Source organism: Martes martes (assembly GCF_963455335.1).
Source record: "Martes martes genome assembly, chromosome: 1".
Lineage (NCBI taxonomy): Eukaryota > Metazoa > Chordata > Mammalia > Carnivora > Mustelidae > Martes > Martes martes.
Window position 1 is genome coordinate 186,059,627 of NC_137888.1, and position 118,014 is coordinate 186,177,640.

The 118,014-nt window shown below is 40.3% G+C and overlaps 2 protein-coding genes and 1 pseudogene across 3 annotated transcripts in view; 2 read left to right on the forward strand and 1 right to left on the reverse strand.

The window, feature by feature from the left end:
* Nucleotides 1–13,364, forward strand: part of THOC7 (THO complex subunit 7) — a gene marked incomplete at its 5' end in the record, with an annotated part of 21,650 nt that extends 8,286 nt beyond the window's left edge. The window contains 7 exon segments of the mRNA XM_080801246.1: nt 6,896–7,013; nt 8,265–8,392; nt 8,709–8,795; nt 11,028–11,085; nt 12,259–12,325; nt 12,408–12,477; nt 13,170–13,364. Of these exon segments, the coding sequence (XP_080657372.1) occupies nt 6,896–7,013; nt 8,265–8,392; nt 8,709–8,795; nt 11,028–11,085; nt 12,259–12,325; nt 12,408–12,477; nt 13,170–13,237 (596 nt within the window). The 3' untranslated portion in view covers nt 13,238–13,364.
* Nucleotides 13,365–14,507: 1,143 nt separating this feature from the next.
* LOC308341341 (uncharacterized protein C3orf49) lies at nt 14,508–26,298 on the reverse strand (the record flags this gene model as incomplete). Its single annotated transcript, XM_080801232.1, has 5 exons — nt 14,508–14,705; nt 15,154–15,267; nt 18,575–18,699; nt 21,996–22,318; nt 26,174–26,298. The coding sequence occupies 5 exons, from the start codon at nt 26,296–26,298 to the stop codon at nt 14,508–14,510; spliced, it is 885 nt and encodes a 294-aa protein (XP_080657358.1).
* Nucleotides 26,299–41,365: 15,067 nt separating this feature from the next.
* Nucleotides 41,366–116,930, forward strand: LOC308348716 (cadherin-related family member 3-like; annotated as a pseudogene). Its single transcript has 16 exons — nt 41,366–41,455; nt 76,360–76,558; nt 78,767–78,883; nt 79,845–80,034; nt 82,365–82,538; nt 84,248–84,336; nt 85,079–85,158; nt 87,037–87,069; nt 89,254–89,323; nt 91,597–91,694; nt 98,160–98,385; nt 102,534–102,710; nt 103,955–104,216; nt 105,271–105,470; nt 108,138–108,243; nt 116,697–116,930. The product of its transcript is annotated as a cadherin-related family member 3-like (transcript).
* The last annotated feature ends 1,084 nt before the right edge of the window (nt 116,931–118,014 follow it).

Genomic DNA, 118,014 nt, shown 5'->3' on the forward strand with positions numbered 1-118,014 from the left:
GGGCCACCATTATCTTCCAAATTGTTTTGCTCTTTGAATATTTGCTCCAAGATGTTCTGAAAACTTGTTTTGTAATCAAGGTTTTAAGAGCTACTGTGATGGAATAACAGTGATGGATTTTGAAAGTCTGGGCTTATGAGAGATTGTCCTTTCTGTGATAAAGTGAGAACACAGCTAAAATGGCAGTGTCCTGTGACTCAAGGCTTGGAGAAGGAGAATGGGTCTAGTGACTGTAAAGCAGTCATTTCTTCCTGCCTCTCTGTTTATGGAAAATGAGGTATTAAAAATCTAACCCCTTGGACTTTTTGAGACTTATTTAGTGTCTTAAGCAATTACATGTTTTTTCTAGGTATAGGTCAGCATATAAGACAAAGAGGGGTTGAAAATGACAGGTAAATCTTTGCTTATCAGCATATATGTGTCATAACTGATTTTAAAGTGATTCTGAATGGCAGACATTTTGTGGATATAATTATAGCACAGCATATAACTGAATCCAGTAGGAAATCTTTCTGCAAGCCTACACTCAGGTGGAAAAGTACCAGTCTTGGGGCAGATGTTAGATATTTGGGGTTAAAAGCTTTTCCGGGATGCCTAGGTGGCTCAGTTGGTTAAGTGTCTATCTTCGGCTCAAGTCATGATCCAGCGTTCTGCATCAGGCTCCTTGCTCAGCGGGGAGTCTGCTTCTCCCTCTGCCTGCTGCTCCCCAGGCTTGTACTCTCGTGTGCACTCGCTTGCTCTTTATCTCTCACAAATAAATATATAAAATCTTTAAGAGCTTTTCCAGATGGCATTGATCTTATAGTCAGTAAAGAAAGTAATCGTGACAACTAAGAAATGATATTGATAACATCATTAAAATAGTTTCTAACCCATCTTATAAAGGGTGGGCCAAGATCTGCCAGAGTTAATAATATTAGCATTTAAGTTGCTTATAGAGAGCTTCAGGCATGATGATAATTTATGAAGTTAATGTGTATAGTAAACAAAGGTTTTAGGTGTGTTCAGTCTAACACTAACTGATGAAGTACCATTAAAAATAATAATACTCGTCATTTGTGTTAGGAACCATCAGCAGCCTGCCTGGATTTAGACAGAAGAAGCTATTTTCAAACTGGCCTCTCTGATTGTTGTCTTACTTTGTTGCTGTTGGAGCAGTCCTGTGTATTTTTATTTATGTTACTTTGGGGATTTTTATTCCCAGAGTATTTTCTAGGCAACAGCTGTCTATGCAGTTTAAGCTAGAGATACTGTGACCTTACAATATGAAGCTTAAGAAAAAAGCGAATTTGGGAGAGATCATAACTAGGCAAAACTCTGAATGCATAATATTTACTTACATGGTTATACAGTTGAGTCCATAGATACAGATGTATCTATATATATCTATAAATACACCTTTCATAGTGTTCACTCACTTTTTAAGACTTCTTAGGATGATACAAGTTGTGGATTAAATTAACGTAAAGATACGGGTAACTTTTTTTTTTCGTTCTCACCATGAAAAAGCATTGTGCTCCTTTGCATAATTTCATTTCAGTAAAGTTTCACAGCTTTCCTTCCAAGTGCATATCTTATTCCCATTTCACAAATGAAGTTTTATTCTCATTTTACAGATGAAGTGAAACTTGGTCCCACACACACACACAAAGTAAAGCCTCTGTGAACTAATCAGAATTTTGGCCCCAGTTTTTGACTTTGGCCCAGGGGTTTTGCTATGAAGAAATGCCATTAGAGGGAACTGGGCTGAAGTGGGAGAAGGACCTGGGACAGGGAATCCATGGTGCTACCAGAATTGGACCTGCCACACTCCTACAAGTAGCACCTAGGCTTTGGCTCCTGCCTTTTCCTAGCCAAGTCTCTGTTCAATCCTAAATTGCTCCAGGACCTATAATTCTAATCTCTAATTTTCATGCTGTTTTAGCTCCTACTGCATGTTTTTTGGTAGCCTCCTAATAGCTTCCCTGCCTTTGGGCTTTTCCTAGTTACAGTCCATTATGTACACTGCCCTCAGCTTTATACTCCTAGAAAGTCTTGGTCCTGAACCATTAGCAACTCCCAGTTGCCTACCAACAAAGTCCAAGTCCACTAGTATGGCATTCACTAGTGCAGACTCCCACATTCTGACCTCCATCTTTCTGTCCTGGGGTTCCAGTATTTGTCCAGCCTCCTTAAGGTTCTCATGTCCTCATACATCTTCTAGCCTTTCATTCCCTCCTCTGCTAGAGCTCACAGCTTTCTTCCTGTCTAGAGTGGACAGGGAAGGGACTTTAGCTTGCTTTTTAATTTTTTGCCCTTTTTAATATTTAAAGTTGGTCTTTTTTATTTTTCTTTTTAAGATTTATTTATTTGGCAGAGGGTGGCAAAGGGAGAGAGAGTCTTAAGTAGAGTCCTCAGTATGAGCATAGAGCCCCATGGAGGGCTTAATCTCATGACCCTGAGATCATGACCTGAGCCAAAATCAAGATTCGGATGCTCAACTGACTGTGCCAGCCAGACACCCCAAAGATTTTACTTTTTTAAGTAATCTTTACACTCAACATGGGGCTCTAACTCACAACCCCAGGATCAAGAGTTGCATGCTCTACCAACTGAGCCAGCCAGGCACCCGTCACTTTTTTTATTTTTTAGGTAGCTTTATTGAGGGATAATTTTATGCAAAGAACTGAATATTTAATGTGTACAATTTGATGCATCTGGACATATGCAAACACCTGTGATAATTTCACCATAATCATAGCTTTCTTTTTCAAACCACAACTAACAGATTTTGAGTGCTCATATGGTTCAAAAATCAAATAATGTAAAAAGATATTTCCCCATCTTCTAGCCTGTTCTCTATCCCACTTACATTGCCCCTCTCCCTTGGTAACCCCTTTTAGTTAGTTTCTTGTATATCATTCCAGGGTATTTGTATGAATATAAGCGTATATTCTTGTTTCTCCCCCATTTATGTGTGAAAGGAAACATGCTATACATCAATGTTCCTCACCTTGCTCTTTTGTCAAGTTATCTTTTTTTTTTAAGATTTTGTTTTTTTATTTATTTGACAGACAGAGATCACAAGTAGGCAGAAAGGCAGGCAAAGAGAGAGGGGGAAGCAGGCTCCCCGCTGAGCAGAGAGCCCGATGCAGGGCTCAATCCCAGGACCCTGAGATCATGACCTGAGCCGAAGGCAGAGGCTTTAACCCAGTGAGCCACCCAGGCACCCCTTGTTATCTTAAGTGATCTCTGTATCAGCACATAAACATTTCCTCATTCTTTGGTTGTTGATTTTTTTTTATGGCTTCATAATATTCCATCATATTCTTGTACCAAAATTTATCTACCTCCCTGTCAATGGACATAGTCATATTGCATATGTACGAGTTTATCTAGGATTATTGGGCTGAAGGGTCTATGTTACTTGAAGTTTAGGTAGATATTGTTGAAATACCTTTTAGTTTTCTTGATCTGGTGATTTTTTAAAAGATTTTATTTATTTATTTATTTTTTATTTGAGAGAGAGTGAGCGAGAGAGGAAGAGAGCATAAGCAGGGGGAGAAAGAGAAGCAGACTCCCCACTGAGCAGGGAGCCCGATGCAGGGCTCAATCCCAGGACTCGGGATCATGACCTGAGCCGAAGGCAGATGCTTAATCAACTGCACCGCCCAGGAACCCCCAAAATTTTCTTTATTTGAGAGATAATGAGAGAACGCAGGCAGGGTGGGGAGCAGAGAGAGAGAAGGGCAAGCAGACTCTGCTGAGTGTGGAGCCTGACATGGGGCTTGATCACAGGACCCTGAGATCATGACCTGAGCAGAAAACCAAGAGGTCACTTAACTGACGGAGCCATCCAGGCACCCCACTGACTGATGATTTTTAAGTATGAAAAGAGCAGCCCAAATTCCATTTCCCCTGATTCCCCCAAGCCAAAGGAAGCTGTCCTAATCTCTTCTGGTGCACGTCCATGTCATTCACTTAACAGCCCCCGCCTCTTCTGCATGTGTTCACGTGCACGTTATTTCTCCACCTAGAGTGGAAGAGCTCAGGTCTTCATCTCACATCCTCAGAACTGCTCTGGTACCCTATGGACACATCTGCTCATTGATCAAGTATTCATGTTTTTGTACAAGAAGAGAAATCTCTGCTTCGGACCTGAAAATAAGGTGGTTGCCTGCTGGTCCTTGTTAGTATTTTATTGAGACAAAACTCTTCGGAGGGCAGGTACCACAATCCAGTTTAAAAATATTTATTGCACATCAGAAGTGTAAAGACACGGGGGTGCGTCTTCCTCTCTCTCTCTGCCTGCCTCTCTGCCTACTTGTGATCTCTGTCAAATAAATAAATAAAATTAAAAAAAAAAAATAAAAGAAGTGTAAAGACACAGTGTGAGAGGTTGGGGAGGAAACAAAATGAATGAGACCCAGGACTGGCCCTCATGAACCTTTTCCCAAGTTTATTTGGCCTGTACAGTGTTGTAACATTTTTTCAAAAACTTCTTTAATTGGGGTATTACATATATAAAAGTACACAGATCTTAACTCTACAGCTGGAATGATCACCAAATGTGCTTGAAACATTTTTTTTTTTGTCACCAAACCTTAAAAATCTCTTGAAGAACCAGCTGTGGTAATAGTTTCCCCCTTCGGGTACTCATTTCCCTATTTTCTATTCCCTTACATCCCTGGTCCTCAATAAAGTAAGATGCCCAGGTATTTGGGAGGAAGATGGGGTTTGTTGGGCAGGTTGGGAAAGCAGAGATAAGAAAACAAACTGAACAAAAGAAAGGAATTGAGCAGCCTCAAACATCAGACTGCTCACTGCTGGATGTTTACTTTTAACAAAGTTAAAGCATGTTTATATATAATAAAAAATAAAAATTCAGAACCCAATTCTAAAAATGTTCCTCTAATGTTGTCGCAGAACAGATTTTAAAACTGCAGCCACCTGCCTTCCAAAGTTTATCTGCGCTGCACCTGCGCTCAGAAATACTTCTGCCTACACACAGGAACTCTTATTTAAAGATTTTGCTGTTGTTTCATTGTGCAGCCTCTCCAAGAATTAGCCACACTTAAAGAATTATTTTTTAGGGGTGCCTGGGTGGCTCAGTGGGTTAAAGCCTCTGCCTTCGGCTCCGGTCATGATCCCAGGGTCCTAGGATCAAGCCCCGCATCGGACTCTCTGCTCAGTGGGGAGCCTGCTTCCTCCCCACTCTCTCTGCCTTTAAAAGATTTTTTTTAATCTTTTTAAAAGTTTATTTTTTAAAAAAATAATGCACGCACATGGTGAAAAACAATTCTGTGAAACGACATGGAAAATTCAGTTTTTTCTCATTCCCTCTGTAGTCACTATCAGTGGAAGAATCTACTATAACCAGTTTCTTGTGTTATTTCCAGAAATATTCTCTGAATACGCACATTACGTGTGTGTGCGCGCACAGGCACACACAAACACGCAAAGACTCCCCCCTTTTCTACACAGATGACAGCAAATGGTGCGGTTCTTTGCACCTGTTTTGTTTTCATTTCATTTCCTGGACCAAAGGAGATTTCTTGCCATCAGTATATACAGCCACACTGTTGGCTTCATCATAGTACATTATATGAAGTTTGGATAATCTAACCAGTCTCTTACTGGTACATGCTTAGGTTTGCAACCTTTCTACTACGAACAGCACTAAGAACATCTCTGCATTTATCTTTGTGAGTGGATGCTCATGGTTATCTATGGGATCAGTTCCTAGAATTGGAGTTCTGGAAAGATGATGTGCCGTGGAAATCTTGTTTGTGATAGCCCATTTGCCCCAGAAAGAGCCTACCAGTCTGCATCCCATCAGTGTATGTAAGTGCAGTTTCTCCGTATCCTTGCCAGCACTTTTATCAGGTATTTTGATCTTTGCCAGTCTGATAGATGGAAATTATGTTTGGGGTACCTAGGTGGCTGAGTTGGTTAAGCCTCCAACTCTTGCTTTTAGCTTGGGTCATGATCTAATGGATTGTGGGATCCAGCCCTTGTTCCAGCTCGCTGCTCAGTGGAGAGACTGCTTAGGGATTCTCTCCTTTCCCCCATACATGCGAGCTCTCTCCCTCTCAAATAAATAAACCTTTTTTAAAAAATTATGTTTTATTGGGTTTCAGTCTGCCTTTCTCTTGTCATGATCCAGCATTATTTTGTCCAGCAAGAACACTGCCAGACAGGCCAATTGGAGCCCCACTTACCACTCATCATTATTATCTGCCATGCTCTCTGATTCCATTTTTTTTTCTTTCCCTTGAAGCAAAAGTGAGACAGACTTGTTAAAAAAGAAAAAAAAAAAAAAAGTCTTCATGGGGAAAGAAACATTACAGATGTAATAACTAAATTACACCTTTTTTTTGACAAATCCATTCCCATTTCTCTGACCTCTCTCTCGTTCCCAATCTGCCACTACATCTTTCAAATCTTTTCTTTCTGTGCCTTTCACCACTACCTTACCCCAGTCAGAGACAGGAATACTTCAGCCTGCCTTCTGTGTGAACAGGTTGTTCCAAAACAAAGTTCTCCAAGAACTATGGGCTTATGTCCTTGGTGATAACTAAAAACTATTTCTGTTCAGTACCCCAGCAGTAGAACTCCAGTTCCATGAGCACATTGGTAACCCCAGCCTCTAGTACACTGCTTGCATATAGTAGACACTCAGTAACTGTCTTTGTAGTGACATAAAAATATATACATAAATTATAGTAAAACCTGCATAACGTAAAATTTGCCATCCTAACCATTTTAAGTATAACGTTTAGTGGCTTAAAGTATATTCGCGTCCCAGTGGTTTTCTTTTGGATGAATGAGTAAGTCGTGATATTGGTTATTTGTCCCTGAAAGTCAGCAAGAGCCAGACCATCGTTTTCATTCACGGTGTTGTTCTTCCCTCCAGACGAAGTCATACGGAAACGTCTCCTGATTGATGGAGACGGCGCTGGAGATGACCGGAGAATCAATCTACTGGTGAAAAGTTTCATTAAGTGGTGCAACTCCGGGTCCCAGGAAGAGGGGTATTTCATCTGACTGTCGTTGCTATACCAGTGTCCTAATCAGAGTTTAGACCGTGTATACAGCCCTGTCAGTAGTTCAGCTTTTCACTCTCCTTCAGTTGTCCAGTGGCGGCAATTCTGGGTTAATCCAGTGTAGCTTTTTCTGGCCCTTATTTTTCTTCAGAAGCCTGCTTTGTGTTTATGCAAATGCGCAGAAGGTGTAGTGGTTAAGAAATAAGGATTAAATTCTGGCTCATTCATTTGGTCACTTTCGGCATTTAGTTAGACAAAATATCTAAATGGAATTTTCTCTTTTGCTTTTTTCATTTTTTTTTCCATAAAATATTTGAGTCATTCTTTATAGCACTACTTTTTCTTTTTTAGTTTAAATTCAATTAATTAACATGAGATATATTATTTGCTTCAGGGGTGCAAGTCTGTGATTCATCAATCTTATGTAACACCCAGTTCTCATTACAACGCATACCCTCCCCAGTGTTTATGTTTACCCCAATCCTCCACCCCCCCTCCCCTCCAGCAACCCTTTTTTTCAGTAAGCTCTAGGCCCAGTGGGGCTTGAACTCAGGACCCTGAGATCAGGGGTCACCTGTGCTACCGACTGAGTCAGTCAGCCCGGTGCCCCAGTTTTCTCTTTCTTAAATAAGCTAATAAAAAGTTTTTATATACTGCAGGGTTTTATATATATTTAGTAACTTTTTTGCCTTAGAAAAATTTCCCTCATTTGAATTAGCTTTTCACATAAATCATCGTAAAGAGTGAAAAATTTGTGAAAATAAAATTGTGAGGATAAAAAACCATCTTGATTAAAACATTTTTTTGAAGATCTTACTTATTTGAGAGAGAGGGGGAGGGAGAGCAAACTCCCGACTGAGCAGAGAGCCCCCATGGGGCTGGATCTCAGGGCCCTGAGACCTGAGCCAAAGGCAGATGCTTAACCAACTGAGCCACCCAGGCACCCCTGGATTAAGACATTTTTAAAAAGTATTTTAAACAAAATTCAAACAAGTAGTTGAATTAAGTTTATATTGATAAGAACAGCAGTCCCATCTTTGCATTTGTAACTAAAGCAGTTTATAAATTCAAGTACTCCCATTAAGAAAAATTAAACGTAAGAGAAAGATATTCTAAATTATTTTAAATAAAGCAAATGATTCTCTCAGAACTTGGTAGTTCTGCCTGCACTGTAATATATAATAGTTCAACTTTGGTATTTCACAAAAATCTTTAGTCTGTTTTCCTCTTTTCCACCAGATACAGCCAGTACCAACGTATGCTGAGCACACTGTCCCAATGTGAATTTTCAATGGGCAAAACTTTGCTGGTATATGATATGAATCTCAGAGAAATGGAAAATTATGAAAAGATTTACAAAGAAATAGGTAAACTTAAAAACAATTTATGTTTCTGTGTAAAATTTTAATTTTTATGGTGTAAAGGAAGTAATATCTACTAGCATTTTTCTTTGATTATTGGTAAAAAAAAATAACAATGACAATATTAATAGAAAGAATGTGGTAAATGTTAGCTCCAAAAATGTATTCTGATATGATTACGGTACTTTGGATTGTAGCTGTTTTTTAAACACCAGCATCTATTAGCAATGGAACTTAATTTAAAAACACATTTTAAAATTGAAAATGGATGAAGATGATGCATGTTGCTGCAACTGTCTTTAAAAAATCCCTTTTCACGTAGAATGTAGCATTGCTGGAGCACATGAAAAAATTGCTGAGTGCAAAAAGCAAATTCTTCAAGCAAAGCGAATACGAAAAAATCGCCAAGGTAGGGGTTTTGCGGGATTTAGGGTGCAAATACTTTATTACTGAGTACTATTTTCATACAGTTTTTAATGTTGTGTGGTAAAATCTTCAGCAAGAATCAATCTGAATTTAAAAAGAAGGAGCTAAACTTGATTCTTTAAAACTATATTATTCTTTAAAATAGTGGGGAAGGAAGGCTATGCTGAAAAACATTTTTTTTTTTTTGCTAGATTATATTGATTATCCAAATATTTCTTAAGTATTCATTTTTTCTTACTGTCTTCAGACCCCTTTGCCTAAGTAATGTTATGGTTAATGAGCAAAAACAATTCACACAAGTACACTAGACCTAAGGTTTTGTTTGTTATTTGTTTGTTTCATGGAGTTACTTTCCAGGAAAAAGAAAAGAATTTAAGCACAGTGAGTTTTTAAGTACAAACCAAGCGAACATTTAAAGTTTAGCTTCGTCCTGATCTCTTCTGGTTTTGTTTGTTTGTTTGTTTTTAAGATTTTATTCATTTATTTGACAGAGAGCAAGAGCACAAGCCAGGGGGAGCAGCAGAGGGAGAAGAGGGAGAAGCAGGCTTCCTGCGGATCAGGGAGCCTGATAATGGGGCTCCATCCTTATCTTCAGGGAACTAGAGTCTCTGGGAAAGGAACTAGAGCATCTTTCACATACTGAAGAAAGTGTTGAAGATAAGGTCGGATCATGACCTGAGCTGAAGGCAGGTGCTTAACCGACTGAGCCACCCAGGCACCCCTGTTTTGTTTTTTAATTAGGTTATGTCCTCATTGCAGTCCATAAAAACTATTTCAAAATTGTTTCAATGGCTGGGGCATTGTTCCTCCTATAATGTAAATTGAAAGAAAGGAAGATAAAAAATATAATGCGTAATCACAACTGTGACCTATATACGAGAAACAAGAAGGGGCGCCTGGGTGGCTCAGTGGGTTAAGCCTCTGCCTTCAGCTCAGGTCATGATCTCAGGGTCCTGGAATCCAGTCCCATATCGGGCTCTCTGCTCGGCAGGGAGCCTGCTTCTCTCTCTCTCTCTGCCTGCCTCTCTGCCTACTTGTGATCTCTGTCTGTCAAAAAAATAAAATCTTTAAAAAAAAAGAAAAATGAAAAACAAGAAGGAAATAGAAAATGTTAATGGTTATTTTGGTTCTGTGGATTATTATGGCTTAGGGTCTTTTTTTTCCCTTGCAGTGGATATGTATTATTTTGTAATCAAAAAATTTTTTATTTAAAGTCAGACTTTTATTGAATCAAAATGCTGATTTTCAAAACAATGAACTTTACTTTTTAATGAGCCAATTAAGATGTTCAGTTCCTTATTTTGAAAAATTGGTTTTGAACTTGTTCAAAAATACATGTGGTCAAGTTCAGTGGCCACTTTGCAGAAGGATATACCAACTTATTTAATAATTATTATCGACTCTAAAATCATTTTAAGACAAACCATAAAAGACTCAATCTCAAAAAACAGACTGAGGGTTGCCGGGGGGAGGGGGGACAGGAGAGTGTGGTGGGGATATGGACATTGGGGAGGGTGTGTGCTATGATTAGTGCTGTGAAATGTGTAAACCTGGCGATTCACAGACCTGTACCCCTGGGGATAAAAATACATTATATGTTTATTAAAATTAAAAAAAAATCATCTTAAAAGGTTTCATAGTGTTTTTCTCTTAGTTGAGGCTTTTAAATGAATGCTGCCATTCATCAGTTCAAGGTTAATGGGAAATAACAGGGAAATTCGGAGACCTCAGTGGAAGAAAAAAAAGAAAGTTTATCATTTCTGAATTTTAAATTGTTTTTAAATTTCTGAAATCTTTACCTTTAGAATGAGAATGAGAAGTGTAATTTGCCATTGTTAAGATCTGCAGTGAATGGTAGGATATATTGACCTCGCTGATCTTCTCTTTGCTGGGCAAATAGTGAATAAGATCCTTTTCATAATCAGTCCACTTAATGATCAATAAATGGCTTCAGTTCACTTTGCTATGCTAGCCTCTTATATCCTGCCCAGGGATAGGTAAATAGAAAAACAGAGTGGGAGCAAAAGGCCTTATTTGGAACAGTTTTGAAATCATGTTGTACCAAGTGGCATTGGCAGTACTCTTTCCATCCTTCAGTGTTTTCATCTTTATGCACTGAGAAAGTGATTAGGAGAGACCTGTGATATTACACCTTTTTCTTCATGTCCATGTTCAAAAGAAAACCTTAATTTGGTAAATATTTTTTATCTTTCAGAATATGATGCTTTGGCTAAAGTGATCCAGCACCATCCAGACCGGCATGAGACATTAAAGTAAGTTTAGAGTTTACTTTGAAAGAAACTAATCTTTATAAATTTATAATGTTTACATACTAGCCTATGCAATTCCATTTTTATAGGAGTACATAATATGTTTCAGAAGGAGGGGTCAGATCTTCCAAATTACATATTCTACTCCCAGTTGATTGAGTTTTTCCTTCCTCTGATCTTACTGTCTGTAGTTCTAAAATAAATGATATATATATCACAAATGAAAATAGATAAAATATGGTAGACTGTATATATAATACAATACTAAATGAGCAATTTAAAAGAACAAACTAGATATACACTTTTTTATTTTTAGATATATGCTTGTTAAACTCAGATCTCAGGGGCACCTGGGTAGCTCAGTCTGTTAAGCGTCTGCCTTTGGCTCAGGTCATGATCCCAGGGTCCTAGGATCGAATACCGCATCAGGCTCCCTGCTCAATGGAGAGTCTGCTTCTGTGTCTGCCTCCCCCAGCTTGTGCTAGTACTCTCTCTCTCTCTGTCTCTTAAATAAATTAATGAAAATCGTTAGAAAAAACCTTAGATCTTAAAAATATAATCAGTGAAAAGAAGAATAGAAGACATAATGAATTTTAAGTTATTCCTAAGTTTCTGTAACACATACAGAATAATAACGATTTATAAAAGTTAACCCCCCCATTACATACTAGTACTGTATATTATTTAGAGAGACAAATATGTGAATGAAAAAGGATTGGAGTGGTGAAGTGATTGCCTGAGTAAGGAATAAAGGAAGAAAAATGGTCTGGGATAGAGGATAGCCAATAAGGTTCTAAGAGGATTTCAAGTTAATCTGAAATGTTTCATTTCTTTTACAAAGGGGAAAAAAAAAGAGGAAAGACCTTTTTTTTGGTCAAATAAGTATGATAAAATGTTAAAAGTTATCAGTTCTTTTGGTGTGATGTTCTATTATGTGTGTTTTCTTAGGTTTTAAAACCTTTCTAGAAATTTGATTTTAATAAAGAAAAGTATATACTTAGAATTTAAAAAGACATCATCCCTAGCTTCAAAGTTTCATCATAATGGAGTGTAATCATTTCTTATCCTTTTTTTTTTTAATTTTTAAAACCCTATTTAGTAATTAAAAAGTTAGGTATTAATTGTGACTTCTGTTCCCCCAGTTAGCAAACTGTAACACTGTTTTATTGTTTTCAGGGAACTAGAGTCTCTGGGAAAGGAACTAGAGCATCTTTCACATATTAAAGAAAGTGTTGAAGATAAGGTATCTGTACACATACATTGGTCTCTATGATTTGTATATGTGTATAGATCAATGTGTATTAATTTTTTTCTTGTTAACACAGCTGGAATTGAGGCGGAAACAGTTTCACGTTCTACTTAGTACCATCCACGAACTTCAGCAAACGCTAGAAAGTAAGTAGAAGTAATCACAGAATGAATGTTTATAAAGACTTTTAAGTGATCCAGGGGCATGCCTTCTAAAACACACATCTTGTTGAGAGAGTAGACCTTCAGTTTCAGAACAGGAGTATAGTTGGATGATGTTAGAAGTACTCAAGCTATTCAAGTTTCTGCATATATGATTTAAAATACATGTCCTGTGGTTCACATTAAGAGAAATTTAAGGATGACAGATTTGGAATTCTTCTTGGTTTACTACAGTTTATTGCTATAAAGTAACTATGCAGGATCCAGGCAGGCAGTGGTCAGTGAGTGGAGTAATAGTGCATAAGCACGTTTGCATAGTCGGTAAATGCAAAGTGCTTTGGGAAACTGGAGACGCTCTTTGTATTGACTGTTGCCAATTGGAAATGTCTATGTTATCTGACCTCCTTATTGTTTTTATGAAAAACCTAAAACCTAGATTTTTTTAATGTGTTCTATCACATAAATTTTACATTTTGACTTAACTAATAAACACCAACAACCAAAACAGCGCTTTTAAAACCAAACACTGTGTTGGCCGATGACAGTCATAGGCTGCCATTTTGCCATCTTTGTTTTAGACATATTGGCTCATAAAGGATAAAAATGTTGTCATGTATTCATTAAACATATAATTTAAACAAATTAGACTGAAGTTTTACGGTTCTTCTCAATTGCAGATGATGAAAAGCTCTCAGAGGTAGAAGAAGCTCAAGAAAGCACCATGGAAACAGATCCTAAGCCATAGACAGGCTAATGGTTCACCCTTCCCAAGAATGCAGAAGTAACGACATGTTCCTAGTGCATTCAGAATTTGTTGTGCTCTTCAGATATTTAAAGTTTTGGCAGTAAACTACTTTGCTTTTAAATATTAATGCACAGTTCATTCCTATTTCTTTACACAAAGGGAAAAAACTTCACTATAGATTTGTTTGTATTGAAATGTGTTTTTTATTCTTAAAAGGTAGGAAGCAATATCCAAAAATGTTTAATAAAATGTTTTCAAGGCAGATATGTTTGTTCTCATTAGTTTTCTAAGTAGTTTTTATAAAATAAATTGAGGATTGTGAGAAAGTGGCATTTCTAGGATGTATGTGAAAAAACGAGTCAGTCTGAAAATCGTTACCATCTTTGAAAATGGAATTCGTAAATAGGCTTCATGAGGGCTTTGAACTTGTGAAATTGTGTACGAAGTGTCTGTGGTGTGTCCTCGTTTGGCAAGAGGTTGCCTGATCTAACAGTCAGTGGTATAAGAAGTAATTACAAGATGCAAAGTAAATCAATCATGCATTGCCTTCTAGATCTCTCAATGTAATGCTTAAGCAATGTGGTTGTTAAACATTTTGTTGATATGTTTTCTTCTACTGTTTCATTTTTTAGGAGTCATTTTCAGTAGAAAAAACATATTGACAAAGAAAAAATTGTCTCAGAAAAATAGTCTATTAAGATGGTCAGTCTTGCATAAACGATTTCATGATCTTAAAAATTAAGCTAAGGCTGAATCAGTTGTAATTTTCTTAAGTAGTGAATTTAATGTTCTGTACTTATTAGCTTCTATCCATATCCATTTCTTTTAGTTTGGAAACATGACACTTCGCATGAATCATACCTTAAATGTTACATTTTTGTAATTTTAGTAAGAATTCTTATCTTTAAGTATGAAAGTTTAAATTTAACTCAGTAGTAGTCATATTACAAGTGTCATAATACCGTTAAATGCTTCCTCTAATTTCATCTGGCAAATCCTGGAGGAAATTTCTTTGCAGAATTGCTATGCCCTGGTAAATGTTTCTGTTTTCCAATATTAATAAGAATTATGAAGCAAAAATTTGCTAACATGGACTCAAAATTAAAAATCAGTTCAAAAAAGGATTTTTTTTTTTAAGGACTGTTGGGCAGAATATTCTAAGAAATTTCCATCTCCCCAACTGATAATTCACTAGAGAGATTAATTCAGGATTATGTACCAAAAGATAAGAATTCCTATAGAGATAACTCTTACGCAGTCAGGAACAGAATCAGAAGCAGCAGCAAGTACATGGGAAACATACATTTTTCAACTTATACTTCCTCATGGTTCTCTTGGACATCCTCTGAAACTGCTTCGAAGACTGAAGAATTTCATCCCCTAGAAATTCACACTGTTGAAGCTCAGCATGTCTTTGGGCCAATAACTTCATGGATTTATCTGTCACTGTCTCTATGAGGTCATCCACCTATGACAGATGCAAAGAAATGTAGCTGTATGTGGGAAAGCCTTGTCAAAACCAACGGGACGGTTTTCCCTGAGAGACAACTTCAGGAACCAGTGGACGTTTTGCAAATCCCAAAGTATTATTCTAATTCAAGTCCTAGCAAACAGAGCTTGAAAAGATGCATTTACCACCCAGTGGTAAAGACGATCTCAGTTCTTCTCAAAAGAAGCCTTTGTGCATGCCTTCATTTTAATTGAATTCACTTAATATTTATTAGGCACACAGCATCATCCTAGGTGCCCCTAGCAATCCTTTAGCCACTCTCAGGATGCCCCCTACTAACATTACTTCTTCGTGCTAATCATTAATTTCATCCCACAGCCCTGCCATCTAGCAGGGCTGTGTATTCAGTTAAATTCGGCCCTCTGTGATGCTTCTGAAACACAAAGTAAAAGCCTTTGTCCACTACCTGCATCTGAAGTTTTCCTACTGTCAAATCTGATTTTCGAAGGATGTTTTCCATGCTATGTTTCTTTTTTTTAAGTGCTGGAAAGTGCGATCTCTTTTTTGGTGAATACGGAACCTATCATAAGAATGCAAAAACACATCAGATTAAGGTGTACCGACGTTATTTCTGTGACAGTGCTTAAATAAGAATTCTCACCCTTCTCACATTCTCGTATAAACTGAACATTTGCCACATAACAACGTTGGGTTGGAGAGCATATTCATATTATTCTCCACGCCCCATGTATCTCCTTTGTGCCCAGAGCTCTCTTTGAAGAGATCTATAGGGTGCAGAGAAATGAGATTGTCTGGTTTTGAAAGAATATATAGTGCCAGGAAAAAAGCAGGTCACTCACAAGGGGAAAAAGAAGAAATTGCCTCTGCAGCCACTGAGCACAGTGAGAGTGCGGGGCTGCTGAGGACCAGTGTCCCAGAAAGCTCATTATCACTGGATCTAGTTGTTAATTTGGTCTCTTTTCTGCAGGTTTCCTTATTTTCACGGCAGACATGTCTCCAAACATAAAAAGAAGGCTCTGGGTTCTTTTCGCCCCATGCCTGATACTTCTCTTGTCGTCCCTGGCTTGCTGCTTCTAAGTACCTGTCTTAATAATGTTGCTATTGGAAATCATTCCTAGGTCACGGCTCCCGGCTAATAGGCCCCTTTTAGTCTTACTGGGTTCACTCTTCCTTCCCCTTGTGCTTAGTGACTTGCATTGAGACTGTTGTGAAACTGACACAAAGTGGGATGTGGGACCACATCTGGGACTTAACCCCGTGTCTGAGTTTACAAATGAGTCTGCTGAACCACCACTCTGCCCTGCCAGCTTGCCCAGGCTCACATGTCACTTGCAGGACCCTCCCCAATCCATCTATATATATATAGTTGGACTCCTCTTTTTTCCTCGCCCATAAAACCCAGTACTTTTTCCTACTCAGCACTTACCACATGGGGTAATTCCTAAGTTATTTCTGTGTTTGTTGAATACCACTGTTCTAGAGTCAAACACCTAGATGGTGCGGGAAGGTTGTATAAAACAGCACCAGTTGTGGCTGGTGTTATACTGGAGACAATGTGCCTCTTGCCAAGGGGGCCAGCCTCTGCATGTCTCCTGCTCTTATGAGGAATTGTGGGCCTAGTGTTTCTAAATCCTACTTTTCAAATAGGCTATTTCAAATACACTATTTTCAAAAGAAGGCTTAAAGTCCAGATTTTTAAAAAATAGTCTCATTTTTAAATGTGACCTATTAATGCAAACATGTTGTTGAGATCACTCTGAGAGCTAAATAAAACCCTTTGCAACCTTTTAAGTCTTTTGCTGAACAGCAATCCCACTGTAACCAGATGTATCCTTTTTTTTTTTTTTTTTGGTCAGTGATATTTGTATCCTAAGAATTACTTCTCTACACTGAAGTCATTTCTATCATCCTCCACAAGTTTTCAGGTTTTACCTTTTTCACATAGATCTATATATAACCCAATAGGAATTAACTTTTATATATGGTGTGAGATGGGGATCAAATTTCTTTTTTCCCATATGAACACCTACTTGTCCCAGTGCCATTTATTCAAAAGGTTATCCTTACCTCAATGCCCTGCAGAGCTGTGGTTTGATATCTATCCCCCTTACTAGATCATAAATTTCACAGGCTGGGAATATGTCCATTGGATCACCTTTAGAGTTCCCAAATCTAGAAATTGCCCAGTACATAATAGGAATACAGTAAATGTGAACCTGTCACACAAAAGGCAAGATTCAGAACTAATATTGGTGCCTTCTGACAATGATACTCTACTCTGGAGCAGCTCTTTTCAATAGGACTTTCTGCAAAAACAGAAATTTTCCTTATTGGTTAATACAACAACCACAAGCCACATGTTATTATTGAGCAACTTGAAATGTAGTTAGTGCAACTGAGGAAGTGAACTTTAATTTTAATTAAATAGTCACATATGCTTAGTGGCTACCATTTTGGATAGTACGATTAGTATTTAGCATAGAAATTAAGAGTAAGGACTCTAGAGCCAGATCTGCCTGGATTTGAAACCTGTCTCTGCCACTTATTTAAGCAAATTATTGAACCTCTCAGTACCATCCCTAAAATAAGGATAATATTGCTACCAACCTTTTTCTTTTCTTCTTTTTTTTTAATTTTTTAAAAAAGATTTAATTTAATTTATTTGACAGAGATCACAGTAGGCAGAGAGGCAGGCAGAGAGAGAGAGAGAGAGAGAGAGAGAGAAGCAGGCTCCCCACTGAGCAGAGAGCTGGATGCGGGGCTCGATCCAATGACCCTGGGATCATGACCTGAGCCGAAGGCAGAGGCTTAACCCACTGAGCCACGCAGGTGCCCCTCTTTTCTTTTTTTAAAAAAGATTTTATTTTTAAATAATCTCTACCCGCAACATGGGGCTCAAATTCATAAATCTGAGATCAAGAGTCCCAGACTCTTCCGACTGAGTCAGCCAGGCACCCTTATTGCTACCTACCTTATAGGACTGTTGTTATTATTATCTGAGTTGATATTTCCAAAGTACTTAAAATTGGAACAAAGTCAGCTCTAAGTAAATGTTTGTCATATTCAAAAAATAATAATTCAGGCGATTAAAAAAAATGGGCAATTTAGGCTGAAGTTTACATTTGCACAAATAAGGACACTCTTGGTTTGGACGCTCTTGGATTTTCTACTGTCACACAGTCTGTACACGTAACTATCTTTTCATTTCAATTACAATGAAATAAAATTAAAAATTCAACTTTTTAATTGCACTGGCCACATTTCAGGTTCAAAAGTTACATTTAGGGTGCCCGGGTGCCACAGTCAGTTAAGCATCTGACTCAGGGTTTCAGCTCAGGTCCTGATCTCAGGGTCATGAGGTCAAGCCCTGCATGGGGCCTTGTGCATAGCACAGAGTCTGCTTGAGATTTTTCTCTCCCTCTCCCACTGTGCCTCCCACTTGTGCTCTCTCTCCCAAACAAATAAAGCTATTAAAAAAAAAAAAAGTCACATGTGGTTAATGAATATTGGATAGCATATACTTCACAAGGTTCTGCTGAGGAGTGCTGGTCTAGTGAACTTTTCTCCATGCAGTGTTGGTCATTGACCTGATGCTGATGTACTGACATGTTACCTGTATAGCTGAGAAGTCAGTATAAAGCTCAGAACTCCACTGTTGCCCCAATGATAGTAGAAGCTGAACCATTTGAGCTCAGAAGTAGAGGAATCAGACCTGGAAACCTTGCTTGCTGTGTCCTCAGGTCTTGGATAGGAGGATACAAGCAGCAGCAGGTATGAAGGCTTTTACCTTCAGGAACTTGGCCTTACCATACCCCTAAACATCAAACATGCAAGCCTTTAGAAGTCAGTTTGTTTTAGCACTGTACCTTTTGCAGTCCTGAAGGAAGGGACGTCACCGATAACCGCTTGGTGGTCCTCCTGGCCCGGAGCAGTGTATTTCCTCGGGTTATCTCCTCTGTCTCTGCTTCTACAACATCAAGTTGTATAGTCGCTTAGAGAGAAGGGAGGGGGGGAAAGAACCTGTAAGGATCTCAGAGATAAACTTTTTCTTTTTTTTTTTTTTTAAAGATTTTATTTATTTGAGGGAGATCAAGAGAGAGTGGGGTGGGGTGGGGTGGGGTTGTGCAGGGCAAAGGGAGAGAGAGAAGGAGGGAGCCAAAGGCAGACACTTAACAGACTGAGCCACCCAGGCGCCCCACAACGATAAACTTTCTTACTAGACAGTATTCTGAAAAGACTGCATGCCATGCTGCCTCAGTGGCTTTTTCCCTTTGGGTTAAAGACAAAAAATGACTTTGCTTTTTCTAATCTTATACTTTTTCCTATAAACACTTGCCTTTTCTTGTGGTCACGACCTCCGTGGACCCCAACCCGTTCTGGCAAGGTGGTTATGTCTCTTTGAGACTTCAGTTTTGCCCTTTGTTACTTTTTCCTTTAACTATTGTGGAATTAGAAAAAGTAACCCTCTCTTGTGTAAGATGATCCCTTGAGTACTTGTTACTGATTGAAGGAGTGTTTAAAGTGACTCATTCTCTAGTGACGTGGCTCAAGGCTCTGTCATCACATTACCACATTCATTGTTTTTCTCATTTTCCAGGAGCTGTGTGAACTGTGGCCTCCTAAATATTTTTCTTTATATCAGTTCAGTTCTTAACACAATAAATGCTTTTATGAAGGTAACTTTAAGACACCAGCACAAATCAAAAACTGGTGTCATAAATAGGCATTAAAATTAATATGGTAACAACAAAATGTCATTGCCTGTGGATGGCACTAAATTTGAGATTATTCGCCTTTTCATTAAAAAAGAGGGCAGTAAATGAGGCTTTTATTTCCTGTTGTCAAAAAGACTGACAGGAACATTGGGGAAGAGGGTTCGCTATTCACTCTGTGTTTCAGGCCTTCCTGCTGTGCTCATACCTCCAGCCACCTTGTCTTGCTTGGGGTCCATTGCTAAGGACTTCACTAGAAGTGCTGGCTCCTAATCAGTGGATGGGGGTCTGCCCTCAGAGCAGGTGAACACCCCAGGGACTCTTCCCTCCCCCTGCCCTCTGCTATCCAGCTCTTCCCCAGATCTTACAGCTTCTACCTGTGAATGCTTCTCCCTTTCCTCCCACCCCCACTGCCGCAACTAACTAAGCTACTATCCTTCCTTGCCTGAATCAATGTGGGAGGCTTTCTGCTGTTCTTCCTGCCTCAGCTATGGCCCTCCTCCCATCCAGTCTCCGCGCTGCAGCCTGAGCTATCTTTCAAAGATGCAAATCAGGTTATATAAATCCCCAGCTTGAAAGTATTTGATGCTTTCTTAGCAAAAAGTTAAAAATTCTTAGGAGAAAGTTAAAAATTGTTAATGTGACTTACAACACCCTGACCACCTTATTCCCCAGCCTTTCCCTGGCTGAATTACTTTCCTTTCCTTATTATACCCTGTGTTCTCTTAACACTGGGATGTGAATATGCTTTCCCTTCCTCCTGGAAAACTCTTCCCACATCTGACTCTAGTTGTCCTTCAAATCTCAACTGAGTTGTCCCTTTTTTGGGCAGGCCTCTCAGGGGTAATTATCTGCCTAATGTTGGAACGTCCCTCCATAAGGGCAGGGACCATGTCTGTTCTATCTGCTACTCTATGCCTAATTGTGTGGCAAACACATAATAAGTATTCGGCAAATATTTGGCAAAAATGTTGCAAGGGTCTATGGGGAAGAGCCACTATCTTTGGGCTATAGGTGAGAGTGTCGTAATGTTAGAACTGTGTCCTGAAAGACAGGTTTCCTGAAGAAATCTTGGTGTAGAGATTGGTTAGTCCAACGAAGAGGAGAAAATAAGCCAACGCACACAGAAGAGGAGGAGGAACTGATCCTGTTTCCTGCTAGGCTCTTCAACTCTACAGCCATCAGTATAGAAACACGCCATTGTTGTTATTGTCAATGAAAATAGACAGGTGAATCTATACCAGGTAAATGCTTGATGCTTGGATGCTAGCATTAGTGACTTCTTTTTCCAGAAGGGGGGGCGGGGCAGTTGAAAGGGTCATCAGCCAGCTGGGAGTCATCAGTTTTGGGGGGACTTGTTTTCTGGAAAAAATACTCACGAGGTATGCAGCCTCATCATTGTATGAAATGTGGGATCACGTGTGGATTCCCTACAGGTACTAGAAGGGCCATATTGGTTTCCTGATGCTGTCCTATAAAGGACATTAAGAAGCTGCACAGGATATTTAGGGCAGTGAATTTGTCCTGTACGACACTGTAATGGTGGGTACAGGACATAACATGATGGATTTGCCATATTAGGGCAAGATGTTAATAATGGATGTGGGTGGGGTAAGGAGAGAGGGTATCTGGGAAGTTAATCTCTGTATCTTGTGTTCAATTTTTCTAGTAAACCTGAAACTGCTCTAAAAAAAAAAAAAAATCAAGTCTATTAACTTAGAAAAGCTACAGGGAAGAATGTGAATTTTAGTGGTATTGTTAGTCATAACTCAGAGGACACCCCCCCCCCCAACAGCATTACTACCTTGCAAAAAAGACTTCAAGTTAACAGTTCAAATGCTGATTCTTCCACAAGGTACATAGGAAGTAGATACAATAAAAGCAAATGTCTGGGGTGCCTGGGTGTCTCAGCAGGTTAAGCCTCTGCCTTCGGCTCAGGTCATGATCCCAGGGTCCTGGGACTGAGCCCTGCATTGGCCTCTCTGCTCAGCAGGGAGTGTGCTTCCCTGTCTCTGCCTGCCTCTCTGCCTACTTGAGATCTCTGTCAAATAATAAATAAAATCTTTAAAAAAAATAAAAAAATAAAAGCAAATGTCTGTTACGACTTACCCATCATAAATTCATAGAATTCATAGAATTCTTCCCACACCCTCCACTGTTGGAAAGTAGCTATTTGAAAGGCTGTATTACGATTTTTCCAGAAATAAAACAAAAGAAAAATCCCACTTTAGTTTAATTTTTTAATGTATATGCATATAGACATAAATATGTATATATGCCTGTATATATGCATGTTTAAATAAAAAGTGGCTTTAGAACAGTTAGACCATGAATTGGACTGGGACGGACTCGAAGACAATGTAATTCAGAACTTTTAAAAATGTCTGTACAGCCAAGTCACCTGGGGCTCTTTCTACAATGCAGATTCTGACTCAGTAGACCCAGGGGGGGCCTGAGATTCTGAATTTCAGACAAGCTCCCCGGAGAAGCCATACTTTGGGGTAGCAAGGAAAGTAGTCCTAACTTCACTATTCCTCTTGGCCTTGACACGTGAGGGTACGTGGCCTTTGATTACCATTCTGCGACAGCTTTCTCGTTCTTGGTTTGGCAAATAACCTGGGGGCTGGAAGCTCCTTGACAATTCTTGGAAGAAGGCTCTGTGTGTTGGAAAGAAAGGATTCCTTTTGGTTAGCGGAGGCCCCTCTGCCAACCCTTGCCCACTTGCTTCTCCATTTGTAGGACAGCACCCTTCCCAAAACCGTCTTCACTTTTCTCATCACATTTTTTCTTTGGTTTTGCTGGCTTTCATGAAATTCCATGTCACTATCAGCAGATGATTCTTCTTTGGGGACCAATACATTTTGTTTTACTAAGTTGGTGGACACGGCTCGATGCCACCTGAACAAAATAAAAAAGAATCCGTGTTAAGGAAATTGAAAGGTCAAAAACAAACAATTGAAATCATCAAAACCCAAACTTGAATTGCGAACAAATGATCCAATTCCAAACAATAAAACTGAACACCCAGAACCAAATCACGGACAAATAAAGCCAAAGCAACTCCTCTGTGTTTTGTGATCCAACTGTGGTTACGTGCACTCTGGCCACTACCTCATTCTATCCTCATAGCTCCGTAAGAGGTAGGCTATACTCTCATCTTCATGGCACTAATGAGTTAACTGAAACGTAGAGAGGTTAATTGACCAAGCATAGAAGGCAGATCTTAATCCAGGTCCCTGACTGTTAGAACCCATATTGGCAAATTGGTAACCTCCTTTCAATGATGGCTAGATGTCGTTTTTGCTGGATTTGGTGGCTTTCAGTCCACAGTGATGAAAGATGAGCGATGGCTAGGGTAGTGAATAAGGTCTGTAATCTCCAAGACCCTGTAAGTGATGCATGTATATAAAACACTCATATAGGTAGAATAACTCTAAACTCTTGTTTCTAAGATTCCAAAGAGTCATACACCATCTTCATCATGCCGGCTATTTTAGTAATATAAACAAGTAATGGGGGCATCTGGATAGCTCAGTCGGTTGAGCGTCCCACTCTTGATTTTTGTCTCAGGTCATGATCTCAGGGTCTTGGGATCAAGCCCCGTGACAGGCTCTGCACTCAGCAGGGAATTTGCTTGAGATTCTCTCTCTCCCCCTCCTTTGGCCCTTCCCCCCCTTTCACACTCTCTAAACAAACAAATAAACAATCTAAAATAAAATACAAACATGTTTCTTAATAATGTTCTATGCACTAAGCACTATTCTAAGTCTTTCCTGTGTTTTATGTAGTTTACCCTGTATCCTGTTATCTCTGTTTTACAAATGAAGAGATTAAAGCTTTTGAAAGAGGAGTGCCTGGGTGGCTTAGTCATTCCTTAAGCATCTGCCTTCAGCTCAGGTCATGATGCCAGGGGTCCTGGGATGGAGCCTACATCAGGCTCCCTGCTCAGCAGGAAGCCTGCTTCTCCCTCTCCCACTCCCCCTGCTTGTGTTCCCTCTCTCACTGTATCTCTCTCTGTCAAATAAATAAATAAAATCTAAAAAAAATAAAGTTTTGAAAGATTAAATAACTTAGTGCAGGTGATCTGATCCCAATGTCTGTGTTACTCACTGTTCTAAAATAAACATACAGCATCACACCATTATTTAGCTAATATTCTTCCTCAATGAGCTTTTATTTTTAGTGTTATCCAAAGCAATAATATAAAAAAAAATCCCAGGGATTTAAAAAAATTAAACTTTTTATTTTGAGGTAATTGTAGTTTCACAGATAGTTGTAAGAAATAATACAGGGAGATTTGCCCAGTTTCCTCCAATGGTAAACTCTTGCAAAAGTGTAATTATCACAGTATTGATACTTTTAAGATACAGAACATTTCCATCACCACCAGGCTCTTCATGTGTTATGGCTGCACCCACTCACCCCCCCCCCCACCTCTTAAGCTGGCCCTCATTTGTATAATTTTGTCCTTTCAAAATTTTATCTAAATGGAATCATACGGTATATAACTTTTTGGGATTTACTTTTTTTTCATGCAGCATGAATCTCTGGAAATTATTCCAGACTGTTGTATCAATTTTTCCTTTTTGTTGTTGAGTAATATTCCACGATATGGATTACCACATTGTCTAATCATTCACTCATTGAAATTGAAAGACATTTGGATTGTTTCTAGTTTGGATCTAATAGGAACACACCCATAAACATTTGTGTACAGGTTTTTGTAGGAAGATGCATCTTCATTTCTCTGGATGAAATCCCAGATTTTATATTATGTTATGTTTTGTTATGTTTGCAGTAAATGTAACATATTTCTAATATGTATTAAAATAAACTCATAACTATTAAAAAATGTTCTTCATATGCTACCTAAAATAGCATCCTCCAAGAAAATACTGTCCTAAACTAGAGCTAAGTCCTTCAACTTCTCTGTAATTACACATGGGAGGTAATTCAGAAGACCTCAGTCACTGGAGTTAAATGGTCTTGTTCAACCCAGCACCAGACTTCCTAGCTGTGTCATCCTGGGCATGTTATTCAATCTCTTGTAAGCTTAGGTTTTCTCATTTGAAAATGGGTATACTGTTTTTAGAAATGTGAGCATAGGAAGAAATAATTCATGGGCTTGGAACCTAAAAAATAATAGCTTTTATTAATATGTGGATCAGAGGAGTGAAGGAAAAAAGTAAAAGGCAAGAAGGGAGTTCAAATAGGAGGTCGAAAGAAAGGGGAGAGCCTGTTGGCTAGCCAGCCCTCCCTTTTGGGACTGAACCTAGACCGTCTGCCAGTTACACACACACACACACACACACACTAGGGGTGCTATTCATTTAGTCATCATAGTGTCTAAGTTAACTATAAGTTTCTAGATGATGGCAGTAAAGAGTCTTGAGGATGGAGTGCCATTTTCTAATTTGCCCAAAGACCATTTATAGTCTAGGATTAATCTTCCCTAGAGCCCTGTGAGAATCATTTAATAAAACCATCCATTTCTACTACCATAAATACACACACACACACACATCCCCGAAACAATGAAAATACAACTTCAGGAGGCTCAAGAACCCCAAAGGCCATCCACTTACTCCCCCAGGTTAAAAGTTCAACTCTAAGTAGTCTGAATCTTTAGAATGTATCTCCTACTTCATCCCCTCCACCCTCATTCCCGATCTATTTATGACATAACTAACGAAGGTGATTTTGCTCCAGGGCCTTGGAATAGAACTGTAGCAATTTCTGTTTTGAAAAGAACCCTTCCCTTCTTAAGTTTTCAAGTATCTTGATTGGTAATGAATGTAATTTGACTATTGCTTCCCCCTTTAAACTCTTTTTCTTGTTGAAAGTGGAACTCTCAGCAATATTTCATTTTGTCTGTGGAAGTTCAGAAGTTTGATGTTGGAGGATTCAGGCCTCAACAAAACACCTCATTTCCACATGTCTGGTAAGAAAGAAACCAAAGGAAATTGGAAAATAAATCATCTCATTGATTTTCCAAATTAAAATATATAATGTTGGGGCGCCTGGGTGGCTCAGTGGGTTAAAGCCTCTGCCTTCGGCTCAGGTCATGATCCCAGGGTCCTGGGATGGAGCCCCACATCCAGCTCTCTGCCTGGTGGGGGACCTGCTTCCTCTCTCTCTGCCTGCCTCTTTGCCTACTTGTGATCTCTGTCTGTCAAATAAATAAAAAAATCTTTAAAAAATAAAATAAAATATATAATGTTTGGAGTATTTCATTGCCTGTCTTTCCAGTTTTTCCATTGACAGGAAATACCAAGTTTCAGACAGTTTTAACATCACATTAAAGAGTGCACACAGCGTGACCTACAGTTAGTAGATATTACAGTGCATATTGCTGGGCAAGAGAACAGAAAGCATTGATCATGGACTCATCTCAAGGGATACACTATGGAATTTTTGCAATCATAGCACTTGCACGGGACACGTGATGTCTAAAATTCTGAGGCTGCGCTTATTTTCGCATCGTATGCCACATTAAAACGCAAACTCAGGTGGAAAGGAAAGCTTTTTCCCCATTACGATTACACTCATAAAATGAGGCTTCCATTGTGTCACTAGGTTTCCAGACCAACCTAGAGATGCGGTGCCTCCCCCACCGCCAATCCGTTCAGAGCATCTCTAAAGGCAATGCTGAAAAACAGATGCTACCTTTTCTAATCATCACAATGACTATCGTTAATGCAAAATCCCAAGACTCTCGCTCAACAGAAAAGAAAACGAACCCCATTGTCCTACCTTTCAATTCCCCTCCTTTTGAACGGGCCGTTTTTCTTCCTGGGTTGCTGGAGTCTTCGGTACTGGCCGACTCTTCCACAGGCACCCTTAAAAGACTCAGGAAGATACTGCTGAGGGTGGTCCATTGCTGTGAAGTCCACCTAGAGCAGCTGTTTGGGATTTCTCCAGGTCTGGAGCTCCCAAAGGACAAAACAAAATCATCAGGTACCAGAGGCCCTTTTAACCGCTGGGCTGTTTTGGGGAAAGTATGTAGGACATTTTTGGAATCGCTTTCTTATTCCCTTCTAGGTGTGAGAGACATCATTTGTGGGACTGGCCCTGTTTACCAACCTCACAGAGGTTGGGGATGATGCATTTGACAGAGTGGTGGGAAATTCTAGTTCGCTTTGTGGAACACGTGCTCTAGATTCCTGGGCAAGGCAAATGCAGAAAAGGTGACCTGATTTTCTAACCACTATCACTTGGGTTGGTAATAAAATAATCACACACCAACTGATTATGACATTCGGATGTGCGTGTTTGAATCCCAAAGAGGAAAGGCTTGGTAGGAATCCCAGTGATCTCAGCTTCTGTTAGATCTCTCAGCTAGAACTGATGAATACTCTCTCGGCCTGGGGTGGGGACACACATTAAAAAAGCCAGTTGTTCTTTGGGTATCTCATAGTACACCCCAAGGCTATTTTATTATATCACAGAATTTTGTACTGGTCTCTCAAGGCTGAAAAAGTTGAGTGCCTGGTCCATCCTTCTAACTTACCCCATTTCCCAAAGAGCAAATTCTGCCTGCAAATTCTTCTCACCGCAAGGTGGCAGCAGACACTAGGATTTAGTCCCATCATGCTCAATGGCGTTTTTGAGTTTTTTAGCCGGAAGGAACTGGATACTGAGAAAGAAAATTCTAGAAAAGTGTGGGAGAGAGATGCAAGGATTACCCCGCTTTTTGGGTGTGTCCTCATCAGTAATCTGAAGGATACTTCTCAAACCTTCATGTGCACACGAACTACCTGAGGGTTTTATTAAAATACTGATTTTAATATAGGAAATCTGGCGTGGGATCCAAGAATTTGCATTTCTAATAAATTCCCAGATGATGCTGATGAAGTTGGTCCACAGACCACACCTGGAATAGTGTAAGAAAGAGCTTAAAATGGTCAAGAATGAAGTGTATTACTTGGAGGGATTAAGACAGTTCTTGTTCTAGCCCCACTGTCAATTCGCTTACCCTATCTGTACTTGTTTTCGCATCTGTGAACTTGGGTTATACTAATACCCAAGTCATTGAAGAGTAGGTGCAGGTGGTCTTTCGAGAAGCAATAAAACGCAGCATACCTGATGTGTGCTAGCCAAAAGGGCTTGTGGTTCTATCTGGTCTGTTTTTTCTCAGCTGTTGACATTCCCAGAGGGCAATAAATAACAGGTGCTTGAAAGAACAAATGAATGAGCATTTTCTTTAACCATGAGCCACTTATTTTCACTGGAATAGTTGTCTTAATTCTGTTGTGTTTTGTCAAATATCTGGATGAATGCAGTTAATTCCATATTAGGAAAAGAGAGTGGATTTTTTGTTTGTTTGTTTGTTTAAGAACTTATTTATTTATTTGACAGACAGAGATCACAAGTAGGCAGAGAGGCAGGCACAGAGAGAGAATGGAGGAAGCAGGCTCCCTGCAGAGCAGAGAGTCTGATGCGGGGCTCGATCCCAAGACCCTGGGGTCATGACCTGAGCCGAAGGCAGAGGCTTTAACCCACTGAGCCACCCAGGCGCCCCGAGAGTGGATTTTTATTTGTGTCCATATGTCTGGTGTGTGTACATGTCCATGAGGGTGCAGGTGTGTGCGTGTGTGTAACAGGCAGAACCATTTACTGGTTTGGCTTCTGTCACAAATGGCAGAGTTTCTCCAAGGCATCCTGGAGCAGCTGACGGAGCTAGTGAGTAGAAAAGAGAAGAAAAGCTAGGACACAGACAGAGAAGCAATTTGATCCAAATCTGTTTTTAAATTCTAGCTCTGCCCCTTATAGGATGTAGGTCCTTGGGCAGGTGACAAAACCTCCCTGGACCTCCATTTTCTCATCTGTAAAACGGGGAGAGTCACCACTGCCTCCCAAGAATGCTTTATTCATTCTCTGACAATTCCTTGAATGCCTACGGGTGCCGGCGCTATTCTAGATGCCTGGGATGCTGGGAAACAACACACCCAGAGTCTCTGAACTGATACAATTTACAAGGCCGTGGGTGAGGGTAGCAACAGGTAAGAAACCAAATCAACTAACTTCAGCTAGTGGTAAGGGCTATGAGGACGACAGAAAAGGATGTAGGTGTGTGAGTTTTCACATCAGAAGAGGAGTCGGGGAAGGCGGGCCTGCTGACGAGTCACTGAGCCTTAGAACTGAACCAGGAAACAGTCGTGTGAAGATCTGACTGTCCCAGGTAGATGAATCAGCAGACACCAAAGGCCTGAGGAGGAGGAAGTCTGGTGTCTTTGAAAATACCTAAGGTATAGTGGTTGCAGCAAAGCTAGGCAGGGCCAAACCTGCTGGATTCTACAGAACAAAGTAAAAATTTTGGTCTTGATCTGTAGAGTAATGGAGAGGTGTTAAGGGTTTTTAAAAAAGCATTTGAACATGATTGAGTTCGTGGGAAAATATACATAATAAAAAATTCACTGTCTTAACCGGTTTTAGGGGGACAGCTCAGTGGTGTTATGTATAGTCACATTGCTGTGCAAAATTGCTACTGAACTTTTTCATCTTGCAACACAGAAACTCTGAACCCATTCAACAGTAACTCCCTATTCCTGCCTTCCCGCCTTTCCTTGCCCTGCCTCCAGCCTCAGGAAACCACCATTCTGCCTTTATGTCTCTATGACTTTCATAAGGGCTTTTAAGCAGCCAGTCATTACATAGGTATTCTGTGCAAAGGGTATTCGGCCTTGAACGAAACAACTAGGATCTCTGCCCAGGAATGACATCCCGGTAGAGGAGAGAGACACCAAACCTGTCAACAAACAGATAAAGTGCTGCCAGCACTGAAAAAGAATGCTGTGAAAAATCTAGGAAAAGACGACAGAAAGCGAGAGCGTAAGTGGGAGTTTCTGCCACAGCGATCAAGAAGGTGTCTCAAAGAGGTGACATTGAGGTGAGACATTTCACGTTGAGAAGGAGGCAAACTAGGGTAAATTCTGGGAGGAAAAGTAGTCCAAAGGTGGAAAACTCCCAGGCAGTTTTCTCAGATGGGTGGGAAACGGGACCTGTTTGAGGCCAGAAAGGAGACCAATGTGGTGGGAGCACAGGTGACAAGGGAAGGCAACATTAGGTTTGTGTTTTATTTATTTATTTATTTTTAAGATCTTATTTATTCATCTGAGAGAAAGAGACAGACAGCATAAGAAGGAGGAGTGGCAGAGGGAGGGGAGAAGCAGGCTCCCCACTGAGCTGGAAGCCTGAATACCTGGGATAGATCCAGGGATCTTGGGATCATGACCTGAGCGGAAGGAAGATGCTTAACCATCTGAGCCACCCAGGCATCCCTATGCTTGTGTTTTAAAGAGAGTGTTCTGTTGGCTTGGGAAATGCATACTTGGGAAAAGTATGGTTGTCAAGAAGCCACTGGGCAGGCAAGTGGTCCAGGCTGGAGATGGTGGCGCATAGGAGCCAACTGAGATAGAACGGTATAGATTCTCAGAAAAGAGCTGGGAGATACAATGCTGAAATGAGTGGAGTCTGGGGATGGGTGAGGAGCGAGCAGGACATAGAGCCTGGGCAGTCAGGCGGTGGCAATGGTTCAAGTGTGAGACTGTGGTGGTTTAATGGCGTAAGGGTTACTGGAAGCTAGAGAGAAAGGCACCAATGCAAGAGTCCCTGATACACCTTCTTTTCAACTGTCCTGCCTGGGGTATGGCTTGGAATCATATCCATATGGTCATTCCCTGGACATTTGTAAATGATCCTCTGAAAAGCCGAAAAGACGGAGCAGGACAAAATCTAGTCGAAACACCGTCTTTATTGTTCCCAACATTATCTTTCTATTGAACGTGTCTGAGATTGCATAATCTTATTTAGAGAACCATAACAACAGTCCACTCCTCTTGAGGTAGCAATGGACTGAAACCACTAAGTCCGAGACTGCCAACATGAATGCCTGCAAGCACCAGGCAGGTGAATGTGAGATGCCGGGAGATACAGCAGGAAGGGGTGGGAGCTGTGGCAACCCGTAGGGTGCTGGGCCATTCAAATGCTCCTAAACTTCAAATTTCTAAGAGACCTCGTGCATTTAGTAATGTGATCTGCAGGTCTAATTGAGCCTGTGGGTCACCTATTTGCTGTCCCCGGAGATTTTTTTTTTTTTTTTTTTTTAAATTTGGTTCTCTTTATACTCTCCTCACCCTTTTTTTTTTTTTTTTAAAGATTTTATTTATTCATTTGACAGAGAGAGAGATCACAAGTAGGCAGAGAAGCAGGCAGAGAGAGAGGAGGAAGCAGGCTCCCTGCTGAGCAAGGAGCCCGATGTGGGACTCATCCCAGGATGCTGGGATCATGACCTGAGCCAAAGGCAGCCGCCCAACCAACTGAGCCACCCAGGCGTCCCTTTTTTTTTTTTTTTTTTTTTAAGATTCCCCCCAGAGATTTTTTAATGTCAACTCTCCATTCAGTCAGCCAGGTCCTTCCCATCAGTGGCCCTAAAGATGATTTACACCCCCAATTGTAATTTAAATGTATTGACTTTTATCCATTTCGAGTTTATCTTTGTGTGTGGTGTAAGAGAATGGTCAACTTTCATTCTTCTACACATAGCTGTCCAATTTTCCCAGCACCATTTATTGAAGAGACTGTCTTTTTTCCAATGTATATTTTTTCCTGCTTTGTTGAAGATTATTTGACCACAGAGTTGAGGGTCCATATCTGGGTTCTACTCTGTTCCACTGGTCTATGTGTCTGTTTTTGTGCCAGTACCATGCTGTCTTGGTGATCACAGCTTTGTAGTAAAGCTTGAAATCAGGCAATGTGATGCCCCCAGTTTTGTTTTTCTTTTTCAACGTTTCCTTAGCAATTTGGGGTCTCTTCTGGTTCCATACAAATTTTAGGATTGTTTGTTCCAGCTCTTTGAAAGATGCTGGTGGAATTTTGATCAGGATGGCACTGAAAGTATAGATTGCTCTAGGCAGTATAGATGGATAAAAGACCTCAACCTGAGGCAGGAATCTATCAAAATCCTAGAGGAGAACATAGGCAGTAACCTCTTCAACATCAGCCACAGCAACTTTTTCAAAATATGTCTCCAAAGGCAAAGCAAACAAAAGCAAAAATGAACTTTTGGGTCTTCAATCAAGATCAAAAGCTTCTGCACAGCAAGGAAACAGTCAACAAAACAAAGAGACAACCCACAAAATGGGAAAAGATATTCGCAAATGACAGTACAGACAAAGGGCTGATATCCAAGATCTATAAAGAACTCCTCAAACTCAACACACACAAAACAGATAATCACGTCAAAAAATGGGCAGAAGACATGAACAGACACTTCTCTAAAGAAGACATACAAATGACTAACAGGCACAGGAAAAAAGGTTCATCATCATTAGCCATCAGGGAGATTCAAATCAAAACCACACTGAGATGTCACCTTACACCAGTTAGAATGGCCAAAATTAACAAGACAGTAAACAACATGTGTTGGAGAGGATGTGGAGAAAGGGGAACCCTCTTACACTGTTGGTGGGAATGCAAATTGGTGCAGCCACTTTGGAAAACAGTGTGGAGATTCCTTAAGAAATTAAAAATAGAGCTACCCTCTGACCCTGCAATTGCACTACTGGGTATTTACCCCAAAGATACAGATGTAGTGAAAAGAGGGACCACCTGTATACCCCAATGTTCATAGCAGCCATGGCCACAGTTGCCAAACTGTGGAAAGAACAAGATGCCCTTCAATGGATGAATGAATAAAGAAGATATGGTCCATATATACAATGGAGTATTATGCCTCCATCAGAAAGGATGAATACTCAACTTTTGTATCAACATAGATAGGACTGGAGGAGATTATGCTGAGTGAAACAAGTCAAGCAGAGAGAGTCAAGTATCATATGGTTTCACTTACTTGTGGAGCATAAAGAATAACACAGAGGACATTGGGAGATGGAGAGGAGAAGTGAGTTGGGGGAAAGCAGAGGGGGAGACAAACCATGAGAGACTGTGGACTCTGAGAAACAAACTGAGAGTTTTGGAGGGGACGGGGGTGGAGGGATGGGTGAGCCTGGTGGTGGGTATTATGGAGGGCACATATTGCATGGAGCCCTGGGTGTGGTGCATAAACAATGAATTCTGGAACACTGAAAAGAAATTTAAAAAATAAATGTATTGACTTGCATTCTGTTGGCTTTTGGCCAATTATTAGTGTTTTTGAATTTGTCAGCAACTTGTAAGCCCTCTGCAAACTTGGTAAGCAGAGATTCTGGGTCTTATTCCAAGTATTTGAGGATAAACACATAGAACAGGGCAAGACAATATACCTTGGTGACCCGAGGTCATTTTTAAACTGAATCTTTTAAAAAATGAATGAGTGTAGCAAGCTGACCATTTTTTGATGAGTTTCCACGAATTCTGGCCGCCCCAGATTTACCAGGTTTTGAGAGGCCCTTGCATGGAAGGGAAGATGAAATGGGGACATTTCGTCCTTGTTCGAGCAAATCTCCTTATTGGAGATTCTGTCTTTTTGAAAGAAGGTGTCACTTTCCTGATGGGCTAGCAAGAATTATGTCATGAGGAAGTGTACACAGGGTGCCTAGAGACAGAGTGTTTCCACAGAGAAGACTGCTTATCCAGACTGTTCCGCTCCCTAGAAGTCAGAGAAAACAGAGGCTGGAACAAAGTGTCTCTGAAGAGGCAACTCAAGTATATGGTCCCCTTTTTTCATTTGCTTTTTGTGTTGGTCTCTGCCCCAGAGAATCTCTTATCATATAACTTTGAAATAATCATTTGGTTTGCTTTCACTCTCCTTCGTAACTTCTCAGGATGGGTCTTAGAAGCTGCCAAGTGCTCTGGGCTGTGCCACATTGGAAAGACTACATTTTAATTAAAATGTCTTCTCATATGCAGTTAATATGAGTATAAATCAGTGCAAGGTCTCTGGAGGGTGATTTGGCAATATTCACCAGCATTTGAAATTGCCATGTCAGAACCAGCAGTCTACCTCTGGGAACCTACTTTATTGAAATACCCACACAATAATGTAGGTTTATTTGTAGTAGCAAAAACTAGTGGCAACCTGCATGTTCATCAGTAGAATATTGATGGGCCTCATACAGACATTGAAGCCATTAAGGAAGAAGGGCAGATCTATGTGTTCTGATGTGTAGGTAAAAATGTCATCTAGGGTAGCTGTGGAGTGGATACAGGACGTCCTAAAACTGTGAACTCGAACCAGTCCTTAAAAAACTTTCTCCATATTCACATGCAAACAGGTATAGAAGGTTCTAGAAGAATATGTACCAAAGATTTAACAGTGGTTATTTTTGGAGATTGAGAGAGGACGTGGTGGTAGAGTAGCAGAGATAGGAATGAGGAGATTAAAAATTTGTTACTTTATTTATTTTATATTGTCTGATTTTCAGAAAATAGTGAGTATGGCTTACATTTATAATTTAAAAATCAAACCCCAAAATTTAAAAATCAGTTACCCAAATATTGAATGTGTAATACTAAGACATTAAGTGATTTTTTTTTTGATTATTGCATGGATCGATTTAATAAAATAACTCAACTGATGAACTTAACCATTTGTTTTAGAATCAGTCACTTTGAGCACTGAGTAAAAGCTAAACTGTCATTATTGTCCAAAAAAAGTCATGTAAATATGCTTAATATTCTGAGAATAAATGATGGGTATCTTGAAACTGAAAAAAACTCTCTGAGATAATCTTTAATTTCTTAGGAATCATTCAATTTGATATTTTCAATAAAAATAAATAATAATATTTTCAAAAACAATAACACATTTCTATAGCTACACTGTCCAACATGGCAACCACCAACCACTTATGGATATTACCCACTTGAATATGGCTAGTCTGAATTGAGATATGTCATAAGTGTAAAACACTAGATTTTGAAGATTTCATAGATACAATATAAAATATCTTATTAACATTTAAAAATGTTGATTACATGTTAAAATGATAATACTTTGAATGCATTGAGTTAAATAAGACATAATATTAAAATTAATTTTAACTTCTTTTAAAAAATCTTTTAACAATGTTGTTACTAGAGGGGCACCTGGTTGGGTCAGTTGGTAAAGCATGCAACTCTTGATCTTGGGGTTGTAAGTTTGAGCCTCATGTTGGATGTAGAGATTACCTTAAAAAAATGTCTAAGAAAGATTTTTTTTTTCAGTTTAATTTGTTCTATTTTGATTTGATTTGATTTGATTTGATTTTTGTCTTTGGGGGAAGATTTTGGTCTTAAACCTAGGATCATGAACTAGAGACTCTCAATTGCACTTGACTTACAAATCAGATTTTACACAAAAATATTCATTTTAGGATACTCACAAAAAACAAGAACATCTGACAACTCAGTTCACATCCCATATGGGCTGAGTGGTGGCTTCCTCCATTTAGGTAGAACAAATTTCATTTTCACCAGAGTCCCCACCACTCCCAGATATCTTCCACCCTGCACTTGACCTTTATTTTACACTCCCATTAAAAAACTTCGACCAGTTTTTTTCAAATATCTTGTTGTCCTTGAGTAAAAAGATGTAGCCTCCCAATTTCCATCATTTGATGAAGTCATATGCCAGCATTTTAACATAGTTTGAAGTATTTTTTCACAATTACTCCCTATGACCCAGCATAGGACGACCATCAATTTAATCCTTTCTATTTTGATTTATTGATTTAATTGCAGAAAGTGGAGAGTTTATTACGGAACTATTCTGATTGGAAATGCATAATAAAATGCCAACTCTACTCGTTTAAATAACAGCTTGGTGGATGGGTTGATTTATGTTCTGAAAATTATTCTCTTCTAGAGATTATTCTAAGTTCGAGGTATTGATCTGTGTTTCAGAAAATACTGTTAGTGAAAAGCTTAGTATTCCTAAGTTTCTCAGCATACATTATGCATTAAAGAAAGTTTAGAATCAATTCATTCTTTAATGTGATGATAGTGAGGCATCATCAAATGCAGGAGCCATTGGTGACCCAGCTCAAACTGTAGAACTGAATAGAAAATCTGAACTAATGAAATGACATCTATTTAGTAGCAAGTTTTCAAATGCATACAGTGTCACAAAATAATAGAGTCCTGATGAATAGGTCAGTAGGACCTAACCAATCTCCTTCAATTAGCAATAAAAGAATCATCTTATTCACTCATTTATTCACTTATTCATTCCACAAATATTTATCACATGCCCACTGTCATCAGACACTGTTCTTATTACTGGGGATACAGCAGGGAACAAACTGATGAAAGTCCCCAATTTCATGAGGCTTGTTTTTGGGGTAGGAGGGAGGAGGCAGAAAATAAATAAATAATATATGACATTTCCTGAGCTTGGAAGTGCACGCAGCAGTGGCAGACTTGCTATTTTTGTGTAAGGGTGTCCTGGGAAGACCTCTCTCCTACAGAGACATTGTATCAGAGTCCTGAGAAAGTGAGCAAATGGAACATGCAGATATCGAGGGAAAGTGCAGTTTGGACAGAGTATAGTAAGGGCAAAGGCCCTGAGGCAGGACCTGCTTGCTCTGTTTAAGGAACATAAAGGCTCGTATGGCTGGAGCAGAGGGAGTTAGCACAAGAGTTGTAGAATACGAACCAGGTAGATACCAGGGGACTTACATGTCATGTGGGGTCTGAAGGCCGGCCTATGAACGTGGCTTTCACTTGGTGTGAGATGAAAAACTGTTAGAAGACTTTGAGACCTGTACCCCTGAAACAAATAATGCATTATGTTAACAAAAGGAAAGAAAAGAAAAGAAATAAAAAAAAAAAAAAGACCTTGAGAAAAACAGTGATGCCACTTGATTTCAGTTTTAGCACATCGTCACCCCAAGTAGCTCAATCGTGTCAAATATGCTAATTAATATTTTCTTCCATAATTACCTGTAACAAATTACCACAAACTTGGTAGTGCCTTAAGACAGCAGAAATCGTTCTTACAGTTCTGCAGTTAGGAGTCTGACATGTCTCACTGGGCTAAAATCAAAGCATTGGCATGGCTGCCTTTTCTTCTGAGTCTATAGGGTAAATCCATTTCTTTGTCTTTTCCAGCCTCTAGAGGCCACACACATTCCTTGGCTCATGATTCCCTTCTTCCATCTAAAAAGCCAGCACGTCTCTTCTGATTCTCTTCTTCTACCTCCTTCTTCCATGTTTAAGGACCATTGTGATTACCATGGGCTCAACCAGATAACCAAAGATAATCTCCCATCTCAAGACTCCTAATCACATTTGCAAAGAAAGTCCTCGTACCATGTAAGGTAACATATTCAGACTCTCTGGAGAATAGGAAGTGGACATCCTTGGGGTGGGGCTGTTATTCTATCTAGTGTCATACTTTGCTAAATAACCTTAACTCCCCACCCCAATGCACATACCTAAAGCCTAACAGGATGCAAATTTCAACCATGGAGAACAAATTCGGAATAAGACTTTGAAATGCTATTCCAGAGGGAAATTGACAAGCAGAAATTTATGAATTTCATGGTTCAGAAATTATCAGATCACTTTTTTTTTTTTTAAGATTTTGAGATTTTAAGAGAATGTATGTCTGTGAGTAGGGGGAGGGGCAGAGGAGAAGCAGACTTGGTTCTGAGCAGGTAGTCTGACATAGGACTCCACACCGGGCTCAGTCCCACCACCCTGAGATCACAACCTGAGCCAAAATCAAGAGTGGGATGCTTAGCCAACTGAGCCACCCAGGCACCCATCAGATCACTTCTTACATCGAAGAACTCCCTGGTGACCTAAAGCACACATTTGAAGCAAAAGGGACTTTGTTGGCACAGGACAGAGGATGGTGAAAATATCTATGGCCAGAAAGAGGCTTGCAACCATCTTTAGAGACATATTCATGAAGTAACGGAGGGTCACAAAGAAGCAGCAGCAGTCAGAGCATCATTAATTATCCAGCATTTCAGCCCAACAGGCAAAAAAGTGCAGATGCCGGCAGATGGAAGCTGAGCCTATGTACACAGAACGGTAAGAGCTGGAGGGATATGGCAGGGCGTGGATTGCTTTGTTGCTCTTCCTGGATACATCACACCTCCTGTGAGATGGGGAGCGCCTGGGCTGTGGGAGAAGAAGGAAACATGGGTCGTAGTTCATCACTGTGTCAGAGCTTACATACCTTCTCTTACTGTGAATGGCCATTGCCATATTTGCTATGTTTTTGTCGTATGTTGCAAGAAATGATTACCTAACAATATCTGGCCTACCTCATGAGCACTCAATATTTGCTTGACCAAGTAAATCAGAACGGAGTTTTAGTTGGGGAATGGAGAAGCAACAGGACCTGAATTCAGGGCACTATCTTAATCTCTGATTTTCCAAAGAGGTTTTGGGACTCTAACCTTACTCTGCCTTCCCTAACCCATCACTTTTGCCATCAGGGAAAGGTCCGGCTGAAATTGAGGGGCAGGGGAAAACAAATACAAAAGAGGGGAATCTAGAAAAAGGGAGTCAAAGTCGGCCAGCTCAGTGGGACACATAATGACTTTTGCCTCAGAAGGTGTTGTGACTTGAGCATTGAGTCATTTCCTGGCACTGCAGAGTTAGACACACATGTATAGAACACTATCATCTAGAGAGCCATTTTTTACCCCGAATTTTAGGCATTGGGTCTAGTTAAACTGATAATGGCTTCATGTGAAAAGAAATCTTACATTTCTTATGAGAGTGAATGACAAAGCTTTATTAAAATCATGGTCCATAATCCAGATCACTTATCTCTTAAATACAGTGATCTGCTCCCCCACTGCTTGCCCCAGAGGGGCTTCCTATCAAGCCACAGTTGATGTCTAGCTTCCGAAAAGATGAGTTGCTTGCCCAAGTGGTCATGTGGTCAGTCAGATGTAGAACTGGTATCTAAGTCAAAGTAGGCTTGATTCAAAAGTTCATTCCTGATGTGTCCCTCTCATTTCTTTCCAGAGCTATTGTTATAGCTTTGGTGAGGGCTTTCTCAAAATTTAAAATTCTGAGGCTTTTTCCAGTTTTTACCCCAAAGAACTCTACTCTGAATCATGAGCTTAACTTCATCCTTTAAAAACATCTAGCAAGTGTGGGGTTCAAATCCTGCTGCCATTTATTAGGGGTATAATTTCAGGCCATTTGGGCTTTCCTTCTGTGTCTTAGTTTGGTTTTGTGCATCATTCAGATGATAATAGTAGTATCCCGACCCTAAAGCTTAAGGATTAAACAGAAAAATTCATGGGAGGGATGCCTGGCTGGCTCAGTTGGAAGAGCACGCAACTGTTTATCTCGGGGTCATGAGTTCCAGCCCCATGTTGGGTGTAGATATTACTTAAATAAATATATATATTTTAAAATTTCACATGAAATAATAGTTTGTAGTTATTAATATTACTTATTTTTCATTCAACAAATATGTATTAGGTGGTTTTTTTAGGGTTCAGAATAAACACATTTCTTGGAGTTGGAGTTTATGGTTCCCGGGGCAGTCATACAAGAGAAAGAAAGTCACACGATGTGTCACATGTCATGAGAGGGTGGCATGCAAATATTGAGAAGGAGTGTCTAATCCAACATGGGCAGGGCAGGGCAGGCTTTTGAAGGGAGTGATGTTTTATTTTATTTTATAAATAAATTTTAAAGATTCTATTAATTTATTTATTTATTTAGACAAGTGGGGGAAGGTCAAAGGGAAAGGGAGAATGAGAGAGAGAGAGAGAGAAGCAGACTCCCTGCTGAGCACAGAGCCTAATGCGTGGCTCAATGTCATGACCCTGAGATCATGATCTAAGCAGAAACCAAGAGTCAGACACCCAACTGACTGAGTCACCCAGGTGCCCCTAAGATTTTATTTTTAGGTAATCTCTACACCCGGGCGCCTGGGTGGCTCAGTGGGTTAAAGCCTCTGCCTTCAGCTCAGGTCATGATCCCAGGGTCCTGGGATCGAGTCCCACATCAGGCTCTCTGCTCAGGAGGGAGCCTGCTTCTCCGTCTCTCTCTTTCTGCCTGCCTCTCTGCCTACTTGTGATCTCTGTCTGTCAAATAAATAAATAAAAATCTTAAAAAAAAAAAAAGTAATCTCTACACCTAACATGGGGCTTGAACCCACAACCCTGAGGTCAAGAATTGCATGCCCTACTGACTGAACCAGCCAGGTGCCCCCGAAGCGAGTGATATTTTAAAGACAACTGAAGTTTGGACAGAATTTTGGAAAGCAAAACAAATTTTAGAAACAGTATATAAAACTATCTAGAGGTGGCATAGAGAAGTTGAAAGGAGGTCAAGATAATTGGAACAGAGAGTACAAAGAGGGGAAAGGGGAGAAAGATGAAGCCAAGAAATGAGCAAGGATCCAAGGCCAACCAGAAGACCTTTCCAAAGTTCAGTGTGAACCAAAGATGGATGCCTGATTTCCCTGATGCTTTTCTCTTACCGTGAGTGGCCACTGAAATATTCTTTATGTTTTGTTGTACCTTGCAAAAAACCCAAAATGATTCTATCATGTCATCTTAGTTTGGATTCTCCTGGAACCAGAACCCAAAGAGAAGTGTTCAAGCACAAGTCACTTGTTTGGGATGGTTATCTTGGGAAACACCAGGAGGAGGTTGAGGAAGTGAGAGGGGTAGAAGGCAGATGGTAAAAAGTGTGTTACCAAGCTTGTTAGCACCTAGGGTACTTGGAGCTCAGTCCTGCTGGGGAACACAAGGATCCCAGGTAGAAGCACCTCTTCAGTTCCTGAGTTACCAACAGTGAAATAGAGGAAGTCTATCTGTTTAACCACCAGGTAGGTCCCTGCTGGTCATTGGTTGAGGGATGCCTCCAGGGGCATGAACTCTCTAGCACTCTGGCTTGGCCCGTGTGCAGGTCAAGGCTTAGCTGTAAATGCTCTCAGTAGCCTTCCACACGTAGTTGAGGTGAGTATGGATGGAAAGAGGGCAGAATACTGAGCGTCTGCTATTTTTTTTTAAGATTTTATTTATTTTATTTATTTAAGAGAGAGAGAATGAGAGAAAACAACAGGGGGGAAGGGAGGGTGGGGGGAGAAGTAGACTCTCTGCTGAGCAGGGAGCCTGGTGTGGGACTCTGTCCCAGGACCCTGGGATCATAACCTGAGCTGAAGGCAGACGCTTAACCAACTGAGCCACCCACCCAGGTGTCCCCCTGCTACACATTTTTCTTTTCTTTTTAAGATTTATTTATTTATTTATTTGACAGAGATCACAAGTAGGCAGAGAGGTAGGCAGAGGTGGGTGGGTGGGGAAGCAGGCTCCCCGCTGAGCAGAGAGCCCGATGCAGGACTTGATCCCAAGAACTTGAGATCATGAACTTAGCTGAAGGCAGAGGCTTAACCCACTGAACCACCCAGGCACCCCCTGTTACACATTTCTAAACATGTTGAAAAGAAAAGTAAGGATACCATTCTTGTAACCTCATTTAACCTTAATTGCCTCCTAAAGATCCCATTTCCAGATATTGTCACCTTGGAGGTTTATTTCAACATATGAAATTGGGCGAATGCAATTCAGTCCATAGCATTCTGTCTTAATTCAAGGGCCCTAATTTAAATGTTAATCTTTTTCAGGCACACTCTCACAGGCACATCCAGAATAATGTCTGGGCAAATGTCTGGGACCCAGTCCTGGACACATAAAATTAATCACCACGGTCTCTGACCCAGCAGCCTTGTGTCCCTGCCAGCATCAACGAAACTCTTGCTGGTTAACCTGTTAACTTGTAGGTAGAGTAAGTTGTCAGGTCCTTCACAGTTCTTGATGATCTTACCAAGTGAACTCAACTGATTTTAAGACTTTTAATAAAAAAAGGAGCCAGAAGCATTCTGTGTGCTTTTACTTTGTGCTTGTCAAATACATTGCAGAAATCCTTATACAAAGTAAAATTTTGTGTTTCCTCTAAGATGTTTTAGCCTTCCCAAATTCTGCCGTTGAAAATGCCAGCCCTCTTTTGGAAAATGCCTCTGAACATACATGGGTTACCATAATGCTCGCTTCATGCTTCTCTGTTCTCATTAATGCAAATCCTGTAATCCATCCATTTGTGCTGTCTTATAGATTCCCACATCAGTGGGAAGTATGTAGACAACCAGTATAATTACTTGGTACCACAACGGTTTTAAGATGAAACTATCATCCTCTCCCTTCTTATCTTCCACCATATGTAATTTTTAGAAAAAAATTATTTATTTGAAAGAGAGAGAGAGTGGGTACAAGCAGGGGGAGGGGCAGAGGGAGAAGCTGACTCCCCGTTGGGCAGGGAGCCCAATGCAGGGCTCCATCCCAGGACCCTGAGATTGTGACCTGAGCTGAAAGCAGATACTTAACTGACAGAGCCACCCAGATGCCCCTCACCATATGTCATTAATTTAGCACCCTCTCATTGGGATATTATATGCCAAACACTCTAAAAATCTGGGGACATCAGGATCCATTTATTTTATAGATATATCTTGGGGTACAGGGCAAGACACTGGGACTCTTGTGGTGGAACATGGTCCTTGCCCTCATGGTGTTTACTAGTTCATAGGTAGTTATATTATATCTAGTGAAAACACACAAATATAAAATTGTAAATGGAGTAAATGCCATGAAAGAAAGGTCCATGGGTGTATGGAACACCTAAACAAGACATTTGACTTAGTAAGTCTTTCCCTGAGGCAAAGCTACATGAGAAGCAACCTTCAAAATTAATAAAAATTAAACAATGAAGGGAAAGAGAGAACTCCAGGTATAGGGAACAACATGTGCAACAGTGGCAAGAAAGAGTATGGTGAGGACAAGGGGGAACTGAGTGAAAGCCAAAGTGACAGAAACTGAAGGGGAAGTGTAGTGAGAGATTTGACTGTAACAGAGGTGAGGGACAGAGCCTGTAAGACCTATGAGACATATTAGGAAGTTTTATTTAGAACCTTGTAAAATAAAGCTTTTGTCTCTCTCTGGGGCAGTGTTCAGGTAGACTAACTGCTCATTTTAGAAGATTTGGTCTTCCTAATATCAGGGTTTCTTAAATACGATGTAAACCCTCTACATGCATAGCATTTGTCTGGGCCCCTCTGCATGACCATTATTGGACTTGAGAGCCAGGGGAACCAATGTGAACATGAAGCTCACACTGCTTGCTGTGTTGAGTAATGAAGTCCTTAAGAGCAATATGTGATTCCCACCGGAGGGTCTTATGTAGGTGAACCTGAATTGGCTCCCAGCTTTAAGAGATTCCAAAACTGATAGGAAGAACAGATAGCTCAGTAAGGAGTCGTGGTGAATCATAACAGGCAGTATGAAATCATGATTAAGAGTGTAAACTCTGGAACCAAACCACCTGGGTTCAGATCCTGGTTTTGTATGTATTATTTTCAGGAGATGACTTAACCTCTCGGTTCTAATTTTTGTCATCTGTAAAATGGGATAGGCAGTATTAAGTAGGTAAAGTGCTTGAAAGAGTCCCTGGTAGGCAGTCAGTACTAAACCAGTGTTAGTTATGTTAGTATCATGGTGATCTGGACTAGACAGAGGTTTTTGGCCCAAAGGGGTAGTTGTAAGCCAGAGGAGGAGTCAAACTCAGATGGCTTACGAGAGGCTCTGCCAATGAGCTAACATTCTTTCAAGAGGACTCAAGGACAAAGACAGTATGTCAAAACAAACACATTCAGCAAAAACCTGGAAGTTTGAAAATTAGCATGTCATAAAAACCAAGTACCAGTATGCCTGGGAGAGTGTGTGGCAAGAAGCAGCCAGAGGGGAGCAGAGGAAAGAGGTCCATGCATCTCAAACTCTACCTTCCAGAGAGCAGTTTCCCTGATACACTGTCTCCTTGGCTTGAATTGTCTGGTCTTCTTTGCCTCCCATAATTTAGATTCAGTTAAGTGTTTGCACCAATTGGTATGCGGAGATATAGTGCATCCCCTCCTTAATTGTTTAAACCTATCAATTAGAATGGAGTTGTTTACATACTTTAAAAATAGCCTACTAGGAAAATAGATAAAACATTATCGATAAACTTTATAGATAAAACTTGCAGATGAGCCTACAGCAAATATCATTTTCAATGGGGAAAAACTGAGAGCTTCTCCACTAAGGTCAGGAGCACGGCAGGGCTGTCCACTATCACCACTGCTGTTCAACATAGTACTAGAAGTCCTAGCCTCAGCAATCAGACAACAAAAAGAAATAAAAGCCATCTGAATTGGCAAAGAAGTCAAACTCTCACTCTTTGCAGATAATATGATATTTTATGTGGAAACCCCAAAAGACTCCACTCCAAAACTGCTAGAACTTATACAGGAATTCAGTAAAGTGTCATGATATAAAATCAATGCACAAAATCAGTTGCATTTCTATACACCAACAGCAAGACAGAAGAAAGAGAAATTAAGGAGTCGACCCCATTTATAATTGCACCCAAAGCCATAAGATACCTAGGAATAAATCTAACCAAAGAGGCACAGAATCTGTATTCAGAAAACTGTAATATACTCATGAAGAAATTGAGGAAGATACAAAGAAATGGAAAAAGCTTCCATGCTCATGGATTGGAAGAAATATTGTAAAAATGTCTATGGTACCTAGAGCAATCAACACATTTAATGCAATCCTTATCAAAATGCCATCAACTTTTTTTTACAGAAATGGAACAAATAATCCTAAAATTTGTATGGAACTAGATAAGACCCCAAACAGCTAAGGGAATGTTGAAAAAAGAAAACCAAAGCTGGTGGCATCAAAATTCTGGACTTCAAGCTCTATTACAAAGCTGTAACCATCAAGACAGTATGGTAGTGGCACAAAAACAGACACATAGACCAACGGAACAGAATAGAGAACTCAGAAATGGACTCTCAACTCTATGGTCAACTGATATTCAACAAAGCAGGAAAGAATATCCAATGGAAAAAAGACAGTCTCTTCAACAAACGGTGTTGGGAAAATTGGATAGCCACATGCAGAAGAATGAAACTGGACCATTTCCTTACATCACACACAAAAATAGACTTAAAATGGATGAAAGACCTGAATGTGAGGCAGGAATCCATCAAAATCCTTGGGGAGAACACAGGCAGCAAACTCTTCGACCTCTGCCACAGCAACTTCTTCGTAGACACATCACCAAAGACAAGGGAAATAAGGGCAAAAATGAACAATTGGGACTTCATCAAGACAAAAACCTTTTGCACAGCAAAGGAAACACTCCACAAAATCAAAAGACAACTGACAGAATGGGAGAAGATGTTTGCAAATGACATATCAAATAAAGGGCTAGTACCCAAAGTCTATAAAGAACTTATCAAGCTCAACACCCAAGGAACAAATAATCCAATCAAGAAAAGGGCAGAAGACATGAACAGATATTTCTGCAGAGAAGACATCCAGATGGCCAACAGACACATGAAAAAGTGCTCCATATCCCTTGGCATCAGGGAAATACAAATCAAAACCACAGTGAGATACCACCTCACACCAGTCAGAATGGCTAAAATTAACAAGTCAGGAAACAACAGATGTTGGCAAGGATACGTAGAAAGGGGAACCCTCCTACACTGTTTGTGGGAATGCAAGCTCTTGCAGCCACTCTGGAAAACAGTAGGAGGTTCCCCAAAAAGTTGAAAATAGAGCTACCCTATGACCCAGCAATTGTACTACTGTGTATTTACCACAAAGATACAAATGTAGTAATCTGAAGGGGCACGTGTACCCGAATGTTTATAGCAGCAATGTCCACAATAGCCAAACTATGGAAAGAGCCTTGATGTTCATCAATAGATGAATGGATATGGGGCACCTGGGTGGGTCAGTGGGTTAAGCCTCTGCCTTCAGCTCAGGTCATGATCTCAGGGTCCTGGGATCAAGTCCCACATCAGGCTCTCTGCTCAGCAGGGAGCCTGCTTCCCCTCTCTCTCTGCCTGTCTCTTGGCCTACTTGTGATCTCTCTCTCTCTGTGTCAAATAAATAGATAAAATCTTTAAAAAATTTTTTTAAAAATTAAAAAATAGATGAATGGATAAAGGAGATGTGATATATATACACATATATATGTATATATAGAAATATTATGCAGGGGCACCTGGGTGGCTCAGTGGGTTAAAGTCTCTACCTTCAGCTCAGGTCATGGTCTCAGGGTCCTGGGATCGAGCCCCACATCAGGCTCTCTGCTCAGCGGGGAGCCTGCTTCCCCTTCTCTCTCTGTCTGCCTCTCTGCCTACTTGTAATATCTCTCTCTCAAAATAAATAAATTAAAAAAAAAAAAGAAATATTATGCAGCCATCAAAAAAAGAAATCTTGCCATTTGTTAATGAAGTGGATGGTACTAGAGGGTATTATGCTAAGTGAAATAAGTCAATCAGAGAAAGATAATTATCATATGATCTCGCTGATCTGTGGAATTTGAGAAACAAGGCAGAGGATCATAGGGGAAGAGAGGGAAAAATGAAACAAGAAGAAATCATAGAGGGAGGCAAACCATAAGAGACTTATAATCTCAGAAAACAAACTGAGGGTTGCTGGAGTGGAGATGGGTGGGAGGGATGGGATGGCTGAGTGATGGACACTGGGGAGGGTATGTGTTGTGGTGAGCTCTGTGTATTGTGTAAGACTGATGAATCACAGACCTGTACCCTTGAAAAAAATAATACATTAAATGTTAAGAACTAAAAAAAAAAAAAAAAAAAAAAAACCAAAAAAAACCACCCCAGAATATCCAGGAATAAATTTCATCAAGGGATGAAAGATCTACCTGTACAGTACACTAAGAACTATAAGATACTCATGAAAGAAATTGAAAAAGATGCAAGATAAATGGAAAGATGTTTTATACACATGGATTGGCAGAAATAATATTGTTAAAATGTCCATATTATTCAAAGCAATCTACAGATTCAAAGTGAACTCTATCAAAATTCCACTGGCATTTTTTTCACAAAAACAGGAAAAAAAACCAGTACTTTGTATGGAACCACAGAAGACTCCAAAGGCCAAAGCACTCTTGAAAAACAAAAACAAAGCTGTGGATATCATACTTACCGACTTCAAACTATATTGCAAACCTATAGTAGACAAAACAGTATGGCACTGGTATAAAAACAGACACACAGATCAACAGAAGAGAACAGAGAGCCCAGAAATAAACCCACACGTATATCACCAATTAATTTATGACAAAAGAGCCAAGGATATACAGTGGGGAGAGGATAATCTCTTTAATAAATAGTAAAGAGAAAGTTGGACAGTCACATGCAAATGAATGAAATTGAATCACTGTCTTATATCATTAAAAAAAGAACCTCAAGATGGATTAAAGACTTCAACATAAAGCTTGAAATTAAATCTTAAGTGAAAACACAGGGAATAAGCTCCTTCACACTGGTCTTGATAATGCCAGAAGCAAAGGCAACAAAAGCAAAAATAAATAAATGGGACTATATCAAAATAAAAAGCTTCTTCATAGAAATCCATCAAAAAATTATAGACAACCTATGGAATGGGAGAAAATATTTACAAATACTATATCCAATAAGGGGTTAATACTCAAAATATATAAAGAACTCCTACAACTTAACACCAAAATAACAAGCTGATTTAAAAATGGGCTGAGGAACTAAGTAGACTTTTTTTTTCAAACAAGACATCCAAATGGCCTTTAGGTACATGAAAAGGTGGTCAACATTACTAACCATCAGGGAAATGCAAATCAAAAGCATAATGAGATATTTCACACCCGTTACAATACCTAACATCAAAAAGACAATGGATAGCAAATGGGCTAGGATGGGGAGAAAATGGAAACCTTGTGGACCGCTGGTGGGAATGTAAATTGGTTAAGCCAGTTTAAAAACAGTACAGAGAGTCCTCAAAAAAGTTAAACATAGAACTACCATATGATTGAACAGTTCTACTTCTGGGTATTTATCTGAAGAAAATGAAATCACTATCTCAAAAAGATATCTGCACTCCACGTTCACTGCAGTATTATTTATAATAGCCAAAACATGCAAACAACCTGAGTGTTCATCAGTGGATGAATGGATAAAGAAACACACACACACACACACACACACAGACACACACACACACACAGGGGACTATTATTCAGCCACAAAAAAAGGAGAAAATCCTGCCATTTGTGACAACATAGGCAAACCTCAAGGGCAAGTGAAATAAGACAGAAGAGAGAGAAAAATACTGTATGATGTCACTTAAATGTGGAATCTACAAAATCTTAACTCATAGATACAGAGAACAGATCGGTCATTGCTAGAGGTGAGGATGGGGGCGGTGAAGGAAATGTGTGAAGGTGCTTTCCAGTTATAAGATAAGTAAGCCCTGGAAGGTAGTGTACAGCATGGTGACAGTTAACAATAATGCATTGTAGACTTGAAAGTTGCTAAAGGAGAAGATCTTTAACATTCTTATTAGAAGAAAAAAATGTGTAACTATGTGAGGTGACTGATGTTAAATGAACTTATTGTGGTATGTATATCTACCACATCTTATCTTGTGCTAATACCTTGGAACTAATGTCATATCATATACCAATTATATCTCAGTAAAACTGGAAAAAGAAAAGTAAAAAAAGGGCACCTGCGTGGCTCAGTCATTAGGCATCTGCCTTCGGCTCGGGTCATGATCTCAGGGTCCTGGGATTGAGCCCCATGTCGGGCTCCCTGCTTAGTGGGAGGCCTGCTTCTCTCTTTCCCACTCTCCCTGTTTGTATTCCTTTTCTCGCTGTCTCTGTCAAATAAATAAATAAAATCTTTAAAAAAAAGGTAAAGAAAAAAGAAGAAACCTTACAGATGAAACTCACTGAATAGATGATAAAAATTGAGAACAGACAGGGGTTAAGTCATTTGCCCAAAGAAAAACATACATGAACAGGAGTTTTAGCAAGATTAGTGAACAGATGGCTGGCCCCAATGCTGTCACTAAATAGTTGTAGCTCCTTTTGCAAGGTTTGCATCCGTAGGGTTTATATCTGCAAAATGGGATCATAATTTCCTATTCTCTAAGAATCTCACCCAGTTATTACGGGTATCAAATGATATCAAATACATTGTAAAGCACATTAAGATGCTTTGGAAAAACAGCAAGAGGTTTCTGTGGCTGAGAGGAGTGAGCAAGAAGGAATGGCAAGGGAAGTGGTCCTAGAGGGAGGCTTTATAAAGCCTAAGGGGAAATAGCTAGAATTTTAGATGTATTCTGAAGAAGGTAAGGCATTCTTTATCATTAGCTGCAACAGTGCTGTATAACAAACCATCTCAAAACTCAGAAGCATTTTTTTCTTGCTCACGTATCTGTGGGTTGGCTGGTGATTAGCTGACCTAGCCTGGTTTGGCTCCTGGCTTTGGGTGGGGTTCCAGTCTGTTTGTCCTACCTTTCATCCTCCTTTAACAATGAGGACATGCACAACTCCACAGGCACACTTCAAGATATCTGCTCACATCTCATTGCTAAAAGCAAGTCCCATGTCCTTGTTACAGGATGGAGACATTGACACTGCTTTTAATGCAACCAACCGCAAACCCACACTGCAAAGGGTATGAATAAAGGGAAGAGTAAGGAATTGGGGACATTAAATCTACCTCTCATATCTAAGAAATTATTGGGGGTTTTGTGGAAGAGGGATATGATTTACTTACATTTTAAAAGAACTGCTCTAAGTTCTCTGGGGAGAACAGATTCTAGGGGGACAAAGGCTATCTGTTAGGAGGCTATTGTTAAACCTTGCTTTTGTCAGATTTTAAATTTGTTTTCAGCCTCAGTTAGGTACAAAATGCTCTCGTGCTCATTCTTAATTTGAATTTTGTTTTAAGCCTAAACAGCCAAAGGCAGCAAACATCGTTCAAGTTATGCTTATTGGTTTTTGTTGTTGTGTTTGCTTTGGTTTTGGTAAGGTAGTGAATCAGAGGTGTTCTAAGCACAGGTTCTGAGGTCTGACACACCTAGGCTGTGAACCACAGCTCTCCCAGTTAGTGGCAGCGTGACCATGGGTAAATTACTTGACTTTTGTGTGCTTTGGTTTTCTTTACTGCACAAAGAGATTAATAATAATAATAACTCCTCACTCAGGGTTTGGTAAGAAGATCCAATGGGATAATGTGTGCAAAGTACCAACTTAGTGCTTGGCCCATAAAAAGCAATTAACACACAGTAGTTGTTACTATAATGAATATATTTATACTTCAATATTCACATTATTTTAGTCAAATTACAGACAATAAAAAACTATAGGAAAGATGGTCATATTATCATAAGTGTATCACAGACCAGTTCTAGATAGCTTCAGAATCAGTTCAATTATGAAATCTTTTCAGAGCATAAATAAATCTGTAAATAAAGATAAAACTAAGTGAGTTAATATCTGTCTCTACAACATTATAGTATAAAAGAGAATATATCTTTCCACTTGAGGTTGAGACTATCATTATCCTTTGTTGAAGCTTCTTCCTTGCAAGATATATGCTTGTTTGGTTTGCAAAAGAATGAGCTTTAGAGGGGTGACTGGGCAGGTGTCAAGCTGGGAAAAAAAAAAAAAAGGAAAGAAAGGAAGGAAGGAAGGGAGGGAGGAAGGAAGAAGGAAGAAAGGAAGAAAAAAGGAAAGACAGAAAGATCCAGCCAAAACCAAACTAGTTTCCTGGAGAAATAATATCAAAGTTTGAAGTGATCTGATTATACAGATAAATCAATGGAAATGAGACAAGGTATACTCCGGTTATGTAATCTTCAAATTGCTACCTGTCATTGAGCAATATAAGTGGGGTTGCACAGGCAGAACGGGAAAAGGAATTCAAGTTAACCATTGTGTGTGCACTTTCTGTTCCCTGGATGGGAATTATCAGCCAAAGGGGGATTTCAACCATCTTCCTGTCTTCTTCCATTGTAAAGTGTAAAGAATAAGTATATGATTTTTTTAAAAAGATTTACCCATTTATTTTAGAGACAGAGAGAGCAAGAACAAGTAGGAGAAGGGGCAGAGGGGGAAAGAGACTCTCAAGCAGACTCCCCACTGAGCAGGGAGTCCAACATGAGGCTCAGTCCAGGACCCTGAGATCATGACCTGAGCTGAAGGCAGACACTCAACTGACTGAGCCACCCAGGGATGCCAAGCATTTGCATTTTTAAAAGTTCAATAAATATTTGTTGAAAAGTCTGATACTGTGTGAGGTGCTAGGGAGCAAGGACAAGATTACTGCCCTCGTGGGGTTCCCAGGATAGAGGGAACCACAAACAGGAAGGTGCGTCTGAGTCCAAGGCTGTGCTTTTTGGGTAGGGGAGTCCATGAGAACACTTTGCCTAATCATAGCTTGAAAATCCCATATATCTTCAAATCAGTTTATAGTATTAAATTAACTTACCAGGAAGCTTCAGGGTGTGATGAAAGGAAAACAGGTTTTAGAATCAGGAAGATTCGGCTTTAAAGCTCTTCTGTCACTTGCTAGCTGTGTTTCTTGGGCATCTAACTTCTGAGCCTCTGTTTCCTCATTGCAAGCATGAGGACAGTAACAGCATTTGCTCTATTGGATAATTACGAGAAACAAAGAGATAAGGTATCCAGACTACGGGAAGTATTCAGGAGAGGAGAGCTGTCAAATATGAATGCATTACTGACTTAGGGTAGTGGAGAACACTAGGTATTACTGTCAGCCAGTGTTGGTCAGTGCAATATTAATATGTTAGCTGCATGACCTTGAGTCAGTTACTTAATCTTTCTTTTTTTAAAAAAAGATTTATTCATTTATTTGATAATACATATTCTCCTGAAGTTGTTTCAAAAATAAAAACAGAAGGAAAACTTCCAAAGTCATTCTATGAGGCCAGCATTATCTTGATCCCTAAATGAGGCAAAGACCCCATCAAAAAAGGATTAAAGACCAATATCCCTGAAGAACATGGATGCCAAAATTCTCAGCAAGATCCTAGCTAATAGTAACCAACAGTACATTGTAAGGATTATCCATCATGACCAGGTGGGATTTATCCCTGGGATGCAAGGGTGGTTCAACATTCGTAAATCAATCGACATGATGGAACACATAAATAAGAGAAGAGACAAGAACCACATGGTCCTCTCAATTGATGCAGAAAAAGCATTTGATAAAATACAGCATCCTTTCCTGATTAAAGCTCTTCAGAGTGTAGGGATAGAGGGAACATTCCTCAGTTTCATAAAAACCGTCTATGAAAAGCTCACAGCGAATATCATTCTCAATGGGGAAAAGATGAGAGCCTTTCCTTTAAGATCAGGACCATGACAAGGATGCCCACTCTCGCCACTATTATTCAATATAGTACTGGAAGTCCTAGCAACAGCAATCAGACAACAAAAAGAAATAAAATGTATTCAAACTGGCAAAGAGGAAGTTAAACTCTCTCTCTTCACAGATGACATGCTACCTCATGTGGAAAACCCAAAAGACTAGACCTCCAAATTTCTAGGACTCATACAGCAATTCAGTAATGTGGCAGGAGACAAAAATCATGCACAAAAATCAGTTACTTTCCTATACACTAACAATCTAACAGTAGAAAGAGAAATTAGGGAATTGATTCCATTTACAATAGCACCAAAATCCTTAAGATACCTTAGAAAAAAACCTAACCAAAGAGGTAAAGTATCTGTACTCTAGAAACTAGACAACCCTTACGAAGGAAATTTAAGGAGACACGAAATGATGGAAAAACATTCCATGCTCATGGATTGGAAGAATAAACACTGGTAAAACATCTATCCTGCCCAGAGCAATCTATACTTTCAATGCCATCCCAATTAAAATACCAATAGCATTTTTCAAAGTGCTGGAACAAACAATCCTAAAATTTGTATGGAACCAGAAAAGACCCTAAATTGCCAAGGAAAGTTGAAAAAGAAAAACAAAGCTGGGAGCATCATGTTCCCTGATTTCAAGCTGTGTTACAAAGCTGTAATCACCAAGACAGCATGGTACTGGCACAAAAACAGACACATAGATCAATGAAACAGAATAGAGAGCCCAAATGGACCCTCAACTCTATGGTCAAATAATCTTTGACAAAGCAGGAAAAAATATCCAATGGGAGAAAGACAGTCTCTTCAACATTTGGTGTTGGGAAAATTGGACAACTATATACAGAAGAATGAAACTTGACCATTCTCTTACACCATACACAAAGATAAACTCTAAATGGATGAAAGACCTCAACACGAGACAGGAATCCATCAAAATCCTAAAGGACAACATAGGCAGTAACATTTTCAACATTGGTCACAGCAAATTCTTTCAAGACATGTCTCTAAAGACAAGGGAAACAAGAGCAAAAATGAACTTTTTGGACTTCATCAAGATAAAAACTTCTGCACAGCAAAGGAAACAGTCAACAAAACAAAGAAGCAACCCATGGAATGGGACCACAGATAAAAGGCTGATATCCAAGATCTACAACAAACTTCTCAAACTCAACACCCAAAAAACAAATAATCAAGTCAAAAAATGTGCAGAAGACACGAATAGACACATCTCCAAAGAAGACACACAAATGGCTAACAGACACATGAAAAAATGTTCAACATCATCAGCCATCAGGGAAACTAAAATCAAAACTGCAGTAAGATACCACCTTATACCAGTTAGAATGGCAAAAATTGACAAGACAAAACAGCAAATGTTGGAGAAGTTGTAGAGAAACTGTTGGTGGCAATGCAAGTTGGTGCAGCCACTTTGGAAAACAGTGGGAGGTTCCTGAAAAAGTTAAAAATAGAGCTACTCTATGACCCAGCAATTGCTTTACTGGGTATTTACCCCAAAGATACAGATGTAGTGAAAAGAAGGGCCATATGCACCCTAAATTCCTAGAAACAATGTAAATAGCCAAACTGTGGAAGAGGCGAGATGCTAAATGGATAAAGAAGATGTGGTCTATATATACAATGGAATATTACTTAGCCATCAGAAAGGATGAATACCCAACATTTGCAACAACGTGAATGGAACTGGAGGAGATTACGCCAAGTGAAATAAGTCAAACAGAGAAAGACAATTATCATATGGTTTCACGTATTTGTAGAACATAAGGAATAGCATGGAAGATACTAAGAGAAAGAAGGGAAAAATGAGGAGGGGAATCAAAGAGAGAGATGAACCACGAGAGACTACAGACTCTGGGAAACAAACTGAGGGTTTTAGAAGGGAGAGGGTTTGGGGATGGGTTGGCCCAGTGATGGGTATTAAGGAGGGCACGGATTGCATGGAGCACTGGGTGTTATGTGCAAACAATGAATCATGGAACTTTACATTAAAAACTAATGATGTACTGTATGGTGACTAACATAACATGATAAAAAAATTATAAAGAAAAGGTTTATTTATTTGAGAAAGAGAGAGAACGTGTGTTTGGGAGCATGTACATGAGCAGGGGGAGGGGCAGGGGGAGCAGGAGAGAAAGAATCTCAAACACACACCCTGGGCATTGCAGAGCCCCATGTGGGGCTCCAGCTCAAGACCCTGAGATTACCACCTGAGCTGAAACCGGATGACTGAGCCCCCCAGACGCCCCAGCTACTTAATCTTTCTAAACCTTAGTAAAATGGAAATAATAATAAAATCACCAATGATAGTAAGTGCCTAGTAATTAATAAGCCCTCAGAAAATGTTCAATGTTGTTATTGTTTAAATTATCGAAACTATTTGCTTTATACCTGACACATGATAGACCCTTGATGAATGGTGTCTATGTAATGATTATTATGATTATTATGATTAATGGAAATCACCCTATAAGAACACCTGTGCTAAGGAAGCACCGTGCCTGAAGTTTTATCTCAAATCCTGGGTTGGAGGAAAGCTTTTGGGCTTGTCATGGTGACACTCATTCAAGCATATCTATTATACATTTTCTGGCAGTTACTGAGATTTATGTTCTACCCCGGGGACGGTCATTTATAGAGCAGAGGCCAAGGATCTGAAGGATGCTGTTTTGGAGGTAATTTATGGATTGGAGCCGAGGGTATCAGTACCTGGTGGTTTTATGTGTAACTGCATTCACATATAAAGCCATAGGGATAATCAGGTCAATTACACCCACAATCCAAGTGCCAAACATATCTTTTGCTTCAATTATCAGGATATTTCAGATGAAAATGATTGAGGCCCACATTGTCTGGGTAATTGCTTCTCTTCTAATGCCTTCCACTCTGTGAAGACAGGCCCAGGCTAAACCTTAGGTAACTTTTGACAAAAGATGCTAAACTGTTTCCTTTCATTCTTGGGGTCTTGGCTACACACATTGTCAAGAAATAGTACAGCTTTTCTCCCATCATTAATTTGTAATTCAAAACTCTGGGTCTCATCCTTAGCCTTTAAAATACTCCAGGAAAGCACTTGTTTTCAGGACAGGTGTCTTCCTGTTATAGATACCATGGGGGTGGGCAGGTAGGAAACTATGGACTTGGTTTCAGGGGATTTCAGTCCTAACTTTATGGCTGCAAATCATTTAACATTTCTGCTTTTCTATTTTAACTGTAAAATTGGGAAAAAAGTATCTGCTTTGTCTTCTCTCATCATGAATGTGAAAGAAGCTTTTAAACTAAAATATCTTGTAAATGACAGGATTTATATTAATGCCTTTATTTTTGATGCCTTATGGAATGGTTGTGGCATTGTCGGGCCATCACGTTTTTAGCTAATGGATTTACAGACAAGAATATTACATCTTTAATTTTTAATATTATATTACTTCCCCCAAATTGGCTAAAAATTAGGTAACTATACATGTTGATGCTATACTTTCAACATTTGCAGTTTACTGGTATTGCTACTAAAACCTTGTTGAAGGCAACTTGACTTCGATGAATGCTCTTTAAACAATGGATGGCCACTGATATTTGAGGCATTGTCCACAGGGTTTCTAAAAGCATTGAATGCACGCAAGTAATTACACAAGGAGACACTGCAGTTGTCAAGCTCCCACACACACATTTGTCTCATCCTCCTCCCAAAAGCACAATACCACATCCAGGATGGGACTGGAAAGGTCACAGCTTCCTTTACAATATGCAATTAAGCCACCTAATCATGCATATTGCTCCAAATCAACATGTTCAAGATTATAGTATTGAACCCAGCACTGAGCAACTCCAGCCATATGGGAATCAGATATCATATTGCAATTGTTTCCTTGGCATGCTCCATGGCAGCTCACCCACCATGTTGACATTTTAGGATGGAAAACACGTCACAGTCCAATAGGATTTAGCTGTGACTCTAACATGCAATCACGATGACTTACTAGCCAATTAACACAAGTAGTTCATTTCAAATGACGGACTCCCAAATGCTTGCTCTTACAGATTAAATGCTTCTGGCCCCGGCCCTATACTTTTCGTGGAAGGGAACTGGTTCCCGGGCCATATTTGGAAGGCTCATGAAATGTTCTTTGTGAATTTTACCAAACATGGAATGACATTTCAGTGTTGACATAGGCAGTGGAAACTTACATTTAGATACACTCCCACACACATCCTTCTGACACAGTAGATCAGACCAGATGTGTTATTCAAGTACTCATGACTGGGCAACAACTTTCATTTGTTTCAGCCTTCCTATTGATTCTTCCTGTTTTTTAGAGAAAAACTGGTTCTCTCCTGGGGAAGAGTGCACTACTCTCTTAGAGCCTGCAGTTAGAGGATAATAACAATGACATTAATGACTGTTAAGTGTTTATCGTGTGACATGCACATAATTTATGTCATTGAATTCCCATGTTAATCCCTGAGCTGGATGCTACTGTCTTCTGTTATATCAACTCATGGATCAACAAGCTAGATTATTATGTCTTTAATTCATAGCGGAGGAACAGTAGACTAATAGGATTAATGACATCTCTGGGGTTATTATAATAAGGAAAATGAAATTTCAGGTGACGATCTGGCTCATAGTAATCAATGTGACAAGAGTGGATTTACTTTATCTCTAGAGTCACATAAGTTCCAGAACTGAGAATTTCCAAGCCTCACCACCATTGCACCAATTTACCTAAAGGATAGGTCATGGAATTGAGGTTCAAATCCATGACCATTTTACTCTAAAACCTGTGTGTTTCCTATCATACCACCAAAGCAATATCAAAGCACATCCCACAAAATACAAGTTCCACCAGAGACTCCATGAGGAAAACAAGAGTCTGCGATCAAATGATTTTGGGGAATGATATCTACCTGTCTCCTCTGAATTCACAATAAACAGCATATTCAATGCCCTGAAGAGTTCTCTAATAGAGAGATGTTTGTTTAATCAGATTTGTTGTAACTATTTGTCCATAACACTTTTTAAATAAAATGTGATGCTTGTTAACATTTCATGTAATGCCTAATTTGCATTGCACAGAGTAGAAAGATTATACTAGATCCCACTGTAAGACTGACATCCAATGTGGCATATCTAGGGTCATTGTAATGAGGAAAATGAAATTTCAGGTGAGGATCTGGCTCATAGTAATCAATGTGACAAGAGTGGATTTACTTTATCTTTACAGTCATCTAAGTTCCAGGACTGAGAATTTTCAAACCTCACCACCATTGCTCCTGTATATGTTTAAAGACACCTGATGCTCTGGTTCAGGGGATATTCCAACATGGAGAAAAAGTGGGACCTCTCATCCTGAACAAACTGAAAATCAATGACTTGATTTTCAATCACTCCATAATCTAGAGGGACAGGTGAATCCAGAAAAATCACAGTCAAGTTCTGCTTACTTGGAGCAGAAGTTGATAGAACCATAATTGGTGTAAAGATAGAGTAATTGGGGTGAATTGCTCGAGGCTGAGTGTGGAGTAGCAAGAGAGTGAGTCACCTCTGGGTGCCACAGTATTGTGGGGGCACATGGTCATGGGCTTCACTTGCAGGAACTGCATTAGGTTCTCACAGCGCAGATCCAAAAAAGATCACCTTGTATCTCTGGGATAGAAAGGATGAGAGAATCATGAAATAAACCCAAAGCCTTTTCTGCAACAATGGCTTACTCTCCAGAGGAAAAGACTTTTCTGGAGCCTTATATCATCTGGGATCTCTCTCTCTCTATATATATATATCTACATACAGCCATAGGAAGATCATACTAAAGTTTCAAAAACCAGAGACAAAGAGACACCCCCTTTTTTAAAATTTTTAAATTTTTAAAATTAACATATAATGTATTATTAGCCCCAGGGGTACAGGTCTGTGAATCGCCAGGTTTACACACTTCACAGCACTCACCATAGCACATACCCTCCCCAATGTCCATAACCCCACCACCCTCTCCTACCTCCCTCCCCTTGGCAACCTTCAGGTTTTTTTTTTGTGAGATTAAGAGTCTTTTATGGTTTGTCTCCCTCCCAATCCCATCTTGTTTAATTTATTCTTTTCCTACCCCCCAAACCCCCAACGTTGCATCTCCACTTCCAAAGAGATACTCTTAAGAAGAGCCACAGTTGGTGGGGGGGAGCCCCACCTTACCTATAGAGTAAAAAGGATAAGAAATATGACATACTTCTTGTTAGAAACCCTGCAAGTCAAAAGGGAGTGGAATAAAATGTTTAAATGTTTCAGGGGGAAAAATCAGCTAAGAAGTCCATAACCAGGAAAATTATCTCTCAATAGCAAAGGAGAGATTAAGACTTTCTCAGACAAACAAAATCTGAGGAGATTAATTTCTAGCCTATCTGACCTACAAGGAATATTAAAAGAAGTTCATCAGCAAGAAGGAAAATAATATAGGTCAGAAAGAAGAATCTACATGAAGAAAGGAAGAGAATGAAAGAAGAAATAAATGAAGGTAAAAATACTTTTTCTATTTTTGATTGATCTAAGAGATAATTTTAATAGCAACAATGTATTAGAAGATTACAGTATGTTGATGAGTGAAATGAATGACAGCAATATCATAAGTGACAGGAGGGGAAAAATTGGGAATACTCTGTTATAAGATACCTATACTATCTACACAGTGATATAAGTGTTATTTGAAGCTATACTTAGATGAGCTAAGGAGCCATATTGGAAACCCTGTGACAGTAACTAAAGCAAAATTTAAAAAAATTCATATGCTAGGAGATAAAAGGAATCATATATTAATGTTCAATTAAACAAACAAGAGGGAAAAACAAGGACAAATACAATGAATAGAAGAGTTATAAACATGGTAGATATTAATATAAATGACACAAATGCACCAATTCAATAACAGAAATTGTCAGAGTGGATAAAAAGCAAACAAACAAGGCCCAAATATATGTTGTCTGTAAGAAATGTGTTTTAAATATAAAAACTCAAATAGGTAGGAGGAGGAGCAAGATGGTGAGGGAGTAGGAAACGTAAATTTTGTGGGTCCCAGGAGTTCAGCTAGATAGTTATCAAACCATTCTGAACACCTACAAACTCAACAGGAGATAGAAGAGAAGTAGAGCAGCTATTCTGTGAACAGAAAATTGACCACTTTCTGAAAGGTAGGATGTGCGGAAAAATGAATCTGAGGTGATATACAGGAAGAGAGACTGCGGGGGGAGGGGCCAAGCGGTAGAGCAGCAGAGCACAGAACCCGAACTTTCAGAAGTCTGCTCCACTGAGGGACATTGCTCCAGAGGCTCAGTGGGGATGTGGAGCCCTTGCAGGGGCAGTGTGGTCTCAGGTCCCATGGGGTCACAGAAAGACCAGGGGTGCCTGAGTGTGGCAGAGCTCCCAGATATCAAAGCAGGGAAGCCGGCTGCAGAGATGGAGCCAAGGAGGAGGCTCTCAGCTCAGGGTTACCTTAAACTGTGATCCCAGGCACAGTTGGGCCACTGCTCTTCCAGCAGGGACCCCACAAGTGGTAGATCAAGGGAGACTCACCTTCCTCCCCAGGAGGAGCAGCATGGGAGCATGTGGCAGGAATCTGCTGGGGTTGGAGATTCCAAATGGGGTTGTGCGTCAGAGATAGAAACACTCGGTCACAGGCTGGGTGACCACAGAGCGTGGCTGGAGACCAGGGAGATGGGAGGGATTGACTGCTTTTCTCTGAGGGCACACTGAGGAGTGGGGCCTTGAGCTCTCGACTCCTACATGGAGGGAGATTGGGAGACCGCCATCTTCATTCTCCACCTCCAAAGCTGTACGGAAAGCGTTCAGGGAACAAAAGGTACAAGAGCGAAGAGGAGCAGGTTACTTAGCCCCGTCCCTGGCAAGGGCAGCACAATTCCGCCTTGGGCAAAGACATTTGAGAATCACTGCCACAGGCCCCTCCCCCAGAACATCAGCAAGAACATCCAGCCAAGACCAAGTTTATTGATCAATGAGAACTGCAAAACTTCAAAGCAAGGGGAATACAGCACATAGAATTCATGGCTTTTTCCCCCATGATTCTTTAGTCTTTCAAAATTACCTTTTTGAATTTTATATTTTTCTTATTCTATTTAAAAATTTTTTTTCCTCTTTCCTATTTTAATCTTTTTAAACTATTTTATCTTATCAAAGCTTTTTAAAAATTCCTTTTTAATTTTCATTGTTATAGTCATATTCTATCCCCTCATTGTATTTAACTTTATTTGTTGTATACATATAAGTTTTTTTTTCTTTAAAATTTTGGGATACAGTTTCTTCTAACAGATCAAAATATATCCTAAATCTAGCATATGGCTTTGTTCTAGTTTCTAGCCTGATCACATCCTCTCCTCTTTTTTTCCTTTTTTCAACCAACTTCTTATCTTATCAATTCCTTTTTTAAAATCTTTAAAAATTTTCATCTTACTGTCATATTCCATCCCTTCATTGTGTTTACCCTTATTTTTGTATATATATAAGTTTTTATTTCTTTAAAATTTTAGGAGGCATTTCTTCTAACAGACCGAAATACACCCAGAATCAAGTGTGTGGCTCTGTTCTATTCGCCAGTCTAATCATATATATATATATATATTTTTTTTTTTTCTTTTTTTCCCTTTCTTCTCCCCCTGGTATCAGGTCTCTTCTGATTTGGTTAGTGTAGATTTTTCTGGGTTGTTAATACCCTTTTAGTATTTTTTTTTCTCTAATTCATCTATTCTTCTCTGGATAAAATGACAAGGTGGAAAAACTCACCTCAAAAAAAAGAAAGAGGCAGCTAGGGACCTAATTGATATGGACATTAGTAAGATGTCAGAACTAGAGTTCAGAATGATGATTATAAAGATGCTAGCTGGGCTTGAAAAAAACCATAGAAGATACTAGAGAATCCTTTTCTGGAGAAATAAAAGAACTAAAATGTAACCAAGTTGAACTAAAAAAAGCTATTAATGAGGTGTAATTAAAAATGGAGTCTCTTACTGCCTAGATAAATGAGACAGAAGAGACAATTAGTGATATAAAAGACCAAATGATGGAGAATAAAGAAGCTGAGAAAAAGAGAGATAAACAACTACTGGACCACGAGGGGAGAATTCAAGAGATAAGTGATACCATAAAATGAAACAATATTAGAATAATTGGGATCCCAGAAGAAGAGGAAAGAGAGAGGGGGGCAAAAGGTATATTGGAGCAATTTATACTGGAGAACTTCCCTAATTTGGGGAAGGAAACAGGCACTGAAATCCAGGAGACCCAGAGAACCCCCCTCAAAAATCAATAAAAATAGGTCCACACCCCGTCATCTAATAGTAAAACTTACAAGTCTCACTGACTAAGAGAAAACCCTGAATGCAGCTTGGGACAAGAGGTCTATAATATACAATGGTAGAAATATTAGATTGGCCACAGACCTATCCACAGAGATCTGGCAGGCCAGAAAGGACTGGCATGATATATTCAGAGCACTAAACTAGAAAAATATGCAGCCAAGAATACTATATACAGCTAGGCTGTCATTGAAAATAGAAGGAGAGATAAAAAGCTTCCAGGACAAAAAAAATTGAACAGAATTTGCAAACACCAAGCCAGCCCTACAGGAAATACTGAAAGGGGGGTTCTAAGCAAAGAGAGAGCCTAAAAGTAACAGACCAGAAAGGAACAGAGACAATATACAGTAACATTCACCTTACAGGCAATACAATGGCACTAAATTCATATCTTTTAATAGTTACCCTGAATGTAAATGGGGTAATGCCCCAATCAAAAGAGACAGGGTATCAGAATGGATCAAAAAACAGGTTAACCTAAAAAATAGGTTAAAAGTAAAGGGCTGGAGAAAAATATCCCCTGTTAACCCTGATCTAAGGAAACCTAGGGGAGCTATATTAATTTTAATCAGAGTAGAGAGTGGGCAGCGAGGAAATGTCCAGAAAGGGCAAGTCAGCAATGGCAGAGGTTCATCCTGGGATGATTACAAACTGGCTGCAGAAAGAAAATCCAATTCCTTTCCCACACTGCAGTAATGTGATCCCCGTGACTTGAGGCTGACCCAACTCCTCCCCATGGAGGTCTTCCAGATGCTTCTGTGGGTTTCAGCTTTACCCCACATCTCCACATCACAACCCATTCACATGACAAACATTGTCCACTGCCATCCATGTAACCTTTGTAACCATGTAACCTTTCCTTGGTTAGTGGTGATGGGAGTGGTGGTGGGGAGGAGGTAACATATAGCTCTCTCTATTATTTATTACCTTGAAAGTCGGGTTTGGATCTAAGTGCTTCTAAATGAATGTCTCAATTCAAGTCTGCTTTAAAAATCCTACTTCCTGAGGCAATACAGATGCCTTTGACAGTCAGGAACAGGAAGTAGGAGGGGCAAGAATTTTCTTGCTCCACAGGTATTCTGTCTTTTCCTTTCTTAATGGTAAAATAAACTTATTCCCTAAAAGTTATCTGTGATAGAAGTGTGTTGTGCCCTATTCTGTCTGCGGAAATAGTTAATTAGCACCTTGTGAAAATAAGCCCAGGCTTTGAGGACAAGCAGCATGGTGGGACACTGGATGGGGGGCGGGAGTCGTGTGGAAAGTAGGAAAGGTGGGATTAGGAGAGGATTGGGCTAGTTTCATGAAAAAGGGTTTAATATATCCATTTTAAGGTATAATATGCCTTTCAAGTTACCCTCAAATGAAAGACAAATCTCAGAATAGAGATCTTAGTTATATATTGTCATTCCATTAGTAAAATTTTTAAAATCTTTTTTTAAAAGATTTTTAAAAATTTATTTGTCAGAAAGAAAGAGAGAGAACAAGCAGGGGAAGGAGACAAAGGGAGAAGCAGGCCCCTCCATTGTGTCCATTGTAGGACTTGATCCTTGCAGGGTGTCCACTGTAGGACTTGATCCCAGGACCCTGGGATCAGGACCTGAGCTAAAGGCAGACACTTAACTGCCTGAGCCATCCAGGCACTTCCATTAGCAAACTCCTTTTTTATATTGGGAATTAGGAAGTTTAGGAAATTTTTAACAGGCTAAGGAAGTGATCAGGTAAATCAACATTTTATTTTTTACCTATTTAAAAAATATCTTATTTATTTATTTGAGAGAGAGAGAGAGAGAGAACACAGAAGGAGAGGGAGAATGAGACTCCCTGCTGAGCTGGGAGCCCAGTATGGGGCTCGATCCCAGGACCCTGAGATCGTAACCTGAGCCAAAGACAGATGCTTAACCAACTGAGTCACCCAGGTACCCCTAAATCAACATTTTAATAACTTGTTGGAAAGATTTTTTAAAAATTCCAATAAAAGATAGTTTCTAAAATTTTCATACTAGCCCTTGGCGGTGCGGGGCGGGGGTGCGACAGAAGACATACCATTTTAATGACAAATCAGAATCTACTTCTATGCTTTATTATTTTCCTCTCTTTGATTAAAATAAGTACAATGAATCAATGTAGGCCACAGATTATAAATGGAAATAAACGATATATTCCAGTCGGTCAAGTATATTGACTGAAGACTGACAATGATCAGATTTTTATGGTGAAGTGGTATTTGGAAATCCTAAAAGGCACAGTTAGTGATGGAATCATCAGAAGACTCAACAATTATACTGCAGTAGAGCTTATAATTATGGATCTGAGATTTTAATTATACACTCCTATTTTTTAACTCAGCTGTAAAACAAACATTAAAGGGAAGAAAAAGATGAGTCTATTGAGTTAGAAACCAGAATATGTAAATCTTGCTTTATAATTTGAGGTGGCAATTCTGGTATTAATGGATTGTTTTTAAGTATAATCACTTTCAGGAAAGCGCCTGTGTTTGCCTTTTGAATGGCAACTACATTTTCAGTTTTTTTTAAGTTTCATGTGTGGCGAGAAAACGCATCAAATAGGTAAAATGTATTCAACTGTTGAAAGTATCGGGTTTTTCATTTCTGTATCTATTTGGCGGACAGAATTAATAAGTAGGAGCCCATTTCTTCCTTTTGTGAGCCTTCCTCACTCAGAAACTATATTAAGATTCTTGTGGTTGGAGTTAGGAGAAATATGGACCTTAATGAGATTTATGGCTACAATAATCCAGAACCTTCAGTCTTTTCTGCCTTCCATAGGGTAACAAGGTCATGGTAGGAATTCGAGTCCCTACAAGCTAATAGTTTTGGACACATCTGAAACCAGACTACCATCCAAAGCCAAATGCTCACTATAGTGAGACCATTTGTATCGAATCAGCCTATCAAAACTTCCAAATCTTCCTTACCTTGACTCTGTTCTCTACAGAGCCTATTTATAATTGGAAAATATCAAAATCCTTTCTCATTTTGTCCATTTGGTCAATATTAACACTGTCCCTAGTCTCCTGAAAGTATTTATAGAAATAGAAATGGTTCAAAATAATTAGCTTTTAGTGTGGGTTATCATTTGGTAAAGACATTATTTTTTTCTTGTCTTTTTATAACAGTGATCACACTTAGTCATTTAAAAAGTGCCTCTCGTTGAACTGTGCATTCCATTAAGGCAGGGATTGGGTTTCCCTTGTTCACAGCAGTAATCCAATGTCTGTGAAGTGTTTCATAAATTTAATTTCAAATCAATGAGAAAGGTCCTAAAATGAAATATTTTCCAGGAAAATAGCTTAAAATATTTTGTACTAAATCGAACTTCCAAGCATTGTGAAAACCTATTTACTGTAAAGCAGTTAGAACAGTTTTGAAAACTCTAGGTATCCCTTGTATGAGTAGTTCCTGAGTGCCTATTCTGGGTCTACGGTTCTAGGTGTTGAGAATCCAATATTAAATAAATATTGAATGAGGCATGTTTACTTATGACGTTTACAGTCTAATGAGGAAAACTGACAACAACCCAAAGTATAAATAAATAAAATAATGTCAAATAGTAAGGGGCGTGGGGAAAAAAATAAAGTCGGGCAAAGGTGAAGAGAATGGTGTGGAGGAGGGATGATGGTGTGCATTATTTTGTATAGGGTGGTTAGGTAAGCTCTCTTTGAGCAGAGGATGTTTGCCCAGAGACCTGAATGAAGTAAGGGAGGGAACCATGTATATATCTTGAGGTAGGATATTTCAGACCAAGGCAACAGCAAGAGCAAAGGCTCTGAGGCAGAAATAGGCTTAGCATATTTAAGGAACTACAAAATCCCAATTTGACTGAAAAGCAGAGTAAGGACAGTTACAAAGTTGATGTTGGAATGTAGTCAGTGACCAGACTGCATAGGTCCTTTTAAACTTGGTAAGGTCTGAAGATCTTATGTGGATCAATGTAGAATTTCCTTGGAAGTTTTGGGGTGAGGGAATATATGTTATTTAGATTTAAGAGATTGTGCTGGATTTCGTGTGAAATAATGACTATAAAGAGGCAAGAGTGGAAGCAAGGAGCCCATTTAGAGATGGTGACAGAAGTCCAGGTGAGAGATGAGAGTGGCTTGGTCTAGAATGCAGGTAGTGAGAAATTGGATTTTATAGGCTTTTTCTCTCTGACATTTTATTATGAAAAATTTCAAACATATAGGAGGGTTGAAAAGTTGGAAAATGAAGGAGTAAACTGTCATATATCCATCACTAGTTTCTATCATTAATATCTTAGCCTATATGCAGTGTCATACAGCTATCCATCCTTGTATTTATCTATCGATCAACCCTCTTTTCTTTACCATTTCAAAGTAAGTTACAGACAATTACACCCTTTACTCCTAAACACTCTGACAGTTTGCATATATTTTATTTTACTTATTTTCTTAAAAGATTTATTTATATATTTTAGAGAGCATGAGAGAGAGAGCAGGGGGAGGGGCAGAGGGAGAATGGGAGAAAATCTCAAGCAGACTCCATTCCTAACGCAGGGTTCAATCTCACAATCCTGAGATCATGACCTGAGCTGAAACCAAGAGTCAAATGTTCAACTGACTGCAATACCCAGGCACCCCTACATATATTTTTAAAGTGACCTGTAGACCAGTTGGATGTAGGGTGTAAAGGAAAAACAGGAATCTAGATGGTTTCTAGGTTTGTTTGTTTTTTTTTTAAATATTTTATTTATTTGACAGAGAGAAATCACAACGAGGCAGAGAGGCAGGCAGAGAGGGAGGAGGAACCAGGCTCCCTACGGAGCAGAGAGCCCGATATGGGGCTCAATCCCAGGACCCTAGGATCATGACCTGAGCCAAAGGCAGAGGCTTTAACCCACTGAGCCACCCAGGCACCCCGGTTTCTAGGTTTTTAACTGGAACAAAACCCCATTGAGGAGGAATGGGGTTGAGGAGGAAAACTAAGTGCTTTGTTGCACACCTGTTGAGATTGAGAAGTCAAATAGACATCCAGGAAGAGTAGGCAGCTAGATTAAAATATTTGACATTGGCTCTAGTGAATCAGTTTGGAATCACTAGCTTGACTAACACTGGCACTGACCTCTGCAGAGTCAAAATTCCAAGTATATTTTTGACTCCCCCAAAACTTAACTACTAATAGCTTACTATTGGCCAGAAGACTTACTGATAACATACATAGTTGATTAACATATTTTTTTGTGTTCTATGTATTATACACTGTATTCTTCCAATAAAGTAAGCTAGAGAAAGTCATAAGGAAGAGGAAATACATTCACAGTCCTGTGCCATATTTATTGAAAAAAAAATCTACGTGTAAATGGACCCATGCAGTTCAAGCTCATGTTGTTCAAGGGTCAACTATGTTCACAGCTTGGGACTCCGTGAAATCACCTAGGGAGCAAGTGTGGATAGATGAGAGAAGAGAAAAAAACTCAAGGTCTGAGCCTGGGGGTGCCCCAACGTTTGGAAGGTAGAAAGAGGAAGTGGATTGAGAAAAAGAGACTGAGCAAGAGCAGGAAGGTAAAGGGAAAATCAGGAGAGTGGAGGGCTTTCAGGAGCACGAGAAGGTGTATTTCAAGGAGGGATTGAGGCAGTACGGCCAAGCTATTGAGGTCATGATGACTGATTACTGATCACAGAAGCTGGCACCATGTCATTCGTGAGAACTCAGATGGCTAAGTGCCTGGCACACAGCAGGTGTTCGATGAGGGAAGGCATGGAGATTTTTGGTGATCTTGATAAGTGCAGTAGTTCAGTGCAGTAATGGAAATGAAAGTCTGATTGGAGGCCCTTCAAGAGATTCAGAGGTGAGGAAAGTCAGTACAGTGAGCAAAGACAATATTCAAAGAGTTTTCCTAAGAAGCAGAGCAGAGAACCTGGACAGTATTGGGAGGAGGTTGTAAAATCCAGATAAATTTTCTTTTTTAATAATAAAAAATATTATAGCATATTTTATGCTGCTGTTAATAATCCAGTAGAGAGAGGAGAAAAATCAAGAGTGCAGGAGGTAGTAGCAAAAATTGCAGAGTGATGTCCTGTGCAAGCAGTGGGTGAAGAGCTTGATGTTAGAAGCACAGTTTGGGGGGTGCCTGGGGTGGCTCAGTTGGTTGAGCATCTGCCTTCAGCTCAGGCGTCCTGGGATCAAGCCCCATGTCAGGCTTCCTGCTCAGCAGGGAGTCTGTTTCTCTCTTCCCTTGCCCCTCCCTCCCACTTGTGCTCTCTCTCTCACTCAGTCTCTCTCAAATACAATCTTAAAAAACAAAACCAAACAAAACCCCCCAAAACAGTAGCACAGTTTGGGGGCACCTAGGTGGCTCAGTTGGTTAAATGTCTGACAGTTGATCTCGGCTCAGGTCTTGATCAGGAGTTCAAGCCCGGCTTTGGGCACGGATTGTTCTACAGAAACAGGGAGGAATACAGAGTATCAGGGGACATATGCAAATAGGTTAATGGAAATAGTGGTTGCTTGTTCCTTCTCTTGCCCATCCAACAATGATTTAATGAGCATTTACTTGTGCCAAGCAGTATTTTAGGAAGTGGGACGTCAGCAATGAAGACACAGACAAAAGCCTCTGCCTTCATAGGGCTTAAATTCGAATGGGAGGAAGATAAACTATGAAGTTGAGAACATCAGATGCTGCCAAGGTTATGGAGCAAAATAAAGCAGTGAAGGGAATAAGGAATTCTATAAGAAAGTCATTTGTAATTCAAAAATGATAATCAATGATTTTAAATAGACTGGCCAGTGGATATTTTCTTTTGATTGCTTCTACTTTTCTCAGTGAACTAGAAAATGAAGCAAGCAGCAGAGACTGGGGACAGGGAAGAGGCCATCAGGAGTGCTGGAAATTGGAGGAAAGAGAAGCTGTGTACAATGAAAAATGTGGAAGTTGAAGGGAACTTTCAGAAAAGGGGTGGAGGTTAGAAAGGAGTTTCTTGATGACAGACTGAATTCTCGAGAGTACACTGGGAGGTTTTGGGGTATTGGGTGGAATGAGCCATTGTCCCAATGATAAAGACTGAATTCTCAGGGTGACTAGGGTATGTGAGCTGTGATGGGAGGTGTCCTGAGGCTCTCCTAAAGGAGGCAGGATGTGCATAATGGGCACTGATCATAACGACTACCTGAGGTTGGTCTCTGCAGCAGTTTCCATCATTGGCGCAGTCACTGTCACTGAGGGGACTGTAGGGGTGGGCATCCCACTGGGAGCAGCAAGAGTTCTTTGTGGTTCTCTTAAAACTTGCTATGATCAGTGTCACAGGGTTGGAGGGAGGGCAAACCTCCCAGGAACTACTACATAGGAATCCATTAATTTAAATCTATTTACAGAAGCAAAATGAATAATTATCCTGTTCAAAGTCAATAGTTACATCGAAAGGGTAACATAACAAAACAAAACACAAACAAAAATTTTCTGCTATTCACATTTGAAAAGTTAATCGGAAATTAACATCACTGGGTGCCTGGTTGGCACACCTGATGGAGCCTGCAACTCTTGATCCCAGGGTCGTGAGTTCAAGTCCCATGCTGGGCATAGAGATTACTTAAAGAAATGGGTTGGTGGGGGGTGAGGACTTGAACATTTCTCCAAAGAAGACATACAAAGGGCCAAAAGGTATGTGAAAAAATGTTCTATGCCACTAATTATCAGGGAAATGCAAATCAAAACCACAACAGGTATCAAGTCATACTTGTCAGGATCATTACTATCTAAAATACCTAAAGGGGCACCTGTGTGGCTCAGTGGGTTAAGAGTTTGCCTTTGGCTCAAGTCATGATTCTAGGGTCCTGGGATCAAGCCCTGCATCAGGCTCCCTACTCAATGGGGAGTCTGCTTCTCCTTCTGTTCCTTTCTCCCAATTTGTGTTCTCTCTGTCTCTCTCAAATAAATAAATAAAATCTTAAAAAAAAAATCTTAACCCCCCCACCCCCCGCAAAAGACAGCAAGTGCTAAAAGGATGTAGAGAAATCAGAAATCTTTTGCACTGTTAATGGAAATACACAATGGTGCAGTCACTGTGGAAAACAGTTTGGAGTTTCCTCAAAAAGTTAAAAATAGCACTACCGTATGACTCAGCAGTCCCGCTTCTGGGTATAGCTGAAAGATTCACTTTTGAGTTGCCCCCAGTGACCTGGTCTTCTGCCCTAACCTTGCCTTAAAATCTCATCTCTTTGTATTGCCAGAAGAAAGGGAGGAGAGGTTTGAATCATTCAATACGACATTCTTAGAATATTCTAATGTGTGATGAAATATTTAGTGTAGGCTTCTGCTGGCCAAATGAATACGAGAATTGAGGCAATTATCTGGGTTATTCAAACTAAAGAACAATTTTGCTTCAAATAGTGTATAACTGGGGAAACGTGATTTTAAGAAAAGCTTTAATTACCTAGAAAAAAATCTTAAACTCTTCACATGAAAAAAATCTTAAACTCTTTCACATGGAGAAAACCACGGGGGTATTTGTAATACATATTTCGGGGGAGTATTTACTTCTTAACTGTACAACTTGCACCATCCTCCACAAGATGGCATGCAAGTTTCTAACATACTTCAGCGAGTAGTCCTGCTTTTGACTACATCATCTTGCAACAAGCAGCAACACTGAATGATTACACAATAAATGATTTCTCTGGCCTTACAAATCGCAAAGGTATACATTCTAACAATGCTTTTGTAGGTAAATGCAAAGATATGCATATTCACGTGTACTTATTTGAAGTCTGTGCTCATGGAAATCAATAACTGAAACCTATTTACACGAGGCAAATTTGACAATGACCAGCCTGTTCCAAGTCCACACTGTACCGAAGATGTGACAAGACCAGACCAAACAAACAAAAATGTTCTGCTGTTCATGCTGAAAAGACACTTTTAGGAGACTAAGACAGGAGTCAGAAAGAAAATATTTGTTTTTTGGGGGGGGGGATTTATTTCATTATGTTAAAGTATTCCTGAAAACATTTCCTGGGACAACTAGGAACTAGCATGGCAATTCATCTCGAATATGACTGTGGTACCTTAACTTGGCTGTGATAATAGAATCACCTGGTTTGTTTTTCACAAAGCACAGCTGCCAGGGGCCCTCCTCAGATTAATTAAGTCAGAATTCCTGGAGGTGCAATCCAGGCATCAGTATTTTAAAAAAACTCCGCAGACATTCTAATGGCTCCTTAGGCATAGACATTCTCTGACAGCACTGGGATTGCTTTCTCACTAGCTAGTGGCAGGTGTCACTAAGAGAATGTGGCCCTTTGCCCACCTGGGCTCACAGTCCTTCTCAATGTAATGCTCCCAGTAGCTTTACCAATCAATTGAGAGTTGAAATGAAGCTTATTTGCTCTTGGAATTACCAAAGAATTTGGGACAGAATTAAATGCTGCTCACACATAAGGTAGCTGGTTTCTTAATGTGCTAGCTAACACTGCTTTCTGGCATGATCAGGCCAATCTACTGGTTCAGCTGTTACAATGAAGGGAGTTGTAGAGGCTGGAGTGAATAATATCCTTGCTTTTCCTGGATACCTGGATACCATTTCTGCGTGTGGCTCCCCACTCCTGTGTGGTGTCCCCCACTTCCTTGTGCTTTGGGTTCCTTCAGCAAGAGGGGGAGGACTGTCCTCTGACTTTTCTTTCACTTCAGAGAGCAGGAAGTACCTAGAAATTTATGTCCCTAGGGTACCCTTAAACGTTGACTGAGGGGTGAGGAGTAGGGAAGCCCCGCCTCCTTTTCCTTGGGTGGGGACTACTCGGTGTAAGGGCCAGAGCTCCCTTGTGGAGTCAGGCTGAAACTCTTCTGAGGAATTCAGATGTTACACTTTTGCCTGCCTTCCTCTCCTGTTCTGTCCTGATTCCCCCCCTTCTACCCTCGTTTTCTTGGAGCATTTAATTAATAAGTCACTTGCCCACAGATTTTCATCTCAGGATTTGTTTCTAGGGACCCCTAAGACAGATGCCAAAACCCAAGGCCAGTGGGCTCCAGGAACATCCATATAGACTGGGCTTAAAATTATGTAGTTAGCCCTTCTGGAGAGAACCTGTGAGAGAATGAACAGCTCTGGTCTGCTCCCCTCCAGGAAAAATGTGGGACCTAAATAGACTATGGGATTCATGTGTCAGAAAGGATAGGATGTGCTGTATCAGTAGACCTCAGACTTGATGACACTGTGAAATTATCCAGAGAGTTTTAAGAGATACAGATGCCCAGGTTAAACCCCCAAGGAGTCTGATTTCATAAATCTGGGTTGTGATCTGGACTTTGGAACATTTAAACTCTCCATGTGAATCTATTATACAGTCAAGGTGGGGAACCACTTTAAAAGAACCAACTTTTGAGCACATAAAAATCTCTCTGGCTAGTGTGTTAAAAATTCATATTCCCAGGCCTCTGGGCCTGACATATTCTGAATCGAGTTGGTCTGCATATCAAATAAATATTTTTGGGGCACCTGGGTAGCTCAGTGGGTTAAAGCCTCTGCCTTTGGCTCGGGTCATGATCCCAGGACCCTGGGATCGAGCCCCCCATCAGGCTCTCTGCTCAGCGGGGAGGCTGCTTCCTCCTCTCTCTCTCTCTGCCTGCCTCTCCGCCTACTTGTGATCTCTATCTGTCAAGTAAATAAATAAAATCTTAAAAAATATATTTTTGGAAATTGTCCTATCTATATAAAAGTAGAGAGAGCAGTATAATGAATTCTCAGCTTTAACAACTCATAGGTGAAGGTTTTTAATATGTATTTGGTCCATGAGCCACATGCTGAAAAGCATTGCAAAATGGTTTGTAAAGCTGGGTTTTCAGATGCTGTAACGGCTAGCAGGTGAACCTTAAACACCTGGGTAAATCTAACATCTGGCTTGGTTCAGAATGGCAAATCAGTTTCAACCTGCATATCATCTGTGATTGGAGGATAGATGCTCTAAGGAGTGCTGAGAAGGATTCTGAGGCTGAGTCTAGGTTCAGCTAGCAAAGACGCTATAGTAGGTACTTGCATAGAGGTCCCTAACTTCTGCTAGCTATTGGGACAATGGACTGCATGTGGTTAAGACTTTGTTCTAGGAAGAATGACTTTTAATAGTCCAGTGTAAGTGTATAGGTAGCAAGCTATTTCTATTGCATTTAAACTGAATGTAGGAGAGAGCTCTAATACTCTGGAGGCAAGTAAAAGTGATCTCGTGTGAAACTCCAAGGCTTTCAAGGGCAAATATCAATCCCATGATGCTTTGGCTGAAGACAATGCTCACAGTGAGGTGTTATTAGTTTCTGCATCGTTCTAGGATGAAAATGCAAGGTTACACTAACATAATTAACAATTAGCCTAGAAGCACATCTGTGCTTATAGTTTAAAAATATTTTCTTGAAAATCTCTCTCTTCTATAAAAGGTTTTATAGTTGATCACCAATTAGCTGTTGGTTGTGCTTTTAAAAAACCCAGAATATCTTGTTGTATAGAAAAAAATGAGCCTGGATCATATTTCTATACTAATTTCCTTCAAGGAAACATTGCCTTGGTTCAAAGTATGAAAGTAGACACAGTGTATCAGCATGAGAGATCAGATTCTTGTGTTAAGAAGTCTAGGTTAAAGTATTTAGGCTTATCAGATAAATTCAAATCAAAACCACATTGAGATACCACCTTACACCAGTTAGAATGGCAAAGATTAACAAGACAGGAAACAATAAACGTTGGAGAGGATGTGGAGAAAGGGGAGCCCTCTTACACTGTTGGTGGGAATGCAAGTTGGTGCAGCCACTGGAAAACAGTACGGAGATTCCTCAAAAAATTAAAAATAGAGCTACCCTATGACCCTGCAATTGCACTACTGGGTATTTACCCCAAAGATACAGATGTAGTGAAAAGAGGGACCACCTGTATACCTCAATGTTCATAGCAGCCATGGCCACAGTTGCCAAACTGTGGAAAGAACAAGATGCCCTTCAACGGATGAGTGGATAAGGAAGATATGGTCCATATATACAATGGAGTATTACGCCTCCATCGGAAAGGATGAATACCCAACTTGTGTACCAAATGGACGGGACTGGAGGAGATTATGCTCAGTGAATATGTCAAGTAGAGAAAGTCAATTATCATATGGTTTTACTTGTGGAGCATAGGGAATAACATGGAGGACATTAGGAAAAGGAAAGGAAAAGTGAGTTGGGGGAAATCGGAGGGGTAGATGAAGCATGAGAGACTGTGGACTCTGAGAAACAGACTGAGGGTTTTGGAAGGGGGGGTGGGGGGTTGGGTGAGCCTGGTGGTGGGTATTAAGGGGGGCACGGATTGCATGGAGCACTGGGTGTGGTGCATGAGCAATGTATCTTGGAATACTGAAAAAATACAATTAAATAAAAAAAAAATAAAGTATTTAGACTTTCCCACTTTCTGGCTTTGTGACCTCGGGCAGCCTTAACCTCTCAGTACCTCAGTATCTTTGTCTGTAATGGATTTACATTTACCCCATTTACCCCAAGGCTAATGTGAAGTTTAAATGAGGTAATACATTGAAGGGCCTGGCAGGTAGGACTTAATAAATATTAGATCAGCTCATTAGTATTATTCTGTGATCACAAACTCTATTATTCCACCCCCCCCCCCCCACCTTCCTGACTACTCTTTCTTATTTTCTTTTCTGGTTCATCCTCCTCTGTTGGACCTTCAACTGTTGGAAACTTCTCAAGCCTCCATCTTTCCTTCCGCTATTCCTCTGTCCTCTGTTTTCCTTTCTTCCCTCCTTCCCTTCCGTTCCTGTCTTTCCTTCCCTCCCCTTCTCTCTCCTTCCCTCCCCTCCCTTCTTTTTCTCTGCAAACTACTTGTTCTGTCACTATGTCCTCACCCTCCAAGATTCTTTAACCCTCTACCCAGAACACTTAAAAACAAGTTTAAGTCTGATGTGTTAAAAATAGAAATCTATACTGCCTTTCTCCCAGGAAGACGGTCCCCATGCGACAGGCAGGATAGCATAATGTCTCCAGAGTCAGAAACACCTGGTTTGAGTGTCAGCTTAACGCACTCACTATTCCGAGACCATTTCCTTAACATCTGTAACCCGCGGCCTACCCCACTGAAAGATGGGGCTCAGGAGAGGACACACCTCATAGCATCATTTTAAGGGTTAAATGAGAGAATTCATGAAAAACGCCGAGCAGAAAATCTGGGTTATCACAGTCATTATTTTATTAGCACCGATGCTCACAAGACAGAAGAATCTAGCCGGGCTTCCTGTGTAGCAGTCTCGAGGCAGTGAGACCCTAATTCTCCTCATTGGGTTTGGCCTGCAATTCGGGCTCTGACATTTCCAATTCCCTGGCTTCTCCAAGAACAAATAGTCATGAACAAGCCTTTCAGAGAAGGGAATAAAATGGATTTTGAAGTCCATCCAGAAGGGCAGAAGTCTCCCCTGCTCTCCACTCTCCCCTGTAAGCTTTCATCACGTCTCCGAGCCTGGGAGTGGGGCCACCATTGTTATTCGTATGGCTGAGGTATTTCTTTACTAGTCAATGGCATTATTGCAGATAAAACAGGGGAAGAAAACCTAAGTTGCCTGGCCCCACAGAGAGTTAATTTCTCATCCCTTGGACCGCCTTCCTGTTCAGGGGATCGTTCATTTGGGTGGCTTTCCCGGGGATGGCCCTGGCTGCCTAGCAACCACCAGCTCCCACCTTCCCCAAACAACAGCAGTTGTTCATATCAGCGCCATCGTGGTTTTTTTTTTTTTTTTAAAGACTATCATTTTATGAAAAATTAAGCCTCATAAAAATACAGCTTCTCAATATATGCTGATACCAAACAGTTGTTGACAACGGCGTGATACTGAAATTGAATTGGGAACTGCAAATTCTTGAGTGGCTACAAACAGAAATGTGGGTGTCTTTTAAAAAGATCATATGTATTTGTACCTAACCAGACCAGTAGCTTGCAAGCCCTCTCAGGGAGTGTGACCACTAACCATCCTCTGACCTCCCGCATGGAAAGACCATCATTATTCCTGGGTTTTCCTTGAAAGTAAAGATGTGATGGATTTTTCTATAGTTCTGTGCTAATATTTTACAACACCGTTGAACAGAAAAAGCAGAAATCAATTCCATCTTAGTTATATGTGTAGAAATTGATGGTATGAATCTAAATTAATCAGAACACGATGATTCATCAGAAAATTGATAGATTAAAAGGTCACTAATTTTTCCAAATGATTTTTAGGCTGTTTTGCAATCCTTCTGGGTTTAATCTTCTCGATTAAATTATCTCTGGGTCTACACAATTATTAAGTCAATAGGCTCAGTATAATTAACTTCTGATATTAATCCCCTCATGGATTTTTGCCCCAGCTTTTTCTAATCATCTGTTTCTCACCTAGTCTAGAAACCTTGACCTCACCTGCCTTCATTGGGAAAAAAAAAATTGTCTTAGGCAGTGCAGAGAGGCATTATGTTAAGCTCAGCTCTCAGACCAGGAGCGAGTCACCTGAACATTGTAAGCCTCAGTATTCCTATCTGTGAAATGGGGATGATATCAAGACCTATGACAGAGTTATGAGAATTAAAGAACAATGTATTTGAGGCATATAACAGAGTAACTGGGAGGTAGTATGACTCAAAGTCAATAAGATGCTAAGAAAAACACATTTTTAAAAAATGATTTTGTAATTTATTTGAAAAGGAAACAGAGAGTGTGAGCTGGAGAAAGAGAGAGAGAATCTGAAGCTGACTCTGCACTGAGTGCAGAGCCCAATGCGGGACTGGGTCCCATGATGACAGGGTCATGACCTGAGCTAAAACCAAGAGTCTGCTGCTCGACTGAGCCATCCAGACACCCCGCTAAGAGAAACATCTTGACGAAGTTATTGCACATATGCATGCACATAAAATAAGATGAACAGATGCTCCGGTATTTCGGGTTTTGTCTTCTACAGGTTTGCCCCCCACCAATCCCCAAAACAAGCATGACTTCAGCACCACCAAACAAACAACCGAACAAACAAAATAACGTCTAAGTTCTCAGGAAACAGCACGTTTCTCTCCACGTAATTCCTTTTTATTTAATTGTAGCTTTGGCTGAAGTAAGAGGGAAATGTTCAGGTAACAAACCAAATGTAAGAAAATCTATTTTTCCTATTTAAGGGCAGATTGTTTGTCTGAAGTCATGTGGATGGAGTATCATTGCATCGCCATCGCTATTAGAAAACCTTTAATGAGCACTTACCACATGAGGGAAGAGAAGGGTGTGGGTGGCCCAGAGCATGAAGAGATTTCAGGCCGGCTTCCTGGGGGCGTGAATCATCTCTCTAGGAAACTAGTCAGTGTCTCTGCAGTATTTTATTTCTTCTTTCCCATCTAATCAACAGTACTTCCTTTCTCTGGAGGGCTCCGGCCTCCCAGCCAACAGGATTGCAACAATTTCTACAGCAGCAGTGAACACTGCTACTGGCTTTTCATTCATGCAAAACACCTTCCTTTGGTTCTTGTTTGCCTCCTGGAGAATATTCCCCCCCCCCACCCCGCTGGCCTTCATGTGCAATGAAGATGCTTTTGGCATTGCCTCTGGTAGGAAATCATTACCTAAACTATGGTTGCCCATCGCTTGTTTGGGTACGAGCTGTGGCTAGTTGGGCCCCTCTCTGCATCGCCCCCTTCCTCCTGAGCCAAGCACCGAAATGATCTCAGTGGTGGTGTGGAAGTGGGCGGGGACTCTCACCTGAATAGCTGGGACGCAGAATTCATCCAGAGTGTAATCCGGCAACTTTGAAAAGTTAACCGATTGACATTTTCTCTTATTGCCTCCACATCTGCCAAATGCATAGCCGTTGGGCTCATAATGATCATTCCTATTTTTATAATGGTTTTAATAACCATTAATAACTTTTCAGTCACCTGGTCTGCATCAAAGCACTTCCTAGGAAGAGGAAATTTCCCCAGTGTTAACTTTTCAATAAAACAGATTCAGGGGGTGGCTCAGTGGGTTAAAGCCTCTGCCTTCAGCTCAGCTCATGGTCTCAGGGTCCTGGGATCGAGCCCTGCATTGGGCTCTCTGCTCAGCAGGGAGCCTGCTTCCTCCTCTCCCTGCCTGCCTCTCTGACTACTTGTAATCTCTGTCTATCAAATAAATAAATAAAATCTTAAAAAACCCCCCAAAAAACAGATTCAGGATTCAAAATGGAACATACTTTCCCTGTCCACATCATAAAGTTAGCAGGAGACGAGCACTCCTAAATTTGTATTACCTTTGTGTATTTTAGGGTAGAAAAACTGAAAAGTCTTCATCCATTTTCCTTTACTCCCAAATCCCTCTGCCCCATGTTTATCTGATCTCACCAATATCGCTGGGGATAATAGACCGTGCCCATCACAGTTTCCTTTGATTTTGGCCTGGTATACCTCCTGGGAAAATGATTAGGCACGTTCTAAGCTATTTATCAATCTTAGGAATTGCTAACAAATAGGAGTAAAGGTTATTAATGGAGTTTGAGAAATTAACATTTTCCCTAGTAAGTGAAAACTAAAGCTTTTCCTTTTTTCTTATGTTTGGAATGAGAGCAGCTGATGTTGAACGGAAGCTCTGTTTGCAGAACTAGAATAAATAATTATTTGGCTGAAGTTTTGCCTGGATTCTCACTGAAGTTCTATGAAGAGCTCACCATTCCTTAATTTTCTTCTTAACGTCAAAATTTCTAGGGTCACTAGTGAGAATAAAAGAAATTTTGGAATGCCTCACTGATTTTTATCAATTCCTCCTCTTTAAAAGAGGTACCGGGGCTGTGGAAATGCTTGTCCAAATCTTGATGGAAGAGTTTTCAGAAAGGCTCATTTCTTCTTTACCTTCCTCAACCAACTCTCCAGCACTCGGCTAGACCAAATGTAATTTGAAGTCTTTCTGGCTTCTTGTCAGAAAAAAGGATCTTGCTCGCACCATATTCCTTCCATTCTCTTGTACTTGAGTCTTTCCAGGATTATTAAAGAAACACCTTTATTCTCGAAAGTTGACTGGCTTTTTGATTTCTGTCAAAGGCTAGCTCATAAATAAAGGAAAAGTTAGGAAATAAGAGGAAATTGAAAACTGGTTCAATTTTTAGGGTAAATAGAATAGTAATTTTAATCTCAATGATCAGTATATTTCAAGTTAAAATAGAGTGTTTTTTCCTGAAAGTGTCACCAATCATCTCAGTTTGCCTGGGACTAGGAAATTTCCAGGGATGTGTATGGGACTTTTGGTGCTAAACCGGACAGTCCCGGCAGTCTGGGACCATTGGTGCCTCCAGGTCACAGTCTATGGACATGAGTCATCTTCCCATTCGAGTGCATTTGCTTCCCCCATTTCAAGCACTATCCTTTCTCAAACTCACAAGTATTTCTGCTAAAGCAAAACCCTTCTAATCATCTAACCATCCTAACATTTCCATGTAGCCATTAAGTTGTTTTGAAGTGTTCTTACACCTCTTCCTTGCCATTTGTTAATCAGTTTTTAATACTGAAGAGTAGATGCTTGAATGTAGGAACCCATAGCCATTGCTTTGTTTGCTCTCCCAGGCTAAGCATATCCCTTCACTTTTTCTATTATTAATGGGGATTAACAGATTTTTCTGAGTTCCTTTCAACTGATTTGACTAATTTGGTTCCAAACAAAGTATCAGTTATTTCCTCCTGTTAAAATAACTGGTTTGACTGACAGTTTAACTAAATGAATCGATTGTTTGTAGCTGGTTGAGCCCCAAAGAGCGCTTCTGTGAGTGTGAGGTCCTAGCTGTCTTTCTGCAGCCCTTCCCAGCTTCTCCTTGGTCATTCAAGTGGTTGATCTTGGAGGACTGTTTACGCTGGGAATCTAAAGATTTTTCTCATCAATGTCCACAATAAGGACCCTGTTCACAGTCGCAGGTAAAGAAACAGAACAAATTCCCTTTAACTTGACCTTAAACATGGAATATGAAAATGTAGCCTCTGACCCTTGTTAGTGACATTTCCACTAGAATGAAATGGTTTTCTCTTCTTTCCTTTTCTTTTTTGCTGAAAAGGAAAATAAACAAGTAAGGTATAAGCAATCAAGATATAAGATTCCAAAGAAAAGACTTTCTTACAAATGGAAAGGAAACTCATTTTTAATAGTTTCGATAAAATGTAGCAAGATGTTATTAGTGCAAAATGTTCTTAGCCTCAGATGTGGCTGGATTAACTCTCATTACCCATAAGGAAAATTCTAGTTAAAATGATCACTACGTAGTTTATAAAGTCATACTAGGGGTTGGCAATTTTAAGTTGGTTCTTAAAATAGGGGGATAAGAGCACAGTGCTTAAGCGTACAGGCCCCAGAGCTAGATAAGCTTGGGGTCAAATCCTCTCAGCCAGCTTGATACTGACTTCTGAAGGTTACTTTCTTAAAAATCTCAGTACCAGCATCTGGATATTGGGGACAAAAGTGGTCCCTACTTCTAGGGACTGCTATGAAGAATAAATGAGAAAACACACGAGAAGTGCTTAGCATTGCGTCTAAACTCTAAGCAAGTTCTCCATAAATGGGCTGGCTATTAACATCATTATCCTAGTTTACCTTGTCATGTTACTACTTCTAGCCCTTACCCTCTATGACCATGAGAGGTAGAAAAAAAAAATACACACCAAGCAAATGGTACTTTAATAGTCTTTTCTTTTAAGACAAGTTTATTCGTAAGGTGCCTGAGTGGCTCTGTCGGTTAAGTGACTGCCTTCGGCTCAGGTCATGATCCGCAGAGCAGGGCTCCTACTCTGTGGGGAGTCCACTTCTCCCTCTCCCACTGCCCCCCAACTCATGTTCGCTCTCTCTTTCTTAAATACATAAATAAAATCTTTAAAAAAAAACAAGTTTATTCAGTATTGAAAATACTGTCTTGAGTCAACTCTGCACAATAGAGCTGACATCACACTAGAGGAAGAAATTCCAATTGGGAAAACCATTAGAGCATGCCAGGCAACAGACGAGGGTCACTCGGGAGATTTAACTTTTGAATCAGATCCGTGGAATGTTTACTTTCAGTTGACAAAGGTGGAGAATTGTTCTCTGCAAATTTTATCTCCTACACTATGCTATTCTTATCATCTACTAATATTGTCTTCTCTGCAAGACTGAGTTTCTCCAGGGCAGATAGCAGATTGTCTTCATTTTTAGAACCTCTCCCAGAAGCACACAGTAGCTTGATAACCATCTGTTGCCTAGCTCTTTGCAAGACCAACATTGTTCACTTGCGGCTGCTACAGAATGACCCCTTTAGCTCTGTCGATGCAGAACGAACAGACAGTGTAGAATAGAGTTTTGTTCAAGTGCAAGTTAGGACGGCTGCCCCGGGAAAACTTGCTCCTCACAGGGAAGAAAGAGTTCCAGGAAATGAACAGTTTTCACAGGGTTATGTACTTTGTTGCATGTAGTGAAAGTTCAGAAAATAACAGATTTGTATGGAGGCAGGAATCACGAGTTTTAATGTTAAGGCATGCAGGCTGTAGGATCAGTGATCCGTTATGTTAAGGATAAGATGGTTTTCATTCCGGCTACTCAGGTACAAAGCAGGTGCACAATGGATGTTTGGTGGGCCATAAATCAGGCTTTTGGTTTAAACAAAGTTTAGGTACAGTCATGCTGACTTAGGAAGAAGTCTAAAGCGGCTTCTCGTGTATCCCAGGGCCTTCAAGTTTTTTCTTTCCTTGGCTCTCCATGTTGCATGACTTTCTAGCTCATCTTCTCAGATCTAAAGCCCTCTTCTTTCTGCTCCAGGTCCGTATTTTTGTGAGAGAGAATCTGATTGGGCTTTCTGGGGTCAGTCCTTCACTTCCTGTCCAATCAGCTGTGTCTGAGGCTTGGGTTGGCTCAGAATATGTAGTGTGTGAGGCTTCGTGGGTGGTCATCTTCAGCGCATCTGCAGACTTAAGCCATTATGATTGAGGCTGTCAATGTCCCACCCCTACGTCCTCTGGTCTTAAGACTTCAGTGGCCTGATTTACAACTGCTAGTATCTGCATTTCTTGGCTTGAGAAATTATCTGGGGTCTGACACCTGCCTCGCACCACCCCCCTTCCCAGCGTTGGAAGTGTTGGAAAAATACTGCCCTTCCCGACGAGCTCCCAACCAGTGATTGAAGAGAATTGGTGTATGATTACTCCAGCTGCTTATCCTACTGGGGGAAAATTTTGAGTGCACATTATGTCCTGGTTTCTGGAGTTCTCTAGTGATACTAAGCTCTAGTTACCCCCAGTGGTAACTAACTTGATAAGCACTTTTTACCAGCAGCAATCTCTCCCTTCCCTGTGTCCCTTCCCCCATGCCGCATTGCTCTGAATTACGCCCCAATTAACCACTTGCACTCAAATTCTCATCTTGGCTTCTGCTTCTGGGGGAAACCCAGTCAAGACAGCCACCATCCTCTCATAGGTGAATTACTGCCCAGACCTCTTAACTGGACTTGCTTTCACTCTTACTCCTCCAATAGTCAGCAGAGCAGTTAGAATGAATTAAAAAAAAAAAAAAAAGTCAAATTGGGTCATATTCCTTCCCCAGGTAACATTCTCCTCTGATTTTTCCTTTGCATTTGGAATGCAATCCAGACTTCTCACCTCACCCCCAAGACCCTCTTTTCTGTGGCTCTTTTCTCTTTCTCTCTCCAATCTCTCATTCCTTAGCCCCAATTGTCTATGACGCTACAGCTGAACGACTAAGCTGCCTGCCTTAGGACTTCTGTCCTTGCCTGTTTCAGGACCTGACCATTAGACATTATTTTTATCATATCAGTTTTCATTTCCTTAATAATATGTCTATTTTAATTTTTTTTTCTTTTCCACTTGTTTGGTGTTTGTGTCCCAGCTCTGATGGTAAATTCCATTAAGGCGGGACTTCACTGTGGATTTACAGTACCCAGCACAGTTCCTGGCATGTAGTTGGTGCTCAATAAATGTTTGTTGAATGAAAGGATTGGTGCTCAATAAATGTTTGTTGAATGAAAGGAGGGGTGGATTACTCAAAAGGAAGAACAGTGACTCATGACCTCATTACAGTGTTTTTATTTATGGTTTTCTCCCCGTTGAGGCTGATCGCCCACTCCCCATTTTCTTTCCTACGTATCCGTGGGGGCCCAAAATGAAGACTCCTCTTCTAGAAAATTTTCCCTGTTCCCCTAAGCCAGAAAGTTTTGTTTCTGCTACCAGCTAACATAATATGATTAATGAAGGTATTTTGGTGATAAACAATTATACACAGTGCCTACATTTTGAGTCAGTTTCTTAATTCTAATGCATGGGTCATAATTCACCCTTTATCTTTTTCATCCCTATGTAATAAAGTAATTTTGAAAATGACAGCATGAGCCAGTTTGCAAGGAAATGTGCTGTTTTGTTACAGAGCACGGGACCGGGGTTCTTGCTGCCGCTGTGCGAAGACAGCTGGGTTCGCACGTGTTCAGTCCTTCTCGGTGAAGCCCTGTGACCGTGACCAGCAGCGTGCAGCAATTCCAGTGACTGCCTGTATCCGTGGCATTCATGACAACTCACCTTTCTGTAATCAGCATCTGATTAGGTGGGCTACAATGGGATGGGGCGGAATTCAAGAATTGAAGTGAGTAGAGAGCAGAGGTATTGCTGTATTTACTGGCTCATTTGGGGTGGGCATGTGGCTGATCATCACCCTGACACTTGTTCAGTCTCATATTCTGGTCCTCAGAAATGATCTATCGAAAGCGGGGTTTCCCAGATCTGACAGTGAGTTTTTAAGAGTCTGTGCTTTAGAGGGACACCTGGATGGCTGAGTTGGTTAAACGCGTGACTCTTGATCTCAGCTCAGGTCTTGATCTCAGGATCATGAGTTCAAGCCCCAAGTTGGGCTCCACACTGGGCATGGAGCCTACTTGTAAAAAAAAAAAAAAAAAAAAAAAGGCTGTGCTTGGGAGTCCCAGACCTGGTTTAGAATCCCAGTTTTATCCCTTATGAACTGTGTGATCTAGGGTAATTTACTTAAGCCCCTCAATCTTCAGTTTCTTTCTTTATAAAATGGGATGACAATAGTCCTTAGGGTAGTTGTGAAGAATAAATGGGATAATTTCTGTAACATTCTCAGCACAGTGCTAAACATTTGGTGTGAATTTCATAAATACTATTGATCACAGTATTATAATCCCTTAGCTGAAATCCTTCGTACTGGATATGCTGCAGGATAAAGGTGTTTTTTTTTTTTTTAATTTTAGAAAGGTAAGAATGTGTGATATATATACCATTTACTACACACATATCTCAAATTCAATCCCTGCGTATCTCTGCAGTGAAACATGAATACTCGCATCAAATGGGATGAAGAAAGATCTGACCCTTCACGTAATGTTCAGACATCAAAAATTTAAGGTCGGATCAGGTTTTGGTGCCAAATATGTTACAAGGAAATTCTGAGTTTCAGAGATTTTGGATTTTGGAATTTTTTTTTTAAAGATTTTATTTATTTATTTGACAGAGATCACAAGCAGGCAGAGAGGCAGGCAGAGAGAGAGGGGCAAGCAGGCTCCCCGCTCAGCAGAGAGCCCAATGCGGGGCTCGATCCCAGGACCCTGAGATCATGACCTGAGCTGAAGGCAGAGGCTTAACCCACTGAGCCACCCAGGCACCCCTGGATTTTGGAATTTGAATAACGGGTTATGGGACTGTGTTTCTGTCAATATATATATATATATATATATATATAAAGATTTATTTATGCAATTTAAAGAGAGATAGTGAGCCTGAGTGAGTGGGGCAGAGGGAGAGAGAGAGAGAACCCAAAGTAGACTCCATGCTGAGGGCAGTGCCTGACGTGGGGCTCCATCCTACAACCCTGGGACCACAACCTGAGCTGGAACCTGAGCCCCAACCACCCAGGCACCCCCAGTATGGCTATTTTTATTATTTGAAGCTCCGTCTCCCAACCTACATCTCTGCCACTCTTCTGTCTCCCCTCCCTCTCCCATCTCTCAGCTACACAAAGGACAGCGGCCCACCCCCTCCATGTTTCCTAAGCTTTATTCTTTTTTTACTTCCTGAAAAATAAGACCTAGCCTCTGCTAATTACTACCCATGTGGTCTTGTTTGGAGCCCAATTACTCTACCTTTCCCATGGAGATGACAATGGAACCTACCTCGTGACACTGTTAAAAGGATCAAATACAACAACACAGGCAATGTCCTTTGTATGGAGGTTGACATACGCTCAGTAAATGTGATCCTTTCTTCTTCTCCTGCTCTCTTTCCTTTTTCTTCTCTCAGGAGGGTCCCAGTTAATGAACCAAACACCTACCACGTGTTCCATCCCATTCTGCAGCCGGTGGCAGGAGTGTTGGTTATGCCCATTTGCTGTAAGGAGGTTGTATATTGTCAGGGTGATAAGACAAGTACATATAAAACAACAGCAAAAGATACAAGATAATTACAAATTAAGTAATATAGGTGTGCTTTAGTTGTTAAGAGGAAAAATGTGTGGGATTGAAGTATTCAGGGGGCTTCCTGAAGGAGTTTTCTCAATACTGGTCTTTGAAGAATGAGTAGGACTTAAAGGTTGAAGAATTATAAGTGAGCATTTGGGGCAGAGAGACTCTCATGAAGAAATGCGTGACTATGCAGAGTAAGCCCACTGTGACTATAGAATGGTAAGGATTGTCCCTCTTGACCACACCAGAGATTGGGCCACCCCATGCTTTACATTGGAACAATTTCCAGGAATTATCTGACTCCCACTCAGTATTTCTTCACTGAGGTAATGTATTTGGTAGACTTCCCGGTAAGTACCCAGCTAGGTACAAAAAAGAAGTATTTCCAGACAATGAGGAAATAGCAAATTCATAGCAACTTCGGGGAGATGGCTTCCCAGATGGTATTCCAAAGCTAGGCTCTCTGCCCCAGGATAGAGCAGTCACACATGCATTATCCAAACTACTGGATTTTTATGGGGAAAGCATTACATTTTGAAGGACTATTCACCTAAAGTGCTTTTCTTTTTAAAAGATAAAACAGGTATATAATAGGCATAGAGATGATTGCAAAAGATACAGAAGTTACAAACTTTTGGGCCGTGATCTTGATGAGCCCCCTGACAATCAGTCCACTGTGTTTTGAGCTCCGAGCTAATCGGTTCTGGACAACTCTTTGAGCAAGTGCCAAATGTTGAAAATTTCCCGCAGGTGAGCACCAGTTGCTGTATCTCCAAGGAGTTTTGCCACCAAGATGGGCTCATCACAGTGGAACAGTGTTGATACATTCAGCAAGAGGAACTCTGACACAGCAGACCGGAGTCTGGCCTTCTCTGCTGTCTTGCTGGAAGGCATTTGGGCAAGTCCTTCATTATCTTGCTGCCAGCTGTCATTTTTCTCCTTCTTGTAATGAGCACAAAATAACTTACTTCCTATTTAGCCGGAAAAATGAATCAGAGGCTAAAAATCATGCTGATTTCTTCAGAGATAAGTCTGCACGACTACGTGTATGACGATGGCTCATTCTCGGCATTGGGGGTGGGAGATCAGCCTCTGTCTGTGTCCTGGGATTGTAAACTTTCCATTGGCTGAAGATGGAAAGAGTATGCTTTTTTTTTTTTTTTCTTTTTTCCCCTTCCCAAGATGGGATTCTGCCTTGGGAGAAATGCCTCCCCTAACTCCTAATTTCCGTAAGTCTTTATTTCAAGGTACTATTCCCTGTTAGTTTGGCATCACTGTTTCTTAACCCAAACACCAAACACCCCCCCTTAGCCAGAAGGTATGGCAGAGAAAGCCATTGATGACCTCTCTTTCTTTGACTCCAACCCTACATTTTCTCAATAAAATCTATAAGCCATAGGCTGAGTTTTTGCATATGTTATGAGTTTTGGAAAGTTAGGCACTGAGCCAACAGGTTCCCTGGGCTGACATTAATTTTAAATGCTATGCCAAACTGCCATTTTAAAAAATAGAGTTTGGATAGAGATGGAAGTTTTGTAAACATGATACTAAGTAACATTTGGGCTGCCACATATGCGAGTTCTATTTCTGAATAAATCCTTTCACCCATCACCCTCACCTCTAATAAATGTCTACATTTTCATAATTATCCTTTAGGTCTTAAATGTCACTTATTCCTGGATTTCTTTTACAACCTGCCATAACTGGCCGAGTTCTCCCTGCTACAAGTTCACATTATAAATTCTACTTCCCCTATCAAAATGTTTACTACATTCTGTTACAACTGCCTATTTAATTGTTGGTCTTTTCTCATTAGACTATAGCTTTACATATATTTTTGAGTAGTCCATTTTTGTGTACCAACACCTATAGTGCTCAGAGCATAGTGGGTACTCAATATACTTTAGTGAATAAATGAAGTGAATGACTGAGATATTAAATTTAAGAAAACAGAGTTGTTCCCAAACACCTGGGTACTTGGTACCGTATCAAACCATTCCAATTAATGCCAACTGAGATTCTTGCCAATACGATTCTATTAAGATTGTCTTTGATTCCTTCCGTGGGATCATATATTTACATTGTTATATCCCTCATGCCTACAACAGTATCTGCACTTGATCTTAGTCAAAAGGCTGAGAAGCAATTAGTATAACTGTATCTGGTGCTTAACTGGTACTCAATAAATATTTTTAGAAGGGCAGGTGACTTACCATAATCAGAATCACTGCATTTATTATGGTGCCTTGGTGCCTTATCACTTACAAAATCCTTTCAAAGTATTTCCTCTTTTTAAATATTTTGCCTAAGGTCATACCCTTAGGGTGCAACGAAGACAAGATATGACCCGTGCTGTTCTCCCATTAGGCCAGGATGCTGTGTCCAAGAAAAAGCTGCTCTGGAAGAAGATCCAATTGTCCCTTTGGTGCACCGCATTGCTTACTTCTCTGTGTCAGTCTTTCACCAGTCTCAGATATATTCGATGCCACCTTTTTAAAAAGAAAATGGGCACACACTTGCCCTTTTTAGAATAATTACTTAAACAATGCACATTTTCTTAAAAAGTCGGTCCCTTTAAAAAAAAAAAAAAATATATATATATATATATATATACTCTTGTTCTATGGGGTTGCCAAAGAATTGGATTATGAAAACCCAGAGGTGGTTGCAGTTCTGTGAAATGACAGTTTCAGTATGTGATGACCTATATCTTGACGATACAGGTAGGCTTGATAAACTTTCATAGGAGCAGTAAGTGCTTTTTCCTTAGACTCTTCTCTTCCGATTTTAAAATGTAAAGATTCATTATAATTGGGACAGTTTGGTTAAGTTAGGCAAAGGAGGAAGGGAGGAACTAGATAGATTTATGTTGGAAGCTGTCATTTGATCTGGGAAGTCTTTTTCACCTTAAACAATACACAGTTCTTTTTTTTTTCCTTATTTTTAAAAAAGATTTTACTTATTTACATATTTTAGAGAGAGAGAAAGAACATGAGGGTGAGAGGAAGAGGGAGAGGGAGAGAGAGAATCTCCAGCATATTCCACACTGAGCATGGAGCCTGACACAGGGCTCAATCCTATGACCTGAAATCATGACCTGAGCTTCAACCAAGAGTCAGATGCTTAACCAACTGTATCACCTAGGCACCCCAGCAATACACAATTCTTTATTATATTTTATTTGGCAGAGAGAGAGAGCACAAGTAGGGTGAGCTGCAGAGAGAGAGGGAGAAGTAGTCTTCCCGCTGAGCTGGGAGCCCAACATGGGGCTTGATCCCAGGACCCTGAGATCATGACCTGAGCCGAAGGCAGATGCTTAACTGACTGAGGCACCCAGACACCCCAACAATACACAATTCTTAAACACAGCTTTGCCTAGAGCTCCTTGGAGCTCGGAGTGGCAGGGACATGTAGAGCCCAGGCTTATATACTTGATGCCTAAATGACTTTATGTCTAGTGTCTGAGTCCATTTGGGCTGCTATAATAAAATAGACTGGCTGGCTTCTAAACAGAAGAAATTTCCTTCTCATCGTTTTGGAGGATGGAAAGTCCAGGATCAAGGCACTGGCAGATTTGGTTTCTGTTGAGGGCCTGTTTCGTGGTCCTTAGACGTTTATCTTCTTACTATAACCTCACATGACAGAAGGAGCAAGGGGTGATCTGTGGTCTCTTTTATAAGGACTCTAAACCCATTCATGAGGGTTTCACTCTCATGACCTAATTACCTTCCAAAGGCCCTCACCTCCTGATACCATCACATTGGGGAATATGTTTCAACATATACATTTTGGAAGGACACAAATATTTAGTCATTGTATTTAGTAATGCCAAACATCTCTTATCTGGAAGGAGTCAGATTTTGGGTAACATATAGTTCAAATGTACAGGTCATTGGATGCTTTTTATTATTATTTTATTTGAATTATTTCACATGGTCTAGGGAGATCCATTATTAAGGTAAACTACAGGACACTTGCCAAATTCCACAGCTTATTCTCTTTATGAAAGTTCAAAGAGTAATCACCCCCTCTGCCTTTGGCTTTCTCATGATTACCCCACCATTTTGGGTCAGCTTGTGCTGGAATGGGTACATTTGGTATCCTGAGGTTAAGTCCCCCAGACTGCATGGTCATAAGTCCTTTGGCGTTTGTGGACTTAACAGTCATGATTTTCCTAATTGCAAAACACTCTAAGGCACAGATTTGGATTGTGTGCTGCGGAGCCAGAGCAGGGTGCCTAACCAGTGAGTGAGCTTAACCAACCACCCAACAGTGGCTCTTGTTTTACAAAGGAGAATACACAGGAAGTACCCCAAAGGGTCATTTCCATGTTTGATTGCATGTTACCACATTTTAGGAATGAATTTGTTGCTGTAGAGGTATTTGTGAAAATAAAGATTCACAACCTCTTCTAGACACAGCTATTATTAGTGCCAAATGTCTATCGTATCTGGAAAGTATGAAAATAAGTGATCTAGCAGGTGGTCCACATCAAAGATGTCCAAGAAGATGTGGGTGTTTGGGCTAAGAAGTAGAATATCAATGCTTGGTGAGGGAGAGCCTAGAATAGGGGCGGCATTTGAGTTTTAACCCTTATGCTAGCTCTAATTCATTGGTAGTGGTTGCCTAATTATGGAGTTGAGAAGGATTCTGAGGTTACATCTGGAAGCAGTGGGTAACTTTGTCATAGATATAAGAGGATGGAATGATGATATGCATCCTTACATTTTCATTTAAAGGGAACTTAATGCTAAACTTTAAGCAACAGATCTAGAGCTCATGAAGTCCCTCTTAACTCCCTGATATGAATTTTGATGGGACTGAGTTTCCAAATGTGATTTGTAGACTTCAGTGATCCAACCAGCTGAAGAAGTGATGGGTGAAGGACATGTATGCCTTGACATGGTGCATGACAGTATGCCCAGAAATGTTCTTGTGTTTTCTCTGTTCTTTACTGGTAGAGTTTCATTGTTTCATGTAAAAGCCCATCACATAGCCTAAGTGACATTTTAGGAAGAGTGTTTGGCTTGCAGCTTCTCATCCTGATGGCCTAATCAAATGAAATCTACTTCTCTCATTAGACTTGAGACTTTCTCCAATATGGAGGGAAAAAAAAAATCTCTCACAGTAATAAATCCACATCCTTTCTGGTCCTCACACTCCAACATATTTGCAGCAACTGCTCATAAAGGATGTTTGTAACACTCACACGTGATTTGGTCTATTTTTATAAGCCAGCTAATTAGCACAATTTTGAATCTTTATGGATGCAATAAAAATCATAGTATGGCAAAGCTATAAATGGAAACTGCCCTTGTAGCACATAAATAGAATTTATTAAAGGAAATATAGAGGCTTTCACATAAATCACCTGTCTCCATGGAACAGTGCTTCTTAACCTTTTTTGAGGTTGTCAAATACCTTTGAGATGCTGATGAAAGCTAGAGACCCTATTCCTAGAAAAATACACAAAATAACATATAGCAGAATATAAAAATGTCACAGATTCTCTAAAGTAAAGTTTCTATGGTTCTTAGATTAAATTTTCTTGTTTGACAAATGTGGCATAGATTTACAGGACAGACAATCAACAAGCATTCAGAACATGATTTTGGCAAGATAATCCATGAAAAAAGAATTCCATGCTCAAATAACTTTGAAGAGCAATGCATAGCTGGGCATTAAAAATAGGTAATGACATATCAGAAACCCTAAGAAGCCTTGCCTTAAAGAACCCTTGTTACCTTTGTTTAACTTAGCGTTTTGCATTTGACATATTAGCATCTCAGAGGAGACATTTTGGGAGATGTTGGCAGGCACACATGGTCCAATACCCACTCAGTGATTTACTAGCTTGTGGCAGAAAACTTACCTCTGTGAACCTCAGTTTTCTCATCTCTAAAATGGGGACAGTAATACTAATGCTGAATCAATACCTTGCACAGGGAAGTTGATTATTATTTTATTTTTATTATGAAAATTTCCCTATTTGCAATTTGCTTGCTTTTATGTTTAATCATCAAATTCCTTCTTTCTGTCAACTTTCTGATATGCTAGCTTGGGCTTGTTGGTCTGAAGTACCGAATTTCTTTTCTTCAATGCACAATATACAAGCATCTGTCCGAAATGAATAAAAAGTAATAACTGTGTTTTACTTAACATTTTATAGTATGAAAAAAACCTTCTTGGGCATGATCCATCTTGTCCTCATATACACAGTGTGAAGTAGGAGTTGAAACTGATGCTGTTCCTTTCTTATTCCTGAAGAAACTGGGTCTCTGAGAAGTTAAGCTAGTTCAAGGCCATAGAGCATATATCAAAGTCAATTCTTGAACACAGGTTTTCTGAGTTTCTTTCCATTCTCTATCCAAGGACGGATATATATATATATATATATATATATATATATAATCTGTGTGTGTGTGTATTTAAAGACTTACTTATTCTAGAAAGAAAGGGGGAGAGAGCATATATGAGTGGGGGGAGGGTGAGAGGGAGAAGGAGAGAGAGAAACCCAGGCAGACTCCCTGCTGAGCAGAGTGCTGAGACCAGTGATGATGTGGGGATCCATCCCAGGACCCTAAGATTATGACTTGAGCTGAAATCAGGTCAAACACTTACCCAACTGAATTGCCCAGGTGCTCCTCTTCTAAGATATGTATTTAATTTAAATTCCATTAGCTAACATAGCTCAATAATTCATCAGCTGCATATAACACCCAGTGCCCATCACATTACATGTCTCTTTAATTCCCAACACCCAGTTACCCCAACTCCCCATCCACCTCCCCTAGGATATATATATAAAGCAGAATGTAGAATATAATATGCTGAGTCGAGAGTAACACCCAACAATTTCTCTAAGGGAAGAGCTTGAACTCACAAGGAATACAATAAAGTCTTTTGTGTAAAATATATAATTATACATTTATATACATTTATATGTGTATCATTCGTGCAAGATAAAATCTGGCATGTAGTACATTGTATACCTTTGACTAATTGCATGGGTTAGCACCAGAATTCATTTATGTTCCTTGAGAATGCAGAGTCTGGGAACAGGGACCATTTGGGAGCAGAGAGAATCTCACCATAGTTTCAAAATCAGCCATGAAGCCTGTTCTTAGCTCCATCGTAGAATAAAACCACTACCACAACAAGGTCTTTATTCACTCTTCTATTTTATAGGAACTGTGACCATTATTGTAGAGATTGCTCCCCTCATTATTTCAGCCCTGTATTTAAAGATATACACTGTTCATTCCCTGTTCTGGAGGCTTCAGGGGGTAAGAGATCCCTCGCTTCTCTGGTGTTAAAACACGTACAAGGAAACTCCTACCAGATCTCAAATGAGTAACCAATGGAAAAGAGCATGTAAATTTACAGTACATAACAGGTGAGGGGGGAAAGTGGGGCTCCAGACCTTCAGAGAAGTTCATTTTCCTTAGTGCATCATCGTGATGGTTTCTCAAAGGCTGTCTTGAAATTTTATGTCAGACCTAGGATTTTTGTAATGTCAAAAACATAAAATAATTTTATTTCCTCTCTCTCCCCTTTTGCCTCTGAATTAGGTCCCAATGTAAAGAAAGTAAGGATAATGTGAGCGCTATCCATACAATTTAGGTCCTGGGAACATCTGAGGTTTGACTTCAGGTCTGTAGTCAAAATCTTGGTCAAGGTCCTATCTCAGGTGTGAATTAGGATTGAATCAGGACATATTTGCTAGTATAAACCAAGGAACATTAGATTTGGGAGGAACAGCAGAGGTAATACTTGTAATTTCTATCATCCAGGAGAGGGACATTTTCCTTCTACAGCACCTTTGGAAAGTGGGTCTTCCAGGTTTGGCTTGAATACTTTAAGGGATGGCTGGAACCAGTTGTGTGCTAGAGTTAAATCATACTGGTATATAAGAGCCAATTATTAAATTTCCATAGATTTTATGATCTGATTATTAATAATTGTCATTAAAATAAAATTATATGTTTAGTTACATAAACGTAATACATTAAAAAGAAATTAGTAAAAACTCAAAACTCAGCATTTCTTACTTATGTTACCACATTTTACTATTACTTATACCCTTAAGGTTATTTCTGTTTAAAGGGTCTACATGGTCAAGTTCTGTGTATGGAATGGGTGTGCTATAGCACCTCGTCTCCCACTTAGTGTCATTACATTGATAGCTTAAAATTGGCAATGATGGGAGTATTTACACCATGGAAATAGGCAAATACTGCATATCAGGGCTTGATTTATTATTTTTTTTATCATCCAGAGTTAGGAAAGTGATAGAATAGAGAAAATGTTAATAATGCAGATTAAGCTTAAAAGTCTATTGTGTCTGAAGCTATAATTGTATCACCAACATTCTGGAAATATTTTTCTAGCCATCAAAAACTACAATCCAAGTCAGCAAAGAAATCATTCCCATCATTGATGAACTAGTGAAGGTCTGAGATTGGTTCACTTTCGCCTTACTTTTTAACATAAAGAAAAACATCAACTACCATTCATTTGTCAATTTAGTCATAGTTTGGCTGTGGGTAGAGAATTGGGGAAAAATCAAGGAAAGCCCTTCTCAAGAATCAACGTCTACATGGAAATTCACAACAGAGTATTTTATATTTTATTATTATTTGTAAATTTTATGCTACACATCTTTGTATTAGTAGATTTTATAATAAACCTAAGTATTTATGTAGCTATATATTCGTATGCTGACTCTCTCTCTCTCTCTCTCTCTTTCTCCTTTTTTTCAGAGAGCTGGTTGTTAAACATTTGCCAGCATGTCGCTTGGTGGAATCTGTACCACTTCAACCAGGCTTATTCCCTTATTAGGCAACTATATGCATTAGACAGTTGTTGTGAGGACAGACTAGGAAATAAAAAAAATCTACTATTTATTTATTTTTAGAGAGTTATTTATTTGTTTATTTATTTGAGAGAGAGAGAGAGAGGAGAGTGTAGAAAGAGAGTGAGAGGGAGAAGAGACTTCCTGCTAAGCAGAGACCTGATGTGGGCCTCAATCCCAGAACCCTGAGATCATGACCTGAGCTGAAGGCAAATGCTTAACCAACTGAGCCACCCAGGCACACCAAAAATCCATGTACTTAGATTTCAGTGCTTTGTTTGCCTCACCATGCAGTTTTAGACAAGTTCTGAAGCTCTCTGTAAATTTCATGCATGCCTATTTATGTCTTAGTTCTGGAACATCATCGTCGGATCTTATGATATGTGACCAGACAACTACAGAAAAATTGAATGTAAGTTATTATAAATTATTATAAACAGGATCCTAGTTTCTTTCCCCCTATGGACCTTTGTTATCATTTCAGAAGTACTCAGTATTGATTTCTGCATCATCTTTTGTTGATGGAACCTCCTTACCATAAATTCTTACCTCCCTTTGCATTCTCTTAATTCTTTGGTGGTCTTCTAGCTCTAGGGAATTCTAGAGTTAAAGGTGCATTATGAGGCTTTATGCATAAGTTAAATAGTTCACAATTTTCTAATTATTTCTTTGCTTATAAATTGTAGATCTGGAGCAGAGGATCTGATCATCAGCTTTGAGGATCCCTGAAGGAAAAGACCGAGAGCCTCTGTCCCTTTATCAAAAGGATCCATGACCTTCCAAGGCTAACAACAACAAGCCTAGATTTTAAAATAGAGATGCATTTTTAAAAAATAGACTATTTTTTAGAGCAGTTTTAGGTTGATAACAAATTGAGCAGAAGATACAGAGATTGCCCATGTACCTTCTACCCCCACACATGCATACCCTCCTCCATTGTGGGCATCTCCCACCTGAGTGATACATTTATTGCAATCAGTAATACACTGATATATTGAACCTACACTGATACATTATTGTTACCTGAAGTCCAGAGTTTGCAATACGGCTCGCTCTTGCTGCTGTACAGTCTGTGGATTTGGATAAATAAATAATGTCATGTATCCCTCATTATAGTATCACACAGAGCAGTTTCACTGTCCTAAACATCTTTCATGCTCTGTCTATTCATCCTTGGCTTGCCCCTAACTCTCGGAAACCCCTGATCTTTTCACTTTTGACTTTAGAGAGTGTCATTTTAAAAAAAACTTAAATTCAATTAACCGATGTATGGTACATCATTAGTTTTTGATATAATGTTCAGCGATACATTAGTTGTGTATAATACCTAGCGCTCATCAACCACGTGCCCTCCTTAAATGCTCACCACCCAGTTACCCGCTCTCCCCACACCCCTCCCTTCTGCAACCCTCAGTTTGTTTCCCAGAGTCACAAGTCTCTCACGGTTTGTCTCCCTGTCTGATGTCTTCCCATTCAGTTTTTCCTCCCTTCCCCTAGTGTCCTATTGCACTATTCCTTATATTCTGCATATGAGCGAAACCATATGATAATGATTTCATATGATAATTATCTTTCTCTGACTGACTCATTTCACTTAGCATAATACCCTCCAGTTCCATCTATGTTGATGCAAATGCTAAGTATACATCCTTTCTGAAGAGCGACACTTTTTAGTGCTCTATGGGAATCAAATATTTTATGTCAGTTTCTTTTCCATCTATCCAAATTTATCCTGAAATATAATTTCATGTTTTGAAGGTAAAACTCTCAAATGTACTGAAGATGTCTATGTTTTCTTAAGTATAATTTAGTACTTTCTTGATGGCTGAAGAGAAGGATTTTTAATTACAGTGCTGTTGATTTGGAGGGACTGGAAAAATTCAACCTTTTTATTTACTATAAGAAAGTTGGGGCTGGTGAGAGAGATGAACCACACACCTAATGAGTGGCAGAGACGGTACTGAATGCAGACTTCCAAACTCCTGGCCCAATTCTCTGTTAAGTAGTCCAGGTCGTTTTCCTTGAGTGGATTTTGATGACTCAGGTCACCAGAACTCTGAAAACAACTTCTGAGAATGCAAAGAGATAAGTGGGTCATCCCTACGTGTACTATTCTCCAAATAGCTGGCTGCTGACCTTCTGTCCCAGAGAGAAGACTTCTAGGTCTTCATAAGGGAGCGACATGATATAGCAAAGAACGCATGAGTGTTGGACTCAACTGGAAGTGGGTTCAAATTCTGTCTTTACCATTGTTAGTCAAATGATCTCAGGCAGGTCACATAACCTCCACCTGAGTTCAAGTTCTCATTTATAGAATGGAGATTACAATGACTATGTCACCGAGTTGAGATGAAGTTTAACTGATAGTTGTATGTATGGAAACTGCATAATATAAACCAGTATTAGCCATGGCAGCATTGCCAGTAGTAGTAGTAATCATAATAACTAATAATAATTGCTAATGTTTATTGAATACCTACAATGTGCCAGAATTTACCCTTGTTTTTCTTTTCTTTTCTTTCTTAGCCATTTCTGATCTTCTTACCCAAGTACATAAACTGGATGAAATTAGAGAAGGGTTAGTGTTTTGAGGTTATACCCATTAGAAGGGACAAAATCTTCACAACTCAGTGGCAATTTGCTTTAAAAGAGGAAACTGGAAAATAAAAACTACTCTGAAAGCAAACACTCCTCAGAATTTCAAATATTTAGCCTGCAGACCTTGAGGACATTAAAAAAAAATCCATTATTGTGGAAATCTTTTCTCATGCTGTGTTGGTTAGCACAGAGGATTTGAGTGTGCCTTGAGGACTACATGAGGTGTTTTATCTTAACAAAATTATGGGAATATGTAATCTTTAAAGTAAAATAAATTTTTTCTGATGGTATGTGATGAATAACTCGATTGCTCGTTGACAAAAGGCTTCTGGGGGGAGGTAGGCATAGGGAAAAACAACAACAAAAAAGCCCCTAAAAAATCTTTATTGGAAATGATATAGAAGAAAACACAAGAAAATTAAATCACACAGGGTTGCCAGTCACAAGAGGAAACATATTTCATTTCCAATAGATTTTGATGAGGAAGTTTGGCAGAGTTGCAGCATTTCATAATTACTCTATTTTAAACTTAGCTAAAGATGTTCCATATAGCTTTTCGTTCTATTAAAAGGTTGATTTTACACCTACAGAAGAAGAGCTTCCCATTAGATTTCACCTAGGTTTTCAATGTGAAAATGACACCATCTTTGCCCAGATATATGTGACAGAGATGGTTAGCTTACCCTTAATCTCTTTTGTGTGGCCCTGTATCAGCTGTGACAACTTTCACTTCATCATGATGCTTTTCTAAAAGCAAGAGTTTGGATTTTTTTGTATTCCTGATTTGCCGTAATGAAATAGCAAGTTCTTCTCACAAATGGGTCTTCTCTGTTCTTGGTGTTATAAGTTGTGTTCAACTCATCATCAGAGATTGGTAAAGGGGGATGCAAGCAGAGAAAGAAATCGTGTGAAGTTGAGGTGGGAACAGTCTGTGAAATGGTTTCTTCATCACAATTTCTCATTCCTGATTATCAGCAACCAAAAAGTCCTATACATGTGTTGGTGAGCCTAGTCACTGTGGTGGTATTTATCTCACTAAATGGAGGAGGACAACTATCTGCCTACAGTTTATAATTGAGGCAGAAGAGGAGGAGTAAACCTGTCGTTTCATGGATCTATCACTATACATATGTTGTGTAATGAAACGCTCAAAAATGAGAGTAATACAACAACAAGCACTTATTTAGCCAACGCGTTTGAGAGTTGGCTGGTCTTGCTCAAAATTATGCTCACTTTTTGCTGGTCTAGCCTGGCTTCGGTTGGGGTGACAATGATTTGGCTCCCTCCAACAGGTTAGTCTAAGCCTGTTCTCAGGGCAGGTGGTGGATGCAGGAGGAAGGCAAGGGTGATCTCACAAATGCTTTTCAGGCCTCTTTGTGGCAGGTTTGCCAATATCCTATTGGACAAAGCAAGTCATATGGGAAGACGTTAAGGTTCAGGGTAAAGAACATGGAAGGGTATGGAATTTGGGTTTAATAATGCAATCAATCTATCATGCCTCTATTTCTAAAAGATTATTGGGGAGGATGACACATTGAAATTATAGCAAAGTCATTAAAAATATATAGGCTGTAGATTCACCAGACACAGATTTGAATCCTGACTCCACCATTACCAGCTCTGTGACCTTGGGCATGTTGCCTAACCCTACTGGACTATAGATTCCTTAGCTGTGAAATGAGGACAGTAGTAGTATATATAAGGCTCCTGGGAAGATTCAGTGAAATAATGTGTATAAATAATAGCTAATTCTTATACAACATTTACTGTGTATTGGGCACGATTCTATGTGCTTTACATTTTAACTCATTTAATCCTCATTAGTCTATATGGTAGATATGCTATTATTCCTAGTTTGTAGATAAAGAATATGAGGCCCATGGAGGTTATAGAATTTTCCATTGAGTTACAGCTAATGAGTGGCAGAGCTGAGAAGTGGAACCTAGGTAGTTTGGTTTCAGAGCCCATGCTGTGAACCATTATCTGATGCTAATCTTAGCATAATGTCTGTAGAAAATAAGCATGTAATAAAACATGTGAGCCAGTTATTATTATTATAAGGTTATTGTTAATGCATATCATTTGACTCATGCTATGTCATTTAAAGGGAAGACAACTGTCTGTAAATCTGCCTTCCATCATGTAAAGTTGGGCTTTTCAAATGCATTTCGTTATCCAAATGGATTCAGAGGATCCCTTCAAGAAACTACAATACTATTTGGAAGGCAAAGCCATAGTAAGCCTATTCAAGTAGTGTATCTGCATGACAAGAATGAACCTTCATGCACGTTATGGGCAGTTTTCTACAAAGTTGGACTGCCATTGATGAAAACTACCCACCAAACTGTGTGACATGCAAAATAACCAGTGGAGACCTCCAGTTTATACAAATGTTCCTGATTCACCCTCTCTCTGGAATGACTGACCTCACCATACAGCCAGACTATGAGACCCTGACGCAATATAACCTTGCCGTGGAAGGTGTGGACTGTGACAGATTTCATCCTCACTTGGCAATGACCATGGAGAGCCCTGGGTTTTGATATATTACAGATGATTTATTAAGTTCTAATTTATCACAATTGAAATGGTCAAATAATGATGATGTGAAATGGTCATAAAATAACAATAATTCTCATGAGATAAAAATATATTTTATGTATATATATATGTGTGTATATATATATATAAAATAACAAATATGCCTCTACCACTTACTGTGTTCCTGTTTTAGGTACATTTTATATATTGATGTAGTTCATCTTCACCTTAAATCTTCAAGGTATGCAATATTATTATCATTTCCATTAGACACATGATGAAACCGAGGCACAGAGTTTAGAGATTGTAGAACCAGACTCAAACCCAGGCTACCTCTCCCTGGGAGGTAATATTTCCAATGAAGGTGATATTAACCAAGGTAGACCTTTTTGGCATCTTAATGGGGAAAAGTGTGGTCCTATAAATAATTTTAACAATATCGAAGGACTCTTGAAAGACATCAGAGTGACCAGTGCTGTAATGATGTGGTATGTGTTATTCACAACGATAAGGTTTTTCATCAGTGTAGAGGCAGAAGTAGGATTGAAGAACTGTAAGATCCCCAACCAGTCTGATGACTCACAGTCCATTTCCTGTTACTGTACAGAGCCCCTGGCTTGCTGCTTATGCAGAGTTTAGGTTTCCTGAGTGTGTCATTGTGAGGCAAACGTCAGACCTCTTAGCATTACCAGAATGACTTTCATGGGGACTGAACTACAGTCCTGTGGACGGGATTATGTGGCTTTGTTGTCTCAGGAAGATACCTCTGAGAGTGTGCTTTATACCTACGTATCTGTGGCAGTTTTTCTTGTAGACATGAACGCCCCAAATTGTATAGAATGACACCACTTGCAATGATCATTCACTTATTACAAATAAGAGGGGAAAGCAGGTAATAAAAAAACAACTTCAAGTGACTCTGCTCTTATGAAAAGAATTTGTGATTCATCTAAAGATAAAGCAGGAGCTTGCTCATTCCCTCTTCTTTTTTTAAATGAAGATTTTATTTATTTGTTTATTTGAGAGAGAGAGAGAAACAGAGAGAGCCCACATGAGTACACAAGACAGGGGAGGGGCAGAAAGAGAGAGAGAGACAGAGAATCTCGAGCAGACTCTGCACTGGGTATGGAGCCTGGCAAGGGGCTGGAACTCAAAACCCATGAGATCATGACCTGTGCTGAAATCAAGAGTCTGAGGCTTAACCGACTGGGCCAGGAGCCTCTCCCCTCTTCCTTTTAATAAATATTTACTAGGTGTTACATCTTGGCTTACAAAGAAGTGTAAGACAGCATATATGCCTTCAGGGAGCTTAAATTTTTTAACATGTGAAAAGTTAAACAGCCATATAGCAAGTAAATTGATGATCTAGATATGTGTGACTTTCAAGTTCAGAAAAAGAGGATGGCTCTTTAGACCCCAACGTTGGGGAATCCACCATCATTGTCCTCACCAACATCATTATCACCCACCCTCTGAGAACCTCATAAGGGCCAAGTGCTGTGATGACTCATTTAATCTTCAAGGCCATCCCATGAGGTAGTTACTGATACTCCCTTCTAGAGGTAGAAGAATTTCGTTTCCAAGGCTTAGAAGCTAAGTGACATATTAGAGTTGACAGCTAGAACAGATGGAAGGATTAACTCCGGACACTTAATCACTATCATGTACCCTAAATTATGTCACTAACCCATCAGCAAACCCTGTTGACTCTACTTTCAAAATATATCTGGGGCGCCTGGGTGGCTCAGTCGGTGAAGCTCCTGCCTTTGGCTCAGGTCATGACCTCACCATGCTGGGATCAAGCCCCATGTTGGGCTCTCTGTTCAGCAAGTCTCTTTCTCTCTCTTACTCTCTCAAATAAATAAATAAAAAATCTTTAAAAAAATGTATTTCCTAAATGCTTTCACTCTTCACCCGCCCACAATGAACACATTGGTTGTGCTTCCATCGTCCCATCACAAAGGTCTCACCTGGTCTAGCGCCGCTGCCTCCTAACTAGAATCTCCTCTTGCCCTTGTGCCCTTTACAGTCTACTCTCCACATAGTGGCCAGAGCGATCCTCTCAAAGAGACAAGTCAGCCTCTTCCTCAAAGCTCTCCACTGGCCTCCCATCCCACTTAGCACACGCTCCAGTGTCACGGTGAAGGTCTGCGGTGCCCTGTGTGATCCGCACCCCGGCTCCCTCTGCTCGTCGTGTTCCTAGTTCTCTCTCTTACTTCAATGCAGCCGCATGGACGTCCTGCTGTTTCTTCCACATACCAATGCATGTTTACCCCCCAGAACCTCTGCCCAAGGCTGTAACGCTTGTCTTCCAGAGAGCCACGTGACTCACAGTCTCCCTTTCATTCATATTTCCAACTCCAGGAAACCCCCAAAACCCAAAACCCCCAAAACCCAACTGTTGTACGTGATGGTGAAATTTGGAAGCAAACACCTGTTTGTCCTCAAGAGAGTAAGTAAAATACGGTAGAAGCATACGACGCAATACTGAGGATCAAGAAGAAATGGAAAACTAGTTCTGCACACAGCAACACGGAAAAAGCGAGAACATAGGGTGCTGCGTGAGAAAAGTAGCAAAGGGGAACCCCTGAGAGCATGATATCAGTTGTGCAAATCAAAACCCTATGACCAAAGACCACATATTCTGTGAAGATACTTACTATAAGGACATGGTCCAGTATGGGGAAGAAGGAAGGAGATGGAAGGGAGTGAAAGAAGAAAGCCCTTCTCTGAACACTCCGTTACAACAGCTCCATCAGCTGCTCTCGTCTGCCCAGCCCACAGAGCGCCACTTTCCATACGACATTGCATAACGTATGTATTTGTTGATTTATTTATTGCTTTGCCTCCTCCTTTGGAAAATAAATTGCAATAGTGCAGGGACTCTGGTTTACTACTGTATCTTCTGTGTCCAGATCAGTGTTTAGCACAGAGCAAGTGTCACATAAATATTCAATAGGAAAGGGGCGCCTGGGTGGCTCAGTCAGTTATGCGTCTGCCTTCGGCTCAGGTCATGACCCCAGGGTCCTGGGATGGAGCCCCACGTTGGGTTCCCTGCTTCTCCCTCTCCCTCTGCAGCTCCCCCTGCTCTCTCACTCTGTCTCTCTGTCAAATAAATAAATATAACTAAAAAAAAAAATTCACTGGGATGACTATATCCTCCTAACAATCTCAGGAAAGGAAAGATTGAGATCTCCTTTCTACAGACGAGGAAAACTAGGTTAAATCATTCGTATCCAACAGAGGATCTTGCAAGTGGAAGACCCAAGGTTTTAATAAAGACTTCGCAGGATTCTAAGTCCTATGCTGTTTGCATTATACCGCACGTTCCCTAAAATCACATGAGAACCCTTCACGTAATAAATAGAACACATAGCGATAGTCCCTCTCTGGAAGTAGCTTTAGAGAATGAATCATTCCCCAAGAATTTAGCTGTGTTGTTAAAACATTACAGAAAACATTTTAAAAAACTAATACCTGCAAATATGAGCACTGCAGGGATTCTTCTATGAATGTGTTTGAGGAAGCTGTTACTCATCGAAGAGGTGGGCAGATAACCTTTCTGGGCTGACGGGCATTCCATCACTGACATTCTGAAATCCTTGATATTTTGACCTTTTCCCATGTAGATCACAGTTTCCCGGTTTATCGTATTTTAATTAAGAAAAGGGTGATAGCAGCCCCTAATTAAGGTCAGAACATACTCTGAAGTAATCATATTGGGGGCCCCTAAGTTACAAAAGAGGAAGCAACTCAGGGTCTGGTCGCCATTAAGCACAGATTTTTCAAGGGCTCGAGGGATTATGATTTTTAGAGGCATCATTTTTTCCACTTTGCTTTTCCTATCATTTATGTAGTTTGTGAGTTTTCTGCTGTTCTTCTAATGAACCCGAAGTCCTCCCTAATGGCCACACCGAAGGTCACGGCTGACCCAGGAATAATAAGCCGACTAACTCATTGATTGACAGTCAGAACACAGATCTGCGGGAACACTGCTTCAAACTCAAAATTCCAGACTTTTCATTTAAAAATTCTAAATGATCTGTCTCTACCCAGATGCTTATTTCTGATTTCGTGTATAAATAGTCACATGACGTGGATGCGATGTTTCTTCCTCCCTCGTTGCTGACAGGTCACTGTTGACACGGGAGACAGGAATGATGAAGCACCTGTCTGTGCACCCTCTCTGTATAAGGCAGTCATTTTTGACAACGCTGTTGCTGACATAAACGTCAGTGGCTTCAAACTAAACTGCCACGACAGACATTCACAGGATTTTGAAATGCACTTTGAGATGGTTTCTGGAGGATAATTTTATTATTTCTTTTAATCATGAGCTTGTATAAAACTGACATTAGTTATCCCCTCTTCAACATGCTATAATCTTAGAAATAACTACGTTTGTAAAGATTAAGCTATTTCCGTATCTACGGCATTAGGGATCCTCAAGGAGCTCTTTCCACTTCCACATGTCCAATCTCATTCCTCCGACGGTGGAGCTATCAGCGATTTCCATGGTGCTGGACAATGAAGCGTCTTTGGGCCCCACGGGAAACACTGAAGGTTAAGTTATGGGAATGAAATCTGCCGACCACGGCACTGGCTGGAAACTGCAGCCACCATTCCACGTGATGCTAATACAGATTCACTAAGATAGATGCTTTTGACTGTATTATTTTTGGATTGACATACATCCATATCAACTTCAGTCATCATCTGGTGACATAAGGAAGAAATTTATTGGAGACTGAATCTGTGCCAGGACATGAGTATGTGGTAGCGCACAAGTCAGATCTGGATCTTATATTCGTGGAACTTGTTCACTATGCTAGTAGCATGGTAAACAATTATAAAATTATTGCATATGACAAGTTCTATAATGGAAAACTCGGTGGAATCATAAGAGTATAACAAGAAATATCTAGAGCGTGGAGATCAGGGCTGCTGTCATGTGTCTGAAAGAATGGGAGCGTGATCAGTAGACACAGTGCCAGTTAATTACAAAGACTAGTTCAATGTCTGCTTCTCTTGCTAGATGGTAAGTTTCATGAGGGTGGGAGCTATGTGTATCTTGTTTACAGTAGTGTCTCTTAGGACCATTGACTCTTGACTTGAAACTTAGTAGAGGCTTAGTAGATATTTGTGGTCTGACTAGCCCATTTGATACTGGTCCACACGAAGCCAGAGGTGGGGATAAAACTGCTCTAAGTGGAAGATAGAGGAAAGAAACCCAATTACGTAGAGTAGTTTAGTTATAGTATGAAGTTTGCTGAACATGTTTGGGGATCAAACTCATGATCTTAACCTTTAAAACAATGTTTTTCCTAACCAACTGAACTTATTGCTTGTAATATATAATTTAGTAAATTTATTATGCTGCATTTATTGATTTTAATGTTATTATAAGCCTTGTATAGATATAGAAATTCAGAGAACAATATAAATCTTATTTATTTACACATACTGTGTTTCCAAAGCAATGTACGATAGCTTAAAAAAACTTTCTAATGTATCTCAAAATACAGTTTTTGAATTATCCCTTTGGAAGGAAAGGAGAACCATCATTGTGGATTTGACCCAACTAGAAGTTCAAATGCTCCAAAATTAATCGTGAAATTAAGTTTAAAAATTAAATTAAATTATAATTGTGAAGAATCCTTTTAAAATTTGAATCTGGAGCTGACATGCAGTGGCAGTACCATCTCGTGGCACACGTAACAGATAATAAGCCAACAAGCCCAGGACGGGCACTGCTATTATGGATATTTACGTGAAGAGGACCGACAGGTCACCTTCTCCAACCACCAGTTCTGAAGTAAAGTTATAGAATTTAATTTGAGTTTGGGTGTGGGTGTGGAGAATATTCTACTATAAATTCAAGTCTCATCCAGCAAGGCTGAACGGCTACTCAGGGCAACAAGTTCAACCATATGCCTTCCCACTTGGGCGCTACCCCATCCAGCCACCAGGCCACATTTTGGAGGCTGCATCTGTGAGCGTGAAGTGTGTGGGTGAGAGAGAATTTGTGATCATTGCAGGTGGAGCGTAGAGGACCCCCGCTGATTAAAGTTCCATCCACCAGAAAGACCCAGTAGTCAGTGAAGTGTATCAGTTAAAGATCTTCACAAATGGGCACTTTCAACATTATTCTCTCATGTCTCTGTTACGCACAGTAACAGGGACCCACCATATGCTGGACACTGTACTATGTGGCTTATATTTGTCATCTCATCTAATCTTTGATCTAATCCTTTGAAGTTTAACAGACTCTTTGGTATTTTGTTATTTCAAAAGTAGATATGCAAAACCTCTGAGGAACTCTAGAATGGCTTCTATGTCATCCAAGGATAAAGTCTGATCTGTACCCTTTATAGTTAGCCTAGCCTATTATCTTCTATCCTTTGAAATCGAGGCTTTTTTTTTTTTTTTACAACATAGATGATAAACCTTTCCACCAGAATATTTGATTTTCAAGAACACACTCTTCTCTCAAGCTGCACAAAAGGGTTTATCCTGCGTAGAGCAGATAATAGAGGCATACAAGCCTAAAAGAACCTCGGGTGCCACCTATTTCAACCTCTTGATTTTATAGATGACAAAGAGGAGGTCAAAGCAGAGAAATGGTTTTGTTCAAGTTCACAGAACGGCCATTGCATACAATTCAAGTCTTCAGATCCTTAAATTGATGCTTTTTCTAGGCTCAGGTGTTCCTCAGAATCACCTGTGGTGTTAAAAAATCTGTACATCGTGAGTCCATACTCCGCTGTCTGTCTAGGACCACGGCTCTATGCTGACGTTACTATGTATAAACAGATGCTCCCTGAAAACATAAAATAATGCTCTGCTTGCTTTGAAATAACATTTCCCAGCCAGGAGAAGCTCTGACCATTTGGTACACAGCTATCAACGCATACCAATCTAGTGACTGGGATGTCCTTTTCATCTTCGCTCTGCTGACTATTTTCTTTGCTGGCTTGGTTTCTTGGGTATGTTGTCTGCTCTGGAGATACAGGAACACTACAGAAGGCTGTCATGAAGAGGCCAAGGAAGGCCCGAAGCCCAAATCCAAGTATGTGACTTTCTTTCCAAGCCCCTGATATAGAGAACTGTAATCAGTTGGGTTTGGTGATCCTACCCTGAGAGCTCTGTCTCACTTTGCTTTTGAGGGACACAGGGAAGTGACTTGGCATTTGAAACTCAATGGTCCCTTTTACCACCGCTTCAAACCTACTCTATCTCGGAAACAGCTGGAGAGTTTTCTTTAAAAAACAGCAACAGCGTATTCCTGGGTTCTACCTTTGAACATCTGAAACAGATTTTCTGTACTTTTTTTTTTTAAGATTTTTTTTTTTTTAATCTATTTGACAGACAGAGATCACAAGCAGGCAGAGAGGCAGGCAGAGAGACAGAGAGAGGAAGCAGGCTCCCTGCCGAGCAGAGAGCCCGATGGGGGGCTCGATCCCAGGACCCTGAGACCATGACCTGAGCCGAAGGCAGAAGCTTTAAACCACTGAGCCAGCCACCTAGTTGCCCCACATACGGTTATATTTTAAACTAGTCAGTTTGTGAGTGGAGAAGTCCCATATTATCTTGAGTCCAGCAGTTCATGGGCAGGTGTTGGACAACCACGGGGAACCAGCCTGGAGATGGGTGATAAATCCGGGTGCCCTTTCCATATTTGTTTTGAATCATGTGAGCTCAAAGAAACAAATAGGAAAATACAGCTTCTCTCATCACTGTCCAAAAACAATTCTTCAGGGTGCAGAATACCATGGGTTCAAAAATAGAGTTGGATATGAATTTGGATTAATGAAGTAGAGATAATTTATGATTTAGTGAGGAGGGTGGTCATGGTTAATGAGACCCGTTTATTACTCTCCATAAAGCATTTTTAAAAAATCAGGAGTGGGAGAGGTGTGATAATTGTCATGTGCTCCAAAAAATTGACATTCTCTTTTGCCATGTGTTAGCATAATGAAGCCGATATTTCATCAAATTTTCTTTTGATGCAGAGGAAGAAAGCATATTCCAAGTAAGATCCAGATTATTCATTGTCACATGATCATTAAGAATTGTGTGGTTTTATAAAGCCACTCATCAGATACCTGCTTTTATTTTATTTTATTTTTTTAACAGGTAATAGTAATCAAAAGGAAAAGGTTATTACTGGAAAAAGAAATAAAAACTGGAGGTAGTAACAGTAAGTATAATTTTGGGATCTTAGAAAAAAAGAGGACTACATTTCCTCCGTAATTATTGCTCAATGGAAAGTCCTTTCATATAAATATAGAGTAAATCTGTTCGAGTATTATAAAAAGGAAATAAAGTCATTTCACCTTACCTACTTATGTTGAATTCCTGTGTATTACAGCACTTGGACTTCGGATCCAGTCTTAGAATTTGGCTTAGGTAAAAATTTGCCTCCACTAGTATATGTATGTTCAGCAAAAACAACTCTAGGCAAATGGAAATCCAGCATATCTACCTTTACTTAACAGTAAGTATTGAAAATAGATTTTATATGCGCTAGAGCTAAGCTCTTGAACCCTGGAGTTTCCTAGCAGATGGTAAAACCTACACTCCGGAGTATATAATCCGTCTTGAAATTGGCTGAGGCTTACTCATTAAACCATCCGCATAAACAACTATAAAGGGGTGAGGTTGGTTCCAGGAAGGATAAATGTGGAGTGAAAACAAGAAAGGAAATTTTTAGTCTTATTCCTTTTTTCTCTCCACCTGCCCCATGTACCAAGGACATTCCTGTCCGAGTCCCAATTGACTGTGACATCGTTTCATGAGCCGGTTCTCTTTTAATGTTTTCTTGCCCTGCCTCTTCCTTTAGGAAACTGATGCCAGCTGATCTCTTGCCCTGGTTGGCCAGGTCTCTCGTAACAAAATACCACAGATCACGTGGCTTAAGCAACAAAATATTTTTTCCCAGTTATGGAGGATAGAGGTTCCAGCTGAAGGTGCTGGCTGGTTCAGTGTCTTCTGAAATCTCTCTCATTGGCTTACAGTTGGCCACCTTCCCCTTGTGTCTTCACGGGGCTGTCCCTTATCTGTGTTGTCTGGGTCCTGAGCTCTTGTTCTGGTAACAGAACTAGTCATGTTGGATTAAGCACCCCCCCCCCAACAATGCAACCTCATTTTACCTTACCTCTTTAAAGGCCTTATCTCCAAATATAGTTACATTTTGAGGTACTAGGAGTTAGGGCTTCAACATATGGATTTTGGTGGAAACAATTCAGCCCCATAACACCTGCCATCCAACATAAGAGACTTTGCATCAGTAAAAAGATCTGAGTTAGAAAGAGGGCATGGTGAGCAGATGGATGTGGGGATAAAGCTGGGAGAAGGCAAGAATAGCTAGAAGTTTCTGGAGCCTAGGCTTCAAGCCCTCTGCACTCTAGGAAGATGAGGCGATTTGTAAGAGGTCATCTGCTTAAAGTACTCAATATGCATTAAAACAAATTTTACCAAACAACCTTTTTTGTTAACATTTTGTGCTTTTTAGAAGGAAATTACTGTGTATGAGACTGATTTGGATGAGAAGCCATTGATCCAGGTATAATGCTCAGGTATCTTTTGATTCAGCCCATTTCGCATTTTAGGTGCTAAACCATGTGAATGGATTAGTGATTCATTACTCTTTGCATAATGAGACTCTGTCCTAAAACAAACCGTTCAAGAGCCAGGGAGGTAAGATCGATGACTGAACCACTTTTTGCCCACTCAGCATTGGACTGACATTCAGCACCTTCGGTCTTCTCAATATGGAGGACATAGTTACTGCATATTTAGACCAATGCACTGGGCTTATTTTGAAGCTGGATATTCAATGTGTGAGTCAGTAATTAGTTGTCAAGTTCCAACATGCACTATTGAGTGAGGACACAGATTTTTTGGGTCAGGGGAGGGTTTTGTCGGGGAAGTACATTCCAACCTCGCTCAGTGGCCTTGGGTTAAGAATTGCTTTTCATAAATCAATGGGCTTTTGAGAGTGGACTCAGCACATTGAAATGTTATGTGACACTTAGAGAAGAGAACTCTTTTAAAATAGAGACAAGTTTCGCTATAGGTGTTGGAACACACCAGCATTGGTCACGTGTCCCCTGGAACCCAGAATGTGATGCATAAGGCATTGTTTTATTCATAGAGCTTAATCAAAGTAAAAGAAGTCATTGGTCCTCTACCCTAGGTGGTTGGTATTTAGAGCTCCGTAGCAGGACAGATCTAAGTCTGTCACTTACAAATTGTGTGGCACTGGCAAGTTACTTAACATCTCTGTGCCTCAGTTTCCTTCTCTCTAAAGTGTGGCTCAGAACATATATATAATATCTCACAAGGATGTTGAGTGGACTCAATGACTCTGCATGTCGTAAATAGTATAGTAAATACCCAGCTATTATTGTTGTTATTATTATTTTATTTATTAATTACATTACTAGTCACCTAAGAAACAACTGGTTGACTTCCTATTATTTCAGGACTTGTTTCCCATTTTGTTTCTTTTCTCTTGTAGAGTACCCTTATTTTGTTCCTGTTTCTATAAAAGTTTGGTTGTTTAACACTCAGACACTGTGTAAGGCCCAATACCTTAAAAAAATAGCTTGACGTGTTCTTTCTTGAACTTCTGATTTTTAAACAATTACAGACTCACAAGAAAATGCAAAGAGTAGTACAGAGAGGTACTACGAACCCATCACCTAGCTCCCCCAAAAGGCAACGTGTTTCATAATTACAGAACCCAAACCAGGAGAATTGACATTGGTACAAGACAATTAACCAGACTATAGACTTTACTCAGATTTGACCAGTTTTTGCAGGCTCTTATTTCCTTATATGTCTGTGCCTATAGTGTTAGAACGTCTGATCACCTATATAGATTCATGTAACCACTACCACGGTCTAGAAGAAGAACGGTTTCTTTACCACAAAAGAGCTCTCTCGTGCTAAAGAGGCAATTTTTAATGCATGTGAAATCACATGCTGCTTCAAGTTTTGCTTCTAGTTTTTCCTTTGGTAACAAAGTACGATTTGAGAAGACAAGCAACTCATCACTGCGCCGGCTATCTAGCAAATGCTCAGTAAACACTTTGTGGGATGAATAAAAGTTTCGCAAGTTCATCATAACTCACTTTCTCGGTGTTTTGTTTCTCCTCCCCACAGTCTCCAGGAATGCACATAAATATAACAGCAGAACAGGTGCAAGAAAGTGGAAGGGGCCCCCAGGCACCAGGAGGAGCGCGTGGCAAACATACTTCCTCCCAGAGGCCCACCTCCCTGAGGAGTCTATATCCTTAAAAATTCCTATGCAAGAAGAGAATTTTCCTGGGTCTCTGAATGATGGTTTTTCTGTGTTCATTTCCCCATTGTGGGCATTTTAAAAAACTTGGTTATCTAAAATTAAATTGTAGATGTGAGATTAGCTGCTTCATTTGTGTTTATAACCTTCTAATTCAGGGTGTCTCGGTCAGGACGCCAGGAGGGGTCAGCCTACAGTCTCTGGGTTTTGTGGAAAACTAGAGATTGGACGGATAGGCATTCATTGACTTTGGCCAGTGGAACGTGTGCTTGTTACAACCTGAGATTTTGTTTGCTCACCACTAAAGCCCCAACACACGGTGGGGCCGCCATGCCTATTTGGTGAATAAATGAATTTGAATATATGACTTTAGATTTCTTGCCTTTAATTCAAATTGTTTGTTACTCTCTGACCCACAGAACAGAAATGGGAATTATCTTCAGAAAATAATTTTTTAGGGTTTCTGGTAGTCATAAAAAATGCAGGGATTTTTTTTTTCTTCCAGAATTTTTAAGAAGCACAATTGATCTTGCTTTTAATTTTCTTTTAAAAACACTATGGAGAATGACCACCTGAAAACTTTACTTATTAATGACTTGTCAAGGAAATGTCTAATTCCAGTCTTTTCATAGCTATGCACTTAGACAAATAAGCTTATAAATAATTATGAAGTCTCTGATGTTCTCCCTCCCTGGATGTCAGAAGACACGCCAAAGCAAGAAAACGGGATGCTGATGGTAGAGGCTAAGTCCACATTTAACTCCAAATAGAATCCAGCTTAGGATATATTTTTTTAATGAATTTTCTTCAAAGTAAAATGCACCATAAGCAATGAACTCATATTTGAGTCAAGAGGATAATGGAGGTTTGAATGATCAGAAATGCCTAGATATTTATCCCCCTTTGCACATGTACACACAGATGATTTCTTCTCAGTCCAGAGATACCCCACCTCCCAATAAGAGAGGGTACCTGAAAATAAACAAGCTCATTTAAAATTGATGTCTAGCTCATAGGGGTCCGTCCTCAGGAGGCATTATGGTGTGGAGGACCTCAGTGAATTTGAAGTCTGGAGCTTGGATAAGTCATGTAGCCTCCCCGGCGTTCAGCTTTCCTCTTCTTGAGAATGGATACCTTCATTCCTGCCCTATTCTGATCTCATAGCTTTGTTGTGAGAAAGAACATAAAACATTCGCACTTCTACATTTGGCAGCGGTATTTGAACTGTAAGCACTATTTAAATGTAAAACAGGATTAGTTTCATTAAGTCAAAATTGGCCACTGAGAGAGCAGTAGCTTGGAATACAGAGGGGATCACGCCGTGGTTCTAAGCCAACGTGGTTCTAAGCCAACGTGCACTGGAATGGTTGGTAATTAGCTCTGCAACTTCTGTGAAAGGAGGAGACCGCCTTGTTCCAGATGGCATCATTCTCCACCAGGGGAGAGACCAAAGGCTGTCTGGGAAAAGGCTCTTCCCTCTCCAGCAAGACTCTCACTGGATCAGTTCCGATGAGATGGATGTAGATGTGTGGCTCTCCATCTGTCACCACCTGAGCTTTGAAGAAAAAAAAAAAAAAAAGCATTTATAAACTTGTTTTTCAAAGTCTGGATTGGATCAATTAGAATTAAATCCGCCTGTGCCCAAACCAAGAAAACTTGGTAAGTGGATGTTTGCTTTCTGTTATTTGGTTGTTCAGGGTCTCAGTTTCAGGCTGGCCAAGAGCGAACAGAGGAGCTGGAGGCAGCAACAAGGGAAGGGTTTGGGGAGGCTGAAGAGGGCTGCTCTCGGGAGCAGGATGGGGAATGTGACCTCTCTATTGGGTCATAATCTATCTGCCTCCAAACTTCAGATACTCGTTTCTGTTGTATCAACAGGCTCCCGCGTAATATCAACGGTGGGATGAGCTTCCTGAGGCTCCCATCCCAAATCACCATCAGTACTTCTGGAAGCTAGAATTCTCCAGTCAAAGAGTCGCCGGGGCCACTTTCTCTGGAGGCTCTGGGGGAGAAGGCGTTCCTTGCCTCTCCCAGCTTCTGGGGGCTTTCCTGGCATTCTCGGGCTCATGGCCGCTTACTCCTCATCTCTGCCTCCACATGGCCTTCTCCTTGCCCGATTTCCCTCCCCCTTCCTCTTAGGAGGACACTTGTTCCTGGATAATCTGTGACGCTCTCCTCATCTCAAGATCCTTCACTTACTCACACCTGGAAAGACTTTCCTCAAATAAGATTGTCTTCGCAGGTTCTAGGGCGCAGAACACACACATATCCTTTGGGGTGGGCACCGTTCTACAAAGGACAACGATGTAAAAAGCCTTTATTATGGAATATACGTGGATGCAATCTTCCTGATGCATAATATGACCGTTTTACTTTGAAGAAATAGTCATTGAGTACCTATCCTGTGCCAAGAATGTTTCAAGACATTTAATCAATAAAAATGCAAGTACCTTTGGCCTGGTAATTTCACTGCTTGGAATTTCCCTGTATATTTTAAAAAAAAAATCTTTTTAAGATGGCTGCTGATGGCAGCCTTGTTTGCAAGAGCAGAATAACTGGGATGAAACTAAAGAGTGCGTGAATAAAGGATCTGTTGGGAAATCACATCATGCCCACATTATTACAAAGAATTGGTTATTTAAAAAATGAGGTATGCATTGATATGGAAGATATATTAAGTGGTAAAGTTTAAGACACTGCAGACTTTTTATGAACATACATAGATAAAGATGAACATCTCTACAGATGTCTATGCACAAGCCTCGGAGGGCGAGAAATCACAGGGAACGGGTAGCAGGGATCACCTTTCTAGAGAAAGTCTGGGGGAGAGTGGGGAATGCAGAGGAAGGGAGAGCTGACTTTTCAGTTTTGGGGACCATTGAATTTTCTAACGTTGCATACATGTCATTTCCATTTTATTAATAATGTAAGTAGGGATTATCTGGTGGTGGGAATGTAGGACATTCATTTCTTTCCTTAATACTTTCTTCCGGAATTTTTGAAGAGGTCTGAGGCTTTTCTTTCAAATCAACTAGAAACTAGGCTCAGCGCTTCCTCCTGCTGGGGGATATTTTCCTTATTGATTTGTATAATTATTGTTGCTCTTCCGAAGCCTGTCTCTTCTTCTCCTTGAGAAGTCGATTATTCTCCAGTGAGGTCTCCAGGACTTAGCAGCTAAATCTCTTATCTTTTCTCTCTCGACTCTCACCCAGGGGATCACTGCTCTGTCTTTGCGGAGAGTTCTTCCTCCCGGTCTTCCGGGTCACTAATTTCAGTCTCAGCAGTGCCCACCCTCGGTGTCAGCCCACAAAGTGATTTTTTTAAGTTTGAACATTATATTTTTAGTGCCAGGAAGGGGCATGCGTGTGTGTGTGTGTGTGCGTGTGTGTGTAGGGAAAGTGTGCACATTACACAGGATTCTCAGTCCTGCGTGTGTTGGAGTCGTGTCTGTCTCCTTGCAGTAGAGGTCTGTTCCGAACACTGGCTTCTTCTTCCTCACTTTCCTGGCTCCCTTAGACCCTTGGGCCCCTTGTGCTTTGTGCCATTTTCCTCTGTCTGCTCTGGGGCCGAGGCTGAGGTGCTGTGGGCTTTCTCAGGCCGGCGTGGAGGCGCTGCTGTCTCTCCCTCTGTGGGCTGAAGGTCTAGCAGCGGTAGGCCACCACCTCCCTCATGACTGTTAGGTCCCCCAATAATGGGTCCGTGATCAAAGGATCGAGACTGATATAAAGCGAAGGTCAAGCAAAGCTTTATTTCGCGCCAAGCATCGAGAATCAAACTGACCGGTCAGGGCCGTCTCTTACAAAGAGGCGACCCCTCCCTGCCTTACAGACTAACTTTTAAGGGCAAAGGCCATGTGGTTGGGCCTGGCCACACCGAGGTGGCCAATGAGATTGTAACACACAGAGAAAGCTGCACAGTCATGCTAGGTCACACATAAGTGACCAATTGAATCACAATTTACCCTATAGTAGATATTTGAACTAGCCTATCACCTTGGTCAGAATTGGCGCCCAAAAGGCGAGACCCACACTCCTTGCACTCCTTGGTAGCTAGGGAGACAGTATATGAGCCCCACTGATTGGATGTCTCCAACTGGCCTGACCCGCCCTTGTATTTGGGCTTTGTTACCTGGGATTGGTTTCCCAGACTTGCTTTTAAGTAAGTTCCCTGGGAGGGGGGAGGGGGCAGGGTCAGTTTAAGTTTTACTGTATAAACAACAAAATCACTGTTTAACCAGATGGAATCGCTCTGGCTAAATAGGCCCTTATAATGACAATGGGGCTTCTCCAGGCCCTTCAGTTCCAGGGACAGAGGAACCTTATCCCACATACTTTCCATGCTTCTGCAGTTCTCTGGGCATCCAGAAGATCTGACACCCCCTTGTTGGGTAACGTCCTGCTCTCTCTGGCGGCGGGGAGCCCAGGGAGCCTGGTCCCCAGGAGTGGGATCCTGCCTCTCTCAGCACTTTGCAGACAGGCTCTCCCAGGGTCTGCAGTTCCCTTGTGGTTCGGAGGGAAACAGTTCTTGGCAGATGATCGGTGACTCCCTCCATGCCTTATCTACATATCGTCGGAAGCTGCCCCCGCCAAGAGATGCGGGAGTCTGGCCTGCAGGAGCAGAACTGCCCAGCTGAGGCCAGCCTCGATCAGCCAGGCTTTAGCCGACCCTCACACATGTGAGCTACAACAGTCAGTGGCGGCTGTTTGAGCTCCTAGTTTATTACACAGCAGTAGCTGATGCCAGAAAGAAGATGGGATACTCTTTTTTATAGTTCTCTGTAGGTTTATGTATTTATTTTTAAGATTTTATTTATCTGTTTTAGAGAGACAGCACGTGGGAGCAGGGGGAAGGGTAGAGGGAGAGGGAGAATCTCAAGCAGACGCCCAGCTGAGCCCGGAGCCCGACTGGGAGCTGGATATCAAAACCCTGAGATCCTGACCTGAGCCCAAATCAAAGGTTGGAAGCTTAACTGACTGAGTCACCCAGGCATCCCTATTTCTTTCTATATTAAAAAAAAAATACACAAATAGGTGTCATTTAAAAATTGAGACCAGGGGTTCCAGCTAAAGATTCTTCCTCTCCCTCTCCTTCTTCCCACCTTGCTACTGTACATGCACACATGAACTCTCTCTCCCTCTCTTTAAAAAAAAAAAAATTGAGAACAAGGAAACATTAAAAAGGTGAGAAAGAGGGAGCTGAGAGCTGATAGAAATCTCACGAAGATGAAGTTGTAAAACCTCAGAGCTAAACAAGATTAGTGTACTGTATTTTGTTTGAAGATAAGATCTATGACCCGTACAGAGTTCCATTCCATTGCACCTGGCCCAAGAGAAGGGCCCAACAAACCCTTATTAAATAAATTACTCTCAAAATAGTCTAGTCAAATCCTTAGCTGATAGACTAATTGAGAAGAATTTACTCTAGGACATGTTCAGCATTGACAGTGGGTTTGCTTAAATCGTTTCATGACGGGGAACTCACTACCTACCAGGCAACTCTTTCCTTTGTGCAATAACAATAATTATTAGAGTTCTTTTATTGCAGCAGAGACAATCTAGCTGACAATGTGAAATCTAAGCTAAATAGTTCAGAAACGTGTTTTTTCCTCATTCAGAAACCCCCTCAGAGGAAATAGGCATATTCTTACGAGCTGATAAGGAACGTGTTATGAACCATACCATCTGCATAATTGCTTCCATTCATTATTGTTAACTTATATTTCATCCAGCTCCAAAATTACGTTCCTTCATTTATAATAAATGATTTATTTTCAGTTGGAAAAAGCAAAATGATCCCTTTTGGATCAAAATTACCTGGGAATGTAATTAACTGTATCTCACTATGGTAGCTCATCATATAAACTCACTGTGGATGGCTTTAAATAAGAAAAATTGGCAGTTTTATTATGTTCTTGATGTATTGCAAACATTGCTTGCTAGGACACATGACTAGAGGGCCAGTCCAGGGACTCCACGGGATCTAAAACAAATTTAATTTGTGTTTATTGGACAAGCTTCTGTTTGGCATTATGCAGTGTCTCAAGAGACACAAACCTACCTGATCGTAGGCAAGACTTGAGGACAAAGACTGTCGGTTGAGTGCGTTGCCTCTCTCGTGTTTTTAGTCTCAAGAAGTCCATATAGAAGTCTCTACTCCACTTAAATAAAATGATTATTAAAACATCGGATACACAGTGTTTGAGATAGGTTATCAGTTATATTTATTGTAATTATAACTACTACTATGAGTACTATTTCTAGCCACTAGCGTTGTTGCTGTTATTAGCTCTGTGAACTTTCTGGCTCACACAATATGCTGGACCCTCAAACTCTTCCCCAGCAGCACATTTTTTCTCTCCTTCCAAGGCAGAATTCAGTTGTTTTAATCTAGACCAAGAAGTGCTGTAGCTATGGCAGTAAACCCTTCTTACTTGACTTCCAAGGTCAAAGCTAATAGAGGCGTAGCAGAGGGTTAGGTAGAACTCCAAAGGCTTCATTATTGTAGTACTGGGCTCCCCTGGCTCAGCCGAAGAGACCGAAGAAGCCCACGGGCTGGTGGCACAGCCCTAATTAAGTGGGTCAAAGCCAAATTCATCAGACAAGAAGGGCACACTCAACAATTTCAGGACTGAAATTATCCATTACTTACGGCTCGCTCTTCTCTTTTGCGTTCCAGCGTCAAGCCCTGTGCTTGGCACACAATGCATACTTAGTGAGTGAATGTGGAATAAACAAAGGAAGGTGAAATTCCATATCAGAAACCAAAGGAATGTTCCCCTTTTTAATCCAGCTCAATCAATAGCTAACTAGATGGCAGGCAGGTTCCACTCCCCGTTTGACATATACGTTTTTTGGTTTTCTTCCAGACCCTGTTTATTTTCAAGTACCATCATGATACTGCAATTATCAGCCTTAGCCATCAGTCCCCGTTTATAATGCTGGGCTGCCAAACACCTGGCATAGGTCTTGCTGTTTGTTCTGTGCTTGGCCCAAGGTAGACATTGTTCATGGACTGCAGCACGCCTTTGCGCCGAGTGTGGATGCACCCGGTGATAGACGTGGAAATGTGCCCCCCACTCACAATTCCCTTTTAAGTGAGGAGCTGCTGTCCAGCTGCAGAGAGTGTGATGAGCAGACCATCCAGCTGTCAGCATCTTTGAGGTCAGCCTCAGCTGCGGAGCACCCCATGCTTGGAAGTCATGCCCTTTCTGGGGCAGCCTTTACCTAGTGACCATGCCAGGGGTGCGTGGCTGGGAGAGTGGGTGGCCAGTTTCAGTTTCGGTTGCAGTGCACTGCCAGACAACTCTGATAGGAAAGACCAGCCACAGAGCCTCCCACCCTTAGACCCCCAGATTGGCCAAAGCTTTGTCTGGGTTGGTTTGTGCTTTGTCTTCTCCCTCTGCCCCATCCTGCTTCTTTGCCTTCTTGTCATGGGTTTTGATCCCTAATAAACATCTCATCCCCAGACCCCATCTCAAGATCTGCTTCCAGAGAACCCAACCCGGAAGTCCCCATCAGTGGATTGGAGCCGGCATGTGGAATGAAGCTCATGTTCCGTGTCTATTTTTCTCCAGGCCAATGCACAGGGATAGGCGGTATAATCAAAATATTCAAAACATGACAATAATTTCTAGAGATAAACAAGCCCAGATCCTCCACTGGCCTGCAGGCCATGGATAACACAGCCAGGTGTCAGCGGGTGATCTGACTCACTTCAGCAAAACACACGCCTTCCTTCAAAACAGTCAAATAATTTCCTTCATTGTCTAAGGCAGGGTTTACCCACCTTGGCACCATTGACATGAAGGGGCTGAGGGATTTTTGGTTGTAGAGGGCCTTCCTGGCATTGTAGGATGTTGAGATATCTTCAGACATTGCCTGATGTCTCCCTGAGGGCAAAATCTACCTGGTTGAGAACCAGGGGTCTAAGACTCTGCCTGGGGAGGCAGCACCCAGGTAGGGAAAATGAAACTCTTAGCAGGTTTGGAAACATCCCTTCTCTCTGGGCCCTGATCCCCGTTCTGCTGTGGGCCAATGGCTCTTTGTATGAGTCATCACCAACACAGAAGAAAGATGGGCAGCTCCCCAGTTTCCTAGTTAATAAGCCTGGATTCCTGAGAAGACTTCTGGCATCTGTGCCAAATCTCTCAGGACCAGCCTCCGACTCCCACGCCCTGGTTTCTGGAGGCAACGGCCACCCCCAGGCAGCCGTAGGTGGGTGCTGGTTTCTGTTTACACGCCAGGGGAGGCTGCATTCCTCAGCTGTTTGCAAGCCTGGAGGACTGGTTTTCTGTCCCTGACACTTATTTGAG